At 39.8% G+C, this 144,179-nt stretch overlaps 2 protein-coding genes across 3 annotated transcripts; one reads left to right on the forward strand and one right to left on the reverse strand.

The window, feature by feature from the left end:
- Window positions 1–13,967: 13,967 nt before the first annotated feature.
- On the forward strand, window positions 13,968–38,959 carry CNN3 (calponin 3; the record flags this gene model as incomplete). 2 transcript variants are annotated; one of them, XM_082003021.1, is made up of 7 exons in its annotated part: window positions 13,968–14,024; window positions 34,385–34,506; window positions 34,946–35,012; window positions 36,419–36,556; window positions 37,056–37,172; window positions 37,918–38,064; window positions 38,612–38,959. In XM_082003021.1, 7 exons carry the CDS (start codon window positions 13,968–13,970, stop codon window positions 38,957–38,959), a joined length of 996 nt encoding a protein of 331 aa, XP_081859147.1. The 2 variants fall into 2 exon arrangements, with proteins under 2 accessions (XP_081859147.1, XP_081859148.1); XM_082003022.1 differs by lacking the exon at window positions 36,419–36,556.
- A 4,638-nt stretch (window positions 38,960–43,597) lies between these two features.
- SLC44A3 (solute carrier family 44 member 3) lies at window positions 43,598–83,686 on the reverse strand (the record flags this gene model as incomplete). The annotated part of the gene is made up of 17 exons (XM_082002755.1): window positions 83,387–83,686; window positions 82,983–83,090; window positions 80,327–80,469; window positions 79,601–79,737; window positions 78,125–78,218; window positions 76,516–76,685; window positions 75,874–75,963; window positions 75,077–75,201; window positions 73,307–73,493; window positions 65,889–66,054; window positions 59,651–59,807; window positions 57,095–57,178; window positions 47,380–47,517; window positions 46,667–46,903; window positions 44,760–44,876; window positions 44,512–44,623; window positions 43,598–43,710 (listed from the first exon to the last, which is right to left on the reverse strand). The coding sequence occupies exons 1-17, from the start codon at window positions 83,411–83,413 to the stop codon at window positions 43,598–43,600; spliced, it is 2,205 nt and encodes a 734-aa protein (XP_081858881.1). The 5' UTR covers window positions 83,414–83,686.
- Between the last annotated feature and the right edge of the window lie 60,493 nt (window positions 83,687–144,179).

Here is a 144,179-nt window from a genome sequence, read left to right on the forward strand (position 1 = left end):
AGAGTGTAGCCCACCCTCATCCTGCTCCAGCTCTATACCTCAGTGAGAGGATCTCTGGCTGCTCAGTTCCTCCCTGCCCAGGGCAGGATTTGGGGTTTTGGTGCACTTTCAAACTGTGGGTTCATAAACTTTGTGAGTCTGCCTTTGAAAACTGGGGAGTTCCAGGAATTTTCTTCTACCTGTCACCTGCATGGCAGCAACTACTGCTAAAGGAAATCACTTGCCTGTTCAGACTTGTAACCTCCCATGTAAACGCTCTGAAGGTAATGGTAGATTTCTTCACAAGAGGCTGTTCTGAAAAACTGAAGTGCTCCAGGCCATTTGATGTGGAGTAATCTGATTTTCAAGGACTTGGGAAGACTTTTCCCCTTTACTTCACTGCCAGCCTTTTGGTGGAGCAAAGCCAAGAGAATCTCTGTCTGTGTTCCCCTAACAGCATGTTCCTTACTCTGTTTGGTCAACCTAGGAAACACAGGTTAAAATAACGCATACAAAGTGGTTTTTAATCCAGATAATTGGCTATGAGAGAGTGGGGCAGTACCCATTTCCTTATATTTGTTGCTATTTTCCTTACTGATTACTGGCTCAAGTGCCAACTTGAGTTAAGGACCCAGAAGTCTAAAGTTTAAGCAGCTAGAACTACTCAGTAGAGCTCAGAAACAGAATGATCACAGCCTAATTCTGACCAAAGCCTTCAACAAGATGCTGCATGGCAACCAGAGGGGACAGAACGCAGAAAAGAGTTCCTGGCTTGAGTTCTCTTAAAGGAGGCTTTGTTATCAACTAGACTGACTCTTCCTTGAAAAGATTATCTCGAGTAACTGCTGGTTCTCTCCAAAAGCACGGTGGAGCCCAAGTAAACTAGCATTTTGTTACTGAGTAGCTCTTATCTTTTGTTTGTAGTGGGTGGGTACAACCAAACTGTCATTGTTCTGGGGGAAAACTGCATTCTTCCTGCTCCCAGCATGGGACAGAAACCTATGCTCCCAGGGTCTATCCAAAGACTTAAAGGTCGCTGGCTGGATTCCTTATGTTTAGATTCTTGGGTTTTGCTATGTGTCATTCTTTCCCTTAAATATTAACATCGAGGTAAACACATTTGTGTTTTGTATGTGAGGGATGTTTGGAGTGAAATACATTACTTTTTTTTTCTCCATTTCCAAAAGAGGAAGAACATGATACCTTACAGATTTAAAGCAAAATAGGGAAGAAATAATATTTCTTAAAGAAAACAAATATGACTTTATGGAAATACCATCATCAAAACTGGCAAAGATTCAAAAGAGAACAGAAAGCATCCAAAAATTCTTTCCCCGAGTCCTAGTGTGGAAGCCAAATTTTAAATGAGTTTTAGTTATCAGATTGTTTTATCTAGATATGCATTGCTTGACAAATATTAAGTGTTCAGCATTGCTTCTCTTTTGACCTGGTCGTCTTCTAATGCAGAGTATATATTGCATGTACATTAAAAAATAGGTTAATTTTATTTTAGAAAAGGAGGAAGGGAAGATAAGAAAGGAGCGCAAGTTTGACTGTAATGAAATAACAATATGAGAAGAAGGTTGAACAGCTTAGAAGATTGTTTCCAAGTTATGCCAGAAGACAGCTAAACAGACTGATCTACTTTTAGCCAATGAATGACATTTCCTGCAACTCTGCAGTAACCAGAGTAAAAGTTACACTGTTCTGTAACATTTTGCAAGCCATTAAGGATTTCTGGGGACAGTAGTCAAAATCTCAAAGGTAACTTCTGAAGTCGTACTCACACAATTCTTCAGACACCTTTTTTTCATGTAAAAACACCTTGTCTTAAGAGATGACAATCAATGCCTTGACACAAAAGATTGCTGTATACAAATAGCACATAGGTCATTTTAGAGATACAAATGCAAATCATGTTTGTAAAGTAAAAAGATCCTCTTACATCTGTGCAAGGGGCTACAGAGCATGAAGAGACCCGATGAGACCATCTTTTCCATCCTTTTTTCACCCCCAAATGAGCTTATCAGTGTGCTTTAGCCAATGTGCTATCACAAATCTCATCCAAGCAGCAGCCTGTTTTCCTGGGACAGGAGAGAAAGTAGGCTGTCTACGTGGAGGAGTATCTCAGACACAGGTAGGTAGTGGCACTTGCAAAAAAACCTTTGCTTGGTTCAGTGCCAAGTGGCACAATCCCATTGAACACATTTCTGCCCCACACTTCAGTCCTTGCCGAATGACACAAAAGGCTTGCTGTCACTGTTTCTCTCCAAGGACTGCATCTCCTATGTCTTCATGATGGAAATGAAGGGTTTTAACAGACCCTTGCCAGATGTCTTCACAGTTGCTCATACACATTGCGTACACAGTACTTTTATTTCCCTTCAAATCATGTTTGTGTTGCCTTTCCCTCTGCTGCTCACACATGAAACCAAGTCAGCGTGGTGGGCTATGAAGTTACAGTACTGCAGCAGATACAAGCTGCTGATCGTACGCTGCTTTTATTTCTTCTTTAAAGGAACTTTTGCTCTCCCAACTGGAGGCACTGGGCATGAATGCAAGCGAAAAGGACTGTAGCTGTGGCCAGCCCACTTTGCTCCTGGTAGTTTGCAGTGGTGCGCTTAGTAAAAGCCTGCCATAGGTCATGCATGTCAAATGTTGAAGCTTTAAAAGGTCACTTTTTTCTTTGATTTAAAACTTACAGTGCAAATCAGAAACATACATTATTATCTAACATTGGCTATTTTAAGACACCATAGCAGAGGAAAGAAATAAAATTCTCTTCATAAACATTTTATACAGCAGATTTCAATACCCCTCTTCACCTTGTACAGATCAGAGCAAACTGCGTTCATATTGTCCCTGTAATGCACATTACACGTTCACTGTTAGTTTGGACACAGGTATCGTCTTCCCTTCCAGTCAAGGAAGGGACATCAACAATCATGGTGTACATAAGAGCTTTGATCACCAGGATATGTATCAGAGACTGACCAGCACTAGGAATAGATCATACAACCCTTCATCTACATTTTCAGACTGACTTCAGGAAACTAGTTCATGAAAGTAATTATGAGCTGGTTATTGAATGTAGTGCTTAAGATAACCATTCCCTAGAACATTAGTTTTTAATTATTATTTCAGCAAAAATAGTCTTCCAGTCATTGGTAATGCTATGTGAATGAAGGACAGCTTGCATGTGATGAACGCAAAGATCATTTAACTGAAGCTTATTTAATTGTTGGTAGAGTAATGCTCTGGGAGGGTGGTGTCTATATTATGGGACAAAAAAAAAATCACAGCTCAGAAATTTTACAACAGAAAATGAGGGCTTTCCAAAAAATGTACATTTAAAGAAAACCAAGTTGTATTCTTGTACTAGATCTGACAGTCACGGAAGTTAGAAAACTGCTAGTACTGGTCACTGTAAGGCAGAGCATAAGGAAGCACTGTGTAAGGTGTTTGAAGCAGCTCCCTGGCTCTCAGTCAGTACTTCAATATTCCTCCCCTTTTGCTGGCCCATGATGAGACCACATACTGTACCAATAAACACCTGGTTGTTCTAGGAGGTGGCTGAGGATCTAGGAAAGTAAGCATTGAGCCCTTCTGGGTGTTTGCAGCGCAACTTGAACCTAGACCTTTCTGAAACTTGGATTGGACTTTTTTTTTTTTAGATCACCTTACTTCCTTACAGCGTCATGATAGTCTCATGACAGTACTGTTGAAATCAATAGGACGCCCCTTGAGGCAGAGGTCATCTTGCAGAAAGCAGCTTCCGAAGGGACAGGATTTTGCATGAGAATTTAAGAAAAACAGTAGCTTTCGTTGTGATAGCTTTGGACAGTGTTTTTCATCTGCATCGCTGTTTCATGCTGCAACGGTAATAGAGAAGGAAAGTGATGTGTGATACAAGAAGATCAACCTTTGTTGACGTGCTTATTTAAACTCAGATGACTATTCTGCACAGTGTCAAATTTCACATTTAGTATTTCTTACATCTTTTTTACCTCAGCTCAAAAAATGTTTAAAGTGTTTTATAATCAGACAGAAATATGCATGCAACAAATACACACCTTCACATTTAGCTGTGCCAGTGATAGGCTTTAACGATGCATGTATCTACAAAAAGATGTATTTGTTGATTGATAACATCAGTTTTACACATGCCTTTTGTTATCTCTGCTCATACCTGAGAAACAAAGCTGAAGAAGGCGTTTGACACGTTTGTTATTCTCTAACCAGAAAGAGACTGGGGGCAATAATAATATTTAACAGGCAAAAATGGGGGAAGTGAGGGTTGTCGGCAAGGAATGTTTCATGTTTCAAACAAGCTACAGCACTTTATCATTTAAGATATTACGCATATTAATATATTGGTCTATTGTAAATTGATAGCTCATGAATGGTAGCACAGACACTAGTCCAGTAGCACCAGATCTTTGCTACTGTTCCACCCAGAATGTTTCATTTGCAGTTTGGAGGGGGCGGGGGGGTGTGTGGGAACAGAAGTGATGTTGTGATGTTTTTTTTTTTAATAGAGAAATCAGGTGTTCGTGACTATGCAATAAGATGACCTTCTGGAGGGTACTGGATTTAAACAGCTGCTCAAAAAGAGTTGTATTATAAGCTTCAGAAAGAGAGAAAGAATATTCATAGATAGATGAAGTTGTCCTTGCACTATGCAGCTGATAATTTCTTAATGAGTTCACAACACAAAGTTACATTATTCTATTTTTTTTTTTTTACTATCAAGATTTAAGAAGTATTCTAAACAATGCAGTGAAGTTGTAAATAATCCTGCCCCTCCCATGCACTTGTGCACAGTAAGTTCTTAAAATCAAAAAAACACTCGGTTTAAGAAAGAGTGGATATTTGTAATGTTATATCAACAGTCAGATCTGCTCAGTTAGCATTACTGTAAATTCTACTTTCAGCTGCCAGGAGTTTGGCAATTAGTGTTTCCTGCTTTATTGTTATACAGCGCAATTGAACTCTGCTGCTTTTCATTTATGATCCAGTTTGGGATGTCGGCTGACACCGAAATGAATGTCCTAACCTCCAATTCAGTGGCTTAAAGGATATCTCCCCAACATTCGCTGCCAAGATGAAGTCCAGAAAGTATTATTCAGCAGCAGTAAACAGGGCCTGTTTTTGCAGGCAACCATTTGTAAAAAAGCAAGCATGACAGCTGGAAGTCACAGTTAATGTTCTTTTTATACCCACACTGAATAGCAAAGTATTAAAAGTAATGCTGCAGTATTTGTACAGAAGCTTTTAACAGCTCTACATTAATATTTGTAATAATTCCTAAAAAGAGTGTACCCTTTTGTAGCCAGGTCACTAAGTCAGATTTTGGAGTGTAGTTAGATACAAAAGAGATACCTTCAAAAATTATTGGTGTAGGGATCTCTGCTCTTCTGTCACTTACAGACAGAAGTTGGCCACTGACAAGCAAAGGTCGTTATCTCAGAGCATAATCACAATTCTAAGCCTATCTTTAATTTAACTCCAGACTAGAGATAATTCATGAAAACCTTCATCTAACTTTTTCCTTGAGTAACAAGAATGGGGGTAGAATGGGAAGGCTGAGGAAATACAAAGCGCGCCGCTTCCATGTAAAATACTACTTTAGGAAAGCTTGAACAGATAATTCTGAGAGGAAATAAATTATTACTGCTGCCTTGCCCTCCTACACCCCCCTCACCCCCCAGTTCTTTCAGGTTTATTGAAGATTCAGAATACATAACACAAAACAATTAAGGTTTTATACTGAATAGGCCACGTTTACTACTGGTCTGTAGCACTGAACTCCGCTGGCTGTGATGTCATGAGTATTTCTAGAATATCATGCTCATTTTGCCAAGCTTTTCCTCTGAAGAAAGTTTATTATACAATGCAGATACAAAATAAAGTAGTCTCTGCTTGCTCAGTGTTTTTAATCTCCATAACTAGAATCTTCCGTTGTGTGTACAAGCAAACATTTCCAGTACTTTCTATTTGCATGCAGCTCCCGCTCCACCCCACACACCCCCCTTTTGGAGAGGTCAACAGACAAAACACATGCGAGAGCTGCAGGTACAGAGCAGTCCCGTCCCCAATACTGCATCTACTACTGAGTAAGCACACCTAGCACACACAAAATAGATCATATTAATATCACTGAGTTTTAAACCGTAGGTATTACTTGCATTAAATCTTAAGCAAATTACTACTTTAGATATTAAATCTTTGTTCTAGTTTGGGAGAAAAAAAAAAGATAAAAAAAGACTTCTCTACAGCACAAAAAACCCCAACCTAATCCCACACTCAACAACTTTTGGAAATTCTGAAGTTTTGTGGGATGCAATACAAGCATAAAATGGACAAGATTAATGATCTGGGATAAAGTGGCTAAAAACCTCAGGATTCTTTATTCTGGTACAGTCTCAGTTATCTGAGCATCAGCTATTCCTAATTCCCTTCTCTCCCCCCGAGTCTGAATCACATCCTCTGACATCTACTGAAGTACATTAACAGTGACACGGATTATTTGAAACCTCTCTTATCCAAACAGATTTGGGATCCTAACTATTGTAATAACTGAGTCTCCACACCATGGTAGCCAGCCTCTGGCTAAATGCCACTGTGTCTCAGCTAGTCACTCACCATGTGCAACACTCAGCAGCCTTTTCTGCTTTGCACTGTTTCAGTCCCAAATAACCCTATAAAACACTCTGAACATCACTTGCTGTGTATCGTTTTGCTCTTGAAATTACCTTAACTTCTAAGTAAAGCTTTACCATGGAAGTTCAAAAAACGATAATGAACTAAAGTTAACAAAAAGACAAAAACCACCACGTTTTCTAAAGCTTGTAAGAATACCATGTCAGAGGTGGGAAATATTTCTAATGAGAAATTAGTCTCATCTAGAAAATACTGCCTAGCTAATTAAGTCATAGAATTGGAAGTCATAGAATTAGGCATCAAGAAGGTTTCTCTTCCTTTTCTCTGTATGCAGATTTTTACTATTAAGACAAGTATTTAACCAGCCTTTTAAAATACCAGCAGTGATGAAGCATAGTCTTGTTTCAGTAAGTGAGTGTGAAAATTTTAACCACCAGAAAACCAAACTATTCACAGGTCAATGTTTTAATTATTTTGTGTTTGGTATCCAAATAAATAATTTTGAATAATGCAACATTAAGTTGCATGAAACGTTACCACACACTATTTTAAATCAATTCTGTTCTGAAGTTATTATTGGGGAACACAATGGTGGATGAAGAGAAAAATTGGTTGAACACATCATTCCTCAGATGACATGAATTTGCCCAGACCCTGTTAAGAGTTGCACTCAAATAGAAGCAAGGAGAACATGCTCAAGTGGCATTAAAATCAAGTTTTGAGATTCAGGAAAGGAGATAAAGTGTTGAAATCAATCTCAGATCACACTGAGCAGGCATCAGCCAAATGGTAAATGTAATAGCTTCTGACCACATCACGGAAAGCCAGAAATATATATGTGGAAAGTTATATTTTATATGTATATATGGAAAGTTAAAGTGGTAGCTAAAAGCCAAGAATTACAGAAGCACAAAATATCACAAAGTTATTGTTTTCTTCCTTCCTTTAATTCCCTAGTAGGGCAATCCCCACCGACACAGAGCAGAAAACTGACTCGCTAAGCTTAATAAAAAAATAAGGAAAGTTTCAGGCTTCAGAGTCATTCTGCATTAGAATTAACTAGTTATATCATTCATTTTGGCATCTGCTCAGAGTTTAAGAGGAGTGGGACACTTATTTACTATCAAGTCCTGATAATTTTAAAGCGTTCCTCCAGCGGCCCCTTCTCATGGCAGCAGAGATGCGCTGATGCTTTGAGCACTCCCTCGGCTCCCGAAACAGCACGTTCCCAGGCTAACATCAGTGGCCGGTGTGTGAAGGCCACTTGCCATTTCTGTCTGTCATGACAGTGTTAGAGTTCAGACACGGTTTGTCTGTCGGCAGTAGGTGTATGTAAGCACGTCCTCTGCTCCCCGCCACTGGGAGGAAGAGTTGAGGCTTCCGCTGGTCAGTCGGTGCGGGTCCCAGCTCTGACGTCCAGGGCTGCCGAGGAAGCGGCCTGGTGAACGTCAGGAGCAACAGTGCGACTTATGGGAAGTTAAGAAGAGCCATCAGAAGCAAAATAATTAAGAAGGAAAAAACCACCATTTTAAGGTGTCCAGTGTTCTCTTTAACAGGAGCACAAAGATACGGTGCCAAGTTATCTGCCTACCGAAGTCTGCCTTAAGTAGAGATACGAAAGCTGAATTATTTGTTTCCTTCACAAGCATGAAAGAAAACAAAGAAGGAGGAAGACACACAAGTCTTGTCTCCCTCACAAGGAGCAGTTCTGGTAACGCACGCTGTCCCTGCAGGCACTTCCTTTGTGTGTTTTGCTATATTGTTCTTGTAGGTAAACATCACTGCGGAATAAAACTGATGGCTGTTAATGTTTAGCTTGTTGACGAATGGAATCAAACACTTCAGTACATGTATGCTGGTGACACGGACTGTCTGCAAATATTTTAGGTCCTGCTGCTGGAGAAGTGAAGCCTACCAAACAGGCGGGAGGAGTGACTACCTGCTGCAAGCCAGCAAGCTTACTTGCTGTTACGATGCTTGAGGAAGAAAATTCTGAAATATGTCAGGCATTTTGATTGCACAGCAAGCAATCTGAAGTCCTTTGTCACCTTCTGCTTGCATACCGGTTTTAGCAAGTTAAAAGCCAATGCCAGAGCAAGCCTTTAGCTCAGTCAGAATGGGGAGGCAGGGGAGGCACATGACAACACAGGATCCCCAACACGAATCAGGCTGCAGCCAAGTTATATTTTTAGTCTTTTATATTAGCTCTATCCGGGAAAACACTTTGGCATTCAAGTATTCTCTAGCTATACCCCCACTGATAAGAATGCAACTATCACATTTTGAGGGAAGGTTATGAATTTCAAATAAAAATAAGAGCACAAATTCTGCCTTAAGCTTATTTATCAACAGCTAACACCACCCAGATAACAAAAAACCCACCCCTCTATTTTCATAAGAGGATGGAGGACAGAAGAAGACATCAGTGTTAGAACCAATGAAAAAGTGATGGATTAAGTAGCATGCATTTAAATATTTTAACAGTCTGAATATATTGGTTTGTTTTAAATGCAGCTTAATCTCTACCAACACGTAGATAAATCTTTCATTTCAGCAAGTTATTTTATCATGAATGTGAGTAATATTTATGTCCTTAAAAATTAGACACAAAGGGGAGTCTTACCCAAACAAAAGAAAACAAAACAAAGGGACTTAGGCTTTCAGGCATCAGTTCTGGCAGTTTTAAGACTGGGAGCCTTTCTCAGATCAGGGGTTCCCACCACCACCACCTCCTTTCAAGAAAAGCCAGGGTTTAGATTTTTTTTTTTCCTACTGCAGTATTTTATGTTTGGTCCTATGCAATTCTCTGAGCATTTTGGCATCATGTGCATCTCCAAAGACATCTCCATATAAGGGGATTTACTCAAGCAATTCAGGGAGAACACAGAACACAGATATCAGATAATAATTCCATCAAGGCTGAATTTCGCCCCATGATTCAGCTTGTGGTATTTGTAAGAAGTCCGTGCACTTAGTTTTTCCAGATGTTGATTTTAAGACACTTGTAAGCTGGCCTTTTAGGTAGAATTAATGACTGCCAAGAAAACGTTGTCTTCTGTAGTCTGGTACAGAGGAAAGAGGAGTCTGCTAGAAACACCTCATAGCACCCGTAATTGTTCTACAAGGCAAGAGGATCTCTCATGGGATGAGAATGATCTGTTGAAGTACTTGAGAAGCAACACAGCACATGCACAGCATGGCATATTTAATTAAAGTACCGAGGGCAGTAGTGTATACCCCCAAAATATTTCAAAATAATTAGCTGTATGAGCACAGCAATGTTTTAAGTAAGTATTTGAGGTAACACATGAACAGATGTTACACAGGCTTACCCAGGACACTGATTGTTTTCTAAAGGAATCCTAATAAATGAAAGGGCAAGGACAGTTCTGGGTACTGCTAAGGCTCACCACTGGCTCTTCAGTACAGTTCTTATTTTGCGGTTTCTTCAGTGCTACTGCATGCTGTACCAACATTTGGTCTTAACAGGCATCAGCCAGCAGGAAGATGCAAGTCTTACTAGCATCACAGGTTGCATTTAATCTACAGCTCTTTTAATAACTGTAGTCACAGAAGTTAATTAGGCTAAAACATTTCTGAGTGTTAGTGTCACCAGCACCCTGGGACAGGACCTTTCACAACACCAGGACTAGTAAACACGCTGACATGGGACAGGACAACCTGGGAAAGACTCCTGCAAGTTTAAGGGAGCTGCAGGAGGGCTTAGCTGGCTCTGTGCCTCTTAGCTAAAGCACTTCAAAGGGGGGTGAGCAGTACAGCCTTCTCCTTGCCTCACCAGGTTAGTACTCACTCACTAGTACTTTTTCCCCTTTATCCTTAGACAAGGACATAATTGTAACTCAGAAAGCTTAGAGCATCTTCCCTTCCTTAAAGCACCAGGTTATTGGAAAGCACTTTCTTTAGCCAGCTCCCCCAGGGGTTACCTGCAGGCCAGCAAGCTCCTCCGATGGCAGCGCAGGGCAGGACCCACTCCTCACCAGGGCGAGCCCCTGCCCACAGCAAGCTCGCATGACTCCCTGCTCCAGTTTCCTCCTGCGCTCTGGTACTTTCAAACACTGTAGCTCCCACCCAGGAACCTGCTCCTCTGCTCCAGGCAAAATCACACCCACAACCACACACCCAGTGGTGTATTTCCTTCATCATCTCTTACACAAGTAGTAGTAGTAGTGGTGGTGGTGGTGGTGGTGGTGGTGGTGGTGGTACCCTCCCCTCCCTCAGACCAGCCACAGCACCAGCAAAGCCTTCCTCCTCCCCGTATATATCACCCTTTGGAGTTGGTCCTGGCAAATTAACTTCCCATAAACAGTTTAGCTCTCCCAAACAAACTCCCTCTATCCCTCAGGGAAATCATCCCGCTCCTCCTCAGCTGAGCCAGTTGATTAAACCAAGGCCCTTTATCAGGATCAGATGGGTAGGAATGAGACAATGCTCCATCTCAGACATGCCCCGACTCCACGTGTAGGATTGGCCAGTCACCCCCGTACACGTCTTCAATCATCGACACTCAGTACGGCTCTGACGCAGAGCGGAGCACAGAAATCACAATGAGTATTTGATAGTTTTCCTTTGAGCCACATTAATTCTATAGATTACGGTGGAATTACATAGCGGATAATTTAGGTTCAGGGAGTTTAACAGGAGTACACATATGCTTACAATAATTCATGTGCAAGAATGTTTGTAAGATTATGGTCCATGTTTCCAAGAAAACAGACTTTGTCTCTTCAGAGCTCTTTTTCCTTAGTTTCCAACTGAAGTCATGAGTGCATGTTTATGATATTACATGTGGTTGCTGAAGAAGTTATTACAATGTCACAAAGAGGATTATGATTTCAGGTGGGGGATAATTCTCATACAAATCCTCTTTCCATACAAACAGCCCTATTAATAAGGAATGTAGAAAAATAGGGCAAAGATAAGAGATTTACACATAATGAGCCAGATTGCCCAGTATGCTCCAGCTCCTTTGTACTGTACTGATGGATTTAAATTTGCTTTGTGTTGTCAGAGTGATGCAAAACAGAATGCGTTTTTAACTACGCTCAAATATTTCTTACACAACCTTTTCCCGTGGGGCACGAGCACATTACTGATCACAGAATAAATGGCAGCAATCAGCCCAAAAGATTGGTAGCTTTCTTATCAGAGGTGCGGTATCAGCATAAAAACACCGAATGGTATTTGTGCCCTGCTCAGATGAGAAAAAATAAAAATGCTAAATTATTTATTCAAGGATAATTTAAACCTGATTGTCCAACAAGGAAATACTATGCCTTATTTTTGTCTGTTACTAATCAGGACCATTTTATTTCAAAATCGCTGAAACATATAATTTATGGAGCTGAGAGAAGCATACCAATTGTAAATGTCTCAAACTTCCCAAGCCACTGTGTATTGTAGCAAAAATGATTGAGAGCATTAACAAATAAGGTCTTGATCCAACTTCACTTAAGTCAATGGAAACATTTCCAAGGACTTTGGAGGATATTGAATCTAGCCCTAAATCATATGTTCTCTGAGGTCATGAAAGATGAGTTTATCCCAACATGAATGTCTGAAAACTAATGAACTTTCATTATGTTTACGTGAACCGCCATTTCCCTCACCCCATTCTTCAGTTTCCTGCTTCTCTTGCACAGTTTCCTTTTCCCAATGGGTAGCTCAGGCAGTTCTGCTTCCTTTAATTAGGAACAGCCTCGGCTGTTTTCGTTAGAGGCTGTGCAGCGGTGGAGCGGTTTAAGCTGAGCTGATCCACAGCACCACAGTATAAAACAACCTCCCAGCTGCCCTACGATTCCCTCAGGACTATTACAGCCCATGGGGCTCCCACCGCAAGTCTTTTGAAAGAGCCCTGTTGGTTTCAACCGGAGTTAGACCAGACACTTAGTCCTGAAGTTTTGCTGTGAGAAATAACAGACCAGTTATTTCTGGGGGACACCAGGTAGGTGGCTAGGTGGGCCACAGCTCCTCCAGCCAGCCTTCGCTGTTCCTTACCCAACCAGTCCTATCAGCGGATCATCTAATTTTTTTTTTCCCCCCCAAATTTGTTAAACTGTATCTGTATTTGACAGGTTCCTTTGCATGGCCAGCAACACTGAAGGAAACACAGTTCTGTATTTTCGGGTCAGCACTTCGCTCAACGAACCAAGTGTTGAACCTGTACCCGCTTTCAACAGCGGCTTCAGCGCCGAGGCCAGCCGCGGCCCACCACTCCCTGGGCTGGCCCTGGCGTAATCCCACTGGAATGCCCAGCACACAAATGTCTGCGTGCCCTGTGCTTTCCAAAGAGGGACGGGACTCCCCGTGCAGAGGTTCATTAGTGCCTTACGCAGTAGTGGAAAGGAGGGACCCGCACCAAAACCCAGCGGTGCGGCCTCTCGCAGGGACTCGTGCCCGTGACAGACGGCGCAGAGGCACGACGGACTCGAGCCCATCGTCCTACTCCACCTTAGTCTCACCGCAACGTCTCGCGCACTTCTGTTCTCCCCCCTTCGCGCGATCTCCCAGCGTTCTCCAAAGTTTCCTGTGATTTTGTAACCTTTTAAAGGAATTTCAAAAGCGGTTCAAGCCCTCACGCAGTGCGATGCCGCCGTTTGTGAGAGCGGCTGAGGCCTTTTACAGCAGCCAGCCCTTCCCGCGGCCGGTGGCCGCTCCGGCCGGGCTCTCCGAGTCCTCCTTTCCAGGCGCGGGCGGGAGCCCCCGGTCTCGCACCGTCCGGGGGGGAGCCCTGAGAAAAGCGTCACCCCGCTACGGAGACCCGCCACCGTCCTGCCCGGCTCCTCGGCTGCTTTGCCAGTGCTGTCAATTCGGTCCGGCGGGGGCTTCCCACCGCGTACCGGCAGCTCGCCAGCCGGGCCGGGGCGGGACGGCCGTCGCGAGCGGCGGTGCAGGGCCGGGGCCGCCGGTCCCTCACCGAGACCTCCCCCCCCGCCTCCCGCGGGGGCGCCGCATTCCGCGGCAGCTCCCGGCGGCGCTGGCCCGCGGCGGCGGCGGATTCCTTCCCGCTGACGTTCCCCCGCTCCGCGCCCCGCCCGGGCCCGAACCCGCGGGCGGCACCCGGCGGCGGGCGGGGCGGGGCGGATAGGGGCGGGGCCAGGCGGGCCGCGCGCCCCTTCCCCAGGCGGGCCGGGAGGGGCTGCCGCAGCCCCGCGCCCCGATTGGCGCGCGGGCGGCTCCAACGGGCCGCGGGGCCGGGCCGTGAGGGAGGGACTAGAACTTTCCGCGGCCGCGGGCGGACTCTCGCTTCAGCCCGGAGTCGCCAGCGCCTGCGACCAGCGCCCCCAGGCAGCGGGGAGACCGCCGACATGACCCACTTCAACAAGGGGCCCTCCTACGGGCTCTCTGCCGAGGTCAAGAACAAGGTACGGGCGACGGCGGCGCGGGGCTCTGCCGGGCGGCTTTGTCTGTGCCAGGCTGGCGGGGGCGGGCCGGGGGAGACGCGGGGCTTCGCTACCTCCGGCTCCCGGCGGGCGTCCCCGCCCACCCCGCGCGCTGGCGGCACGGGAAGGATGCGCCTGCTGCCGGCCCCGGGACAGCGCTGTCCTCCGCGGCCCCGCTCGGGAAACTTGCTCCCGCGGCGGGAACCGGAGAGTTGTCAGCTCCGGGCGGACCCGTGTGCGGCACCGCGATTCGCGCCGCATGCCGCGCTGCACCTGCCCGCGCCCGCAGCCCTGGCGCGGGACGTCCCGCTCGCCCCCGCGGGCGCTGCCCCCTCTCCTCTCGCCGGGGCCGGGCGGGGCGCGGCGCTGGGGTCCGCAGCCGCCCCAAGCCCGTGCTTTGGCCGGCGGGGTGGGGTGGAGCGGCGCGGCGGGCAGTGCGGGCCCCGCCGGGGCAGAGCGCGGCCGGCGCGAGCCGAGCCGCGCGGAGCAGATGAGACGCGCGGCGCGTCCCGGCCCCCCGCGCGCGGCGCATTCCAGCCGCATGACATCATGGGCACGGGCGGCGCGCGGCCAATCGGCGCGGGCCCCGCACAGACCGCGCATTGTCTGCCCGGCGCGGCCCCGCCCCACCCCGCCCGCGGGGGCACACAAAGGCGCGCGGGGGCGCCTGGCCCCGCGCCTCGGGGGGAGCGGGCGCGGGGTCCCGGCCCGGCGCCGGCGGGGCCTGCCCGGAGCTCCGCGCCCTGCCGAGAACGCCTCCGGCGGGGAGAGCGCCGAGCGGTTGCTGCCGTGACAGCGGCTTGCACAGTAACCGGTGCTTCGGTCTGAAAGGGCCAAAAAGTCACCGCTGACAGCAGCCGAGCCGCTGCTGCCGGGGAGGCGTGCGCCTTTTGTGCGTGGATTTGCTGAGTTTTCTGACTGGTCTTTGTTTTTTCTCATATTCTGTGGAACGTAAAGCGCTTCTCTTAGCGTCCTGTTACAGACTGTTACCTTGCAGCAAACAATTACCCGGTAAGAGGAAAAACCTTTGAAATAAAAATTACCCCGGTAAACAACTAGGGATAAGTTAGTGCTCTGTGTCTTTATTCACAGGCTTAAATTCTAAACGTGGTATTTAATAACTAGTTATTTCACACCCATGTCTGGTTTCACGCTTCAGCAAATCCCCAAATCCTGTTTTACTTGTGGCTGAGTAGAAGGGGGACAACAGAGAAAAGCAGTTTGCTTTAAACATTGTAATTTATGCAGAAAGTCTGAGTTAATATGTTGGAAACTTTACAAAATAGACTATTTTTTTTTCTTTATTGGCTTTCTCAGGATGGTTGTGAGGTTCTACTGCGAAGTTTGATGACATCATGTAACCAAATGTCTTTCAGAGTGATTGCTTCTAACATCTAAACTTAGTGATTTACCCACACCGTTACAATCTAAAAAATCCCCCCAAAAACCAACCCAAAAAACATATGTTGTGTATTATTGCATGTGAATTAGGAAGAAAGTAAATGCTTTTCTACTTTAAAAAATATTGACAGAAACATGTAGGCTTAACAGTGATCCCTTCACAAGGGACAAGATGGGAAGAAGTTCTTTGTTCTTTTTTTTCCAGTTTCTTATTATCATCAAGCTTCCTTGGGGCCTCCTGAGAGGAACTGTTCCAAGCCTGTGCATTAGCAGAGGGTTTTAAACTGGTGTATTTCATGCCTTTATGCAAAGGGCCTTCTACTTCATAGAATCATAGAATCATTTAGGTTGGAAAAGACCCTTAAGATCATCTTCATCTCGCTGTTATTTCACTCACTTTCTCTGCTTTCTTCAATGCAAATATTGCAGAGGGATGAATGTTCTGTGGCAGCTTCAGTTTACTTGTATGCAGGCTTCTGCCGCAAGCATTGGAAATGTCAATGCAGCAGTGCCATAAAAAAAATGTTCAAATGCCCCAAAGACAAATGAACTCATCTCCTTTAAAAAAAAACAAGCAAACAAAACCAACCAACATCAAAAACTCCAGCAAAAGATATAGCTTTGAACTTCGAGAATGTTACTGTAAGAGATCAAATTTCAAAGCAATTGTATTATAGACAGATATATTGCATACCTCCTATCTCGTATCTTGCATGGGTCTCTGCATTAGATATGTTTCTGTTTCTCTGTATAATTCTAGAGGATCAGATAATAATGTCTCTGCAAAGATCAGAAATCCCTTTTTCCAGATTCTTCTGTCTCAAACTTTCGAAGAACAACATCTAGTTTCCAATTCTTGTTGGATCATTTTTTGGTACTGATCTTAATCACGCTTTCTAATACTGCCCTTTGTGCAAACTATTGTGTTCGTGTTTTTTTTTAGTGGAGTGTTGGTGTAATGTTTGTAAGTAGCTGTGGTACGTCCCTGCTTGAATGATGGTGTTAGATACCCCTGTTTGAAATTTTCAGTGCTAATCCCTAAGCAGTGTTTTTATGCAGAAAACAGACATGTTGATAACTACGCTGCCAGAGAGCCCAGCCTACTCGATAGAAAAGACTCTTGGTTTTGTTTTTTATTCTTTATTTTCTCATTTGGAATTGTGTTAATGTTCAGAGAGAACTTTTGTTTGCTGTCGTACTTGAATCGAATATAACGTGTCCTGATGCTTTATAAGAACTTTGTTTAATTGATGTTCAAGATTTTGTCTCGAAGCATAAAATCTTCGTTTAGTTTGGCGTTTAGGGCTTTTTCCCCCCCCTTTTTTTTTTTCCCTTTTGAGACTCCACCCTTCTCTTGTTTTGCTCCTTACCTTAGTTCACACTGATAAGGTGTCTGGTCTCTGTTATGGATCTTTTCCTCATTCCTACAAAGAAAGGATGGAATTTGTGTACTGGTTCCCAGCTGTAAGGAATCTTGTCTGCATGAGAAATGTGTAGGTAGTCAAACTAGTGTAATCCCTTTGAAGCTGATTCCCTGTTTACTTGAGATCACAGAAGATACTTGATCCAAAACAAATATTCAGTGAGGAGCCCTTTAAGCTGGTTGAAATTGATAGTTTCTTCTGCAGGCAATAAATAATTTTCTTCTTAAGCAATGGGAGAGTTTCTGCAGTACATGAGGTTAGCATAGCTTGAGACAGGGATGCAATTAGATAAAGCTACAAACTAATATTATATTTGTCTCTGATTTACAACTGAGGTAGGTAAGAAATTAGCAGAAGCTTTTGCTCCATTGCCTCACTGCATAAGGTGTGGGGCAAACAAGAACGCAGGGCAGGAGACGGAGAGGTTCCAGTTCATTCAGCTGCTTCCTAGCGACTCCACCCTTCCCATGGAAATGGTATTTGTATTGGGCGGGCATTTATCTTCTTACGCTTGACACACTGCCAGTTTCTTCTCCATGTGAAAGGAAGGATGGGCAGAAATATGGTCTGCATGGGGAGTTAAACTTTGCATAGCATTTGGCTATGCCATGTCTTGACTCTAGTCTCTGACCTTCCTTCCAAGCCATCCCTCTGTCGGGAAGCTGGCACTGGTCAGTACCATTTCCCAAACTTTTGAAAGACAGCAGAGTAACTGAGTTAATCTGTCCCTGAAGGGTCAAGCACTAGTGATATGGAAAAGGAAGGGAGACAAACTTTTTAAACTGGAGGCTGGTAGACAAATGAAGCCTGTAAGCAAAGTATCTCCTGTTTTGCAAGTGTGCAGGAGGGCAGTAGTATTTCCTGCTTTCCTTCTCGAGGGCAAATACGAATTAATGAAAAAGAAATTAAGTTGGCGAATAACACTAACCAGTCCGAGGTATGATTATTATGTTCCTCCTGAAACTGCTGAGGAGACCATTCTTGTGTGCTGTATTTCAATTGCAGCAGGCCAAATAAACAGATTTAATGTCTTTGTCTAGAAATTACCCTTTTATGAATGTTTATAACTGGGAAGCAAATTCAAATAGTTAACTTTCAGACTTTTTAATTAGTGATTTAATAGCTAGATGAAGTTTTGTCTGCCTGTAGTTGGACTGTTAGGCCCTTTCCTTCCTCATCCCTCCTTTTAAAACAGTAATAATATCTTTTTCCTTCTTAAAATGTAACTGTTTCCTACTATATACTTGTTTTACCCTTCCATACTTCCTGTAGACTATTTTTCTTTAGGTTTGCTTACTGAATTTTATGTCCCTTATGTAAGAATGTTTGCTGGTGATGAAGTATTTCTGTTAATGTTGTCTAAAAGGATGTAATAAAAATGAAGGCTGTATTGGATAAAGGCAATGAGAACTTATGCTTTGAGAGCGTCAGGTGGGTATCTTCTGTGATGATAACTGACAGTGTAAGATTTCTGCATTCCCAATTGTCTCATGCGTAGAGGTCTGTATAGCTTTGAAAGAAGTAATAAAACTTGTAAATTAAAGATAAATAAAATTCAGCTGTGTGGTTTAAAATAAAATCAGCTTGTGTAAGTTTTTCTATGATACAAATCTTAAGTTTGTTGCATGGACGATAAATGAAAAAAACAGTATTTTGGTTCTGTCAGAAATATTATAATAGAAATATATACACTGAGATTTTACAAAGCAAACTTCAGAGGAAGTAGAAGAAGGATTTACAAGATCAAGCATTGAATTTCAGTTTGCTCCATTTAACTCATGGTTTGTGATAGTTGGTCATAGGTCTTGAAGTTAACATTTGCTAGCTAAATATCAGTTTCATTTTGCATAGCACTGAAACTTTTCTCTTTGTGTCTAACTTTTCTGGTTTTTTTCAAAGAACTGTGAAATTTTTCCAGCTGGATCCAGGCTTTAGTAATAGATCTTCAGTTCAAATGAACAGCTTCATAACTTTGTCTTTTATATTTATTGTCTTCCAGAAATCTCTCAGTGTATTAATCTTCAAGCATCCTATTTTTTTAATAGCTGTTCCCAAATCTCCTTTATAATTTTAATACAGAGTTGAATGAAATGCTGAGTGAAAACTTCTGCTATAGGTTTAGTCAAGAAATCTACTAACTAGATGCACAGAATGCGTTCAACATAAGAGAATGGTATAGTTTTGATAACAGAGTCAACAGCAAAACTGTCCACAACACATAAATATGACAGTGGAATAATTCCATAGCTAAACTTATAGTCAGTTGATGTTTGTCACAATAACTACTTGAGTTTGTCACTTCGTCTTAAGATGCTTTTTTTTAATGCACCACCAACCAAATGATGAAAATTCTCCAACTTACAGTATCACCATTGGTTATTTCTTTCTGATGCTTAGTTTTACCTTGGCTGAAAATACTGGATTTCAGTAACTTGGGTTCAACAACACTTCCTAGAAAATGGTCCTGCTGCATGCTTCCCTCCACTCCCAAATCATGTGGTGTTCCTTTTCTCGGCAGAAGCCTCTTACGCTTCTGAGAACGTGTTTGTCATCTCAACTGCTGAAACATGAGGTTAGCCTTTTGCAGATTTTTTTTTTTTTAAGAGACCCAGTGAAACACTAGCTCTATTAAGCTGTAATAACTTACTAATTTGTATTCTCCTAGTGTATGATCCTGCGTATGAAGAGTTCTCATCTTGATTTAGAAGTGGTATTAATGCAGTAGCCCTAATCAATAGCTCCATGTTTTGGTTAGATTTATTTTTTTTTAAAGTGCACTTGAAAAGTATTCCACCAGTGAAGAATCTTAACTGCAGCGTCTCCATTCATCGTCATCCTTTACTTTTTACCTCTGTGTCTGCTCTGCCTATTTTACCGTGTCTGATCCATTTTCCTCTTTCACTGTTACTATCTAAGGACAGGTTTGCTCTCTTGAACGTGTATCACGTATAGGTTTCCAATTCTGTGGCCAGACCAATAGTATTAATACTACAGCAGTAATAAGTAGATCTACTAACAGGTACAAACTAATGGTGATGCAACCTATGTAGCATTGAGTAGACACTTCATACCTATGATGCTTCTGCTTATCATAAAAAGAGATGTAAGTAACTTGCCATGGAAACACCTCCTCTGCCAGCAAGTTGGATGTTAGCACCCCTGCCCTCTGATTAAGGCCTCCTGTGTTTGTCAGCCAAGCATTGCCTGTTCTGCACACTTGCCCAAGCCCACAAACAAGGAGACTTGCCTTCATGAGCCCTTGCACAACCCCCACTAGGCAGGCATGCCCTATATCCAGTTACACTGGTAGCCCCCAAGAAGGTGAGAGCTGAAAGAAACCTGTGAAAGTGGCTACCCTAATGAGATCTGGCAGTTGTTGCTGTAAACCACTGATACAGGAGTTCATTTCTTTTTCTCAATGGTTTAAATTCCCAGTAAACCTTGATGTGTCACTGCCAAGTTGAGAGTTGTCTTTGAGTCCTCACATGTCTCAAAACTGTCACTCAGAACAGTGCACAGCCGTTCTTGAACCGCAAGACATGTATCGCAGCCCCATGCTAAGCCCTGTGTGATGGATGTAATTTCCAGTTCTGTCTCTCGGCTTACACCATTTTTTCTAGCAGGAGGGTGATGAATGGTGTGGTATAGCCAGGATTAGCTACCGCTGCCTCGTGAACATCAACGCAGAGGTGGAGCACTAGACCAGTCCGCTCCTGTGCGGGCATGAGGACAGCACAGATAGAAACCGCCAGTGCCACCGCCAGCAAAGCATGGTGCCTAAGTAAATTAAGAGTGAGGATGTTTGCTGTGAACTTTTGTTATGTTTAACCTTAGGAACACCACTGTCTGTGCTTTCAAGTTTAAAGCACACTCTTTGAATTTTTGAAGTCTATCACAGTGACCTTGTTTCTGGTGGATTAATAAACTTTTACTAAAACTTTTACTGGTGATAGGAAAACATAAAGCTTGCTAAGGTTAATGTTTAAGGGTGTGGGAGAAGTATCAAGTCTTGCATCCTTAACATGCAAGCTCACAGTATACCTCCTACGGCCAGAACACCTCTGAAGAAAGCAAATTAAGTTTGGCAGAGTCACAATAATTAAATGGGATTAGTAGTCTCAAAAAATAAAAAGCTTGATTTGCATTACAGTATTGCTTGCTTGTTTAAAATGTACAGATGAGTGTGCTTTTTGTGTGATTTTAGAGTTAGACTTAGGTATTTTTCTCTAAATTTTAAACTATTATATTCTTGTTGCTGAGTCAGTACCCTTAAAAGATAGATGGATGCATGCATGCATTGTTTTGGGATAATGGCACATCAGTGATTTTTTTTCCCTCACCTTGGCTTTTTTTGTAAGAACATTAATTTGGAGGCTTTTTCTTGCCTCCAAATAATTTATAATTTGCCTTGGAGAATAGAGGGTAGAAACTTCACTGTACTCAGAATTGTTAGCTTCTGTAGCTACATAACACCGTATACACTGTGCATCTGACACATCCTTTTAAGGCAAACTTTTTAGAGATTCCCATCCCCTATGGAACTGTACAGGAAAGGCCTTCAGTAAAAACGGGCTTGAGGCCAGGACACGTAGGGCAATTTGAAACAGATTTTTTCTAAGTGAGATCATGTGAAAATGCCTCTTTTTTCTTAAGAGGGACTCTTTCGCTTAAAAATGATTTTTGTAAGTATCTGATTCTAAACAACTGTTAACTTGTATAGCTATATTCAGCAGCAAATGCTCTTTTGGGTAAATACTTTTGGTTTTGCAGTAATGCCTCAGAGTGGGATTGAATTACAGTGTTTTTCTCAAAAACAGTTTTGACTTTCTTCAGGTGGGTGGTTCTATGTTTGGGTTTGTTTTTCTTTAAAAAAGAACACACCAACAAAACAGAAACCCAAACAAAAAAAACCCTCAACAAACTTCCTCCCCCCCCCTTTTTTTTTCCTCATTTTTTCCCCCCTCCTTAAACCAGTGCTGAGTTTAATAGATATTAGGAGGGGAGACATAATCAAACTACTTGTTGCTTATATAAAACCATCTCTTACCTGAAGTAGGTACGATTATGGATGTCTAAATTACAAAGAGTTGAAGGCATTAGTCACGCTGAAGGAGCTGGCAGTAAGAGAAGACCATTACAGCGAGGCATGAAGGGCTGCTGTCACTGCTACGGTCTAGTGCCCTGCTTGGACGCTCACCAAACTGCCTCACCCCGTCCCAGCGGCTGGGCCAAGCATGGTTGAAGCCTTGGGAGTCTGAACTGCCTCAGGTCACTGATCCTTACTCCTTCCTGGGAACCAGACTGTAACCGTTTGATGCCTTTGCTGCTTCCCTTCCAAGGCTTGACCTGGTCTTCTGGGGTCTAAAGAGGATTTTTCTTGAGGACTTTATTTAGGCAGACATCCTTTTGCTTACAGAGTAATCCAGAGAGTGATACTGTACATGCCTTGTGCATACACCCTGCAGGACCTGAACGCAGAGACTTTTCCTAGTTTTAGGCAAAAATGAAATATTTTTGCACTTCCTTGCCTTAGTTTCCTTGCTGTTCTGAAATGCTTTCATGAAACTGAGATCTGATCTGCTGCATCAAGTCCTAGCTGGCTGAATTGTAGATGGATTCTAAGCAAATCTTCCTACCCTGCTTTGCATGTTTGGACCATGGCTGTTCCCAGAATAAAACTGGATGTTACTGCTATAAAAACCTTACTTTGTTTCCCTGCGAAGAAAGCTCTCCTGTTATATTGCCTTCCTGTTGATATTTCCACTACTACAGCCACTTACTTGTAGACAGAGGGCATTATCTTAGTATTCCCGGTTTTGCTTGAATAAGAGTAATTTAATTGAAAAGTATTTTTCTGTTGTCCCTAATCAATTGATTAAATGCTAGAAGCCTTGCCAGCAAAAGATAATGCATAACAGACACCTACATTGAGAAGGGATTTGGCAATATTCAAATACTAATGGTGAAAGCCAGCTCTTACCTCGCTGCTAACAGGGGCCCCACCAGAACATTTCCGTTCTGGAAGGGAAGGAGAGAGCACAGCTTGGAGCTCAGGCCAGCACGCACCAGGCAGAAGGATGTGCTGGAGCAGGACCTGTACTATGGCTCCTGTTGAGGTTCCCACTGCCTGACCAGCTTGAGCTGCCGCTGCTTTGGTTAACGTTATAACACTGTGTGGGATCGATTTGAAGTTACATTATATGTCATATCTGAAACTTAATACAGTGTTAAGTCAATAAAGCGTATGTAGTTCAGAAACATACCTAGTGTTCTAAGATTAAATGTTCTTTGCTTGCTTTTGCAAGAAGCTGTCCCCTTACCTTGCTGACATCATTGTATTAATCGTGCCCCAATAAAAGTAAAAAGTACAAGTAACTACCTAAGAAAATAAAGACTATTGCCTTTTTACTGTGGTCTGTCTTGATAGCATCCTTTACCATTTATAAATGATGGCATGAAAATGTTTGTGAGATGGAAAGGCACTTCTATGTGAAAGAATCTAGTAGGTTTTAATAAAAAGAATTAACAAAAAAGCTGTGAGACTAAACATCAGAGATAAAGAACTGGTCTTTGAATGGATGGAAAAAAAATGGAACAAAACATAACTAACAAAGTTAGAGCTCAGTCAGGCCACCTGAGCATTTTGTTCTAGAGAAGAATAATGGAACCTTAAATAAGTGAAGACTGAGACCTCTCTCACACTTCATTTGCAATACGGCGTTGCCCACACATACTGCTGCTCGTGTATTTCAAACCTACAGTGAATTCAGGTGTGCAGTGAACTACAATTTACCTTGTGGTATCCAGAGCTTTGGGTGCAGCATACATGTGCCTCTCCTACCCACCCCTAGCAGCGCTACCTGTTCTTCCTGCGCTTGTTTAATTGCTGAAAAATGTTGGTTTAGAAATTATGACGGGGTGTTTAACCAGAAGCTCTTACTTAGGAGTTTGACTGTCTTTCCTACTTTAACAGTAGCACTTTCTTTTGAAGTCATTATAAACTTCAGTATAGCAGGCTTATGGCTTGATTTTTACCTAACTTAAACTACATTTTCACTAAATAAAAAGTTGAGCTAAGAGTTCATCTAATCATAAACTTTTTAAAAAATATCTGTCTAGCTGTCTGCTATACAGATTTTATGATTTACACAGAACTGCCTATAGAAGCTATGTATATTTCAAATACTCTGTCTTACTTTTCTTAGACTTTTCTTCAGTAATCTTCTAAATTTCAATGGTATGCCTTCAAAGATGGATATTATTACAAAATTAAGTAAACATTTTCTATTCTGTTTATGGTCATCACTTTTCAAAAATATCATGTTAATTGTAGATCATATTCTTCTTTAACTCTTTTTGTGTGGTTAAAGCAGAACTTGCCTGGATGGCCATATCCAAAGTATTTTTGGGTATTTCCTGGAATATAATTAACATTGTATATCACCTACTAAACTTTAATCGGTCAGATATACCCAGGAAGTGGGGTGGAGGGTATGGAGCAGCAGAAGCAGATTATTATGTTTCATTCGTTATGCTGAATTCATTCTTCCAAGTTTTTTGGTGGTAGTAAAGCTAAACAATAGCATGAAGCAGCTGATAGGCAAGATCTTCTAAAGCTTAGGGCATGAAATCTGTATTTTTTGTGCTTCTGCTAAGAAAACAGTATGGGGAAAATTACCTCATCCAGTATGTGTAAATTCTGAGATTTTTATCTACTATCTATATGAAAGATGAATCTAGGCAGACTTTGCTATCTAGTAGAAGCTAAGGAACTTCTCAAGAAGTCATACCTTTCACCTAAATTACAAAAACCACAGACTGAATCATTTTGTACAAGGATGAAGCAGTGGCAAGAATGAGAGAAACCTGTATTTTCCTTATGAACACTTACCACAGGCACCTCAGTTCGCCTGTTCAGCTAACATGAGTTAATGGAATTAAATGGGAGCAGGCTCACAGGTGACCAAATACAATCGAGAGCAGTCGGTGGGAAACACTGAGCGCCTTTAACAGGGAAATGCCCGTTACCCTGGGACCTGCCATGTCATCTGGTTCATTTTTCACCTCAAATACTGTGTTCAGTTTTGGGCCCCTCACTACAAGGAGGACATTGAGGTGCTTGAGCGAGTCCAAAGAAGGGCAACAAAGCTGGTGAAAGGTCTGGAGCACAAGTCTTATGAGGAGCGGCTGAGGGAACTGGGGTTGTTCAGCCTGGAGAAGAGGAGGCTGAGGGGAGACCTTATCGCTCTCTACAGTTGCCTGAAAGGGGGTTGTGGCAAGGTGGGTGTTGGTCTTTTCTCCCGAGTAACTAAGTGATAGGAAGAGAGGAAATGGCCTCAAGTTGCGCCAGGGGAGGCTTAGATTGGATATTAGGAAAAATTTATTTACTGAGAGAGTGGTCAAGCATTGGAACAGGCTGCCCAGGGAGGTGGTGGAGTCACCATCACTGGAAGTGTTCAAAAAATGCTAGATGTGGCACTTCAGGATATGGTTTAGTGGGCATGGTGGTGTTGGGTTGATGGTTGATCTTAAAGGTCTTTTCCAACCTTAATGATTCTGTGATTCTTCAATGAAGCCTATGCCTGGAACAGTCAAGAGAGGTGTGAGAGCAGCAGTCTCTCGAGGTTTACCTTTGAAAAAGGTACTGAGAAAACTCAGCATGGACTGTGCCTTTGCTGGAGAGGCAGAGGGAATGTGCATTTTGAGTAACATTTAGCAAAGCTTGCATCAACAGACTTCAGTTTTCTTTAGCTAACTTTTTGAGAGGTATGTTTGAGTTACTAATTAGCTGCTTGTTGCTATAAAACACAATCCCTCTGTTGTTGGTAAGTGAAGAGGGATTGAAGAGAAGCAGAAAGGTGTAGAGAGAGACTCAGACTAAAATAATCAGATTTTTTGGTACTATTCAGAAGGTGAAGTTGGAAGACTTACCAACATAGCTGGGCCCTGGGGAAGGGTTAGAGAGTCACAATACAGTTTGCTTGTAACGTGACATATTTTTAAAGCTGTGAACTTGAAAGAATATATAATTTCCTGGATTGTTGTAGTAGCAATAAGCTAGAAGAGTACTCTCGGAAAGATACAGTGATCATTGATGTCACTATTTTTGTTTGCAGGCTCAGTCTAACCTTTGAAAACTAATGTTCCACCAGTTATAGTAACGGCTGTTTCAGGAGATGCTTCCTCAGCTACTAGGCTGGTTTCAGATTGGGGGGGGGGGTGTTGCTGTTTATGCACTAGATTGTTCTGTTAGATTATTATTTTTTTTCCCCACAAAACAAGAGCAACTCGGTATTACTGAAGTCTGTCGGTACAGCACATTACCCATATTTTCAGTACAGCACTAAGCATGTTGTTTCAGAGGACGTCACTGCTAGTGATGTCAGAGCCTGCTCAAATTTCCTGCGTCATACCAGAGCTCAAGCCAGTCATACTGGGGGCGCGTTTCAAAGCAAGGAGAACTTGTTCTCCTCAGGGAGTTATAGGCTTTTGCACTGGGTTGGATCAACATTGTCCTAGCTGAGAATAAACTTCATATCCCAGTGCTTTTTTTTTTTTTTTTTAAGAAAATAGTATTTTTTTTAATAGAAAATAGATTTCAAATAACAGGTAGAAAATATCACCGAAACCATGTTCTGTGAAGAAATTTAAACTGTTCAGCAATACACAGGCTGACGATACAGTGCAAAGGAACTCAATGCCAAGAAGTATAATGTATGGTGGTAGGACCAGAAGGTGTTACAATTGAAAGCGGAAGCTGATGACTAAGGAGAATTAGAGTTATAAGCCAGGAAACTGTGCCCATGACAAGAACAAGAAATGCAAGAAAGAAAAACTGTGAGAACAGCTTTGAACGGGCAAGAGGGTTGCAGTAGTACAGCTGCAGAGAAAGGGAGGGAACCAGTATTCACTCCAAGGGCAGGCGTACATCCGAGTTGTTAGTGCACTCTGGGGGAAGAGAGGGTAGTGTTTGCTTCTTGAATAGTTTTCAAGCTGTCACAAAATCATACTGGACGGCCGGGGAGTAGAACACTTGGTTCTTCCAGCCTGCTGATCTGGCAACAAATGCCATGCATGACTACAAGTATCTTGCAAGTAAGATGAAAAAAACTGGGAAACTTTGAGGCATGGCTTGTTCTTACTTCCCCAAGTTTAAACTGGTGCCTATGGGAAGAGTGCCAGGACTTTTGGATTAATGCTCATCCATACCTCCTTTAAAGATCGTATCCTAAATTTTGATTTACAGAGAAAACAGTGAGATGTTGGCAAGTTACCAATTATGCTACACACAACAAAAAAATACTTGTTGAATATTAAGCAGAATGGATACAGCTGTAAAATTTTTGTGCCAAGTAGCATAGTGGGATATAGTGAGAGCTTTCAATATTAGCATTAACACAGCGTGTTCTCTGCCTTTCTGTACAACAGTCCTAAATGACAGAAAAAATACGTGTTCAAATACCAGGGCATACTTAATGATGGCTTTCAGTTTTTGAAGTACTTTCCCCTTTGGTTTTCATCTGGATTTTTACATTCCCTTTGCCTTTGGGTTTCTCCTGCACAAATATGCTTCCGCTGACATTTGCTTTTACATGCAGTGCTGGTCAACATGAAATTAACAGAGAATTTTAATTAGTCTTTATGATGAAAGGTCATTGGGTTGCTCAAATGGCAAGAAGCTCCACTTGACAGTAACCTTGGTACCCTGTCGCTCCCTCTTCTCACCCCTTTTTTAAGGTAAAAATTAAACCTTGTATTTTCCCTGCTGTCTTAGGTTCTCTGTCTCAACCTAAAGGGTATGCTATTCATGTATTCTATGACTAAATAACCACTCTGTTGGCAGACTACTAGAACTGTTCTGCAGAAAAATACTGATTACATCCTTGCCACTGTCCCTCACCTTTGAAGCTGAAGATTAGGTATCTACAGTGATGTATTTACAGCATAGAATTTTAACCAGAAAGTTTTAACTCAGTTGTATAATTAAAAAAAAAAAATCTAGAAAGCATTTCTTCCTGCTTATGAGAAGAGTGCCTACTGTTCCATGCCTTTTTCTTGGTCATTTGCATCACCAGCAAGCTTTTAACACTTTTTTGTCCCAGATGTTTTGCTGTGTAAATTTTGTATGTGAGATTCAGAATTGTGTTCTGAAATACCAGGTGATAAACAGAATGGGGCAGCTCAAGTGCCAGCAGCTGTAATTCTGGAGAATAAGTTGGGACCAGCCGTGCAGTCTGCCTCACTCCCACTTCTGATGAGTAAGGGCTTCCGAGAGCTTCTGCCTTGATACCAGGAGATAATTATGCTTTCATGTTTCCCCATACTATCGTAAAGCCTTAAAAAAGGGGAGAAGGATCTAATCACAAACTAGTGCCAAGCAAATGATAAAGAAGCGTCAACATCGGTGTCTTTGGCCTCTGCTCCTGAGGGTAGTACTTACTTCAATACAAAGGATGTTTTTAGGCACCACCAAAACCATAAGAATTCAGTTTCACTCAGTTCCAAATTAACAAAAATTGAAAAGTTGGTATAAGAACAAATTGCTGCTTAAAATTTAAACTGTACAACTTTAGGTCGTAAAAGCTGGAGTTTTCATTTAGGTATCTTTATTTGCTTTCAATAGTTCATGATCTAAATGTGTTAAAGTAAAATTAATATTAAAACCCCTGGCTGGACCTGGATTAAATTCAGGATGAGATGAATATGCTCCCATACTTATTAGGAATCCAGTAAGCTTTCTGTCCGCAATTTTTTTTTTTTACTGAAAAATTAGTAATTTTGTGTCACTTTAAGCAAGGATATGGGCCACACCGAATTTCTCCCTATGAAGAATATTAACAGCTAAAACTTAGGGCTTTATTTATTTTTCTATTCACTTTGCAAAAGTAGAATCATAGAATAGTCCCATACAAATGGGACCTTTAAAGATCATCTAGTCCAACCCCCCTGAACTGAGCAGTAGTGTGTGTAACCTCTTCATACACTATCTTGGAGTAAAACCCTGGCTATTTCTCTTCCTGTACGTGGCCCTGTACTTCATTTACCTTGGAAAACAGCAACATACGAGCTATTTTGCTGCACTTATATATGTGTATAAATCTTAGGTTTTGTTGACACGGTTCCTGTGATAGTTGTTCACAGCACAGCGTGTTCAAGCACATGCTTTTGTCGTTAAAACTTTTGACCAGAGAGCAGTTTCTTCAAGTGCTTATTAGTACTTTCAATTAGTGTGCTGCACGTTAAACATTTGACCTCTGCTGTGGGGGCATAGATCCTGAAGCTTTTGTCAAAAGTTTCACCAGAATGAAGAATTGTGAGCTGTTGTGACATCATGGGTGACATTGAAAGTTATATCTTCTATACCTGCTTTTTACCTTACTAAGTTTTCTGTTAGTTAGTTCCAGTGACTTGTAAAAAGCTATGCTGTGTGCTTAAACTCTGAGACACAGTATTTTTCCAGAGTAGCAGCAATATAGATGCTGAACTCTTAAACTGGAGATTTGGCATATATGTAGCCCTTATGTACAGTCTGTACTGTGTAATTTGGAAGAGAGTAGTATAAAAGGACAATTGAAAGTCCATATGATATCATTTATAGGGTGAAATAGTGGCTAACATCATCACTCAAACTTAGCATTCTACAGGCACATCGAGTAACTTTAATGATCTGTCTGTGTCCCTTGAAGTTGGCCAACATAACTTCATTTGTTTCCAGGAACCCATACACTTGATAAAAACAGTGATGACTGCTGGTCTTTTACTACAGATGGAGGGAGGGTTTTTACACTGTAAGAGGTCCCAAAAAGCAAAATCCTACCTGAACAGAACAAGAGGTAAGAATCTGGTGTGAAGTTGCCAGAGGAATCAAGTCTAACCAAAGGATTCTAGCCTTAGGCATACATTGGCATAAATGTATGCATATCACAGCACCTGGTAGTTATTATCTGCATCTGACATTCAAAGATTAATTTGGTTGGTATTTTATACAGCTGGAGTTGAAAATGAGTAGGTGAACTTTTTTTATCACATTTGAAGCCAGTCCAAAAGGACAGTAATGCATTAACTTCATTTTTCTCCAGCCTCCTCTTACTTGTGACTTACAGTAGCACGGCGATATGTACTGTCAGTCTTCTGAAGACTACTTGCAGTAGAACTATTAAATTTCTACTTATAATTATTAAAAAGATTGCTTTTCAGTTAATCATCAAATTTTGTGTAGCTTTTTCTATACGGAATACAAAGACAACTTCATATTACAAGCTTTACTAGCAGTCAAGAGCTTTTATTAGGGAAGTAACACCTATTCTTTTCCTCCCATAACCTTTGATCACCTGTAATTTTGACAGTGACTTGCATAAATTTTAGTTTCCTTTCAAAGATATTTCTAACTATTAAATTTGTATCTCTGAAGTGTCAACAAAAAAGATAGCATTTACAACTCTATATATCTTTCAAGATTTGTCAGAACAAAGTTAAGAAATTAACAGTTGGCTTCCTGCTGTCTGGTTTTAAACTTTCATAAAATCTTTATATCCATTGCTACAATTGAATCTTTTCTACAGTGTTCTGAAACTGTAGCTTTTTTCATGGAACCAACAATGAATACTTTGAATGAAACTGCTTAGCTACTGCTTTTAACTTTAGTAGATGGTGTTTTCTTTTGCTGTGGACTTGTAAGATTGAAGTATCTTCCATGAAAGTTCAGTGCTTTAAAAGGATCAAATGTTGGCATGTTGATTAGTAGTAATGGAAAAAGCCATAATATTTTTTTCATTTATATCAAAGCTTCCAACTTCCCCTCATAGATAGCAATCAAAGGAAAACTGGAACAACTCTGATAGACATGTGGAAAATATGAAGTATTCACTAACTTAGTGTTACGTAAGTTCTAGTTGTGCTATCAGGAGTAAAAGAGCTAAGAATTCAAAGTAAGCAGAATGTCTCACTTCTGGACCTGACCTGTCACCCTCCCTGTTTAACCCCTTCTTGTCACACATTTAAAATCAGATTAAGTTTCCATGTCTTTAGCTTTTCAGATAAATTGGGTATAGTTTTCAAAGAAACTATCACCACACTTCATTTTTTGTAACCTAGTTTCCCACCGTTTCAAAAGTCAAAACAAAACTTTACCATATTTAAGCCAACAGTACAGTAGTGAAGATGATTCAGAAAATCAGCAGATTTAATAATAATGCTTTTAGTGGCAATAAGACAAGTTTCCTCATGTGTATAAGCATTTTTTATTTCCTCTCTCTAGATAAGCACTGTAATGACACCCCAAAACACTTTAAAACCTCTTGAAAAACTCAAGATTTGAACACATGTGAAAGTACTCCAACATAAAGTAAATATTTTTCAGGAGAAGTGATAAAATTCCATCCGATTACTTCTAAGTTCCCCAAGCAATGGGGGTAGCAACTTAATACTCAGCTCAGTTGTAATCTCAAATATGGAATGCACTTAGAATTAAATGAGGAACGTTTTTGTCATTTTTTTTTCCTTTATATGCTTGCCAAGAAAGATTAAAATAGCCACACTTGGAGAAGTCTTTAGGGTTCTCACTCTTACTGGCTTTCATATTTACTCTTCTCTTTTTTTTTTTTTTTTTTTTTAAATATGGGGATGGAGGAGATAGTGATCTTTAAAATGTGTCTCTTGATGGCATGATCATGGACTTAATTTCCTCTTTTTAAAAAAAAAAGTGGTTACCAGTACTTAAAAATGAATGAAGTTGTAGAAAAATAAGTTGTGGAAAGACAATTCCAACTGCAGGACAGCTAAACTATGACTTCGTATTTTCTTTAAGCTACACTGAAACAGAAACTGCCTGAATTTTCAGAAACCATAATGTTTGATACATTTCTAATTAACTAAATAATTGTGAAAGAGATTAGCTTAAACCCCTTTCTGTACACACATGCATGTTAGAACAGTGATTTTAACATAGTATGAACCATCAGCATTCAAATGACCAGCCCAAATTGTGTGCTTTCTTCTAACTGGAATATCAGAACATACAAGTTCTGGTCTTCCTACAAATTCCATTTTTTCTTTGAGCTGGTGTACAGAAAAATGTTATCTCCTGTGTGACTCATCTGTACACGTAACAAGATTTTGTGGGTGAGATCTTTTGCAAGATCTCTGTAGGTTCTGCAATGCGTAATAAGAGTATGATGCTATTTTGCATTCTTCTGTGGATGTTTTGGGATCTCTCTCGTTTGCACAAGTACTTACTTTCACACAAAATAACTGACTCTGTCACGTCCGAGACTGCTGCTTTTCTGTAAGTTCGAACAAACTAGTTGAGTTCTGCCAAATGTTCTGCAGGAGACAAATTAAGGTTGTGATCACATAAGCCTTGTTTCCACAGGAAACAAAAATAGCCATGAAAAGTAGTTCATAAGCTAATCACTAGATTAGGAAGGAGAAAATGGATAACCTACTTCCTTACAGACCGTTTCAATATGTTAACCTTTCTGGGTTACCAGGGTGGTTCTGCCCATCCTTTACTATTACTGCCATCACTATAAATGAAGAACGTGGTTGTGTGGCTTCACAGCAGCCTCCTCTACGGAGCCGCAAACTTCAGCTAGGTTTTTTAGTCTACTTCTCCTCTTTAGCTGTCTAATATCCAAAAGGTGTGATCAAAAAAAAAACCAAACCCCAAAAAGTAGTCATGACATTTTCCTCACACTAGGCAGTATTACCTGAGCTTTGTTCCTTTTTTCTTCAATGAAAAAGGGGGTATCTTGATTCTTTTGGACCAGCATTGGTCTAAGCATTGAGGTACTTGCTGTCTTGTACAGAATATTGCACATCTTGCACCTTAATCAAGATCTGAATAAGAGAATGGGTTAGTCGATTATCCTGATCTGTAACTAAGGCACCATAGCACTGCTATTACGAATAGTCTAAGGAAAATAAATATTACTCGGACAAGTTTCTGAAGTAAAGCCAGAGATACAGGAATTTTCCATTCGCCTTACTAGAAAAATAGAGAAGAGAATACCGTAATTTTTAGTTTGGTCAGTTTGGAGTTGGGGAGTACTAACGCTAGCCAAAATGTAGCAATTGCCTCCGTCCAAGTAACTCAGAGAGGTTGGAATTATAGTCTCATGCAGTATAAATAGCTGGTAATATCTGGCCTTTCTGGGCTGAAATCTAACATTCTCTGTAAAAAGTCTGAAATTTACATTTTGATCTGAATGCGAATGGCTTTACACGAGTTTATTGTTAGGAATTTGTAAATAACTGGTATTAGCTGAGCTGATTTTCCATTAGTTAGAAATACTGCAAGTACGTTCTGTGCTTGCCCGTCGGGTTCTCACGGTAGCTCCCTCATTCCTCGTCCTGCTCACTGACCTGTGCTGGACAACTTCTAATGAAAAGTGAGAGTGTTGCCAAGCTCCCCACTAGCGGGGTTTGTTTACACCGTAAAACCTTGTGCTCAGATAACTTGTTTTGTTTGCAGGAAAAGCAGCAATGCTTTCAATGATGTAACCCCTTTTCTCCAACATTGTGATATTGAAAAGCATTGCAAAACTAACAGGTTTAGGCTGAAGGAAGTTCCAGCTGCTTTTTAGTCTGTTCGCAGGGTGGGGGGTGTGGGGGGGGTGGTGTGTGTGTGAAGGGCTGAGTTTACTGGTTTTAAGCATTCCATTCACGTCGATTGATTTCTAGTGACTGAAGCATAAACTGACACACTGAGTAGTGACGTCTGAACATCTGGAAAAGGAGTTTTAAGTCACCTTGTTAATAACAACTCTGGGCATCTGATGCCTTTAACTTCAAAGACCATTGCAGGTTTTCTCTCTCTGAAGTAACAGTGCAGCAACTTTGCAATTAAGACATGAGATCAGAGTTTATTCCTTCAGTCTTCCAGCAAGGCCAAAGAAAAGAGAAGTAGCAGGCATACTAATGCCTAACTTTAAGAGAGACACACGCACACAACCCCCAGAATCCCCAGCAAGATAACTCTTAATGTTGTAGCAACAAGGGGAAAACTTACTAGGTCCTCTCCAATAATCATAACCTAGCTAAAAAAGCAAACTCACCATAATCTTCAGCTGAATAACTTCAAATCTATTATATAAAGGTTCCCATGTAGAAATCTACACCTGAGCAGTAGTACTGATGGCGTGGCAATTCAGAATTCTTGTGTTCCTAACGCACTCCTTCACTTTAGCACTTCCTGCTAAAGTACAACTCGGGTAGAGTATTTTCTCGAAAAAGTCATCATTCCTCTGCAGCTGTTCACAAGCTCCAGCAATTCTTACAGTAGGAAGAACTGTCGAGTGCTTCAAAGCGCTATTCACAAATTTACATTTGGTAAAGCCATAAACATTATAGTAAAAGGGATAAAAGACTTACACCTGTACTCTGATATTTAAAATACCGTTTAAACTCCAGCAATAAAATTACTGAATAAAAGCTATAGCATACTCTTTGAAATGCATTTGGGGAGGGTAAGAATTGCAGTTCTGTTGTGAAGTAACTTTGTAACTGCTTGTGTTACAGATTGCCCTGAAATATGACCCCCAGATAGAAGATGATCTACGTAACTGGATAGAAGAGGTTACAGGGCTGAGCATTGGTGCAAACTTTCAACTGGGATTAAAAGATGGCATAATCTTATGCGAGTAAGCATTTATTAAGTAACCTTATTTTTAGCAGTTTTCCACTTTTGAGGAACCAAGGAGGGACTTTCTGAAGATTCCCCTTCAAGCACATCATCTATGATAGTCAAAGATAGCTGACAGTAGGGTGGGAGACAGCTTCTTTGAAACTGTGGAAAAGAATGAAAACTTAAATCTCCTTTATATTTCAGCAAAGATTTCTAAGTATTTCTAAATTTAATGGTGAAGCTCTTTTCTATAATAATCAAATGGCACACAAAGTCTTATAGTCTGTTAGACTTGTTAGACCTGAGATCTGAGCTAGGCACTCTGTATATACCAAAAAATTAACCATTTTGATGAAACTAATAAAGCATGAGTGAAAATATTATATAATGCCTGCACAGATGGTATAAGGATGAGATTTATTGTTTAAGCATTTCCCTTTTTTTCACCTCCCCAGGCTTATAAATAAGCTGCAGCCAGGATCAGTGAAGAAAATTAATCAATCAAAACTAAATTGGCACCAGGTAAAACAAAAAAAAAAAAACCCCAAAACTACATCTCTAACCCCTCCAATCCCCAAACAGTTCTTTTGTTCTGTATTAACAAATTTGCTGTGAATATGGTACACCTTAAATCTTAACAGCACCAAGTTTTGTATGCGAGACGTACACAACAGTTGAGGATACGGCATACATGAACAGCATTTAACAGAAAGCAGCTATAGCTGAGATGGCTCACATGTGGCAGTTGAGTATATATATTTAATTGTAGTGCTTTAGCGCCTAGGTGAAACTTCAGATGGAAGAAGAACATAGAGCCATACAGCAAGGCCTTTTTCCAAGTTAAAAATAGCTGTTAACTTTTTATTAAATCACAACTGAAGTTTTCTATCCAGGCAGTGCTGCAAGGTGTTAGGTCAACAGCTTGCCTGGACATTTGAGGTCACTGTATGAAGTGTCCTCCTGAGAAAGCAGCTGGAGTGGACGGGGAGGGAAAGGACCTCAATAGTCTCAGAAGAAATGGTTGGGTAACAGAACTCAGAAAACACTATGGTGCAAACTATAGTATTTTATTTCAGTATATCCAGATTTGATTTGTTATGAGTGCTCTATCTATCACTTCCCTTGGATAGTCCCTTATGACGGGGAACATCCTTTGAGAACAAGCATTGGAAGGGTTGCTGGTTAGAGTTGACTGCCTTTACTGTTGCTGGGTCTAGCTTATACTGCTGTGTCAGCCTTTTGTTATTGGCATTGAACACTTCTAAATATGGTGGAGGGTTTTGGTTTTTTTTTTTTTAAATGTTTCAATACTTCCAAAGACTTCAAAAGGAAAGATAAGATTCAGTCCTTACTCCTTGTTTTCCATCTTGCTTTCCAATTCTGACAGTGCTAAAAAGTGCTAATAAACACCAAAAGCTTAGTTGAATTTGTCCCAGAAGGTGAGCAAGAGAACACCTTCAAACCAAGTTAAATGTTCTTACTAACATATCTTACCACATAGTTATGTCTTTAGTTTACTCAAAATTTTCCATTGCTGAAGTCAAATAGCATGGACACTATGTCAATTTTTTCCAGTTTGAAGCAAGTTTTAGATTAGGATTTCTCTTGGAAGGGACACAGTTGAGGCAGTTTTATCATCAAAGCCCCTTCTAACAAAGTATATGATACTCACTGATGAAGAGATGCCAGGCTAGATAAGCTCTTAGATTGATTTCTGAAGTCAATATTACAATTAATGAAAAATAATCTCAAACTTCCTACCAGTCACTCTTAACCACGCCAGCTGTTTTGTTTAGTTTGCACAAGGCAAAGAACTTGTGTAAAACAAGCAAAACAAACCAACCAACCTACACCAAAAAGCTTTACAATTACTTAGATTCTGAATTGAAACACCGAGTAGAAAACTGGCGTTTTTTGTTTCTGTTTAGCTGGAGAACATTGGGAATTTTATCAAAGCCATCCAAGTCTACGGCATGAAGCCACATGATATTTTTGAAGCAAATGATCTTTTTGAAAATGGAAATATGACCCAAGTACAGACTACTCTAGTGGCGCTAGCAGGTCTGGTAAGTATTTGTACCCCGGAACTGGCGCAATTCACCCATCAGACCAGATGCACCCTTACCACTCATGTAAATACGGAAAACACCATACAGCCTGTCCGGAGGGGACAGGTACTGCTGTGAGTCTGAGATACCGGAGAGGTTGCACTTCACAAGGCTGTGTCCTACCTCATGCCTCCAGGGAAGGCTTGGAGTTCAGAGTTAGGATTCCTGACTGCAGATGGCCTTGCTCTGGAGCTAAGTGTGGGGGGCTCAGAGGAGAACACAAATCCCTGCAGAACGTCCCTCTGACAAGATACTTGGGTACCTCTGGAGTGCCATCTTCAAGTGGCATGGGGAATGGTCACCTTCTCCCACCCCTGACACAGAAAGTTCCTTATAAGAGAGAAACCCACTTGTGCCATCCCTTGAAAGGCCAGGGTCAGGGCGGTAAAGCCAGCGTTCCAGTAGCAGAAAACATACTTTAAACACTGAATACTCTATTTTTCCTCTCCCTAAATAGGCGAAAACCAAGGGTTTTCATACCACAATTGATATTGGTGTAAAATATGCAGAGAAACAAGCACGAAGTTTTGATGCAGGAAAACTAAAAGCTGGTCAGAGTGTAATTGGCCTGCAGGTAAGTATGAAATTCAAATTTGCAGTTAATCTGTTATATTTGAGAACAGCTTTCTTGTTTTGATTAACTGATTATTGTTTATGCAAAAACAGCTGCAGAATTATGATACATTCTTATCATGGAAAGAGGCATGAGGTTTTAATTCTTGAAAGCAGTTGATTGCCTTTATAAGCTCAAGTGACTGCCTGGAAGGTTTTTCTGTTTGTTTTAAGTATGCGATAAGGAGGAAGGGAACAGCTAATATTAGCAGTATCATCTCTGTCCCCTAAAGTAGTTTTAAAGTAGGAGTCTTTGGACAGCTAAAGCTCCTTATATGGTAGCAGCTTTTTTTTCCTCTCTCCACTTTCCTTAATAGTCATCAAAACCAAAATAACTGGCATATAATCTTAAAATTCCTGTGGTAAAGAAGTTGTGGCAGTGTAACTGAATCATTACTGTCCAGGGTAAAAGGTAATTATAATATTTTGATACGTACATCCATTCTAATTGCACATGTGGTAGGGCAAATGCCAGTCACTGAAATGCCTTAGGATGACAGTTGCCTTTATTTTTCCTTTTGAAGCTCGCTATTGGAGAAAGGGTAATTTATTACAGGTAGTGGTCAAGCTGCATGAGGAAGGCATGCACTGTAATTACTTCCTCCATCAGCCATCGCAGTTACCAACCATATTTGTTTCCTTAGACTGTGCTTGCTGTACAAGTAAAAATCACTTTTTCTGTCCACCTCTTCCTTCTCCCAATAAAGATGGGCACCAACAAGTGTGCCAGTCAGGCAGGCATGACTGCTTACGGGACTAGAAGACACCTCTATGATCCAAAAATGCAAACTGATAAGCCATTTGACCAGACAACAATTAGCCTACAGATGGGCACTAACAAAGGAGCCAGTCAGGTAAGCGGGAACTGCGTGTGACACTTGCGGGGCGATACAACTCTTAACTTGGGAGAGCCTGGTGGGATAGGAGAGTCTAACTGGCAGCAGTGAGAGGGTACAGTTCAACTGTACTTTTATGCAGTAATTGAAGAACTTAGATTTCTTATCATTATCCAGTGTGTTCTGTGCTGAATATCTGAAGGCATAAAAATGACCTGGTGCTTCTAGAATTTCTGGCTGGCTGTGTTATACCAGAAGAAATCAGTAACTTAATTTCAAGTACTAACTAGGCAGAGGCAAAAAAGAAATTGCTTCCTGGACACTACCTCAAGTCTGAACACTTAGTATGTTCTTTCCAAAGAGAGGAAAAAAAACTTTTGTCCTTTCTGCAAGGACTTTCTTCTGTGACTTGTCTACTAGTGAACACATGCTACTGTGCTATGTTTTGTCATACTTTAATCCCTACTTCCTAGTACTTCCAGTAAGGTGGGCTAGTTGTAATCGTAAATCTAGTAATCGCAGCTCTTGACCTTCTTACTGAACCTCTACAATCCTGTTTTATTAGGCTGGTATGCTGGCACCAGGTACCAGGAGAGACATCTACGATCAGAAGCACATATTACAACCTGTGGATAATTCTACTATTTCATTACAAATGGGTACCAACAAAGTAGCTTCACAGAAGGGAATGAGTGTGTATGGGCTTGGACGACAAGTGTATGACCCCAAGTACTGTGCTGCGCCAACAGAACCCGTCATTCATAATGGCAGCCAAGGAACAGGAACTAATGGGTCAGAAATCAGCGATAGCGATTACCAGGCAGAATACCCAGATGACTATCACGGAGAGTACCAAGATGACTATCAAAGAGATTACCATGGCCAGTACAGTGACCAGGGCATTGATTATTAGCTTTGCATCAAAAGTTCAGTATTAGTCCATTATTTTATTCAGTAAGAACGAAACTAGCCTTGTGGAATTGTTACCCGTCTTTCCTACACAATATGCTTAATGTAACTAAAGAAATATTGCCTTACATACATTCCTTTTTCCTCTCTCTGCCCTTTCCCTGTCTAGTTGCCTTTAGTGCTGTAACAGTTGTAGTCTACAGCATGAACAATAACTGCATATGAAGTAAAAGGAATACTGTGAAAGGGGGAGTGCTCTTGTACAGCCAGGTCATTTAATAAGGAGCTATGCATTTTCACAATCTCTACTTAAGTAGGTATCTATATACCACGTTAGGCCTTCATTTTACATATTTACAGCTTTTCTGCTTTCCAGATCAGATAGAAAAAAAAGTCATGCTTCAAGTTAAATGTGGTCTTTGCCAATTAAATCCAAGACATCACATTCGTGATTTAAATACCATTACTAGGTTTCTAAGGTAGTATTTGCTAATGGTAAGTCCCGCATTAGATGTAAGCGTGCATTTGTGATTGTGTATTCATTCCATTATCAACACTGACCAAACGTAGAAATAGTTGTCTTACTAAAAAGGGAGCTTGTACAAAGTCTTGAGCCAACAGAAGTCCCATGATTGATGGTGCATTTACCTTTTCTTGTGCCATAATATATCCATGTAGAAATGCTTTTTCTTCCTTGAACTGTATTTATTGCCACACTTCTCAAACTGATCCCAGTGTATTTTTATAAATAAATATTTTTTTCTTAAAGGTATGTAGAAGATCCTGTCTCATTTGTTACACTACCACTCTTAAAAGACTAGATGCCACAGAAATTATTCCCAAATCAGCATCACCTTTGCCTGTTAAGGGTAATGTAGAACTGCTGTCTGTTGCAGTTCTTTCTTTTCTATGGGATTTAATCTAACAGCCTTGTAAAAACCTCCTGGGAGTGAGTGACAGTGACTTAACAGGAAAGGAATGTAGCTCCTTCACAGCAGAGCTCGCTCCCTCTACGCGACTCTGAGGTTATGACCAGAGATCCTCAGCTGCTCACTAAATCCCTGCCCTTTTCTCAAGCCAAATGCGGAACTGCACATTAACGCTGCCTCTGCTTCAGCCTATAGTCTGCACACCATCACCTTGAGAACTCCAGAACACCTTTGCTTTAGTGTATGTAGAGATACCCCCCAGCCTTTGTGTCTGCTGGTCTGCAGCTGGAGTTCTTTAGTTACCGATAGCAGACATTTATCCTAAGTGGAAAATGCTTTCTTCCTCACCATGGAGTGCAGATAGGCTGTACTAATTTACCTGGTCTCTTTTAACAGGATCAAAAAGAGCATGCTGTCAATGTGGGCCACTGACAGCTGATCCTAACTTTTGTAAAAAAAAAAAAAAAAAAAAAGGTATTTTGAAAGCATGTACTGCAGATTAAACTTACTTACATTAGCATGTAAAATGTTTTGTACTTGCAAGTTCTGGACTTAGAAAGAATTCTTTCCTCAGGACTAGAAATTTTTTGTGCTTTGCTCCATTAGTTTCTATTATTTTTGGGTGGGCTGTGGTGGTCTGACTTTAAGCTGACCTGTTTGTTGAGTAAGTCTTAAGCTTATTTATTTCACAGAATTTAAGTTTGAAAGGACCTCTGGAGGTCACTGGTCCAAGCCCCGCATCTGAGGCAAGAGAATTATTGCCAAGATGTCTGTTAAGGCCATCTCTTCCTGAATTATACTATTTCCCCCCTTCAAAATAATACTATTTAACAATTTAGAACATTGTCATGAACATTGAAAAGCAGTACTATGATCAGCAACAACAGTTTTGTTGCTTTCATAGTTTGGGTGAAAGCAGCATCTCTTTCTTAAAGCCTGAACCATGCCCTCCTGCTCTCTCTGAATCCAAAACTTAGGCTTTAAACGGCTCACACACATTTATTATGTAGGCACTCAAACAGAGGAAACAAAACAAAACAAAGTGTTCTCAGTAGGCCTGTTTTCTTTCATCCACAGAGGCATCCAGTGGAATCATAACTGGATTAACTGAGAGTTTGAAGTAGACATCAAGCAAGACCAAATGCAAGCTGCCTCACTTAAAACAATAAGCTGTAATACTTAGCCGTTTCCTGGCATACAGACACCAGTAGTGCCTATCTCCTATTTTTAATTTAAGGAATGTAGTAATAAAAGTACCTTTCATTCCTCTGAAGCCAATCTTCCATAGATGCAGGGAAGAACTGCAGGAAAGAAGAGTCCACTTCACAGGGCAGACCTTGAAATAGCAGAAGTGGCTTGGACAAGCACCAGTACCTGAACTAGGACTAACTACATGTTCACACAAGCTGCACCTACTTCCAGCCTGCTTTGTAGCTGCCTGACTACAAGGTCCTGCGGGGGAAGACAGCAATGAGAAACGAGCCCTAAATAGCAGCAGCTTCTGTAGGGTGCTTTATCCCTCTACCTCAGGTGAGAACTCTTGCCACACAGGAATGCTGCAGTTGGAGGTTGTTGACACAATTACTAGTGGAATGTATATAGGATTGGGAGGTCCTGTGTTGCACCTGAAAGCTATAAAGCCATGCTTTGTATACAGAATTTAATCAAAAGGTATACACTCGGAACCCTTCCGTAAAAATACACGCGACTCTCAAAACATACTGTCACAGCTGTAACTTTGGGATGCTGGGCAGTGCAGGATTGCTTACATGAAACACTCAAATACAATACTCAGTACAGCTTAACTGGGAGTTTTCAGTACCCTCCTCCTTTAAAATGCAAACCAAACTTCATCGTAAGTGTCTAGAAGTCCCTTCTCTACTCAGGAACTGCAGTGGAGGCAAAGACACTGCATCATAATTGCAATGAACAGAATCACAGAACTGTTGCGATTGGAAGGGACCTCTGGAGGTCATCTAGGGACTGTCTGAAAATGAGGACATACCGATATAAAAAAGTCCCTCCCTTTCCTCCACCAGAGAATTCCCAAGTGGGCCAAAACATGCAGTGCAAGTATCCCCAATGTCTAATAACTCATTTTTATAACTTCCAAGTGGACCTACTGTGCTTTGTAAATTGGTAAATCTCATTTTTACATTGTGGAGAGGCTACTACTTGGAAGCAATCTCACCGAGACCTGCGGCAGAGGAAGAGTTTTGCCCCTTCCAAGTACCGTATCTGCCCACTTTCTCACGGTTAGAGCTATTGCTTGCTCAGCACGATTTTCAGTTCCCCCAGCACCCACAAGCCAAGCACCAGAAGTACCCAAGTGTGCCCTTTTAAATAATGAGATGTGGTGAGTCACAGCCAGTAGCTGATCCACCTCACCTGCCAGGCAGAAAGTAATTCTTGTCCTTTCTCATCGCCTGTCCCATACTCCTGAACTTCTTGAAGTGGCTCGTAATAAAATAGACAAAAGTAAATTAAATGAAGAATAAAAGCAAGTATTTCTTAGCATTCCCTAGCAGATAACTAGTCTCCTTTCAGCAGCAGGAGATCAGCTACAGTATTTAGCCGAAACATTTATCATTCAGGTCATCATTGAGCTTTTCTGTATGTCACTTTCTGTGTGTCACAAGACTAATCAAAGGTTTCTCAATCTGCTCACTATGGCAGTTTGAGTCACTTACCTGCAGTAATATCTCACTTTCTGTACTGGTGTGTACTGAAATCCCTGTTTGGAGTCATCTTCTCACCTCAAACCTCTCCTCAAACAAAAGGTTAAAGGAGCTTTTGAACAAAGAGAATAAAATCATGTGCCACTGAGTAAAATCTCAAACTACCCCAAACAGAACGAGGTGGAACCCCCAAAAGTGCATTATAACCAGGGTCCAGGTACAAAGTTGAAACAAACCTCAGAATTGCTCACACGAAAATGCTGACAGACTGTTACCAAGTTTAGGGGTTTTTTTCAGTGTCTACACTTAGCGTGTCCCTAAGGCCCTGACAGTCTCTTTTGCTTCATGGTATTTCACATCCACGTTACAGCTAACATTTCTATAAAGTATTATTTATAACATACTTTTATCTCATTTCTGACCAGCCACTGCTCATCTGCTACTTGTCAAGCTTTACATCCTGATACAAATTTTTCTGCTTCCTTTGTCTTTTCAACTGCCAAGGGAAAGTAGTTGTTTATTTTTATTTACAAAAAAAAAGGACTATTCCTCATCTGCCCTTTGGAGAGGAGCCAGTGGATAGTTTATGATACTAACTTGTAAAAACCATTCCCAAAAGAGTATAACTAAAAGAAAGACACCTACCTCATAACTATTAACTATCTTGACTACAGAGAATTTCCATCAGTGAGCTCAGTACAATTCCTTAATTCGTTGCACTGGCTGTTCCGGTACACAGACTAAATCGGGAAACAGTCATCTTGGTGTGCCTCCTCTACAAATGTTTCTGCGTTTACTGATCCAGGGGTGACCAAGTAGCATGAAAAGCCCCATGTTAGCTGACACACCGAAAAGCTTGATGACCTTCTTGACTGTGAGTCTGACAACACAGGACTTTACAAGGAGTTTGTTTATTAACAACTTCCAGACCATCATAACAAGTATATTAACAAAAATCAGATGTGCTGACACACAAAATACATTATTCATACAGACTGTGTGTCATTTTACCAGTGCAGAAGGTACAACGGAGAATTAGAGAACCAATCCTTTGTCCTGGGGTGTTGGAAACCTTTCCTTTTTTTCTACGACTGTTTTTGCTATTGCTGGTCTGCCTTCATGCTTCCTGGTGCTCTTCACATTCAAGTCTACAAAGAGAGACAAAAGGAGTCAAATAATGTGCAGCGCTAGTCCTGTTACTGCATTTAAATGTCTGTAAGAGTAAACTGGGAAAATAATTAAGGTTCTTGTGTGTCTCAAATCCACAATCCTCTCGCAGGGAGCAACCCCCCACCGGTTTCTGTGCTTGGCAAAAAATTACTGAAGAATGCAATAACAGACCCAAACAATGAAAAAATCGAGTACAACTATCCCTCACTGTAGCAACGAGCTGAGGCAGCACTCTGCCTATAGCAGCATGCTCACAAGACTGCGTGAGAGTTCGCTACAGCCTGGTACCTCTTGAAAGCAGATGAAGAAAAATCACCAACATCTGTTAACGGGTGTAAGCAGTAGTGTCCAGCAGGTGCCAGAGTAGCTGTTGCTGCAGAATCTTTCTCCAGCAGCCCTGGCTTGGCCCCCCGGTGCTGGGGAAAATCAGCCCAGATTCTGAACTGGCTGGGGCACCTTCTCAGGTCGGGCAGTTCGCAGTATTTTTTCAGATGTCAGTTATTAAGAGTTTATGCTCAGGACTTTCCCAAGCCTGGGTGTGGGGGAACACTCCCTTCTGGCACCTCAGCTTTTTTACCCCAGCATAAAACAGAATACATAAATATATACACTGATCGAAAAGAAAGAAAGAAAAAGAGTGGGAGTGGAGAGGGAGGCCTCTAAGCTCTGATCTTGCTCCAGAACTTCAGCAGTTCCAGCATGAAATGAAGCAGCCCACCACTCTCCTGACTCTCCTACAGCAGACATGTGAAGGACTATCTCAATAGGATTTATCTCACACCCCTTTGCCACTGTCTGATCTTTCTCCTCCTCTGCTGGGGTGACTGGGGAATGGGAAGAAGGATGAGAACAAACAGTTGATCCCTCCATTCCACACCAGCAGGGGCTTTCCTGAGGAGGGAAAGCAACAGAAGGAAAAACAGGACACTGGGTACAGTACGTTGGTTGCTGTGAGACATCAGGAGATACATGAAAGCCTACATCATTCTTGGGACATAAACACATTAGCTGGCAGATAAAGACATACCCCACACTTCTCTCTCACCATAGGTTGGAGCTCTGTCCCATCTTCATTGTCCTGGAAGGGTCTCATGCTCCTGTGTCTTTGCCCTTCTGTTAACTTGTTACTCTGACTCACGAAAGTCTACAAGCAAAAACCAGGGTGAGATCATTTGGGAATGCAAACCATTATTTAAATGAAAAACCTGATAAAGGAAGATAATTAGCCCGGGGCTAAGAAACTGTAGCTGGTTCCTAGCTGGATGACACTGAGTGATACCAGGAGGGACTCTGCAGAGGCAGCAAGGGTGATGAATGCAACTGAGGAGGATGAATCAAGAATCTCTTACATCGCCTGCTACAGGAATGAGGACTCTGGCTGTCTGAAATCTCTCACCCGGCTCTCCGCCCACTGCCACGTATTGTCCTGAGGGCCATAGAGCCTCCCTTCCACCCCCAGATGTTTGTAACCCGACTATAACAAGTCAAATGCCTTCATGTGTTGGGAAACTCCAAGTTCTTGGCTATGTAAGTAAACTTACTCTTGATCATGCAATGAGGAGGAGTTTGGATGTGCCTCCCCCAGTTTTTCCATACAAGGTTAAGACAGCCTGCCTTGCTTGGAAGACTCCTTACCTCTCTTCACCCAAAGCCTTCGGGCACAGCTAATTACAAGGAATTAAGACCAGAGTTAAAGAGAAACTACCACAACGTTTGGAAGTGGAGGAAGGAAAGACTGTTTGTTTCATGAAGGAGAATTGCCTTAAGAAGTATTTTAGCATTTGGCAAAACAGAGGGAGAAGAACAGAGGTCAAGACTTCAGAGTTTTCCATTTAGTAATATATTCCTATCAGGACATGCACTTAAGTACTGTTCTGAATCAAGGCCAGAGAATACCTATCTGCTTTCTTCTGTACAAAGGGTTAAGCCTATCCTTAGGCACTTTTTTGTTGGTTTTTTTTGCTTTCAACAAAATTCTACGAACATTACAGGGAATCTAACAGCAGCGTGAAAAAAAAAAACAAAACAGTTCTTCTGACACTGTCCTGAAGAAATCCATCCAGAAGATTTGTATCATATGAGCTATTCTGGCTGAGTTTTTTTTTTCATGAATCACTAAGATTTTCTTTATCACATGGTTTATGAAGGAAAAGACTGAACTGGCAAAAATAGCATGAAAGGAAAAAACATCTGCATCTTCAAATATTCTCTTAATATGAAAGGGATGCCATATATACATTCAAATGCTTCAGCTAATAACTAAAGCTCTCCATCACTATTAGCTACATAATGATTCTCCATGGAAACGCTTGTAATACAATACAGTAATTATGAGGGTAAAGACACAGAGCAATCAGTCCAGAGGCAGAAGAATGTAATCAAAGAGACAGAAGACAGTATTTTGGCAAAAGAATCTGCATAGGTATGAAGCAGAGCAACTCAAGTTTGCATCAAGTTTGCTCAGAACGACAGCATCCATAGGATGTGGATGGACACCTGACCTGCTGCTGGCATCAAGAAGCTCCTTGTTGTTTACTTTTGTTCACCACTGTAGAGTAAGTCACAAAAAATATACACATCTAATCTTAGAAGACCCCAGGGATTAGCCTCTGCAGCTAGCTCATCTACTTATATTTTTTAATTACCAACAATATATTGACATATCTAATAAGGCCTAAAATGTCAGCCATTACTTACAGGGTATGATCTAAAACAAGGCAGCAGATCACAGCTGGCACACAGGAGCCAGAGAGTGCCATTTATGTCAGTTTATAAATTCACATATGATTTGTATCCCCGAGCCTGTCCTGTTCTAAGGTGTTGGAAAGGAAATAGCATGGGTTGTGGGTTCAAATTACTAGGTCTTGGGGAAAGAAAAAGTCCTGAAAAGCTTAGAATAGCTCAAGTATCTTTGCGGTTATCACTGAGGTTTACCAGCAGTTCCTGATCCACGAAATATGGCTTCTCTGCAGATCCATCATTTGTTTTCATATCAACAGCAAAGCAAAGGAACATGGCATCCGCTGTCACTTCAAACACAGACAGAAAGCTGTGGGACATCAGGTAAGCAAAAAATCCAACCAGCAACAAAGGAACTACCCAAGCTTGCAACTCCCGATGGTAGTTAAATGCCATCAATCCTCCAAAAACAGTAAAACATACAACAAACACCTGTAAAGGGCAGCGAGAGAAAAGCAGCCTCATTAATCATGTAGAAATGTTTCTTAAAAAACCTAAAACCCTAAGGCAGATACATGACAGCCAATATTTTAACAGCACATCTCATCTGGGAGATAGCTATGCAGCTCCTGGCCTCACATGGTTGTCACACTTTGTGTTCAACTGGGTGTGTAAATTCTGTAGGGCAGTGGCAATCTTTTGCTATGTAATTACCAAAGACTTGTTGCAGCGGGAACTCTTAAGAGTGGCACCAAGGACGCTACCGTAATACAACTAAGTAACTCTGTAAAGAGTATGAAAAGGATTAAATTCCTCAAACATTGTCTTCTCTCCCTAACTCATTTTACAGCATTAACAACACTGAGTTTAACAAAGATAAACCTTAATTTACTTTAGGTATAAGAAAAGAGAATCAAATCCTGATTTTTCACTTCATTCTTACAGAATAATACTTTTCTTACTCTTACCTTTCCTAGAAACAGGATAAAATCTCCAAAACAGCTAATGGATGCAAGTTTAGCAGAATTCTTTGCCAAAATAAAGACAGCATCCTTTGCTGACGTACAAAAATTTGTCCCATTAATGACTGTAGTTGTGTATACGTGCTGAAATGAGAGAAGATAATAATGCAGCGAGAAAGACTCTTATAATCTAGGTTTTACTTCAGCAAAATACAAAGCCTTTAACTTCATTTGGTAATACTGACTTTATGAATATAAGGAGTTATTTTGCATAATATGGCCATTTTATTTTAAGTGACTATAATAACTATGCTTCTAACTTCAAATAGCTTTTTTTCCACATAATTTCCACCATTAGGAAATGCTAGAATAGTGACTATATAAATTTCTGAACCCACCTTTATCCAATTTATTTTAAAATACCAGAGTTCTCTACCCTAATTTTTGTTAATGAATATGTCACAGTTACCACAAAACATCTACCTACCTGAGTCACACTACCCAAACTTACTTGCTCATTTTCTGTGACTCTTATCTCCAAGACTGCTGGCAAACTATGTAAGTGGAACAATCAAGTCCTGTAGTTATCAAATCATTTAAAAGCTGATGATTGAAAAGCTTTTATACATGGCCCTTTCAAACTATTCATATGCTACTAAAATTCAAGCTTATGGCTAGAGTCATAAAATAAACCTTTTTCTGAAAGATGAAACCAATTATGAAAATGACTGGAAAAGAACAGCTAAAGGATCCTGGACTAGATCAGTGAGTGTTGTGTCACAGAAAACCCCCAGACTTTCGACAGACAGTAGGGGCACTCACATCTGTTTGAGGTACTGAGAATTTTATAAGATTTCTCTTTGTGGAAACTTGCCAAGACAGATGGGGAGGACAGAATATTTACTTTCATGGACTGGATTATTTTAGCAATTGTATATAACGTGACATATATGTCCCATTTATGGAACTCCTCAACAAGGTTTTGAAAGTGTCCCCAGAATATCAGCTAAGAAAACCAGCACTCAAGATACCTGAAATGTATAGCTGAATTTTACCAGCAAGTTTTATGAGTAGTTTCCCTTTACTCAAAATATTAGAAGGTGGGTTATACCACAAGACATTAGTTACATCTGGTATGGTCAGTAAGAATCAGGGTGTGTGCAAGGGATTACTGTTCTAAAGAAATTTATACACCCCAACATGTGCTTAGATTACGTTCTGCTTCACCTGGAAGTGAAAAAAAAAAACAAACAAACCTGATTTGCTGAAAGTGAATTATACTGGCCTACTGTTCAAAAAATCTTTTTCCTTACTTACAAATCAAAACATAAAATAGCTTCAGATACCTGAAGGTAGAGAAATTTTTTTTCTGCAGAGTTCAGTTTTACCCCTAGCAATTTCTGTAACATACTGTAGTCTAGCAAAGCTATATTGGTGTTATCTTAAAATATTATGGAGAAAGAAAGAAATTAAATGCAAAGATCCTTTGTCTCTCTGTTGTGGATATTATTTATTTTATATATGACAAATTTTTTTCTCTGAGACTAAGTAAAAAAAAAGTAGAACAGTGACATCCTGTAAATATTGTACTTACACAGCAGCAAATACATCCATAGATGGAAAAAGTATAAATAAAGACCATGGATTAATTGCCTACTTTAAGAAAAATCAAAGGCTCCACTGACCTCTGCAGAAACACATAGAGTATCTGCATAAAAATCTCTTTAAACAAGCAAGTTCGCATCATTCCTAAATAGGAAAAAACGCTTTCTGTGCTAACTTTCATTTATACTGACAGCGCTCAGGGCCGGCAGAGAGGTGTACCGAGCTGTACCCTTTGGCTCCGTCAGGCATTGCCTACAATACCTTTGCCTTCTTGGTCGCCTGCACCTCTGAAAGAGAAGCATCCTTGTCCCGCCTGCCTCACTCAACGCGGCAGGTTTGTAGGCAGCCTGCTGCCATCCCGAGTGAGGAAACCCGACGTCCTGCAAGCTCGCCCACACTAGCATCGGCCCAGGGCGCGGCAGCGGGAGAGCTGGCAGCTCGGTAAGGCCAGCGCCAGCCTAGCTGGGCTACGGTCTCCCCAGGACACGGGCGGAGGGTACATGGCCTCCAGTCAAGCTCCCTCTCTGTCGTCCGTCTGTAGCTGCCACTGCATTTTTCAAGCATGGATAGAACTACCTGTATAACATGCTGTGAGTTAAGTCTGTTTCACCATTCCCATTAACAGAGAGGAAATAGAGCCACGAAGTAGAAAAGGGTTTTCTAAGTTTGTTTCTGTCCTTTAAGAACTAAATTCACAGATCAGATCCTGATCTGGTGAGGTCAGTACAAACTTTGCCAATAAATTAAACAGAGATTCTGTATTCATTATAAATAGAAAAAAAAGGTCCTGTTTTAAAAATTAAAAAGAATGTTGAAAATGCATGTGCACTTGTACAAACAGTTTCCAAACTTAAAATAAATAACCATTTGTTTGCACTCTTGAATTAGCCACTTCGGTATCCAAGGAATGTGCAACGAAAAGAATTTCTGATATTTATTAACCAGAACAGTTATCTTGGAAAGACTGAAAATAATGCTGGAGACCGAAAACCACCTGTGTAAGGATTTGTCATGTTACAAACCGGCTGATAAAAAATGGCATTTATAACAATTGCAACTTCAACAAACCATGTAAGTACCAACTAGTCGTAACATCGAAGCAAGAAAGGCAGCCAGGTAAAAATCTAACACTGCACAAGGAATGAGAGAGACACAGAAATGCACAAACTGCTGAAGGCTACAAAACTAGTCATTGACATAGGTGAAACAAGAATGTTACTAGTACAAGCTGAAGACTTAGCAAAGTGATCTCTACCTTTTGGCAAAAAATACATTTCTGAGAAAAAAGAAAATTTGAAGGGTTTCTTGTTCAGCCTAAACTGTGGCTCCATACACTCCCCTCACAATTCTCAAGCTTCCCATACAGACCCCATACCTTGATCCCATCCAGCCACACAGAAACCTACACGTTCTCACTAAGAAAATACACAACTAACATTTAAGCAAATGTATGTTTCCATGAAACTCAGAGTTGCACAGAAATGAGCTCAAATGATTTCTCATCCTTACCACCCAAGAACACCTAACACACGCAAGCTATTACCAATTTTTGCAAGTCATTTTGGACTTTGGACTAAGAAGCTTAGATATCTAACGTTTTCCAGTTGCAAGGTATGTGCAACAACTCAATCCCTTTCAAAGACAAGACAGCTGTGAAGGCTAAGGTGGTAGACCATGGTCAGTTAAGAACCTGCTATCATTTAGAAATGGGTTATTTAAATGTGTTTTTCTACAGAATGTATTCCCTTCCCATGCACAAAAGCTTTAGTGGACTTGGAAAAGGTTGAGAGAAGGGCAGCAGGAATGATCCAAAAGGTATGGAATGTCTTCTGTCTGGGCAACAACTGAGTACACCAGGCTCTTCTGTCTGGAAAAGAGATGACTGAAGGAGGATGCGGTAAGAGGGCTACAAAATCACGAGAAATGTGGAGAGGGTAGGTAGGGTTTAGATGGCTCACTGTTTCTTCCAGAAAAAAGACTAGGCAGGGGCAGGACCATACAAGGTAGTAGGAGCCAAATTTGAAAACAGATGGTATTTCTTCTCACTGTAAGCCTGTAAGCTGTGAACTGCTGGACAAAGAATGCTCTAGCTGCTAGAAATTCACATGAGCTCAAAAGAGACTGGGAAAGTTCAGGGAAAAGGAATCCACTGAGAGTTACTGTAACCCACAGAAAACATACTCAGCTCATGAAGTCCCTCAGCTGAAAACAGAAAGAGAAACAGCATGGGGACAGGGAAATACACACTCATTCTACCTCAGCATTCACTCACAGCCACAGGAGATGGGATACTGAGCTAGATGGAGACTCAGTCTGGCCCAATGCAGCTATTATGTTTTTTATCTTTTCTTAATGAATTGATGTTTTACAATGGTAGTCTCTGCTATTGCTGATAAGCCTGTAATAATGGTATTGAAAGCATACCATTGATCAGAAAGCGTGGGAGATAGTGGGTCAGGAACAGTCATTACCCTTGCACCAGCAAGTTGGTACTGTATCACCACCTTTGTGAAGAACACAAGCCTCCTCTGGCTTGGAGCCTGGGAACTAGACACTAGTTTGTCGGTGTCAGGATGAATAAATAAAGAATGTGAATGTTTACATATTTCCAAATACCACAGTATGCAAAAAACCCTATTTAAAGAATACATCCTTCTGTGCCTCACAACACAGAATGTCAAAGGTCTTGGAAAAATTGACCTGCTAGTTTCATGAGAAAGGCACTGCGGCTCAGATCCAGGCCCTAAGTTCCCCAGTTCTTGAGAATAATTGCTACTTTGTCTAACAGCTCAATTCAGTCTTCCATTCTAGGATTTGCTTTAATAAAATGAGCTTGGGGAAGAGAGAATTGCCATAGCAACAGAATCTTCTTAAAGAAGCAGCAGGAGACATGCTGGTCTCACATCCCACTTCAGCTTTTTCTGCTCTGCTGGTATTTTCAGCCTGATCTGGTCTTGTTGCTGCCAACTCTCTTGAGGGCTGCCCTGGTTAGCGACACCCAGTGCAACGCTGTGCAGCTCAGGCTTTTGTCCTGGCTTGCAAGTGTCACAGTTGCCAGTGGAATCCAAAAACTAGTGGTAGCAAGAGGCAATGACATTTCTGTGGCTGCTGTACAGCAGGTAGTGACCCAACGAGAAAGCTGTATCATGTCCCAGATAGCGGTAGGAAATTAGAGCGACGTGGGCCTGTGAGGCCCCACTGAAGAGACGAGGACATGTAAGGCTGGAAGTGACTTTTAGCCACTCCAGTCCCTGGCTGTTTCAGATTACCACATTATACGATTTCTTCTATTAAGTGGAAAGCTCCCTCTTTAAACTACTTAGGGCTTTTCCCTCTCCCAGCCCTTACATTTGGAGCTATTCCAAACCATTGTCCCTCTGGTCCTTAGGAACCTTCTTCCAACTTCCAGACAACATTTACTCATGAACAGTTTACATCTACTCATTCTTCTGCTGATCTTGTCTTGGCTCTTATCCCTCCCTGCCATTTCTCTTCTTTATACACTCATAGACAGCTAACGTACTTGCTCTTGCCCTTCATTTGTCAAAGTAGACACACCAGGATATTCCAGTTCCCCCAGGTGAGAGAAGCCTGATCACCTAACCAGCTACTCGTACAATGGCATTTATCCCCCTCGTTCTGGTGCAAGTATTTAAACTCATACCTTCCCGGACTGAATCTGACCTTTCTGCAGCCTTGTTAACTAAAAGCTATTGTCCTGTGGTTGACAAACACATGGAGAATATTCTTCCCCACCACTTCCAACCAATAAGCACACAGTTAATACAGAAAGGGTCTAATTACCATCTGTAAGAAACCCTTCAATAGTCTCCTGAATTCTCCCAAGCAACCCAAGAAGCACAACTTTCCTTTATTTCCATTCCACCTTATATTTGCAGTCTGGACTTACTGGAGATCTTGTTCTTCAACTTTCCTTGCTTCCTACTCTGTGTGTCACCTACTCCCTCCATGGCTGTCATCCAGTGGGTAGGACCAACACAACTTCCTCCTGGGAGGGTAGGTGGGCTACCTTTCCTGCAGCATCTCACTGCTACACCTGTGCTTCGTTTCAACAACAGTGGTTGGACCACAAGGATCCCGCTTTAAGTGCCCATTGCATCATGATTATATCATTACTGGAGTTGCTTACAGTGGCTTCTGATTGGGATTTCTGAAATAAAACCAAACTGAAGATTTCCAGAGAGTTGTTCATAAATGGTCCTGCTTAAAAGCACTGAATTATTGGTCACTTGCTTCATTGCCCCCCCCCCTTTTTTTTTTTTTAAATGGGATAGGGAAGTAGAGAAAGGTGTAAAAGAAGCTGACAAGAATTAGTCAGTCTTGTTTATCTCTATCCCCTGTACAGTTCACCCTACAGAGCAAGTAAGACCTAAGGCATTTTATTTCCTGTTATTGCACCCCTAAAGCCTCTGGAGAGAAAACAAGCATATTTAAAATGCAATTTCACTGAAGATTAATATTTTAGTCAACTGCACTTTCAAGATGATTGAAAATTGAGCTTAACATCTAGAAGCAATTTTGCCAGTAACATTAAAATGCAGTATTGTTTTTGGGAGGAAAAAGAAGTACTTGATGGGGTGAGGCACAATGTGTTTGGCAGTGCAGACGAGAACTGTACTTACATTAGCATGCATGAATTTCAGTTTTATCTAGGTCACTTCTCCGCAAAGCATTTAACAGCAACCTCCTGATAGGCTTCCATCCAAAGTTTGAGAGACAACCAACTACCATGGATATACAACCATTAGACAGACTTGCTTCTGGTTTTTTTGCACCAGACAGCTGCTGGCTTTCAGCATCAGTGAAGGTCTCAGCACCAGCAAATGCAGGCTAACACACTGCCGGCTTCAGTAATGGCTACCACAGGGCCCGGAAGGCTACACTGCAAGTAACTGCGCTGATGAAAATAGAGAAACCACATACTGCTCCGCAACCCCTTCAGAAATCCATGTGCTGCGCTTTGGAGCAGTTGCTTGCCAATTGTCTGCAGATGAACCCAAGCAGACACAGAAAAGCAAAACTATCCTGAAATAGATATATTGTTTAAAAAAAGTGTCACTGCAACAAGGCTGTAAATGAAAAAAAAAAAAAGCAAGTGCTTTGATGTATCGAAAGTTAAGACTGCCACTACAATTTAAGAAAGCAGGAAACAAACAGACCTTGTAGCTCCCAAGCCACATTAAAAAAAACCAGTATATTCTTTTTACGGAAGAGAAATTTCAATCTCCCAGATTTTACTTGAGATGATTGGATATGTTTATCTGGAACATTCTGAAACCATCAGAGCCAGAAGATGAAAAATCTGTGGTAATTCTGACAAGTGTTGGCAAACAGAACTGTCAAGTAAGGATAATGACTTTATATTCACAAAGCACTTTTCATCCAGATAGAACCCAGAGTGCTTTACAATTGTTACTAATGGATTATACACACACATGAATCACTTTGCCCATGACTGAAATGGAACAGCTTAAGGAGTGAACTGTTTAACAGCACATAGCAACACTACACCACAGTTTAGCACAGGATCCAGTTGCAAATCCAAGACAAGTTTAGGAAGGCAGAATGTAATTATCCACATGGCAATCTGCACAGGATGCTGGGTTTACATTACCCCTCCTCCAGCAACCGCCACTGGAAATATGGCAACTGTCAGCGTCTAGTGCAGCACTCTGTCCGATGGAAAGAGGACAGGGTACCTTTTTGGCCCTGTCTCAGTTAAGTTCCAGGAGAGCTGAACACCACTTAGCTGAGCCTGCAGAGAACGAGTCCCTCCAGGGATGCATGCAACTATCAAAGTCAGCATTAGATCCCACCTGAAAGATGGCACCTCAACCCGAAAAGTACTCTTCGGTAACGCAACAGAGCACTCGGTTGACAGTGCATGGGAAGAACGCAGCTCACGCTCTACCATCAGTGTTACCTCTGCCAGCACCTGTTTCTCATCTGCAAGTTCCCCAGGGGTAAAACAAGGGGCTCTGTTTAATCCTGATTAAACTTGTGAATGAAGAAGCAAAAAGAATTTAAATAATCGAAGCAATATAACAACAATATAACAACAGGTTGAAGAAAACAGTGCAGAAGTGATGGGGAAGGCTTTTTTTTTTTTAAGTTTCAGGTAATTATATGCTTATTACTGTAGTGAAAGTAATACTAGAATAAAAGGCAAAAATAGAGTAAGGAAATGAGCTTTGGACCAATTTTGGAACAGCTGTTCTACATCAGTAATTTCAACTCACACAAAAATCAAAATCTGAACTGAATAATACTTTCAAAATGTTAGAAATATAGATGCAAGCAATTTTTTTACCCCTCCCAAGTCCTACTCTCAAGTCCATGTTCAACAGCTATGTGAAATTTCAAGGCTGTACCCAGCAGCTTTCACTGATCTCAGTAAGAGCTCTTAAAGAGTTCAATACTTCCATTAGTCAAGCTATATGTTGCTGCTTAAAACTGCAGACTTGTCTTTTTTTTCTTTTTTACATTTGTCCACAGATTTTACAAAAATGAGGAAATCTCCTTGAATACATTCTTTATAGGAAAAAAAGAAAAAACTAATTAGAAACAGTAGTTACTCTATGAAAAGCAATAATCTGAGACCAATGTTACCCCTTCATACAGATAAAATTTCTATTAAAATCTTACTGCGTGTTCTTGCTTTTCTTCTCCTCTAACTCTCGCACAAATTGCCCCGGATTTGGAGCACATGGAACACCATCATCTTTGCTAAAAAGATGTTCAAACAGACAATTATCTAACAGCAAACACAGTATTATGACCATTAGGTTAAAAACCACATACATATAAAACCAGAAATTTGCCTACAATAGATTAGGAAACAGGAAATCTTTTAAGGGAACAAGACCTACAATACAGCCTTCTGAAACAAAAGGAAGAACATTACAGTAATTAATTCTTCTTTTAACAAACACATAGCATACAGCAGCTGGAGAAAGTAAACACCAGGATGCTGGATATCTCTTTGAAAGGCAGGAAGCCAAGGGGAGAGGGTGACTACAAATGGAAAGCCTGGAGTCAAAACAAACTCTGAGATTCCTCACCAAGTCAGTGACCATAAGATCTACCTAAAAAATGTAAGCATGGAAAATTCATTGTCTAGAACCAGAGATTTCATGGCACAAGTATTTAATCTAGGCTGAACTAAGTGAAAAACTTTCTTTTTGTAGTTGTCCAAGATTAAACTTAATTTATGCACCTACTTAAGAGAAGTCAGACCCTTTATCAGAATTGTCTTGTTTACTTCACTACTGCCCTCAGCAATGAGAACAAAGAACGCAACAAAGAGTTAGGAATCAACAAGAACATCTGATTCCCCTTCACATTATAATACCACAGTCACCAGAGATAACAAAGGGGGACTGACAAAGAGAAAAATTAACTATTTACAATGATGTATATAGCTGGAAAACATTTGGAGAAAAGGATCAGCATGGAAAAAGTAGGAGTCAAGTATCTCAAAAACTGCTGTATGTCAGAAATCATCCGTTTCCAATAAAAACACTTTTGAAACAAAACTGCTAACAAAACAAAGATGACTTTCAAAGAAAGAGGAATATTGTATCATCCAGCTTTTTCATCATGCATCATATTCCCAGATATACTGATAATGGAAATCAGCCAGGAGTTCAAGTTTCTTTATTCAGGACCTTCAGGTGAAAAATACTGTATCTAGTTTAATGACACATCTCCAGGCAGGTTTCTTACTTCTTCAAAGCTTCCTTCCACCTGGACCCTCTGTATTTCAGTAGTCTGTCTGGCACAATTCAGCAAAATATTAAGTCTTCTTACCTTCAGAAATAGCAAGCAGCCCTCTGAAAGGGCTATCTCAAGCTGTATTAAGTTTTCTAAAATCTTGCACCTTGCATGTTTGTCAATTCCCTGTTTCTTTGCAGTAAGTTCGATCTACACTTGAAGACTTTTTTGTTTGTTTAGTTTAGTTTAGGTGGCCAGCAAGAAACTTTGGCTTGCATGCACTGGATGTTGCTTTAGTCGTGTTAAATGGAGCTAGCATACACAAATGGTTTCTAGACTAGGTATGCAGATGGTTGAGTGACAGAGACATGATAGAGTGTACCTGGTTAAAGTATCTTAAGCAACTTTCCTGGCACCAAAACCAGCAGAAACAGCACTTGAACAGGCACTTTGCACATGCACTCTCCTGCAATAAAATGAAATGTTTGGTTACTGGACACAGAATTAGACTTAAACAAAACTGCCATTTTAGAAAAACTTGCTTTACAGGTGACTGACTCTTCTAATAAAGCATTCAGTTAGGCAGCAGATATTTCTGTTTGGATTATAGGAACTGTTTTTAATTCCAACCCTTCAGTATTAATGACTGATGACCTGCGCGTATTTTTTTTTTCTTCCCATGGATGGAAGATTCTTCTCTGAGAAAAGAAAGTAAGTGCTGCAAGCAGCTTTCTGAGCTAACCGCTGCTTGGAGAACAAAACAGGCAGGCAAGTCCCTAACCCTTACAGTACTTTGCAGTGTTCAGGGAGTACACTGACAGATTTTTAACTTTTTTCAAAAAACCTTCACAGTTCTGAAATTACTGGTAGCCCAATGAACAAAAATAAAAGAATGGGCAGAAGGATTTATACGCACATGTGTGTGTATTGACTCAGAGCATACATTCATTTTTTAGGATAGGAGGAAAAAACATGTATCAGAATTAGAACAGACCATTCATAGACCATTGATCTATATTTTAATTCCATACTAAAAACACAGCAGAAAAGCTTAGTGTTTGTTCCACACAACCCCCCATCACATCACGAGCTCAGAATTGTTCATCATATAAAGATTTTACCATGCAAGACAAGCAAAAGATATCGTGGTAGCCATGGTAGCCTTCCAAATTTAACTGGCTATTTTTCTCAGCAAAAGGAAATTCAGTTCAGTGATACTTGAGTCTTTCTAATCTTTTTCCAGAAGTCAGAATGTTTTTGTTTTGTTTTGGAAAGCTGAGAACCTCCCAACTTTTTTCCAAAGAAGTTCTTGGAAATATTCCATGAGTAATTCCTTTAAAATGTACATGCAAAATCCTCACAGCAGAGAAATACTTTAATCTTGCCGTGTATTGCTGGAGAGATGATTTTACCAAAACTGTATGAATCTCGGTAAGTACTGTTTATTAAAAAGCTAGAGAAAGGGACTTCAACTACAATCGTCTCTCTGATTATGCTTGAAGACTGCTGTGTAGAAAACATCTGTGAATTTACCTGCAAGCTTGCAGATCCCTGACTTCTCCTCCTGTTCACAGAAAACAGTAGCAGTTTTTGCAAGGGTGGCAAAGTCTAGGTGAGCTCTAGAAGGATACAGCATCACTTCTCCATCCTTTAAGTACCACTACTCTGGTCCTCTGTGGAAAGAGCCTCAAAGGAAAGGGACCATAGCCCATCCTTTCTCCCATGGGAAGGAGCAAGGTTACTTCTGTGGGGGGATCCTTCTATAGACTGGGGACACGAGGCAGCCTGAGCACTTTACAGCTTCTTTAGGAGCAGTTACAGCTATGGGTCATGTCACATCCTCAGCGGAATGCTTGGCAACTGGACCAAAAGGAGCTTGTAGCACACTGCTATATACACAAATAATCTTTCTTTGCTAGTTAAATCTTCTACAGCTATTGAGATCACAAAACCGTGTACTCAACAAGTCCGCTTATTCTGCTTCCTCTAGAGGCAGAAGGTACTCTATCTTCTTTCTGCCACAACTCTATTATCTTCAAAGAAAGTTCTTAGCTGACCTAACTCCCCAAGTTTTATAACCAAGGCTTTCACATGAAAGCGACATAAACCCAGACACACATCTTACACGTATCTTATTACAAGGGGCTTTTATTTAAGCATTCACAAACTATACCCCACACACATGCATCATAGGTACCAGGGATGGTCAATGTAAATACCCTGTCATAACTATACATAACGTATTTCAAGGCCAAGGTAAACTCTAGCGGAAAAGACCTACATTTAAAAACTTTGCCTAAATCTTCCTCTAAAATCAGAACTGTGCAGTCACGACAGCCCTCTCTCCTTGCCAAAGTGGCAGAACTAACCGCAATGGTATGTTTCCAGCAGGAGATAAGAGATGTGGAGATGCACGAAAGATAGAAAGAAGGCAAGCGACACCAAAACAGCACAGCTATATTTTTTATATATCTTAAAAGATGTGGTTTGGATCCTACACAAATCTCTTGAATAGTTCTTATTTCATACATTCTTTCTATAAACTCGTATTACAAGGCACATGAAATCTTTTCTATAAGATATTTTATATGCAACAATAATGTTCTTACTTACCTTTGCATTTTTTAAGTTTATGATGCAAAAATTTGAAATAGAGCATTCTGCCAAATTTGTCCTTTATCCTTCATTAAAAATTTTATATATAAACACTAAATAAAGGTGGTTTTTAACGTTGGTGTTTTCCGCTTTTAAAAATACCTCAGTTGAGAGAAAAAATGGAAGAACACCGAAAAAACTTTCTTAATGAAGAAAATGGGATAAAACATAAAATCCACATCATATCCATTTTTAAGCAAGAAGTATATTCTTCACATTTTTTTAATGAATATCACCTTTTAACTACTATTTTTATAGTGTTGTTACAGAAGTATATACCTACCTTTTGTTTTAGAATGTTATAAAGGTACAAGAGAACAATCCTTGGTATTCTCAGTATTGTGATTAGAAACGAGCCTTTTACAGCAGTTCCTAGATGATAGCAAAAAAGAACTGATATGGAAGACAGGACTGGGTGAGGTGGTGGGCTATTTTTATTTCTAGAAAGAAAAACGAACAATTTAAAAATGTTTTAGAAACTTATTTAAGAAGATATACATTGTATCTTTTCAGTATTTGGAAATTTAAAGAATTAAGCTGGTATCTCCTTTCTAACTTGAACAACTCCAGTTTTCCTACTGACTTCATCTGAATGTTCACCTTAGTCCAAAAGAGAGCAGCCAAGTTTATAACTTTTATTGGATTAGTTTAACACTTAAGCAATGACTGTTTTGATGTATTCAGTAATGGAAAAATATCTAGAAAAAACCTACAATGGAAAATGCCAGAAGTGAAGAACATCTGAGAATACTTCCTTGAACACTTCTCTCCAGTTTTTGTCGCTTCTCTTATTCTCTGCAATCTTTTATTTGACTGTTGTTTCTGCAAGATTTTAGTTTGAAGGAATGAATCCGCTATTTCTGCTTTAGTGGTAACATTAAGACTAGGAAAAAATATCACAAGCTGTCATGTGTAAATTGAGATCTACTATCTGCTTTTATTGTTGCAATTTGGTTGAATTTTGTTTTAAATTTTGTTCAGATAATGATTTTTTTTTCCCCACTGAACAGGATTTTTTTAAAAATGTAATACACAAAAAAGGAATATCATACTATATGGCTAGAAGAGTAATTTGGCCTAAAAAACTTGTCATTCTACTGCACACACCTGTACTGTTTTGGAGAAATAATGCATTTCAGAAAATTGAAAAGCAACGTGTGGCCTAAACACATGTTTTATTTTCTTGGTTCCTTTATAAAGGTCAGTTTAATGTCAATCATTTACAGAGTGTAGTATGACACAACTCCTAAGAATTTATGTGAAAACCAGGAAATGAACTTACAGCCACTCCCCCTCTCCCTTCAAATGCTGTAAAAAAAATAATCGATTAACACTATAAATACCTTAAAAAACGTTTCAGAGGATTAAAAAAACCCCACTGATCAATAGCCATAAATAGCCCTTCTATAATGCAACTCTTAAGCAATTGGCCCAACCCTGAAAAATTTACTTAGGCAACAGAACCAACAGCAGTTTGATTAAGTAGTTAAATAAAGATCAGACTTTATACCACAAATGGTATATACCACAAATATGATGTCCTATTTTCCTAAGTGATTCCTTCTAAACCTCTGCTATCTTGAAAAATTAACAGTTTGCACAAGAAACTGAAAAATAAAAAAGGCAGTGATAAGAGAGTGATTGGTTGGGGCTAAAAAGCTCTACAAACGTATTTTTATTAAATCCTCACTTCAGCAAGGATTTAAATGATACACACTACATCAAGATAGGTATCACAGTTCCGCAAGAATCCTGAAGGCATCACTGCAGTTCATTCAAAACACCAAATACTTTGCAGCCAAGAAGCTGTATTTAAATATGTGAATATACCACATTATTTTAAATAGGAAATTCCAGCAAAGCAGTTGCTGCATTTCTTATTTTTGGTCTTACAACTAGGGGAACAGCTTGGGGGATAGTGGAATTTTACACTGAGTAAGGCAGGTTTGGGTTTTTTTAAATCATCAAGTTTCTATGTTAGAAACACGTTCGTTGCAATATAGACGAGTTACGCTATCCATATAGTACCATTCTTTCCTTTTCCCTCATACACTACCTTACACATGACAGTGTCAGTCAGATCTCAGAATATAAAAGATTAAGTTTCTGCACGTTAAATGTTAACCAAGGGTAAGAAATACAGAAAGGACAAAGTTTACTCTTGGGTTAATAAATTACTTGCTACTGAAGAGAAAAATGAAGAAGGGGTCTGGCATTTTTTAATAGGACTGATTAATGAGCAGGAATGTCAAGAATTTGAAGTTTAGTTTAGATAAATTTCTACACATTTGGATGCTTTTCCACACCTCCTTTTCCTAGCAAAGGACTTCTCACACGAACAGGGTCTGCAAGGTTTCTTGCTTTGCTTCCAAACAGATTAGAAAAAGAACAAAGATTTTCCTTGTAATTCTGGCTCAGGGTAGGAACCATAGGAAAACGGCTAGCTAAACACAACATCAGGTGATGCCTGTGACTCTGAACAAGCTCAAGATTGGCTCAGGCATCCACCTATACACAATTACCCTTAAGGATGAAGTTTCACCCAGCTTTGTACATTATATGGCTGCAATCCTGAAACGACTTTAGCACAAGCACACAGTTAGCCGTATGCATAAGGCTTTGTAGGCAGTTCATATTGTGCATTGAACTCTGTGCATGTAGACTCCACCGCATGCACACAAGGTATCAGGGAAAAATTGGAATCTGCCTGATAGAACTGGTTACAAGAATGAGTAGGGCCACAGCTTGCTTTTCCTCTGTGGTATTTCTATTTTATGTTAACACAGGATTGTTTGATTTACATAGAACACTACTATCCCAAAATCCTGTGGACCTGTACTCAATAACACATCATCTTTAAATAATTTTCTTTCTTCAGTGCTGCCAACTGTCTTTATTTTCTTGTGAGCTCTGTGACACTTGATATCTTTCTTAAGTCTGAGTTCCTTGAATCAAATGACCACACATACATCTCAGTTTTCATTTTAAAACCATTTTTGTGGGAAGATAAAATGTAATCTTAACACACCCAAAAGACGTAGACACTTGAAAGGAGAAAAAAAAAAAAAAAAAGGATTTCTTTAAAAGCCTGTCCTTTTCAGAGCTGTGCTTACAGTTTTCTTCAATCCTGCCTCATCCGTTTCAAAGACTGCCTAAAAAAGAGATCTAGTGCAAAATACTTTAGAAGTGTTAAGGAATAAATCATGTATTCCTCAAGTACATATGAATCTCAGTTTTTAAACAAATACAATAAATCACAAGATTTGTAATGAAAGAGACATTATCAGACTAACAGAGAACACACAGACTGTATTTCCAACTGCCCTTTTACCTGCCCTCAAAACCACAAGGGGCAGGTCTGACTACATACATGCTGATGGCTCTTTTACACGGTTTAGGTCAAGGATGTAAGTAGGGCAAAATACTCTCATAAATATTGTAAATGTATTTGAAAAGGGAAGAGGAATCCTTTAAAAACTTGGTCCTAGTTAATCTCTCAATGGCTTTGGTGCAAATCCATAAACCTGGATTTTTGACTTGCTGGGAGATGTATGTATTTCACCTCTCACTGAATCTATCAGAAGTTGTGCTGAAAGACCTTAGAGTCAGGTGGAAAACCCCAATCCTGCAAATACTTCCTTAATTTCAACCCTGTGCAGTGACATACATGCACTGGAGTTACTGAATAAGCTCAAACATGGACAGGACAGTAAATGCCTGTGACATGGGTCAAGGTACCATACCACCTTCCTTTAATCCCAGAGACGGGAAAAGCCTCACCTCACTGAAAAGGTGAGTAAATAAGCACGTAACACCTAAGCACCCTAGGATGAAAATAAACCCTCATGTAAAACAGCAATGGTAACAAAGAAGATTTTGTAAAAGACTGAGCCCTTTTCAGAAGTCATAAAAAGGAATCATTAAGCAAGCAAAAAATTTCTATTTATTTTATTAAATTAATAAAATCTTTCATGTATTCATGTTTCATCTGAAATAAAAGATGGCAAAATCCATTTTCAGGGGTGGCACTACAGGTCACACATGTCACCTGTAAAGCTAATCCCGCTACAATGACCCCCTGCTGTCCCCACTTGCAGCTCCACTGTGGCTGTTGGCCACGCAGCACTGATTTCCGCAGGGAAAGGCCGTGCCATTTCCTCGGAGCACTTAGAAGCCAAGAAGAAAGCCTCGCTGTGAGGTATCATAAACAAACTCTCGTGACATGCCTTTATGATGCTGCCCCAGGGAATACATTAAAAACACACAGCAGACAAGCTCAGAATTGCTGGAACAGCTTGAGATAACCCTTGCCCCGACAGTGCGAGTGCTCTTGCAGCTAACCACCATGGTCTCCCCATTCCTGCACTGCTCTGCATCTCTGCAGATCTGTGCTGACAGCCTAAAGGCCAGAAAAAGGGATCACCACCACAGAAAAATTGCATTTCCCCTTCCAAGCACAACTCAACGCAGTACATGCCACCTGGCAAGCAAGAGGAGGGCTCAACAGTAGATGTACAAAATTATTTCAATACAACTGCATGCAGGAACCTTCTGTACTCTGCGGCCAGTTCCTGCAGCAGTAAAAATAGCTGGAATGCGGAAGACCCTAACAGAGTAGTAAATGTCATCACAGAGGTTTCTACAGGAGCTTCCCTGCTCTGTGCGAAGAAGATATGGACAGTGTCTTTGCCTTGGGGATTTAGATGGTGTATGTATGGTACCAGAAAGCACTGCAGCACACAACCCAGTAAGTCAGTGAAACTGCTTTTCTTTCCTGTGCTTTCTCAAGCAAGCCAATTTAAATGAACCCTTAGTGCCTCAGCATTCAGCTGCTAAAGCTGAATCAATTGCTAAAGCTTGAGGAACATAAATTTGCTTAGAAGAAAAGAGCAGCCCATTACCCGCAGAACCAGAGCCATGCTAGTGACTTGTGTTCAGAGCTTCGATAGGAAAAAGGAGATGACATAAGAAATGCAAGTTCCTCACTTTTCAGGTCCTATCATGGCATGTAAAAGAGTAGCATGAGACTGTGTACAGATCTCAACCTTTGAAAAGGCAGCATTTTAGGTTTTGTCTGCTTTTACTAGCACGAGTTCAGTGGCACGGCTGCTGGCTGCGTAGAGAATCCTAGCAGAGGCAGGCTCCTGATACACAGGTTAAAGACTGCCCTGCCTTGGCTTTTTGGATGGGATGACAAAACATCACTTCAAACAACGGTGGGCACTGGCTGTTACCAGTCTTCCAGCTTTGCTGCTTTGGCTGGAGCAGAGCCGCAGCCAGCTGCAGCGGGAAATCCCTTCAGAGTCACTCCTGCAAGCAGGGCCTGCGCTGCTGTCTCTGCTGGGCAGAGGGGAACAGGCCGTTTGGAAACCTTTCAGCAGGCGGCCTTCCTATCAGCAGCTGAAACAGCCAGGGGTACATTCTGGAGACCACCCACAGAAACCTGCTACCTGGGTTTTGGAGAAGCCCAAAGCCTCCCTTCCCAGCTGCCGGAGCCCGATGGTCCCGGACGGCTGCGGCCAGCATTCCAGCATCCCGTCCCTCTCCTGCCAGGCTCCCTGACTCACTCTCGGGTTGCCTTCCTCAAGGGCTAATTTTCCAACAAATTGAGACTACCACCATATTCCTCTAATACAAAATGAAGAAATGACTTAAAATGCCAGAGTCTCTCAGAGATCAGAAAATCTCATCACTGGGCACAGAACAACAGAGTGATGAGGGTGAGAAAGCTCATAAAATACTTATATGGAAAAACGTTTTCAGGATACTACCGTCTTCATTGTCAAAAACATTGCATGAATGTATTGAGAGATGTAAATCTTCCCCCACGATGACAGGATAACAGCGCTCCCATGCATGAAACCAATTCAATTTCATTTTACAATATTGGAAGTCTAAAAAACAGTATAAATCATGAAAAGTAGGGATTTTTCCTCACTTCCTCCACATTCACATTTCAGGGTAGTATAAAATTCAAGGAAGTTTGTTTACACAATTCTAAATTCTTAACAGTTAACTGAATATAATGAAATGAATTAAATGAATCAAAAAATGAGTATCAGGCTAGGTATTTATGCAGTCAGAACAAATGGCAACCCAGAGCAGGGATGAACATTTAGGAAGAGGTCAAACTGCCTATGAATACATGAAATTACCAAGGAGCTATATATATTGCATCTCCATTTGGAGCTAATGCAGTCTCCTGGAAAAGGGTCAAATGAAGCCTATGCCTTCCAAATGGCAATTTCGCCAAAATCAGTTGAGCTCTACTGGCTTGTATCAAGGCTCAGTTTGGCCGAGTAACTCCAGCGCTAGGGGTGAGCCACATTAATATCATACACTGTAAAAATCTTACTCAAGATCTTGCAACAAGCAACATTATTTTATATTAAATTGACATAAATAGTGATTCCAAGATGCTGACATAAATTGCAGTCTGTTTGAGACTCTTTTGCCTAGAAAAGATTGAAAGTAAATGCTGGAAAATCCCCAAAACTATACAGGGGCAATTCTGCACTCACCTGTTGAAGTAACAAGTAACCACTGCCCCAGCAATCGTCATTTGCTGACAGGCAAGAATGAATTCACTAGTCCAGATAAGGCCAACGAAATGATACCATGCCATGTAGGAAATTCCAGACAGAGCTCTGTATTCTACCTGTCCTCCTGAAGTAGTCTGTGCAGTACCTGGAGTTGGGATTACACCACTGTATTATTATAACACACCAGAAAAGGGAAAAAAAAAAAAGTACATATAAGTGCTTCTGAACCCTTTATCTTAACTTTTCTTCAATAAAATTATAAAAAAAAATAATTCAGGTGCTATTTAATTCTATCCATTCTAACAAAGTCAAAGAGCCAAAATTTTGTAATTCAAATAGAATTTTGAAAAATAAAATCTTAAACAAAAGCTTGGGTTTAAACTGGGATTGAGATACAGCTTCCAATAAAGTCAAGAGGACAGCTACAAATTAGTAAAGATTTCTGAGAAAACATTACTCAAGATTTGAGTAATCAAACACTTCAGAAGTAAGTGAAATCTTAATTTTCTTCATTCAAATTTGAAATAAATTACTGGTCAGTTATGAAATGCTTTAGTTTTTTTCATAAGAAGCAAAGAGAAAGACTGCAGAAAAATATTATGGATGCATAACACACCATTGCAACAAAACAAAATTATTTTTTTAATTACTACTACTAATTAGAACCATGCCAAATAGTCTTCTGTTCTCTATACTTCACAATCTTTGTGCAAAATACAGGCCCATAAAGGCAGCCTCTCCAAAAGAAAAAAAAAGCAGACATCTGTATGGTAGTATATGCTCCAATGTTACTACTGTATTCAGGAACATTGACAATTTCACTTATTCAAGCTAAAAAAATGTCTTCTACTTCTGTTAATAACAAAGCATTTATTCAATATTCAATAGATGGCTTTTCACAAAAGGTGGGGGTAACTCAGATAACTTAGCAATCAGACCTTTCTCTACGCAATTCTATTTATGCCACTTGACTCTTAAGTCTAGTCAGGGGATAATAGCATCAAGACATTTGCTCCTAGTGAAAGGTCTTTAGGTCCATAACCTACTATTTTTTTTAGTTCACCAAAGCTTAAGTCTATTAACCTGAAAGATAAACATGTTGACAGAATAAAACAAGCTCTGAAGGTTAGCAGTTTCTTATTCTAACTCCATGAAAGAAATAACAAAGTGAGACATAAAATTGTCTATTACTGCTAGAACAGCATTATAACTTAAGCTTTTATACTTCATGTTCTCTCACAACACAGCACATCACTTTCAAGTTCAAAACTACCACAGACAGAAAGCTATCTATGAAATGGTTCGCTTATTTCTGTCCCATTTTATTATAGCCACAGAGTTCATACTTAAGAACAGCTAAAAGTAGAAACAATGAAGATTTGCTTTTAGCCGTACTAGCAGGTTTAGACAAACTTCATAAGTCTTCAGAATGGAGGCCTGTTTGTCTGTAAATTATGATAAATATTCATCTACCCCATAGCAGCACTGGAAAATTGAAGTGCTTTCAAAGGATCAAAAAACACTACATGGGTGCATAATTATTATATGGTTAGCTTAAAATGTATCTGCATAAAATATCTGAATTATTTTACTCCTATAACATTAGCACTACAAGAAACTCATCTGCTCTTAGACGCTTAGAGAAGAGCTATTTGCTATTCAAGGACAAGAAGAAAAGAGTAAGTCTATGAATAGATTTATAGCATAGAAACAAAGCATTCTTCCCAGAGCTGAGTCAATCTTATTCTCAGCACTCTTGTAATCAAGACTTGCATCCATCAACACAGTACAGCTGGCCTCAAGGAGGAGTTTGTAGGTACTGTATCAGACTCGTTCTTCAAGGCAGCCTTTGCTGAAGTGCAAACATAGACATATGTTCTAGCTACTCTACTTCCTGAAATTTTAGCTAAACAGGCAAGCTCTTTGCAGTGCTGTACAGCTGGTCATTCACGGAAATATTGTTGCTTCTGTCATATTAAAATGTATTTTAAGCTTGTGAAATGCAAGATATTTGATGGTGTGAAAAAGCTACTACTCATATCTCAGACCTCTTCTCCCCTGGCTTTAAGTTTGGACACAAAAGTTGTTTGTTTGGCATTTTTTTAATGGGAATTTTTTGATCACTTTGCCGCCTAGGTATGGTACACTGTTTTTGTAACTTCACAGAAATCTGTTTACCAATGTAAACATCTGTGTCTGACTGATTCCCTCTCTTTTGGGCCTATCATGCATGCATAATCTTGTCAACAGAATTACATGCAATGATATTGCTCACATCAGTCTTAGTAGCACAGATAAACTTTAAAGCTATCCTAGATACCCTGTTGAGAAAAGGATATGCCATTTTCCTCATCACTCCACTGTGATCTATCTGTTCACAAGCTAAACTTTCTCAACAAAGCCTTGAAATATGGTCTAACTTGTCAACAGAATATTTTTCTCCAACTACATAATCACAAATCTTTCTGGTGTACTGTATACTCTTAGTGATAACATTAAGAAGGCAGTAAAGAACTGAAGTCCCTGCAGCTGAATCACCAAATCTGAAAACCTCTGATCAGTACAAATGTTGATCTGCTGCAAGTACTTCAAAGAAGTGTTAACAATGCAAACAGGCACAAGTGTTTGTAGCAGAATTCAGAAGGGTTTCTTCCTCTGGCTCTGCAGCTCAGTGCTGTGCCATTATGTCAGTCAGCACAGCAAGGCAATGGTACAAAAGTCAGGGTGCGCATGCAGTATCATCAGCTACATTTTTGTACTTTCACACTTATGTCAGATGCTCTTACTCAGCAACGGCTGCTGCAAGGTTTTGCTAACGCCTGGAGCAGCAGGCTGCTGTAAGGAACAAAAATTCCTGGGACGTCTAGTTCAGCAATTTCCTTATCAGAAACAAAGAAAGAATCCACGGATCAGAAAATCCTGAGAGCCTGTTTATCAGTTCCTGTTAACATGAAAATATGATGTGCGCTTCCCACTGCTAAGTGACGAAAGGTTCTGGAATCATACACTGAATCTTCACGCTTCCTGCAACAGAATTTATTGTGTTATTTTATTTAGCTTTTTTCCACGTAGTGGTATTTACAGCTAAGCTAGCTGACTGGAATTGGAATGTCAAGGACCCTGCAGGAAATATATTTTTATTGCTGGTTTTGCTACTGCACAGCTTTATGCGGCAGTTTTATTGCTCACTTGCCTGTAGGATGCACCTTCATTACACAAAAATCTCACACCGCCTTCTCATCCTACATTACAGTATTCATGCCATGTGGACTTCACAGCTCCTGCATGCTGGAAAGCTGAAAGACATGCTTTCCTGTGCCACATGGCCACTTCAGTTCTGCAGTGAAACGCCGCACAAATTAGCAAAGACTCAACAACCCTAAGACATACCAGCTTTTCCAAAGCACAGCTGAATTCCATTCCTAGCCAGCTAAAGGTTCTAACTAGTGCCACTGTTTGTGCTGTCTCAAGTCTCGTGGAGTCTGGCATTTCTCCTAGTTTTCTAGGTCTGGAATTCACTCAGTCTCTGCTGCTCTTACAGATTCTGAATTACCAAGGTACTTAAGCAGGTGCCTACCTTAAAATACATAAGTAGTCCCACTAATTTTAATAGGATTACCCATGTGTTTCAAGTTAGTCATGTGCACAAGTACCTTTCCAAGGGCCGGCTATAGTTTTCTATAGCTCCCAAGAAGTTAGTCTTTTCTCAGAGTAACACTAACTTTTGGAGGGAATGTAAATAAGGTGTCTGTGTGGTCACCTAACGATCAGGTGCACCACAGCTGAAGCAAGGATCAAGTGCTCCAGAGCTGTAAGATGCAGAAATGCTATAAATGTTACATAACTAGTGAAGATTCGAGGAAAATGTTAAGAACAGGTGCAGCACAGCAGCAAGCCAATTTCAGTTGCCCATTTCTCTATATTAGATAAAAGATTAGTATCTTTGTAAACATTTCATTTTCTCAGCTTTCTTGGTATATTTGCGTTTAAAATGTAGTCTGCTTAGCCCCAGAAAATACATTTGTGAGAATAAAGAGTCAAAGTGTCAAAAACATGAAAGCCACCACCTGTATTTTACAAACTGAAACCTGGACAACTATTTGCCAACAGAGAAAACAAATTGCTCAGAGAGAGCTTATCTTGGGAGATCTTCAGAGAAGTACTCTCAGCTCTTGCAAAAAGTCCCCAAAACTCAAAAAGCAGAAGAAATGTCTTCTATTTACAGGGCGATTGTAGAAAACTAGTAGAAAATACAAAGCTGTTCTGCCAATGCATTATTAACCATACAGTACTATATTTATTTATTTTTACAGGATGCATAAGTACTTGTCATCCTACAACAGCAAAACAACCCCAAGGAGCTACCTTACTGTGAGCTGCTTTAACAGGCAGCATTTCAGAGGACTCATATACCGGTTGAAAATTTGAAATACAATCTAAAGGAATATTCTCAGTACCAAATCTAGTCTACTGTTCATTTGTCCAAGTTTTGAACTGCAAAACAAATCTGAGATAGAGTATGGGACTGGAAATCCAAACAACTATCATACTTCTTGCTGACACCAACCTCCTGTGTCACTTCGACAAATCTCCTCAACCTAAGAGCTGGATAAAACAACCCTTCACTACCTCCCCAGATCATTAAAAGGCTAAAATTGCTTTTGTTGCCTTCGAACTCTTCTCAGGAGAAATTACTGTGTAATCAGAGCAGCTGTAAACAACTGTGAAGAGAAACTTTCTCACACAACTTTATCAGCACCTAGCGGGCACTGACACTGCTGCAGGTCATTTCCATGTTATTAGATAAACACCTCAGCCCCTGGACTTTGCTAGGAACTCCGTCTATACCTGTGGGGTAACAACAGCCACCATTTCACATAGACATCTTAACAAAAAGAATAATTACAAATACAAATGATAAAATTAATAGAATCGAGTTTTAAACAGAAAAATAATAGAATATGTAAAGTGGCATTCTTCTAGCTGCATTTATGCATAGGCTATAACTTTGGATTACTTATCAAATGCACATTCTCTTCTAAATATTAACACGCTAACTGTTAACAGAAAAATCTTACATCTACACTAAAAATATCCTGGCAGAAGACCTCAGTCAAAACATATGTTTTACTAGATTACTCATAGGAGCAATATATTGACAGTTAAGTGCCTAGAAATGACCTTCCCTTCTTATGCAAAAAGTCAATTCTTTCAACACTGAGAGCATCCTAGAAACTTTAACACTGCTGTACTGTGCAGCAAGATTATGCTGCCTTCTGTACTGTACTGTTTGTATCACTCACTGGAAACATCAGCATTACTATTAAAGCTAGGGAGAAGACAAAAAATAAAATACCTTTGAGCCAGGAGATGTGTGCTGCACTATGAATGTAACAGCAGGCATTAAAAAAAACTGAATAGAAATGTCCAGCAGGAAACAGAGAATATAACCGATGAAGGAAAGTGGCACAACATGGAAAAAGCATAAAAAACCTCTCAAAGGCAGTTGTCATTGGGTTTTATTTCCCTGTGAATACATGTGGAATCTGCTTTTGTGCAAGTCACTACTTTCCTGCAAAGTCTGTAAAAGCATCCAGGAAATACCTGACTAGTTCCCCATCCTGCACTTATCATCAAGCTGTTCCTGTCATATGAGCGAAAATATTCCTACGCTTCTAATGATTGCTGCATTTCCAAAAGCTTTTGAATACAACAGACTCAGCTGGCATTTTCTAAATTTAGATTTACCAAGGGCAAGCTTCACATCCTTATGTGTGCATATTAAGAGTACCAGTGAATTTTCCTGTGGGTAATGGGCCAGCTCAGCTCAACATCAAGGATGTAATATTTCCTCTAATAGTTACTGTGTGTTATCATTCATTTTATTTACCTGCTACTACATTACTATAGTTAACGTTTATCTCGATCACCTGATCCAAGCAGGTGCATCAAATGAATGGTTGGTTGGTAGCTCAGGAGATGCTCCTTGCTATAAAGGACCAGCAATAAGGTACCTGACAAGGCCAGTTTGAAAATTACTGCTGCCTGGCTGATATGTGCTTAAATGGGATGAAGATTTTGCAGAAAAGCTAACAAGTACACTGTCGTGTGGTTCAACTCTTCAATGAAAGGTGGAGGGAAACAGATCTTAGCCTAACCTAAGCAATGGGTGAGTGACTTGCAATGCCAGCATGGACTCAGACAGATGGACTCTCACGTTACAAGTGAAGTGGGTCTTGTACAGAGCCAGAATTAATAGGGTGAGACTGAGATGGAAGCAGTTGTGGTGGAAAAGGAGTGTGGTACTTAACCCAGGGAGGTGAGGGAGTACTGCCAGTTTTGCCAGATGGGCTCAGCTACAGAAAGGTTGGAGGTTCTTCTAGCCTAGCAGGGATCTGTAAGCCTGTATGGAGGAGTTACTGCAGCCACTGTCTCAAGGGGTGGTGGAAACACAAGATAAAATGGTAACACATAAGCATTTGAAGAGCTAGGCTATGTTTGGTTTTCTACACAGAAACCACCGCCAAAATTCAGAAAATAGAAAAACCGTGAATAAATATGGGAATGACAAATAATTGTCTCTATCCACATCAATTCTGCATCCCCTCCAACCCAAAGGATGACAACTGACTCTTAGCAGTGGCCCTAGAAAATTAAAATGGAAAAAGAAAGCTTCCCTTCTTTGGGTGATGTTGCACGGAAGAACAATCTCCCTCTCCCTTGGATGGCATGACGCTGGGCCAAGGGACAGCATCCAAACTGCCCTGGTTCAACCAGTGACAGATCTCATAGTGATATGTCCCTCAGTAATACCACTTCCATACTCAAAACCTGTTCTGGCAAATCTTTTGTAGTGATTGACTATTTCTACAGAGCACCTTCCCTACAACTGCAAGAACCTCTGGATTAATCCAAATACTGTTGTACCAGTCGAAATAATGATAGCAGTTGTCACTGAACTACTGCTCAGAAACAACATTCTGCCTCCATGACAACTGGACATTGTTTATAGTCAGAGGAGATTAACACTCTCATTTCATAACAACTGCAGTAAAAGCTGTCTCCTCTCTCCTGTTACTTCCTTCATTTAAATACATCAAACATATACAGTATCTACCACAGTCTAACCATAAATTAAATAATTGAGAAAGAACAAAACTGAAGTCCACATACAGAAGCAAAAATCTCACTTCTGTAGCGCTATGACTTACAGAACTATGGCAATATTGAAGACTCCAACACGTGGGGAAAATTAAACAAAAAAAGGAAAGAGTTACACAGCCATTTAACAATGCTAGCCTACATTTTGTACACTACCACCAGGAGATCCCATATTTAAGAACTGAAATTAGGAAAGAGATAACATTCATCCAAAAACATGGAAAGGATATACTTACCTGCAGTTCCTAAGCTAAGTAGTACAGCAACCCAAAATACCCAGAACACAATGAGAATTAGAAAGGTCCAGAGTGGTTGGAACAGGAGAAAAGGAATTCTGCCAATAATTTTACCAACAATTCGAAAGAGCTGTACAGTGAACTGAAGCCTCTTTCTTAGTACAAGTATAAGGGAAAGCAGAACAACCTGTTATAGGAAATAAAAAGACAAATTGTTGGATTTTTTTCCTTAAGAATTGTAGCAGAGTTGTCAAATGTGGGATCAGATTTCACAAAGATATGACAGCATGGCATTTTACACAAACTTACTGCGTACTGGGAAAGCTTTCTGAGACACTGCCCATATTCTCAACGAGTCTGTGGATTAAAATCTGATTTTCTGAAGTCATTACTACTGTTTCTTTAAAACAAAATAGGATTCATAAAACTGTTAATTCACCCAAGGGAAACAGTCTGTTTTGCTTTAGAGCAAACACAAATGTATGTTACATGCTACACATTCCTTGCACATATCCTGTATGTCATGAACACTTCTTCCTATTCAGGTCAGCTTGCCAGTGCTCACACCAGTAGGAGGACCAGTCTTCTTCTGCATAAAGGACAGTAGCACAAGCAAACTAATTGGAGAGCTGTGTATGCATGGAAGCAAAGCAGACATAAAATGAAACCTCATTTAAGTAAATTATTTTTTTCCCAAAGTAAAAAAACCCAAACAAACAACAACAAAACCCCAAATCAAAAACCCCACAACCCCCAGTTCTTTGTATATGACAAGGAACTAGGAACAGCAATTAACAGAGAGATTGAAAGCTATGAAAAAATAAATGCAACCAGTGGCAGTTGCTTCACTAGTTTTTTTGCCTGCTCTAGAAAGAAGCCACCAGCTCTGAAGAGAAGTGTAACCTGCAGCAGTGGATGTTACCACAGTTCTGCAAACAACAGTCAGTTGTACTGGAACACACATGCATACAAAGGAACCTTTTCATACCCCTTTAGTATCAACAGAAGTAAAAAGGTTGTAACTTACTGAGGGTATGAAAAAAATCTGATCTGTGACACATTTATATTTGTCACTATAAAGTGTCAGACTGTTCGTATCTAGTGAATTCCAGTTGATGGATCCTACTCTGCTTTAAGAAAACAGAAGAACAATCATTTTGACAAGTGTCTCAAAGCTTGAAGTACAAGTTGTCTGTACACTCAATAGAGCAATGACTCCTTTAACACTGCAACAGAGTGAAAAAGTCACTTTAATAGTTGCAAGCCACACTCAGATTTTCTGTTGGAAAACAAGGTCAATGAGAGAAAAGAGAGTTTGACCCCATAACTTGAGGCCTAGACACTGCTGCCTATGCTTCACTACCCCTTTCATTGTCTAAAAGAGCTGCCACCCCTTTCTCCTACTGACAGGGTAGGATGAATCCACAGATCTCATGTTCCCATTGAGCCAGTGCCCCTCTGTTCACTCAGCATGATTCTCCAGTTAGCTGATGTGGAGAAGAAAGGGGATGGAACACAATTACTGCATTTCTACATCACCAGTGCTAACGCTGTTTGTACAGGGTTGAAGAGTGGCAGAGCCTTGTGCTGACAAACAGATTTCACAATGACAATATAAAACTATTTAAATGAGCATAAGCAGATCTTAGAAACGATTCTCATTTTCAAATCTGAAAGGAACGAGGAATTATTTTTACTGTTGCAGAACTACTGTAACCCAAATTTACAAGTTACAGTCTCTGCCACTGCTTAGGGTAAAATGCTACTTACAGTAACTATTGTTGAGAAGATAGCATATCCAAGCAGAAATTTTACATTTTCCTTTTCTGTTTCCAATTCAGTGCTGGGATCACTCCTGTAGTCATAATAGAGCCACCAGAGAACACCTGAGACAACTGAGCAAACAAGAGCAGCATGAAGGTGGGCAGCACTCCCCAGGCTGCAGCACACTGCTGTTGGCAGGCTGACGTCTGCCTGGCCTCCCTCCTGAGTCTCTCACCCTCCCGCCTAGCCCAAGCTCAGCTCAGGAATACTGAGCATAGCAGGGAGGCACAGTATCAGTGATCACAGGGAAAATTCACATAATAGTCTATTAGTCTGATGCAAAACCACAGCGAACGTTTGGTTTTCTTGCAGTTATTCTAGAGCTCAGGCATGTAATTTCATTGATGAGATACAAAGCTAACTTTCATGGAATGACAAGCTTCAGTTAGACACATTCCTACAGTTATCACTTTTTAAAGCAGGCAATGTAAAACTTCGTTAAACTTTCTTTGAAACAGTAGCATTTTCATAACTGCCTTCATTTGCTAAAAGAAATGCTGTTTGCAGGCACCTATGAAAAAAAAAAAAAAATCATCATCCCAACACTCAGCAGCTGAAGCAGCACAGCCAGACCTTGGCACTGGAAGGCAAGCAGGGCTCAGCTTGGAAATGGCTACAGTAAGCTTAAGGTTACTGAGGATGGCCCTGGAGAAAAAGGATGGCTGTTTGCTCAGCTGCCTCTCCTTCAGTTCAGCGAGATGATCCATTTAACTAAGCATATGCTAAAAGGTAAATATACTTACATAACAACCCGAATACAACCAGTGCAATCAAAGTATGGACCAGTAGTGTCCGAATGAATCTGAAGGCTAGAACCAGTACAAAAGAGAAGGCTGAAAAATATATGAAGTAAGTTTATTATGAGTGTTACAACCCATGTAACTTAACTCTTATTTACTTTAAAGATCAACTGCAGAATTTGGGCTTTTATTTTTAGACAGTGGTCTCAAAAGCAACAGCATTTAGTAAAGCTGGCAACCTTTTTAACATTTAAAACACACAGTTACCTGTAACTCACTAATAACGAGCTTATAGCTGAAATATTTCACCTTGGGAGCTATTAGCTTTCCAACAATGTTTTGTATAAGATTTAAGTTAAAATGCTCATGCTGATGCCATTTTTTTCATCAAGAATTTCTTACAGTCCCCTGAAATGAGGTATATGATCATATCAAGGAACACAGAATCTGATAATTCATAGAGCTGTATTCCGTCAGTCTAGTAAATGCTTCCTGTTAAAACACAATCACTCTTTCTTAAAAACAACTCTGCCCAGAAAATATGAAAAAGATCACTTTTAAATTAAAAATATAAAGTTAATAGAAACATTTGAAACCTCACATTTTAATTGAATATTATTATTCACTTTTTATTTATATCCTTACCTAGTGCAAGGACACTCAGTCCTATCACAGTATCTCTTCCTGCCAATATTCCACTCAGAATTCGGTGAAAAACATCCATTTCATTAACCATACTTATTAAGACAGGTGCATATTTGGAATAGCATTCAGGATTTTGTGGAACACATCGATTAAATAACGTCAAAGTTTTACTGGAAGGTTAAAAACAAAGATGGTGAAAAATATTAATTACTGGACAAACAGTTGCAAATCCAGAGAGATCCATTCCACCACTCTCTTTCAAGCCCTCTGCAGTACCCTGCCAGCATCCTCAACAGAGCTGGCCAGTCTGATCCGTAACTTGGCAGGCATCCTCCCTGCCCAGGGACCTTGCACATGAAGTCTGACACAACAGGGCACTGGGCATGGGAGTGGTCTGTTACAAACAGTAGTTTTATGTTTCATCTGCAAATTAAACTCCTAGCAGCATCACGCCTGTACCACTGTACCAGCACATCCATTCAGGATCAGCCTGGGGGAAAAAATGAACCACTACCTCGATCGCCATCAGCATGTAGCTCCTATTCCCATTCTAGTCCGGCTTCACCTGCTTTGCTCCCATGTGTTTATGTAAACCCTAAACTCATGCTAACATAGCTGTAAGCTACATTGTAGATCATTCTAGACAGTGAACACTTTCCACTGTTTTTATGATATTTAAGCATTCAAAAGCCACATCAAATACCAAATATCTACATATGAAATTATTTGGCACTCCCAGCTAAGCTTCTTGAATATATTTATTGTCCCACTTTGGCAATGCTGCACTACAACAGTCAAAGACATATTTATACCTAAAAAGGAGAGTTTTGTTCATCAACTGTTAAAAACTTCTCTGACTACCTTTGCTTCTACTATGAAGTATTATTGTCTAAGATTAGTAACTTTGCTGAGTTCCCTGCCAAACAGAAAAAAGTCTAAAAAGTCAAAATAAGTAAAACATGCCATATTTTTTTGTCAATTTACATGTTCTCCTTCGATCCACTGTATGTACTATTTTTATGTGTCTCCTGCTCTCTTCTGTTTGCTTTTTTCCTCTGTTTTCTCTTGTTCAGAGCAGATGACTTAGCTCTGCAAACAATCAGTTCTTTGCTGTATTTTCATGACACAGTGGAATTCAAAATCATGGGCTTAAGGATTTTGACTCAAAATGCCCAATGTTAAAGACAGCACCATCCACAGACCTATGCTTCGAGGCTTTGAAACAATTCTGATGGAAATTTCTGGGTTTAAGACAATAAGCAAGGCCCAAGACCACAGCTCCTCTTCCTTGGCATTGAGGGAGAGAGCAAGAGTCTGTGCAGGAGACAAGTTGCTCCTCATATGGAGTGCATTTCTCCTGATCTGGAGAGGAAAAATCTCTATAGAGTAGAGGAATGGAGGGAATGCAGTCCTTGTTCAATTTGTGAGACAGGACACTGGCATGGTCACAGGCACACATGAGAACTCATAAGGATACATGTGCAAAAATAAACAAAGCGAAACCATTCTGATTGTAAAGCATCAAGTCAAATACAAAACATGAGAAAGTAACAACCCTTAAGAAGCTGTTTGGACTCAAGGGTGTTCAAAAGTACCCAGTAATTCTTACCTTGGTGGAACCGGCAGTGTGGGACACAGCTCAGCTGCCTTTGGATTTTGTGTGTAACTAGAAACATTCAGGTTGTAAATGCAAAGACAAGAACCTAAAGGGAGAAGGGGAAAGTAACTTAGTATTAAAGTTTTAGAGAAAAACACATTATCAATTAAGTTTTGCTCACACTTCTGCTTTGATCCCGTAGCAGGCCATATTCATCCCTGATATTCCAGTGGGAATGTAAATAGCAAATTAGTTATTTGTGCAAATCTAAAGCAATCTCTGTGGAATCTTTTGCCTTCCAGACTTAACTATAATTACTGTTTACTGATCTTCCTGGAGGGCAGGCACACCTGCCATTGTTCCACAGTGTGATACTGCAGGTCTAAACTTTTACTCATTAGGATAACAGAAAAACCTAAAATGACAGAAGCTACAATAGAACTAGGCCCCTCATGTTTTAGAAGAGAATATGTATCTATCCAGAAGCTTAACATTTTCTGGGCTGTAGGTTAAATATTACCAGGTACTCTGCTAATAATACTCTGCTACATTATATAATGCTTCTGGGAAAGAAAGGCTGGATACATTTAAGCTATTCAAAATCCAATACTGCCCTCTCCCTTGAGATACACATGCAAGCAGTTTTAGCGCGTAGATGGAATTTCATGCAATTATATTCAGTTACACTGAAAATACTTATATAATACCACAGGCGTTTACAGCTTTCTGTACATACCAAATGATGGCAAACTACCCCAAAATAAAATTAAAACGAATGTTGTCAATGTAAGTAGCAATCCTTGCCAAACAAAACAACAAAACAAAAAAGAATGGAGTTCTGACCCCTGGTAAAAATAGCCACTAATATTCATATATGGTCTGCAGTTTATGCATACCCTATGGAATAAGGGTTAGGCCACAGGTTATTTTATTTGCATGTTGGACATGAATGAACTGGAGCTGCCTCTTTTGCACAATAGCTACTTCTGACATCATATCCATCTTGAACAGCAGAATAAAATCAAAAAATTTCTAGGTGGAATAGCAAACTTTGGGATCTGATGTCTAAAGGGATAAAAACACTTGTGTATCTCTGGAATTAATAATTCCACCATAGTTCTAATTAAATTTAAAAGAACCAGTTGGACAAGTTTCTCAAATAGCATATGAGCTCTCTTCATTTACTGGCACCCCCACTGAACTACACTAGCTCATTCTTAGCAGCCAGTTTTCTGCTGCATAATCTCAGCATTGTGCAGGAATTAATCAACAACTTTTGAATTTGCATAAGAGAGCTGTAACATTTCTAGAAACTATGGCTTTGAAATAAAGCCGAAACAAGACATTTTCTTTTCTGTTGCCATGGACTGCTCAGGAAATTAATGGTAAGAAATGACTCCCTAGCGTACCACACATAAGAACAACACAGTCAAAGCTGCTCAGCTGTTCTACAGATACACTAAAATACTCATATTCCCTGTTGCACACCATTATTCCTTGCAAAACTCTGGAGGTCTTCCAAAGAGTTGAGTTGCTCTTGTGGACAACTAGACACGCACAAGGAAAGTGAACTGATTTTGAGGCTTTGCATTTCCAGGCTGCATGAATTCAGAAAGAACACATACCTAGAAAGAAAAAAAGATCCTCTTTTCAAAAAACAAGCTTTGTGGGTTTTATAGGTTTAAATTCTGAGCCTTCTTTCCATTTTTTTAGATCGCTACAAAGCAAATGAAACTCTTCTACATATAATGGAAAAAAATGGAGCTTGAAGTCAGAAGTTAAGAAGCAATTTGAGAATATGCTACATTTTTACACTTCATTTCATGTTCTTAAATGTGATCAGAAGCTGCCACGGTGGGTGCCATTCTGCAAGGACTAGTTCATGGGAGTCGACAGAATGACTGGGAACTTCAGCATGCAACTTCTGTAAGTATAAAGATTTGCCATATAGAATGACTGCTGGTTTGGCCGAAGTCCTATTTAAGACCTTATTTAAGAAGAAGCCACCATAAAGCATAACAATATAGCACATTTTCAAATTCTATCTGAACTTTTTAGTTTCACTCACCCTTTCGTACCACTCTCACACTTTTTTTTGCCTTTCAGTATAAGCATGTATATATACATATATGCATATGATTGACAACTAGAAGATGTATATCTTATTAAATTCTCAAACATTTGATTTATTTAGACATCATTTGATGGACTTACTTTTTATTAGTCATGTCCTGTCCAGAAAGGGGTGCCCCTTTTACAGGAGTGTTCTTCCTACCACATATGTTCCCAAAGCTGTCATATCCAAGCACAAGTCTTTCTGCGGCACCAGCCATCACAGCATAGCCAGTTATAAACATCTGTTAAAATATTTTTTAATGTGAAATCGTGCTATGATAGCTTTTCCTTCCCATGCAATAAATTTTCCTTTTAACCCATGCATTTTTGTCTTCTGGCTTCAAATAGTTAAATCTCAAATTCACCCCTCTGCACATGGCCAGAGCAAGACATATGGCCCTATTTTAGCCCCCTTAGAGCTTTCTTTTGTCTATTGTTGAAAGTATATAAAGTATATAAATTAAGCAGAGTATCACAGGAGAAGAAATACAGGAGTCTGATTAAAATAATAGGAAGACAGTAGCAAGTTGCTAAACATTGCCTCTACTGAAGCTTGTATGAGTCACTAGGCAAGATCATTCACATGGTAATTTGTCACATCTGCTCACTGTTGCTCGTTTTTCAGGGTGCCCTTCAAGACACACCTGGGCAATACAGCTGATGAAATGTTGAGCCTTTGCAGCTGCTGGTAGATTTAATCAGAGGTATATTTTAAACACATAAAGTATACTTAAAATGCAGGTTACCTGAAATTTCAGGAAGATGCATTCTTTTAACACATCTGAAAAACCTGGAGAGAGACACACTGTGGACTTAGGTGACACTGTATTGCTCTGCTGTCTGATCAGCTCTCTGTAAACCCCAGGGACAGCTAAGCACCTCCATTGGCCAAGTAGCAGCAACCCTTAGCCAATATAAGACATTTTTGCTTAGGAACGGAGTTTAAACCCTGCTCATGTACCCCACGAGGGCCAAAACGCCCCTTGAAAAGAACCTTTCCAAGTACCAAGAAGCAGTAATTCTTATGGGAAGCTGGTGAAGTCCTGAGCACTACTTTACCCAAAAGCTTATTTACAGCACTCCAGCTACTGAAGAACTCGGTGATTCAGTCATCTCCCCTGTCCCATGGGGTGTAAACCACATTTCACATGCACCAAGGACAATACACTAAGCTCTATGGCTACCTGCCAAGTGCTGGCAGCAGCAAGTCTTCTCAGTCCCACATTAACCAGTAGTGCTTTGCATGGAGTCGCTGAATGTCAGCTGTGCTGGAGACAGACTGCACGTATCAGATCCAGCACAACTGCTTTCTCACTTAAGGTTTAGAGCTTTTCTTTGTTATTCTACTTTTAACACTTGTGACTAAAGATGGGATCTGGGCAAAAGCTGAGTCTCGTACACAAATATGAAAGTAACATGCTTCCTTAGTCCCCAGTGCAGTCTCATATTCACTTACACGTTTGCAGTCCAACTAGTTAAATAATATTCTTTTTAAAATTATGACTGCATGTTAATGCCATCTCAATATGGAGATCTTTGTAGAGACTCCACAATTAAAGCTGACATACTACTTGTGGATGTGGTATTTGTTACAATAACAAAGTATTTTCAGATCCAGTTTATTAACATATACTTGCTATGTAAATAATTCAGTTGTTCTCAGAAGAAAAAGGAGACATGAACTGGCACTATAACTCAACCTGAAATATGCTTCCAGGAAAATTATGGCATTCCTCTTGAAGATGGATGTTACAGGTCCATTGCCATCAGTATGGCAAATACTGTGTGCATGTGTTTTTTTTTTTTTAAGTCCAGAATGCTGGATACAAGCCATAAATATTGTTAAGTAATAGATGGCTGTTTGACTGCTGGAGGGGTGTGTCTATACATGCCACTGATATGCATTTCCACAGAGTTATTAATATGGTTTCAATGTTTTTCCACTATGTGAACAAACCAGTGTCATGTAAAATTTTTTTAATCTTTTAAACACAAGGTCAAACAAATGAAAACAAATACATATATGCAAGAAGCTATTTCACAGAAACTGAGCAATAAAAACAGCGAGAGAAAACAAACAAAAATCCTAATCACCATTTGACAGGTTTAACTTTTGGCATTCCCTCCACTGATCAAAGCACTAAGCATAAAACAGGATGGAAAAAAACCTATCGTGTTCAGAAAGTTCAGCTTCAGCAGTATTCAAACTGTGTATGTGTTCTTCTGCATTATCTTCCATTAAAAGAGTTATTAGGAATTGAATTGAAAACTGATTAATAGTGTATTCACAAGAATACACTGTAGCCTCAGACACATAATGAAAAAAACATTCACACTTAAGAAAGGCAAAGTCTGTTCCCAAAAGTTTGCGTGCTCTTCTAAGCACAGGACAGATAGTGACTTGATATAACAACAGACGGACATGTTCCAAGGTAACAAGACTACAATGAATGAGACAAGTAGAAATAAAAGCCCAGTCAGAGCCTGGACTAATTTACAAAAAAGCAAATTCTAAACAACCCAGCCCTGTGTATAAATGGTATCTAAAGCATATGGGCAGAACTTAAAAGTCTGTGTAACAGACAGTGCAATAAAGCATTGCACCACCACAAAGGTCAGTTCTGTCCCAGTGCAATCCTGGGATCCTAACGCCTGGTCCCATGATAATTTCAGTTTAGACTTAGTATACCACTGTGCAGAATCCCACTAACTTTACCTGTTATCTGATTTTTCCTTCAGAAAAAAGCATGCTTACCAAACCAGCCCAGAAAATTAAGAAGAGGAGCAACCAGAGAGTGTCTGTGCACTTTCTGTAAATGACCGGTCTCCATTCCCTTAGTTCAGAAACACTATCTCCGGAATCCTAAAATGAAATAAGGAAAGAAAAGAAAAAAACCCCATACTTCCTGTGAAATTAAGTTTCAAGCGTCCGAGATTTCTGAAAGAGCATAACCTTGCACTTAAAATGGCAAACGCCTATTAGCTCTCTGCCCGCAACAGCTGCGCAGCTGCCACCCCACCGCGCTCCACTCCGCACCCGCCGCCCGCTTGCAGCCCCGCACCGGCCGGGGCAAGCCTGGCCCCCGCCGCAGGCCTGGCCCCCGCCGCGGGCCAAACATCCCGCCGCAGTCCCGGGCACCGCTCCGGCCCGGCGCTCACCTGCAGCCGGCCCCCGCGCCGCTCCATGCTCCCGCCCGCCGGGCAGGGCCGGGCCGCGCCGCGCCGTCGGGCTGCGCGGGGGCGGCCGTGGCGGGGCGACGCTGGCTACGGGACGGGGACGGCACCAGCGCCCGCCCGGGAGGAGCGGCCCGGCCGGGCGGTGGCACCTCCGGCAGCTCCTCCTGCCGCGGTGGCCGGGCACTGCCAGCCCCGTCCCGGCCGCTCCTCCCGGCGCCGCGCGGCGGGCGGGCCGCGGCCCCGCCGGGCAGCTGCCTTTGCCGGGGAAAGGGCATTTCCCTCCACGAGACACAAGCGCCGGCGGGGCCAGGGGCCCGCAGGCGCCCCGCGGACGCGCGGGCGGAGCTCGCCTGCCCGCCATTGGTACAGCCCCTTTCCGCGGCCCGGCGGATGGGGTGCTTCGGCCGGGGAAGGCAGCGCCCGGGAGCCGCTGCTCGTAGCAGTGCGGCCGGCGGGACGGACCCCGGGCCGCCGGGGGCCCCTCCGCTCCCGGGACACGGCAAAGGCCGAGGGGCCGCCCGGGCTGGGCCCGCCTTCCCGCGGGGCAAGGGGCTGGCGGCAGCGCCCGGCGGGAGGGACGGGGCGAGCCTGAGGTTCGGCCCAGCCGTGGGTTTGCAAACGGGCACTGGCCAGAGCGGGAGGTTTATTTTTCACCATTAATTAGTTCATTTATGGGCATAACTGGAGCTTTGTTATTGCCAGGACAAAACGCGGGCTGTCTCATTGTGTAAAGCCAACTGATACCGGTACCCGTTTGGCTCTTCTGGCTGCACTGTCAATATAGTCAGTCATAGGTCCTTTTCAGCCTTTTTTGTTTGGTTCGGGTTTTTGTTTGTTTGTTTGCACAGTTACATTACACTGACGTGGTATGTTAGACCATAATTACCTCTCATCGATGTCCGTATGAATGTCGCGTGCACAGGAATAACCACGCTGAATTAGATCAGTGCTTGTAAGTTGAATGACCAATGAATGCAGAAAACATTAGCTGCTTTTAATAACCTGTTTTCTCAGTGCTGTCCCTGTTGTCTTTCTATTTATATGTTCACAAGTTCGTCTCCATAATCTAGAGAAAAATAATAGCACAAATTGAAAAGACATTAAAAGTACATTTTTGTTCCTTTCCTGACAGCCAATGGAAAAAATGCCCTCTTTAGGAAGTAATACATCTGCAACTACAATAAAATTGAATTAAATTGAAGCTATTTTGGAAAGCTGGTTAAGAATTGATCCATCTTGTGCAGGACACAGAGCACTAGGCTGGTTTTGCCTAGAAAAAAGAACTTGCTCTGGTTCTCAAGTGAAAATGCAGAATGAAACTTCAGTGACAAACTAGCATAGATGGAAGTAAATTGGTAATATCAGAAACTGGAATTTTAAAAAAAAGAGTTAATCTCTGACCCAGAGCATTTCAGAGGCCTTCTAAGCTAACTGGAAATAACATTTTTCAAAAAAAGTTAACTTGTACAATGTTTCTGAAATTGACTTCTTAACTGATTTAACAGAGCTCAGTACAATTCTGATTTACATTTATACCCCACCCCAAGAAATGATTCTGAGAAAACATGACAGGAAAGATTTCTAAAAACTCTGTGTCTTACAAAGGAATTATTAAACCATTTAGTTTCCAGCCAACTCACAGTTCTTGTCTTTATCAGCATTGTGCCCTTTAATGCTCATTATTCCTCAGTTTGTAGAGAGTTTTCATAATTTGTGTGAAAATGAGAATAAAATTCTAAAATTTAATATTCATTGCAAAAGTAATTTTGTGTCTATAGAACGTAAATAGAGAAAATAGCTTTTCCTTCACTTTCCACTATTGTGCTTTAAAAATATGTGAAAAAAGTTATTTTCCCTTAAAATACAAATGTGAAATTTCATGTGAAACTTAATTTTTTTCCATGAGAAGTTTAGTATTTTGATTATATCAAGAAAAATGACACAAATTATTTATAATTTTTAACCTAGACAGAAAGAGTAACCTCATTATCTGATTAAGAAAAATCATTCTAAAAGAACAATACCAATGATGAAGGCTGATACTAGAACTTGATGGCTTGCTGTCATCACATGCTAATATTAGCTTTCATTGTTGATCTGGCCCTTTTTGAATGATTCTTCTTAAGCTTTGTGTTATTGTGAATAAAGGAAAACAGCAAATGGAACAAATGTTTTTAATAAAATTCGGATTCCAAGCAAGTGAAGTTCATGGAAAAACACTGGAATCAGCAGTAAGGCCTGCTTTTACCAAGCGATATCCAGCATAATTCTTGTATTCCTTCAGTTATCCTAGGAAAAGTTATCTTATACTTGATAGCAAATAACTCAGGATTAGAATAGGATATTTTTTAAATTGTGAATTAAATATTTTAATTGTAGTGGGTTTTTTTCTGAATTTCAAAGGCGATCAAATAAAACATTTATTCTACTTCGTAACAGCTGAGTAATTTTACCGTGCGTCACCAGGTGGTGCCCTGCTCCTTGTTTGGAGTTAACAGCGCAGCATTTCGGATTGGCGCAAAGAGGCTGATGCTGTGCTTAGCCGGTAGTCACAAATGAGGATTTTCATGTTACAGTTGAAGAAAATACCAGGAAGCATGGCTCAGATTGGATAAGGAGTTTAAACAGCCACATCCCAAATGTAATATGGGAAACTCTGGCTTGTTATTTGTCCAATCTCGCAAGTGCCCAAATCACCAAGATCAATTTTAAACTTTCTCTCTTACCACTTTCACAGGAAGGAACCTGATTCTGCAGTTGAGTAGTTCAAGCGCTTGGCGGGGGAGTAGGGAGTTTTAGAATTGACATTTTGTAGCATTGATCCAGTTTAACCTGAAATAGAAATGACATAAAAAAGAGTTGTGGAAAAGGAATATTGGTTTACAGAACTGTTCCTTTTATGATAGCACTAATGACTTGGCCAGAGAGGTGTTCACCGGCTTGTGCTTGCTCTCTCTCTCTGGTGAGAAACCCAGGTTGGAGCCTTTGGCCTCAATCCCTTGGTCTACATGCACAAGATGCTGACTTTATAACACGTTGCATCTAAGTCTTGTATCCAACTACAGCCACTTTCCTGGGAGATTAGTATGATGATTCATTTGTGAGTCTTCACTGCTCTCTCGAGTATGTTATCTTTCTGGTAAAGTCAAAAAAGATATTTAAAAACCTGGAGTACCAGAATTCAGAGTGATTTAATTGTGAATTAAGACAGTAACCATTCCACCTGCTTGGTGTGTTGTGGTGGGAGATTAACATTTACATTTTCAAGGCTACTTGTAGTTTTTAAGAGCTTTTTTTACGTTTCCCATCTTCAGACATGTTTATCAGCATCAACAACAGAAATACTGCAGCAGTGAAAATTCATGGGCATTTTCCTCTGGTTTCAACCCTATGCTTTTCACAAAGGCACCCAAAATATATCTAGAAGAAAAACAGACATAAAGTCAAGCTTCCTGACTCCAAGCCTTTGCTTTAATCACAAGGTTCTTGTTATTTCTTATGAGTGTGGTTTATCCATGAGTTTATTCATGGATAGTGAGTCTTGGTGCTGCCTGCACTTAAGGTCCAACTTTCTTCCAAGAAACTTACTTGGTTAAATCTGGGGCAGGAATCTGGGTTGGGAGAGGAAGGTCTTAAATGAGAGCATGACAGTTCCTTGCCAGACTGGTTAAGCGAGATGACTACCCCTATCTGTACCCCCTTCTGGGTGAAACAAGAGCAGAGACCAATTACTTTAATAGCAGGACACAGCAACTGAGAAAGTCAACCTAAAAGCAAATATTTTCTGCCTAATTAGAGAATGTGCAGCTGAGCATAATTTCCATTACTCTCAAATGATCTTGCTTGTGTACAGTAGTTTAACAAGTAGGCACAATTCTCCATATGTATTTATGTTACCTGGAACATCCTGAATTGAAACACCCAGAGACTGAACATAATGCCACCTATTGTGTTCTGGCTGCTAGGCAGGTTTTCTGACAATTTCCACTCTAAGACCTGGTGTTTATGTCCTTGCCTCACTTGAACCATTCAGTCTGAAATCTCTCATTGCAGGTGCTGAAGATTTTTGGACAACTTCAGCACAAGTTATTCAGTCATTTCTAAGGATGAAATGAGAGATGCAGACATTATGGTATCCCCTTTTTGGGTAGTAGTAAAGAAATTCTTATACATGAATTGGATCAGAGATTTTTAATAGACAAGGAGAAAGAAGTGTCTTCTGCTTTTTCTCATGTCTGAGAAAATTCATCCACATTTGCCCAAATCACTTTGATAAATCACAGTGTATGCTCAGTCAACCTGCTGAGCTTCATAGCTAAGGAATCTGAAGACTGTGTCTGCATGGTGTACTCCTGAACCTGCCTGAGACAGTTTGGACTACCCTGAAATATGCTTCTGACCTGCCTCATAATTTCACTGTTTTGCCTGTGCCTCGGTGATTGTCCTGATGGTGGCCAGACACAATGGACAAAGAAGGATCCTGAGATGAATGTAAAGAAAAACAAAAGGAGAAACAGCTATTGCTGTTAAACAGCTTCTTGGAGTTGATAAGGAATACTTTGGTTAATAAGGAAAGCTCTCTGAGGAGCTCTCCGAGAAGGATTAGGGATTCATAAAGGTCGGTATCAGGAAGGATCATTAAAGCATTTAACTGAATGCTGTACATAGTGGGCCGTTATGCCTCTGTTGAGCCACAGTAACTGTGACTGACTGAAAGCCAGGACTAGCTCAGCAAAGACACTAGAAACGGAAGTTGTAAAGGAAAATGGAAGATTATGACAGCAGGGGAATGGCAGCCAGAGAGATGAGGTGGACAGAGGACTAGCTGTCGGGGGATAGCATGCAGGATTGGAGTGAAGGGTAAGACTGGATGTGAATGAGACTGAGAGACAGGAGGAAATGGCTGGAAAAGGGGGGTGAAGATTGAACAAAGAAGGAACCTGAGAGCTAAGGAGGGGTAGAATTGGTATAAGGAGTTTATACAGCAGGCCAGGGAAGAAGAGGGTAGATCAGAGAAGCATGAAAGCTATGTGGGGATTAAACAAGCAATAGCACAAGTTCTGAAGGTACATAAAACATTAAGACTGTAGGGAATGAGCAAAGGAATCCAGGTCTGCTACCACTCCCTCTCACAGCCGGAGTATCACATTTCCTCTGCTGTCAGCAAACATCCACAATGCTGACTTGGAAGTGCGCTGTCACACTCTGGCCTAACAACTCAAATTACCTTACCAGGTTTCTGATCAACCTGCTAGTATTGTCAGTTACTCCACTGGATCAGCTGGCAGGCATCTGTCCTATGTATCTAGGGAGTCCAATCCTTTTGATGACTTGAGTTAGTGTATTTATGATGCTTCATGTTAGCTTTTCTGTTCACTCATCTAGAAAATCCCACCTGATAATATATTTACAGCTGGAAAGTTAACTACTCTGTTATCCATATAATAATGAAAAGGCACAAAAGATAAAATAAACAATATTTTTTCCTAGTAATTTGATGATTTTTGAGATGCTCCACTTCTCAGCCTTAAGAGTCACTTGAATTAAACAAGTTAATAACCAATTAATAAGCCACTTATTTCCAGCTTCCAAACAACATCGATCCCACCTTCTTCTGGATATCTGCAATGCATTGAGAAGCTTTATTTGTATTTCAGAATATTGATTATTGAGTAGATTATCCAGGGATCTAGAAGAATAGAGTGTATACACCTTATAGCCCAGCTATATAGCTTTAGCTTACTACTGCTAATGACCACCTCTCCTGTGACTTACCAACCATATGAATCATTCAAGGAAGGAGTACAATGCCACAAAGTTAATTTGTTCCACTTTCCACACGAGCAAGCAGAGATCTGCACAAAGAGCCCTTTCATCCCTGTCAATACGCAAACTAGAGTACAGCCTGACACTAGGAAAGTGTTTTGAGTGTGTTTGCTGAGCTGAATCTGATAATAAACTTTAGAGCTGACTCATTTCAATGTTTTAGAACAGAGCAAGAGGATCAGTGTTTCGGGGTTACATAGTGCTTTATATACCAACCCAGACAAGAAACAGCACTAGAGCTGCAGCTTTGTGGGATGTCAGAATTACAATATTACTCAGTATTCTGACTGGTAAATGGCATGGGTAGCATAAGATGAAAGAGCTTGAACTGGAGCTACTTCTGTTGTTCAGGACTGTTAATGTGCCTCTCCAGTCCAAAGAGTAGACATGCCAGTACATTTGAGTGCATCAATACCGAGAACAGAGGAGTAATTGTATTGCTCTTCACAACACTCCCAAAAAAGCCAGGGAAGAGAATTGCTTGAGTTTCAGAGAAATTGAAAAGTGAAAGATGTGGATTTGTAAGGTTGGAGAAGGGTGGCTTGTTCTGTAAGTTATGTAAATGGAAGGAAGGATGGAAGGCATTCTTGAGAGCCGAGAAGAAAACAGAATAACCTAGGATAAACCCAAATCAAACAGGCAGCTAGCAAAAGGCATCAAGCTGGACCACATGGAATCTGCAGAAATATCTGTGACCTACACAGTCAGATCTAGTTTGGAATGCAAAAGATGAGAGGTTTTTATTAATTGGGTGGAGACCAGGGCAGTGTGGTTTTTATCAACACTGAGATAAGCAACATATTCATTACAAGGACAAAAGCGGAGTCTTTTGTGCCAGCACAAGATCCTTCACTGTTAGTTTGGTTCTTGTAAGGACAATTTATATTAGTGGATTCAGCTATGGAATGATTGCCAACGAAAATCATGTCGAAACCAGACAGCTTGGACTGTAGACTTGACATTAGGCCCTTTTAGAAGTGCTGCTGCAGATTTTCCCACTTGATGTCACTCTCGGGCAATTTTGTCAGCCCTGATCTTTGCCTACAGCAGAAGGGTTATGAACTCCAGATGGCAAGCCCATGTATAGAACATCACTTTGTTTCCAGTATCTTCAAAGTGGCTTAAGTGCAATTTTGTTGTTGCTTTTAGTTTTGGACTTTGTGGGCACTGCTTTTCACTGCTAACTACTTAAGACTAATTTCACAGATTTATTGTGTCTAGATGTTTATTGCATGGAGGTTCAAAAGTGTGTATAATTCTATCTGTGTTTTAGAGTTTTCTTTTTAAAACAAAACCTGTTACTGTATAATGCGGCTTGGACAGCAGCATATATTTTCCTGTTTTTTCTTCTTACAAAGAACACAGCTTTTATATAGAGAAGGCATTAGACCACCTAGTCTATTCAAACCTAATGCTCCCAACCACATCACAGGCAGCTAGCAGAGAATCTACTTAAGTTATTAGGCTATTTGTAGACATCATTGTATTCACTGCACAGTTTGGCCTATTACTGCAATTACTATACATAAGAATAATCATTACTTTAGTCAGGGGTTCCAGGATAAGGCTCTTAATGTGTAATAATGTGTTTCTGCATAACAAGATCCAAAGTTCCACTGCAATGCACATCAAAAAGACTCAAAGACATGGCATCTTCATTGCTTGAAAAGAGAATACTGAACATCCTGCCTTGGTCAGCCTGTTAATAGCAGGAGGAAAGATGACTATTTGCTTAGTGCCAAAGAATCAACAATCGGCTCTATAAACACTGATGTTTGAACAGCAAGTTTAAAAAATCTGTGTGTGGCTAGTCATGTTGAGTCAGATAACGGCCCACGAGATGTCTATTATTTATCTGACCTATTCTTTATACTACCTTTGGTTCACCTTCATGTATTTAAAGAGACTTCTCATAAATTACCTGCTCAATTAAAGTTTCACCTTAATTACTCATGAGAAGAAAATCAACAGTGAGTGGAATGCAGTCAAGGAACCAGCAGTCAGTGGCAGTATTACGGAATATGTGATGGCATGAGTTACGTAGACAGTTTATTCATCTTCATTAAAGTTATACTGAATCAGCAGCAAGGCCACATATGAGAAACCTCTCAGATGAGTAGCTCTAACTCATAGGACTTCTGTACTCATCCTTATAAGCACAGCTATTTACAGGATAAGAGTCCAATAGCTGAAATATTTGCTAAGAACAGTGGTCCAGTTGTTCAAACCCTAACTAGATGTGGAATAACTACAGAAATAATTCCAACTCTGTTAAGAATTCCCAGGATCCAACATTATATCCTACTGTTTCAGGGAGAGGAACCCTGAAATCTGAAGTCTTTTCCATGACATTTTAATTTTCCCCACTATCCAAAAAGACATGGAATATTGTTACATGTTATATATCAGAGTCTCTTGTAAGATCTTATCCTGCACATACACATGAAGTTCAGCTAGTCAGAGAAGCTAGGTTCTACAAACAGAAGCCTCACAGCCCCATGTCATTGGCCAGCCCTACTCTGTTTCAGGCCTCCATCCAGTTGCGTCGTGGTATCAACAGATACCTCAGGTATCAATATATGGTTTCATACAATTTTTAATCACTTTGCATCAGTGTTTCCATTGATTGTTTCAAGTGAAAGAAGAAACGCCTTTCCTATGATAGCAGTAAGATCAATATTCACTAATTTTGTAGTATTGGCACTAAAGTTACTTTTGTTCTATTTCTAAGATTAGTTTTAACAACTGCATTCTTCTGAGGTTTCTTTTCAAGTAATAATACTGATTCTGTAATAACAACTCATCACTCTGGTCATAATGCTTATTATAGAATCCTAATGCAGCTTATAAGCAATGTTATTTTGTAAAATGTTTTTGTGGTGTTAGGTAAAATGAGATACAGCATAGCTTTTGTAGTAGACACTGAGACCTATGTAAAGAAGAATGTACCTAAATGTCTAGATATTTTTGCAGTATTGATTTAGGTTAATCTTTGCACATAAACCAAGGAGTGTTACTCATCTGTTGTAATTAAACAACAGAACAACGGTATTCCTATTCTGTCACATCAGTAAAGTTATGGGATAGCTACTGTATTTTGATAACATTCACGCAATAAAAAAGAGTTATCATTCTACTAGCTGTTGCTACAAGAGCTACGTTTTTCCTAGTAACTGTGTACCATTACAGTGGAGTAAACTATTAGGTAATGCATGATACAAAAACACTTGATGGAAGGTAAAAATATCTTCTTTGAACAGCTATTTGAGGAAAAAACATTTTGCAGCAATCCGCGTGTTTAATAATGGAAAGATATTTTGAAAAGAGGATGTTGTCCCTCTTTCTAGTGACTAAAATTTGAAGTAGTCTGAGCAATGGCAGTATAATAGTTTCCTGTTCACGTAACATGTTTGCACAACATAATGTTGCTGATAATGCTAACTAGTAAAGTGTATAACAACCAAAGGATGTGCATGTGTCTGGGAATTCCCATGGTCCTTCCTGTCTACCAGTAAAGGGTATTTGTAGGAATAAGACAAAACTAACATCTATGGGCTAATCATGCAAACTCTTATTCATACAGTTTACCGCTCTTCACCCTGTTGACCTGTGAACTTTATGCTTCAAATTTCCATATTTAAACAGTCAATTATGTAGCTAGTAGTAATCCAGCTTTCTGTCAACACTTGGCTCAGAAAATTAATAACCTGCCGTAACAAAAACGATTTTAAATTTGATTCTGTTTGGTGTATTTAACTGTTCCAGAGGAGCTAGAGGAAAAAGGTGATTCTGCTCTGTTTCTGGCTTTTCTCTGAAGCCATAGGTCAGGTAGTGGTCTGGCTGCTATTGCTGAAAGTGGAGTATTTTGAAGCACACCAGGACATACCAGCAAATTGCACCCAGAGTGTGCCCCCATACGATTATTTGTTTGTGGTAAATTACTTGCTCATTCTTGCAGGAAAAATTTGCATATGATTGTGGTTTTATGTAGGGATCTGGCCTTTAGATAGTTTCTCCCTTCTTCTGTGCCTCACTGCTGTCAAGCAAGTATCTTCACCTCTCCATGCCTCAGTCCTGCCTCTTGCTTTGGTAAACTGGGAGCAGCTGTATTCATCTACTCTCATAAAGCACTCTCAGATCTGTGTATAAAAAGCAAGCTGTCTTTGCCACAAACAGCTTTGTTCATTATTTTAATCTGATTATGGTCTGCTATGGACCATACTCAGTGGAAGGTGAAAAATGTGTATATTGCATAAAAGTTATAACTTCGATGCTACTTATGTAAAAAGATTGTTGAAGTTTTAAAAATAGTGGTCAGTGTACATCAGCTTTCCTATTTCCACTGATTTATTAAAAAAAATTTCAAGTATTCATTTTTTTACTAGGAAAATAGACATCAAACCCAAATATATTTATTTTAGATAATGTAATCTGAATAAAAACATTCAACTGTGATATGTTTCCCCCAGGAATCGGCTATCTGCAAAGGAGCGTCAACATTCACATCACTGGGAGTCACAGCTGGAGCCAAATTTCCTTGAATTTTTTTGAAAACCGATAGTTTTTTCTGCCATCTCTCCACGAACAATGCAATTTCCATTCTCACTAAGACACAGTCCCAGAGAAGTATATATTGTATGTGTATCTGATGCTTTGAAAAAGACAATAGCTATAGCTCAGAATTTTAGCATGTGTGGTCTGCATTACTTATGACTCTTCTTCAAAGAGGGTTATAAAATAAATGCTGGGGTCCAAAGTAAATAGTGTTTCAGCCATTGTTTAACAATGCACGTCATGGATGCAGACTGTTAAATGGCACCTGATCAGATGTGTGGGCAGTAGCTGCAAGTTTGATTATGCGTATTAACAAGCTGTACTCCATGTTTCAGTCCTAGTTACTGTGGAATGCCCTAAAGTCTTTGTTTAGACTTAAAAGCATGAAGATATTTATTTTCCAAACATGGTAAGCTGCCAGTGTGGACAAGGCATTGTGTTTCTTTGGACCTTATTTTTAAAGCTCTTCTGTTAATATGTTTGCAAATCAAGCTGCTAGTCATGTCTTCATGTTGCAGCTTGCTTTTCAGGCTTTTCCATGAGAACAAAATGGTGGTACTTTAGTACACTAGAACACTTCAGATTTCTGCAAGTATGTGTAATTTTGGTAACTGGAAGGAAGTTCCTTATTGCTCATACTCATGTTTGTTGCAAATTTTTGTACTTTAGAAATCCGCATGTGAAAATGTCACTTCCTTCCCTCTAGTGATCAGTGAAGTAGCTTTTTAATACTGGCTGAAGAGCTTTATTTTTCATGCAGTTGTCCATTCTTCTTTAGATTCAGTTTATATATATCATGTGGCAAACTAGCGGCTAGTGCTAATACAGAAAATTTGGTGGGATATGGAAAACAAAACAACTGATGTCTCAAAAGCTCCAAGGCCAGAAGAAGCAAAAGCTTCTGCAAACAGAAGAGTTAAGGAAACGGAGAGGAGATGTGCCTCAGGACAGTGATCTTAAGTGCTTGGGTCATCAGGGAGGAAACAGGCATTGTGAGTGTAGACAGCAAACTTTCTCAGGCAATCTCTTGCTATTTTTCCTTTGTTCTTACTTATAATACAGACAGAATGAATTTACAAATCTCATGAGTCTCACTTCTGTTCATTATTTCAATGGCAAAATATAGAAACAGACCAAAACCTGTCTGTCTATTCAGAAACATTGTAAAACAGTAAACAAAAGAACAGTAAAGTTTGGGGACAAAACCAAAAGCAGGCATTCAGTATGATTCTCATCTGTCATTGCTCATTGTGGTAAAGGCAAAAGCAAGATGTGGAAGATCTGGATATTAGCTGGATGTGGAAAATTCTGGATATTAGCTGGTTGCTAATATTTGTTGTCCTTCCCAATGTCTCAACAAATTAATTCTGTAGCTGTCACACCTCGTGCCTGAACCTCTCCGGGGATAGAGGCACCTTTGTCAGACTGTCCCAGTTTTCTGGGGTTTGTGCATATTGATTCAGGGACTTTGAGTTAGGCATACAGTTATTTACCAATGCCATCCAGTTTTTGGTGGCCTCAGAGTACAGATGATATAATAATAGCTTCTGAGACACTCACCATCTGTAACAGTAGTTACTGTGTATAAATTCTTCTCCTAAGATGAAGCTGATTGAATAATGATTTCTTTGACTTATTCAGCCTTTTCTTCTGTTTATGAAATGCCAGTGACTTTTTTTTTAAGGTTGACTTATTAAACCCATATGTGGGTTTTTTGCCTTTTTTTACTTTGTTGATCACCAGTTCTAAACCGAAGTTGTCTGTTCAACTGTGACTGGTTGAACAGAAGTATGTACTGCTGTTCGTTTCTGATGATGAGTCTGAAAACTTTTATGGAACAAATACTGAACAGACGGTTTCATAATACACATTCTGCAATGCTAAACTAAAATGCTCAAGTGCTTTCGCATGTAGAATGGATGCAAACATGAACAAGGTAAATTGATTAATTTATATATTCAGCTTGCTGATAATAAAAAGCATAATCATTATTTGCCCTGTGCTGTTTAAAATCTTATTGGCATATGGGTAACAGCACAAATTAGTATGTAATTGTCAATATACTGCATATAGTTAATAGCATTGTGGAGGTAATTGTCTGAATTGTCTGTGTTTAAACAGTGATGAAAAAATAGTATCAGAGCCTGTTAAATAAAACTATATTAATAGTTAAAAACTATTAGCTAAATAACTAATAGTTTAAAATATATTAAAACTAAAAATCATTGATGCCTAACATATTTTGTCTCAGGCCTACCCACTCGTCAGCACCTTTTCCGGGGATATATATATGCCTCTTTACAACTATTGCTGTGACCACACCATGGTACTGTGAGGATACAGGTGGCCAGATACTTTGCGTAGTTTTAGGGCATTCCTGAAACCCAAAATAACAAACCAGTTAGTAACCACAGGTACACACTATATGGCCATGTTCACCTTGCATTATTCTCTAAACTGAAAAGCAAATTGTTAGGTCACAATATTGTGAACTTTCAGTGTGAATATGAACAGCTGAAACAACAGTAACTAGGAGTGGATGGGCAGATGAGCAATGCAAAACTATCCATCTGTGCTTTGATTCATAGAAATGAGTGGGCCAGGAACAATGAGAGATGGGCAGATTCATTACTTTGTTTCATTCTTCTGAAGAGAAACAATATAAGGAGGACAGAAAACAGAATATGCAACGCTGTTGTTATTGTGTTTGTTTCTAATACAAGAATTTACTTCATTTTTCTTAGCCTGTTACACCAAATTTGGGAAAGAGAAAACAAATAAAAAGTGAACAAAGGAAAAATAGGTGACAGAGACTGACTCATGCCTATTCACAGCCCCATCAGATGGGGCTTGCATGATCCAGGTGGTTTAAATTGGGGTAGCCCTATTGTTACAGCCAGTTGGACAGACAGAAAATGTCTCTGAAACTGCCAGACTGGAATTTTTACAAGAGTTACAATTGACAGAAACCAGCTGTAGTAAGAGATGAAGTCAACAAATATACTCAGTAAAGTCTAATAAAAATAATCCTTGTGTGTATGCCTGTACTTCAGCTTGAACTCTAGGCTGGCAGTAGTCAGCCTGTTGCTCAGGGACACTGCAGGTCAGCAAGACATCAGAAGGTAACATGCAAAATGACTGCAAAAAGATTATACCTCTGTCCGCTTCATATATGCACAGCAGTGCACACAATTGGCAGAGCTGTGTCAGGGCTTCCTAGCAAACTGTCCACAGCTCCCACAGGCCTAAAAGTCACATTATGTCTGTATCCTTTGTATTTTTCACTAATATGTGTAGAACAGCTAAGCTGTAATACTGTAAAGCAAGAACACTGTGCTTAGCCAAACAATAAGTACTTCACCTATTTATCTTCCCTCAAAATACCAAATAATAGTGGGTTACGTAATGGCATTTCCTCAATGCAGTCAAGCAGACACCTTACCAGAAAAGGCTGCAAACACCAATCCAGATTAATTTCTATGCTCATCCATGCAATGATGGCACACAGTACAAAGACAAGTGTTTCGCTGCTGCAAGAGTCCCTCTGAGACAGACAAGGGACCCCAGAATATATTCCAGCACTTGACTTTGCCTCTCTGGAAGGGAGCAGATAACCATTCCTCATGCTCTGTCTGCCCCAAGCCATAGTGCTTTGAAAACGTAAGGTCTGGTCCAAAGTCTGGTAATCTTGGATATTCTAACTGAACATACGTTTCACAAACTATATAAAGTGAATTTGCCATGCTACTTGTTCTGCTCCAAGGCTCTAAAAAGGATGCCAAAATGAACATGTAGCAGCAAACCCTGCATCTTGCAGACAAACATATATGTTCCATGTCTGGTATCAATGATGTCACAGAAATCACAGAAGCAAAAATGTTAATTGATTAAATTGGTCCCTTCCTTCTCTACCAGAAAGCCAGCACTTTCTCTAAAGTTGAGTCTGGACCAGTTTTGACCGAGGTGATCTGATCAGGTTTTCAGCGTTTATCCAGGGTACCTGTTTTATGGCCAAAATATTGTCCTGTCATTATCCTGCAGATTATTGCTGGTCCCTAGAACTACCCTAGTAATCTTTTTCTTTCCCATTCTACTATTTACCGTTACGATGCTATTGCATTCCCAGAATTGTCAGTAATCATCTTACTCCCTCGGTCAGTTAGTTGTTGACTGATTTAGGAAACAGTGTAAAAATGTCTGAAGTGAATTGAGCTGAAAGACTGTAAATAATGTGGTAAGGAGCTATGCAGTATCTTCAAGGCTTTTAAATACAATAAAAATATTTACTCAACAATCATCTCTAAAGTATATTCTTTAGGAAACAGCTGCTCCAAACAGCCTTCCCTGTTCATGGCTTAAAATTAAAACAAAACAAAGTAAAACCATAAAACTGGAAAACAGAGATGTCATTAACGCTCCTTCATTTATACTATACAGATTCCAGCCTTGTTCAATTTAATGCAAAGTTTATTCCTCTGGAAAAATCATGACTGCCAAAAATAACAACTTGATGAATGATGATCAGCAGTAAATACAAAATGTTTATATTATGTTATGTACATAGCCCTTAAAAAGTTGTAACAAAACTGAGCCATTGCCTTGATCAGACACAGAAGAATCCTCAGCTGGAGGAAGTGGTGCAGTGAAAAAGACAAAATAACAAACACAAGATGCGGCCCCTTTTCAGATATACACTAAGGATGATCACAATTGTTGTCTGTTTTGCCATTAGCAGGACATCATTATCTGAACACACTAAGACAAGTGAGGCTTGAGGAACCATATATAAGTAATGCTGGCTTCTGAAAAGTTGTATTTCTCCAGCAAGGACAAAAACATCTGACCAAACTAACAAGATATTTTTATAAGCGAGTCCCTACAGTACTTGGTTCACTGCAGAAAATGCAATGCCAAATTCATCCTTGGCATCAGAGCCAGTGCTATTATTTGCAGGACGCAAGTAATGAAACTTGCAAAGGGTCATCCCCTTTCACATACTTGTATAATTCATTTTAAGAAATAATTTTACTAGATGATGCAGAGAATGGGGACATGAAACTCCTCAAACTCCACCTCCCTGAAGACACTGAAGGGAATACTGTTTCATTGTGAATCGACTTGAAATGTAAGGAAATGGATATTAAATGTTTTGATTCCTGAATATTTCGGTATGTTTTTTTCTGACTGAAGATGACAAAATATGGTATTTTGTCATTCTGGCACTTATTTTTTTCAGGACTCTGAAAATGTCAATATTTCACTTGTAATGAAAATATAATACATGTTTTAATGACGGCATTCCCTATTCTGATTTTTGCATTACTGAGTTGACACGGATCTATTTTGTTTTAATAAAACTGCAGCCAAAGTATTCTGAGTTAAACATTCATTAAATACTTCTGTTAGTATGAAAATGTTCTCAATGCGCTATTGAAATACTGCAAGTAAAATTGAAATTTTCACTGCAGACATGTTTATGTAAAATAAAAACATATTAATTACTCTCTCTCAAAGTTTATGTGGTCTGAAACTTAACTGAAACTCCTCTCTGCCAAATGAGTCTCAGAGTTTGAAAGAACTGTGGATTTGCATTTGAGATTTAAGACATTAAATGTAGCTATTTATTAGAAAGGATCCAGACACCACTGGAACTGCATTTCAGACCCTAATAATGGATCTCACAGTCCTCAGTAGTGATTTAAAATAACATAGGGACATGTCACAACAAGATGAGAAGAGAGAGTGTTTGTTTTTCTGGTGTATGTCAAGGTCAAGGACCCTATTGCCAGAAATAAAGATGCTTTTGTTTTCTTCTGATGATCCAAAATGTATGTGCTTAGACGGTATTTGAGAACTCTTTTGGTTATGATGTCAAATCTGAAACTAGGAAGGACTTCACCTTTCATTTACTTAAGCAGGCAGAAAAAAAAAAAAAACAATGCCATAATGACAAGAAGAAATTCGGAGAGACAAATCTCTTGTAGTTTAAGAGTACTTGTAGTTTAGGAATAACAATAACCACAGCATATCAGAGGACTCAGTCTAGGGCTAAGAAGGTCAGGCCATAAAGAGTACAATATAGAAAACACTTAATCATGTGCTTTTATAATTCTCACTTGGTTTTAGCTGTTAGTAGTTTATCAGGAAAGCAAAAGCCCTTCTTCATACCTTCAGCTCTATTTTCCACTGCTCTCTCCTGACTCTTTTTCTCCATTACTTTTTGCAGCCCTCTGACAAGTCTAATAGCTGTGACAGCTCAAGGCCTTGCTCTTCTTTCTCAACCCTGTTGGAAGAAACTTATCTTTAAAAGAATGTATTTAAATCAAGGGAAGTCCCACCCGTACAGATTGTACCAAGCTGGGGTACAAAGAAGTCATGGTGGTAGAGGGAACAGGACAACAGGTCCAACTAGACCTGGTCCAACTAGAGCCTTACTGAAGCCCACATAGTCCTTCCGGCAGCCCACTGCTGACTCCACCTTGGCCTCTCCTGTGCTGGCAGGGAGCACACTGGACACTTCCTGAAGGAGCTGGCTGTGCGTGGTTTGGGATTTCAGGTACTGTGATGCAGTGAAGGGACGAGTAACTATGCATTTATGACAACCTATCCATAATATTCTTCACTTCTGCACATCTTTCTCAATGCTCCTGTTGTCTTTTTCCTGCTCCCACAATTTGCCACTGTCAGTTACCTTTCATCTTGGCTCTGGGATGTAACTGTGACCCTGGCAATGTAACCCTGCGCCAGATTTGGCCTAAGCTGAAGATGTCAACACACCTTAAGCAGGAAAATGAAGGTGTTCTTAATTCCTGCCCATCTGAACAGACTACAACCCTTCCTTAAGGCTATAAATGGCTTATTAACCAGATTCTCAGCCCTATGGAAGCATTTCACCTCCCAGGTCAGTGGCAGCATGTCCTGCCACCGCTGTAGCACATGGTATTCCAGCAGTCAGTTACAGAAGCTAAAGGGTGAGCCACAACAGTGCATCAACCTGCCATGCTGTGAACCATCTGAGAATTGTGATACTTAAAACCTAGTCCTGTAGTTCATTTCATGCCTATTTGGCAGACCAACACTTAGAATATTTCACCCAGCAAAGCATAGACCCGGTGTTCATCTGAAGAGAATAAACAACAAATTAGTGAGGTATGGGCAGTGTCTGTGTTCAATTTTATATATGCCACCAAGCAGTCATGATATAGGACTGAGGGACCGAGCTCAAAGTTTCTGGAGAGGGAGAAGACAGGAGACACAGAATCTGGAGTAGTGGGATGAGGTGTGGTGTCAGTGGGGGTGCAGCACAGAGTTTCAGGGCCCTGGGCTGAGCGAGGTGGTAGGACAGGCAGGGCAGCACTGAGGTCCTAGTGCTGTTTTCAAGGCAGAGCAGACATGGTGGAGTAAAGCTTAGGGGCTGGGAGGATGATGGGAACCAGGTGTGGTGAGAAGGCAGATAGCAGGGCAGGGTTCCAGGGGCAAAGCAGGCATGAAGGAGTGAGACCTGAGGCAAGGGAGGACCATGAGAATGAACCTTGAGCATAATGAGGAGGTGCAGCTCGTGGCACCACTTCAGATGTTGGGCAGGCACCAAGGTATGAGGCTTGGGGCTGAGGAGGGCCACCAGGATGGGCCAGAAATATAGCAAGTCCCTGGCACGGCTACAGAGAAGACAGCGCTTCTGAGGCATGGGCACATGTTGAGGATCAGGGTCCCGGGGGAGGGCTGCCAAGCCCAGCAGATGCTAGTGAGCTGGGCCAGGACAGGCACAGGTGTGGGGACCAGGGTGCGGTGAGAATAAGGAGCAGCACAGCTGAGAGGCTATGAAATGTCGAAATGCCCACACCTTGGCTCTGTACCCAGACAATGACAAAGAGGAAGGAGAAAGAAAGAAATCACATAGAACAAGTGGCAACATGCTCTGTCCCATGATTCTCCCTGGAAACACTTGGCAAAAGAATGGGTTGCTGTTGTAAATGATTTGTGTCAAGTGGCAACAACATGTCTGAGGGACCAAAAGCGGTCTTGAGTGTGCTGCTGTACAAGGCAAGAGACTGTGGCCTGATGGTCTGTTTTTCTTTGTGGCAAAGTTCATTGAACAGTTTGCCATTCTCCTTTCACCCTTCCTCCAACTACTTAGCAGAAGCGTTACCTTTAATATGTGCTCTGCCATGGGACAAATCACATTTCTAAATTATTTTAAGCTTCAGAAGTGAAATAGTTCATGGTATCATTATTGTTATTATTACTATTATTTTGGGGTTTTTTTCTCCAAAAAGTGTCCTTTCCACGGTTTAAAAAAGAAACATGAACAATATATTCTGTGTAGCCAGCTAAAACTGAACATCTAAAATCCCCAAAGAAATGAAAAAGAGTTGACTCCTATGTATGAAAGTTGCTGAGTAATGCTACTCCTTGAAAAAAACTTCTGCTCTAACTCTTGCAAACTATTTGCTAATCTTTCAGACCACATCCTCAAGAAACAGAAGATTTTACTACTCCATGTTGCATAATGTCTGTGGCAGTCATGTTTTTTATCAGTTTTATTGGCACTTAATAAGTATACAAATATTTTCCAGTTCTTTTTGCTTGTTATGTCTCTGTATGATTATACTAAATGCTGTGTCAGAAATTGCTATGAATAGGACACTGTTACATTCCTTAGCACTGAGCAGTACTCTTTCTTTAGAAAGAGGAGGTATAATTTCAAATTGAGCTTTTTTTCCTGTGCGGTGCTAACTATACATGTTAGTTGACATACACATATGTATATGCATGTGACATGCATATGTATACATACACATACTGCTATATACATGACAAAAACCACTGTATTTCTGAATGTTACTGTTCATATGTCCTATATTTTAAATATAATATCCTAAACATAAGAGATTGTACAACCAACCTGCATTAGAGACACATTTTAGAGTTTAATGCCTACTTGTAACGAGACAGAAATAAATACCAAAGTATTTAATTTTGGGTCATAGAAAAGAAAACCCAATACAGAAAAATAACAGTGGAATCCAAAGAAAGGAACTGCTTTCCACCTACCTTCCATGTCTTAATTTTGCATTCCTTGAGAACCTAGAATGGAGAAATGAAAGCTCGTTTACCTTGGAAATGGATCTTAGTGTAACAATAAGAACCTGTACACTCAGATGATGTTCAAGGTCTTATTTCTTTTGATGGTTAAGCATTTCGGTGATTAAAGGTGTCCAGAAACACACAGTGATATGTGGAAGCCATGACAGTATGCTAAACACCCTGGAGGTGGGTATATAAAAATATTAAATTAATTCTCTAACATTTATCAGAAGCTGCAGTGACATCTGCATTACTAGAATATTAAACAGCAGCTAAAGCTGGGATATGTTCAGCTGTGACAACAAGAGAATTCCATTTTAATAGATCACCTTTTAAAGTTATATGACTTTATTATATTAGCCACTGTCTCTTTCACAAATGGAATATATTTGAGAAAAACTTTGTCTAATCTCTACATCAACCTATATTTGTTGATCTCAATCCAGTTGCCAAAGGCTTTTCTCCACGGACCCAGAAGTTTTGTTTATTATGCACGTTACTTTACGCCACTTCCTTTGATGTGTCTCTACAGTCAATCAAATACTATTATTATTACCTCATGGGACAGTCATTTTACAAAACTGTGAGAAAAGATCATGTCTTTTACCTCTACATTTGAGCAGAGCAAATATGCAAAAGATATGCCCTATCCTTACAGCAAATATATATGTTTATCCATATAAACAAATACCCATAGCTGTCAGCAGAACTGACAGACAAAGGTTGCAGGTAGCTTTGGCCAAGGCATTTAACTCTCTGTGACCCAGTTTCCTCATCTGAGAATGAAAGTCATTATCACCTAGACCTCCATCTTCCCTTTATAGTGTCTCTCAGATGAAAACAAGATGTTGTTGTTAGTATAATTACTTTGGTTTGCTTTCTCCAAAATACTTTGAAATACAAGAACAAATATAAACACATGTTCCTTGCTAGTGAGTCTGCTAGCAAGAGAAGAATAGTAAATACCGTTATGTCTCATAGTTTCCTACTATAGACCACCACAACAAAGAAGTACTTTATGGAATATGATCATTACAGTGCTGAACTACTTGAATTAGTTTGTGCTCAGAGGTAGGGAAAGCTCAAAAAGTTAAAATTTGTGTTTGATTTTAAATGCATAGGAGGCATTCAACTATATCTTTGAACTCTTTAAACCTACCAAGATTTCAAAATTCTGATGGTGGCTTCATGAAAAGTGATTCTTCTCCCCAAACCATTTCTATCATATTTGTTTATAATTGTGATGGAAATAACATAAGCACAGTATTTCTCAAGGAATTTCAGTGCTTTTCATTTTGATGCCTGTCAGTTTCTGGTTTAGGAGGCTGCTTAATTCCTTTTTGCAGCATATGCAAATTTGGTATGAGATGCTACAACTAAAACAATATTGTGATGAACAAGGTTTTCACCTTTGGGAACTTGATTAAAATCTGACTTGGATCACATACACAAGCAGTTTCAAGTTTAACACAGGAGGAACATTTGTGATTATATAATATATAGCTATTCAGTGCCCAGAATATGCAAGGAATAAGACACAGAATACTAAATGAGAGCACAACTTCCATGCACTCAGTTTGGCCAACAATACTACAAATACAGACAGATATTTTGCACAGTCATGGCCTCTTAATACTGAGACTGTAATTTTTCATGTATTCTTCAAAGCTACTAAAATTTTTTAAGCTATGTGGTTTAGTAACGATACCATAAGATATGTGTCTGTCTGGCTGATGATTCAAACCATAAAGAATGCCTGGCATTTATTCCTTTTGCTCATTTCTGAGCATTATTTCAGGTAGTGTTTGAGGGTGTCTACATGCTAGACATTCTGGAGCCTGACTGCTTATAGGATGTCTGTCTTTATACAGTATTGTGACATTGGACATGTTTTTGCTAATGCAAATGTTACAGATTCAGAGAACTCTCAACTTGGAGATCTCTTGTGAGAAAGCATAGTCTTGTTGGCTTTGAACACATGAATCTTTTAATGAGTTTTTTTCATAGGGTTTGTTTATGGGAATTAGACTGACTTCTCCTGGAGTGGCACCTACTCGGTATAAACATTTATCCACATGTTCAGTCTACACTTTGATAGCTCTGCTTATATAATGTTTTAAACATAAGCATGTATTTATAATTAAACTGTGTATCCAGACTCTCTGAACAGCAGTCTGTGTTCACAGATGGCCTCTGGGTGAATTTGCTACCGTTGAGGAGAGATCACTGGTGTGCCTTCCACCCTGCCATGCAGGCCTACTAGTAGTGTGGGTAAGCTGAACATGGACGTAGCTATGCCTGCTCAGCCCAAGCCTGCCGCTGTACATCACATAATACCCCGCAGCAATATCAGATGACAGCCAGGTTGCTATACTGTTCCATGACTTAATGTTTCACATAGCAATGTCTTATCAGAAATACAGGTTACCAAGCTTATCTTAAGCAATGTGGGTATCTAGAACACATCATGCTCTTAACTTGCTTGGTCTTGGGACTCATATTTCATTTAGCAGCATAAAGACAGACTACATATGAAAAGAGTCTTTGACATTTGCTTCATGCATGTTTCCAAAGAAATAAATAAAAAGACAATATCTTTCTGTATAAAACTTTGCAACATTGTCAACAGATTTTGTTTCCAATTTTATTATTTCCAAATACTCTGTAAGAACTAGAAATTCAGTATTTAATGTCTTCCTGTAGGATCTTGGAACAGACTGGTGGAGTGGGAGTCCTCTGGCATAGTTCTGGGTACACAGGAATCAGACATTAAGAGCAAAGTTCCTTTGAGTTTGGAAAGATTTCAGCCATACATTTAAGTTTAAAAAAACCATCTGTCTCTGTTCATTTCCAGCATATTTATTTATTTTGAGACAGATGACTGTCATTAGCCTGTTGGCAGGGCTTGGCTTCCTGAGGCGGTGTCATGCTCTCCACTGCTAGCTATTGCTTTTTCAGCTTCTGAATGAAGAGCTTTAGGAGTTCCTTCACCACCATTCAAATGTTATTTCTTACTTTACTTCCGTAAAATCTCTTACATATGACTCCACTACTCTGCAGCCATGAAATTGCAGTCTTGATTCATTTTAATTCTTTTAATTTACATGGGTAAATCTTTTGGTATTTTTCAAAAACTGGGGGAAAAATTTTCAAAAATAACAAGCCAAGTAACAAGAAAACCCTCAAGACATATCAAAACTCAATGTCTTAAAAAGACAACAGAAGCTGTGCAGGCTTCCTCATCCAGTATATAAGCCTGTCTTCCCATATTCTTCTTTTTGGTTGTTTTGGTTTTTTTCCTCAGCAGTAACTAGTGTGGTAGGTGAGAAGTAGCCAGGACAAGAGAAAGAAAGAAATTGTGCTGATGCAAAACTCAGATGCTAAGAAAAAACTTGTAGACTACACTGATGGAAAAATGTTGGTAGAAGTCAGTGAAGGCTCATCAGAACAGTCACAGAAACCATCCCATTTTTTTCTGCAGTAGAGTTTATCAGTTCTCCTACCTATTTCCAAGTCTATATATGGATGGCACATTTTAAGAAGTTGAAAAAAAAGTCACAGAATGCCAAAACCCTCATTTTTCAAAATAGTTTCTACTAGTGCACAATCTCCTTGTTACTTATCTGGTTTCTGTTTGCAATAAAGCTGCAATAAATCAGTACCTTCCTGGTAGTGACTTGGGTCTATCTACTCACAATTGTGGTTAAGCTAACAGTGGTTAAGGAAACTCAGTGAAGGTGGGTTTCTAAGAAAATAACAAGTTGAAATGTTGGCCCTATAGCTAGTAAAAGAAGGAACCAAACAGCTTTGTTCAACTTTCTTTTAACCTGACACTTACTGCACATATTAGTGGAAACATATTCTACCATAATAATTCGTCTGGTCTGTCATTAAGTTTTTCTTTTTACCGGTGTGGGAAAAGAAAGTTATATTCAGCTCGTTTCACTGCTGGCCCCTCAAGCCTGTCTATTTGATGTAAGGGAGTCATTAGAGTTACTTTTTTTTTTTTTTTGACTCAATTTTTTTGTGCTAAGAAATAGAAAAAAATAATTGTCTGATCTGTGGCTTAAGATCTATGCCAAGAAGATGACTGGAAAGTTTCTTAAATTAAAAGTCATATTCTACAGAAAAAAAATCCCTTGGTGTCAAAAAATATCTGGTGTTTGATTTTTGGTAGTTGTACACTTTCAACTCACAGACTAGCCAGTTTGTTGTAGAGGTTAAAATATTATTACTTTTTAAATTTAGTATCTTTCATCACATCACTCAGTTCTCAAGTGCTTTTTATTTCTCTGCTCCATGAATCTGGAAAAGATTGATATCGAAGTGGGAGGCTGTGGAAAAGGAAGAACATCTGACTCATGCAATTAGAAATGGTGGCCAAACCACTCTGCAAGGAGGAGGTAGAATGTCCTGGGAAAACTGAAAATGAGCTGTTGGAAACAAGAAATGCCAACTGTGTTCAATAGGTCTATGTGAATCTGTGTATTTGGTTTATCACTCCAAACATGTACTCAGCTACACACATTTAAAATTAATGTGACAGAAGTTGACACAAGTAACAACTGAATTAATGAAATTAATTTTATAAAACCTACAAACTTACTAGGGCTTCTCTGTGTTTGAAAGAATGGTATGGATGTTTCTATATTAAAATTCTGTTGGCATCTGTAAATATTAGTAAGACTGATCATTATGTAAATAGATCAGAAGTTTTCTTTTGACTAAAAATACAGTTTTATGCTCAAAAGTGATGCAATCAGTTGTTTAATTAAAAGTTTGTACTCAAAGCCAACTTTATTTTGGAAAAGAAGAAACACATTTTTGGAACTGTTATCCATGTGACTATTGAGTCAGGTATCATCTTTTTCTTATTACTAGGTAGCTGATTTTTATTGCTTATTTGCCTTTATTGTATACATGGGAGCTCAGTTTTTTTAACAAGCAGAAGTTAATACAGTGATGTCCTCTACTAGGTAAATCAACAACTGAGATTTCAAAATACTTCCTCTGCACATGAAAAATTAAGTAATTGGGGCATGGTAACTATGAGGGCATATGGGACCTCTCCAAATACAGTAAAGTGAAGAGGCCTGATGGGACAGGAGCAGCACACAAACACTGCCAAGCACTGGCTAAGGTCCCAGCCCTCAGGGATGGCCATCTTCACCCATAGTAGGAACAGTGCAGGAGGAGCTGGATATAGGCGCATGCACTGAGACTTGTTCCCTCCTTATTAGACCCCAGATGGGCTAAAAGGCACAGATGCCCGAAAAGACTTTTTTTTTTTCTTTCATGCAGTGGGCTCCATTCCTTTTGATCTAACTCACAATAAAGACAGAAAGGTTTCTGTTGGAGCCGTGACAAACATTGCTTGGCTGAGTTACCTGTATGTAATGGCAAACATGAACAGTACAGCCATGGGAAAACATGGATTCAGAAGATGCGGTAAAAGGGAAGGAGCAGCAAAAACAACTCTAGCAGATTCTGGTGAAGCAATAACTGCAACCACTAATAACAAATCCTATGAATAATTATTAAAACCCACTAATAACTAGCAGCAAGTCCAACAGAAACTACAGGAAAACCAGTCCTGTTAGCAATTATAGCAACGCCTTGCAAAACGTTGCAGTTCTAGGGAGAGAACTAAGAGCAATTTCTGCTCTGTCTGTGAACCCATGAGAGCCAAGGTCCCTGATGTTGCACTGGGAGACGCTACAGGAAATACAGAATTCCTCTTGAAAACAGAGTACAGTTAACTCAGAAGCCACTGTAAAAACTTTTGAGATGAAAGAGCCATCCAGATAGATTACTGTCTCACTGGGAAATGCCACACAGTGAGCATGAGGTGCAGGGCAGTGAAGCACTACAGATCTTTCCATGCAGGCAACCTAGATAACATTGGCCCAGGTAAGAAAACTTAGTAGTGGTGAATTTGGCTGAAAAAACCCCAGAAATCCAGCCTTGAGTAGTAGCCTGATAATTTGGAGATTTGTATGTGGAGACTGAAAACTGAGGCGTATTGCAAAGGTGATATGGAGCATGTCAGACTATAACAACTTCTCTGTATCTTTGAGACAGACCTTGGTCCCACTAGTGGTTTGTATTTCAGCTACAAGAGGCAATCTATCTGATGAAAAATTACTTGAAAATGGAGCTGGGCTACCACCTGAGAGTTGGGACAGGGATGCATCTTGCAAGGGGCAAACCCAAATGTTGACCTCTTTTTGGCACAGCTGGGCTTATGTTATCCTATGTGTTGTCGAGCAATATGAAGACTTAGCAGCCGCAAGAGGCACACAGCTGAAGAAAAAGAGATCTTTTCTTGTTTTGTATTGTGATTGGGAGATGACAAGAGCAGAGGCTGCCCCTTTGTGTGGCATCTCACATTCTGTACTTTAGATACTAGGAAATATCCACCAGATAATGCTGTTTGTCATGTCTGTGTTCTTATGTGGGCTGCCTCTGTGACGATGTACATTTCTAGCCTATGCACAGGAAGACAAGTAAGATGTTAACTGTTACTAAGCAACTGTGGTACCTAGTAATACAGGCCTAAGACTGGGATACGTGGGCCTGGCTCCTGAAAACAGTCTTAGAACATTTAATGGAAAAATTTTGTCCTCCTGACCCTCAGTTGTTGATCATTAGCCAGTATCCTGCTGAAAACAGCAGGGAGATGTCCATAGCTCAAAGGAACTTTAAAAAAAAAAAAAAAAAAAGCGCCTTGGAGTGCAGTGTAGTACCGAAGCTCTGGGGAAATGTCTTGGGAAGCAACTGCTCCCACAAACCCTCTGCTGACATTCTCCAGCATCAAGACAGATTTTGTCCAAGGTCAGGGAACCTTGTGTTTTGTACATGCTATTCAGCAGATGGTTGATCAGCTTCTTTTATTCTGAGATTTCCTGGGGATGATAATCCCCAACACAGTGGCGGGACAGGGGATTGAAAACACCATAAAAGAGACAGTATGTTCTTTGGGCTTTTTACCATTTGAACAGCTACATGAAAGACAGCCCAACAAAGTACTGAAGTTCTTCCGGGAATATGATCAGAGGGTCTATTTGTTCTTTTGTCTTTGGTAGCAAATGCAGCATACAAATCTAATGTTTATTCAACGTCTTGGATTAACGAAACATTAGAAGGCTCCAGGAAGGCATGATATTATATAACCACACTTGATAGGGCACTAGCAAGCAGCATGGGTCTCAGAATTCAGAGTGCTTCACTGCATGCTCTGGGCCCTGACCCATTCAGAGTCTCCAACAATATTTTAGAAACTTCTCTGATTGCCAGGTAGGTGATACACCTTGGCGATCTCTACCAACCCCTTCATGGGCAGAGTTCTTACAGAATGTGCAAACTGCCCAGGAGTCTCTGCATCAACTTGGACAAATGTCAAGTCAGCCATGAACAGACAAAACATAAGGTAAAGCCTGAAGAATTAAACTGCCTTTCATCAAGAATTAAGATAAACCCTCTTTAGGTGAGGTAAGATTTTCACTGGAATCTCCTGTTCTATTAAGCAATGGGGAAATTTTTGGGATGGTTTCAATGATCACAAAACCATTAGGCTAGGAACTAGGTAGAGAATACACTAGACTGTAGAGAGACCTGTATAGATGCACTTGGCAAGATACAAAGCCAAGTATATAGCATCCTAGATTTTGCTCTGTAGATGGACGCTTCGGAGTGCTTCTTATTACTCCTGTGGCATTTTGGTTGCTACTCCATGGCTGACATAATTAGTTACTACTTTACTATGTGTGTGTAATATGGTCAGTATAAACTCACTGATAAAAAAAACTTGTACATAGACCTTTCAAGAGATGCATGTAATTTCTTTGCTATAGGTAAAAATTACTTAATTTCTTGTATTTTTCTTAGCATTCTATTGCTTCTCAATTTATTAAAGTTGTTGAACAGGCTGTGAAGTTCAGTCCTACACTGTGATCTTATTCCTTATTCCAATGAATACACAATAGAATTGGGTTCTCCGATTGTATTTTGCTCAGCATAGTGCTCACAGGCCAGAAACAGCATCAGTATGAAACCTTGGCATGCTTTTGCTTAGGGTTGTGAGCTTTTGTTCAGTATATTAGTTGCAGACTGCTAGATGATGATGATTAGAGGCATAAAAACTTTTCCACCATTTCATGTGATATGAAGGGAAGAAATACAGGTTTGTATAAAATATCTGTGTTAGAGAAATCGATACAGAGGGTTTTAACTTAATTTTAAGGTTGTCTATCTTATAGAGCTGCTTCAAGATTTCAGAGGGCTTCAGGCAAAAGACTGTGGCCTTTCTGTTGCAAAATGGATGACAAAGTGGAGGTCCTTTTCAACCCTTCAAAAAGAAGAAACAGAAAGCAAACTCTCTCATTTCTGCCCTTTTCTGACTCCCCCTTCAAGATGCAGAATTATACCCATGCTAAAATACAAACTCCATCCTGTTGTTCTGATCTGTTTCACTATACAGAAATACAGGAATTTTACTATCATACCTGCCTCCACCTCATATATAACATTTGACCAGTGCTCTTTTAGCAATATGCCATGAACTAACTGAACTTTAGTTATTAATACAGAGAGATAGCTACAGGAGCGTTGATAAAGAAGGGGGAAGATGTTAGCTTTTTAATAAAGTCTTTGTCTAATAGCATGGCTAGTCTTAAACAATGATTCAGTCTTGAACTGAGAATTTATTTTCGCAGATAAACTGAACACGTTAATAAGTTATTAGCTATATGCTGGTAGTTCGCAGGTAACTCCAGACTGCCCAACTATTTCCCAAGCAACTGAAGCTCTTCTGCATCTTTTGCTTCTTTCCTGTCATTACACAAGGAATTTTGCACATTCCCTGAGTGTAGCTCATCTCCTTGATGTGTGGCAATTTTTGGCATTTACATAAGTGCTCAGAACCACTCAATGTAATGCATGATGGTATGGGAAAAAAAGCAGAGCTTGGAAAAAGATATTTTGAAATCAAGTATAGTCACTACGTTTGTGGCTATGGATTCATATCAACAGCAGCTCTGTCATGAGGCACAAGAATCCTTCATTAGCTCTTTATTATTATTATGTTTGTAATGGATAGTTAAAAATTCAAAACAGAAACTCATTACTAAACCTCTTAAGTCCAACAGTCATTAACCTAATTCACTGCAAAAGAAGAGTACCTCAAATATTTGTTAAAAAGCAATACTAGCACAACTCCATACCAAGTCCAACTATTCTTAAAGAACAGTTTTTTCTTAAATAGGCTGAATTTGCATAAGAAAGACATTTTACAGAAAACAATCATCAACTTCCCTAGCTTTCTGATATCTGTTTTTTTATACTAACCTTTCTCTATTACTGTACTTCTGTTAAATCCTCTCCAGGTTCTATTCAATTATTTTCTCTTTATATTTTACTAGCCTTAAATAGTCTTGCATAAATACAAGGAAAAGAATCATACAGACAGAACAAAGAGAACCAGGATCAGGCAAAAAAGCAAGCAAAGTCTCAACTAGAATTGCATTGATATTAATTGCTAAATGAACGTGAATTATACAAGGTGAATACATGATACAGTACAAAACCCTGCCAGAAATCAGCTCACTATTCCAAATGAAGATGTTGTCATTTTGGCAAAGTTTGTTAAGCATATAAATACTTATGAAAGTAAATCCAGTGACGTGAATCCTGGAAATAAATGAAATAAACACTGAGCTTTTACTGAACGTAGGATTCTAATAATGCTCTAGTACCAGAAGGTATAGTGTCCCAGCTGACCCTGCATCTCTGGATATTTTTATAGTTATGGTTTTCAAAACTATTCAAAAGCCCCATCACTGCTCACTGAAGCCAAGTAAAATTGACAGCTGAAGGAACTGTTCTGTTTTGTCAGTTTTAGGCAGCAATTTATTATTGCCTCAAAATAAAGAAAATAAATTAAATGTAAAATTAGAACAGAGATAAAATTTGGTCAAGAGACTGAAGGTCTGTTACCTAAGGTTGGTTAGTGCAATAATCATCCTGCTGTTAGGGTCTAACATCTAGGTTATATCTAGTATTGGCTGAGGGGGTATTTGGAGAAAACATACCTTGTATTTTTTATAAGGCGACTGGAAATTTAGCATGACATTGAGATATCTGAGTTTCCCTCACTGTAGTTCTAAAAACCTGAACAGAGAAGGCACACAAAATTAATTTGTAGCTGCTTGGAAAAGCGCAGTCATATCTGGCATGACATGTTAACCAGAGTAAATAAAGAAAAGCCTTGGAAACAGGGAAACGCAGTCCTAGTAAAAATAAACCAAATTTCAAGTAACTAAGACAGCCAATGGGGAAAAAAACCCCACTCTATTAAAAACATAAAAAACCCAACACTACAGTAAATTGAATAGAGCAATAATTTGTTTTTGAAACCTAGAAAATTTTAATTTCTGCTCAGATTGACTTTGATCCACTTTGATTTAACACATATAACCCTGAGGAATTCAATGTGTTTACTTAATCAAATGAAAGTGTGTAAGAACTTCACTTAACAGTGAATTTTCACTTATTAGTGACATTTTGATTACTAATAGTAATTACTTGGGGGCGGGGGGGTGGTGGGTGTTTTTCTTATACCAAAAGGAAAGAACAAAGAAGTATGGAATGTTATACCTCTAAGTAGTAACTTTTATGTTTTGTCCTCTTTAAAGTTATTAATCCTTCAGAATAACAGAATTCTTATCTCTAAATTAGAGTCAAGATATGGGAAAACTACCTAGATATTATGTGTACCTATAAAGGCACATATACACATATATGCACCACAGGCTGTTTAAATGGAACCATTTGAAAACAGTAGAATAAAAGCACATCATCTTTTGTCCACAAGTATGATAATAGTTTTGTCTGACTACAAGTAGGATTGAACTCCATCTACACTATATCTAGAATTAAAAAATTAGAAAAAGAAATTAAGAGGAAAAATAATATCTTTCCTTCCTAATTTTGAGAGGGCTAAGCACTGCCACTTGATGGACATTTCTGCCACTTCTATTACATAACTAAAAAGAACCAAACAAAGCCAGAATACCTAGAGGAAATACTGGGGAGTGCATGCTGCTTTTAAGATGGAGGAAACTAGGGTGCAGGGTTAGCTGTGACCTTTCACACCTATGAAAGTGTGAAACTGAGAAGTTTTGAGTCCCAGGGACTAGGACGTCTGTAGAACCACACCTGATGGAGGAAGTTCATGCTTGGGAATGAAAACCATTAAGACCTTTCTTGGCAGTTTATCAATCTCCAACCCTGAAACAGGTTATGTTGCAGATTTTTCCCAGATGTGAAGCCCTGAAAGCCAGGGCTCCATAGCAGCAAGCCAAATGAGTTAGAAAGGAAGCAGACAGGTCTTTGTAGCACGGTACTGCATGGTATCAGAAGCCCTTTAAAATGTATATATTCTTTGCCGATTATTTGTTTAAACAAATACATTTTCTAGTGAATAGAAAATAGGTGACCATTCCTACTTACCACCTTTTTATAAGACCGCCCTTCACAAATGGAAGAAACAATCAATTTCTTACATCATTTGTTCCACTGAGCTATTCAAAATAAGATCTAGCAGATCCAAATAAAACTAAAAAGTTAAAACAACAAAAATCTAGTCAGATGAAGGGAAAGAATCACAGAATCACTAAGGTTGGAAAGGACCTTCAAGATCATCAAGTCCAACCATTAATCCAGCACCACCATGTTCCCTAAACCATGTCTTGAAGCGCTACATCCACATGTTTTTTGAACACTTCCAGAATTGGTTACTCCACCACCTCCCTGGGCAGCCTGTTCCAATGCCTGACCACCCTCTCGGTGAAGAAATTTTTCCTAATATCCAATCTAAACCTCCCCTGGTGCAACTTGAGGCCATTTCCTCTCGTCCTATCGCTGGTTACTTGGGAGAAGAGACCAACACCCTCGTCACCACAACCCCCTTTCAAGTAGTTGTAGAGAGCGATAAGGTCTCCCCTCAGCCTCCTCTTCTCCAGACTAAACAACCCCAGTTCCCTCAGCCACTCCCCATAAGACTTGTGCTCCAGACCCCTCACCAGCTTCGCTGCCCATCTTTGGGCACGCTCCAGCACCTCAGCATCCTTCTTGTAGTGAGGGGTCCAAAACTGAACACTGTATTCAAGCTGCGGCCTCACCAGTGCCGAGTACAGGGGCACAATCACTTCCCTACTCCTGCTGGCCACACTATTGCTGATACAGGCCAGGATGCTCTTGGCCTTCTTGGCCACCTGGGCACACCGCCAGCTCATATTCAGCTGGCTGTCAACCAGCACCCCCAGGTCCTTTTCTACCGGGCAGCTCTCCAGCCACTCCTCCCCAAGCCTGTAGCATTGCATGGGGTTGTTGTGGCCAAAGTGCAGGACCCGGCACTTGGCCTTATTAAACCTCATACAGTTGACCTCTGCCCATCGATCTAGCCTGTCCAGATCCCTCCGCAGAGCCCTCCTACCCTCCAGCAGATCAACACTCCCACCCAACTTGGTGTCATCTGCAAACTTACTGAGGGAGCACTCGATTCCCTCATCCAGATCATCAATAAAGATATTGAACAAGACCGGCCCCAGAAGCGAGCCCTGGGGAACACCGCTTGTGACCGGCCACCAGCTGGATTTAATGCCTTTCACCACAACTCTCTGGGCTCGGCCATCCAGCCAGTTCCTCACCCAGTGAAGAGTAAACCTGTCCAAGCCACGAGCCGCCAGTTTCTCCAGGAGAATGCTGTGGGAGATGCTGTCAAAAGCTTTACTAAAATCCAGGTAGACAACATCCACAGCCTTTCCCTCATCCACTAAACGGGTCACCTGGTCATAGAGGAGATCAGGTTGGTCAAGCAGGACCTGCCTTTCATGAACCCATGCTGGCTGAGCCTGATCCCTTGATTGTCCTGCAGATGTCCTATGAGCACTCTCAAGATGAACCGCTCCATGATCTTCCCCGGTACAGAGGTCAGGCTGACAGGCCTATAGTTCCCAGGATGCTCCTTCTGGCCTTTCTTGTAGACGAGCGCCACATTGGCAAGCCTCCAGTCTTCTGGGACCTCCCCTGTTAACCAGGACTGCTGATAAATGATGGAGAGTGGTTTGGCAAGCTCCTCCGCCAGCTCTCTCAGTACTCTCAGGTGGATCCCATCAGGTCCCATAGACTTGTGGGTGTCCAGGTGGCTTAGCAGGTCCTTAACTGCTTCCTCCTGGATTATGGGCAGGTTATTGTGCTCTCCATCCCCATCTTCCAGTTCAGGGGGCTGAATACCCTGCAGATAAATTAAAGACTGAGGCAAAGAAGGCATTAAGTATCTCAACCTTGTCCTTGTCCTTGGAGACAATGTTCCCTGCCATATCCAGTAAGGGATGGAGATTCTCCTTGCCTCTCTTTTTGTTGTTAATATATTTGTAGAATCATTTTTTATTATCCTTTACAACTGTGGCCAGACTGAGCTCTAGCTGGGCTTTTGCCTTTCTAATTTTGTCCCTGCTTGACCTAACGAGATCCGTGTACTCTTCATGAGTTGCCTGCTCCTTCTTCCAGAGGTGGTAAACTCTCCTCTTTTCCTTGAGTCCCAGCAAAATCTCCCAGTTCAGCCAGGCCAGTCACCTTCCCTGCCAGCTCTTCTTACGGCACATGGGGACCGTTTGCTCCTGCACCTTTAAGATTTCCTTCTTGAAGACTGTCCAGCCTTCCTGGACCCCTTTGTCCTTCAGGACTGTCTCCCAAGGGACTCTCTCAACCAGTGACCTGAACAGGCCCAAAGTCTGCCCTCCGGAAGTCCATGGTAGCAGTTTTGCTGACCCCTCTCCTTACTTCGCTCACAACTGAGAATTCTATCATGTCATGGTCACTAAGCCCAAGACAGCCTCCAACCACCACATCTCTCACCAGTCTTCCTCTGTTTGTAAACAGCAGGTCCAGCAAGGCACCTCCCCTGGTGGGCTCACTCACCAGCTGTGTCAGGAAGTTATCCTCCACACACTCCAGGAACCTCCAAGATTGTTTCCTCTCTGCCATGTTATACTTCCAACAGATGTCCGGTAGGTTGAAGTCCCCCACAAGAACAAGGGCCAGTGAATGCGAGACTTCCGCCAGTCGCTTATAGAATGTCTCATCTGTCTCTTTGTCCTGGTTGGGTGGTCTGTAACAGACTCCCTGCAAGATATCTGCCTAATTGGCCTTCCCCCTCATTCTTACCCTTAAGCACTCTACTTGGTCTTCACAATCATTGATTTCTATGCAATCAAAACACTCCCTAACATAACAGGGCCACCCCACCGCCTCTCCTTCCTTGCCTATCCCTTCGGAAGAGCTTATAGCCATCCATTGCAGCACTCCAGTCATGAGAAGCATCCCACCATGTTTCCGTGATGGCAACTACATCATAGCTGTCCTGCTGCACAATGGCTTCCAGCTCCTCCTCTTTGGTGCCCATGCTGCGTGCATTGGTGTAGATGCACCTGAGCTGGGCTATCAATTTCAACTCTGGCACGCCACCCCTAGACTCAACTCTAGTGAGCCTGGTTTTATCCCCCGCCCCCCTCCAAATCTAGTTTAAAGCCCTCTCAATAAGGCCTGCCAGTTCATGAGCAAGAATCATTTTGCCCCTTGGAGTCAGTTGCACTCCATCTGCTGTGAGGAGGCCCGGTGCCGTGTAAACTGCCCCATGGTCAAGAAACCCAAAATTCTGACGACGGCACCAGCCCCTGAGCCATGTGTTGATCAGCTGTGCTTTCCTATTCCTTTCAGCGTTCTTCCCTGTCACTGAAGGGATTGATGAAAACACTACCTGTGCTCCCGCTCCATCAACCAGTTGCCCCAGTGCTCTCAAGTCCTTTTTGACTGCCTTTGGGCTTCTTAGTGCAACCTCATCATTGCCAACCTGCATGACCAACAGTGGGTAGTAATCAGCGGGCCGAACCAGACCGGGGAGTTTCCTGGTGACGTCTGTCACCCAGACTCTGGGGAGGCAGCAGACTTCCCTGTGAGTTGGGTCCGGTCAACATATTGGGCCCTCTGTACCCCTCAGAAGGGAGTCTCCTACGACAATTACCCTCCTTTTTTTCTTAACACAGGACGTCTTGATGCGTGGGGCTGGCTGACTCTCACATTCCATGTCCTGCAATGTTATAAAACCAAAATAACCCATTTTTTAGACTCTATTAATAGGTCATCTTTAAAAAAGACATAAAGACTTGCAACATCTACTGACTTTAAAGAAATTATGTAAGAAGTAAACCTCTAGCATTGGTTTATGCTGTATTTTAAGAACAAATGCAAGTTCTCTCAGTTCTAAACCTTTTTTCAAAGTACTAAGTCACATCCTTAAACTCTGTGCTGCTGGATAGACAAAATGTCCTATGTGGCTAGCATTCTAATAACATAACGTTCATTTCTGAAAAGCAGCAGCATACAATTATTGTAAAAGCAGCTCTTCCTTCTGGAAAGGGTATGCATGATCATGGCCTACAGATGTGCACTGAAAACGGCCTTTGGTCTCCTTCCTAGATACCAGATGGTCTCACATCATGAGGTTCCTCTTATGTATGAGTATTGCAGTCCATATGCTTAGTCACTAGAGCTATAAATACTCTAATTCCTACTATTTTTTTTTTCTTCTTTTTTTACCAACAGCATTCATCAGCAACTTTCACAGGAAAATCTCTCTCAAGGGAATAGCAACAGCTTGAACACATGGCCGATTAAAATTGTATTTTTTAAAATTTACCAAAAGGTAAGTATATAAGGTAGTTTCCTGAAGAAAAAAAACAATTAAAAAAAAAACCCACTTGGAATTGCTGCCTTGCGCTCCCACAAAGAAGTTTAGCTTTTAGTGGTCGGTGTGGGAAGAGACAGTAGGAAGGAGCTGGTAATAATTACTAGTCAAAGTTTCAGCCCTTTGTGTAGTCTGTCTGCTTCTGGGACTTGCCACACATATTTATTGCAAAAATCTGTCAGCAATGATTACTCAATTCTGCAGAGAGCACCCTGGTAAGTGATGTCAGCTTCCCAAAGTTTCTGCTGGGAATGGTTCTTAAAACAGCAGAAAGGAGCCTCTTTTAACCCTGTGCTTACTTCATTATCCTCAGCATGTCAACAATGATATCATGCTTCTTTTATATTGTGCTTTTACCAGAAAGCCATAAAGAAACTGAAAAGGCCTGGTCTAAAACCTATTGAAGAAATCCTTGGAAAAAGACTCATGTTAACTTCAGAGGATTTCAATTCCAAAAGACTATTTTCACCCTGAAGCGTACAACTCCTTCCTCTGTTTTTCAGAACGCTGAATTTGAAAGGGACCCAAACCTGAATTCCAGTGCCAAATTCTCCACATATTTTGAGGAAGTACTCATTGAAGTCTGAACTGTGTAGTTTACCCCACACTAATGGCTGAATCAAGCTCTCAGCTATAAGCACCTTAAGGCAGTAGGTTGTTTATACCTTTTTTAAAAAATTAACCTGTTTGATTCCCATGTATGTAATTGCCCCCCCGCCCCCAGCCATACACCATGAGGGGGGTGTGGAGGGGAGAGTTCACCTCTCTATAAAACTATAGATTTTAACCAATGTTTTGCCTGCAATTAAAAGCAGAAAATCCATCAGTCACATTGTATTTTTGGTTGCCTAAGCCAGAAGTTTTCACTATAGAACTAAATGTTACCAGGGTTTCAATTTGTTTAAATGAAACACTCAGTTTTTGGCAAATATAGACATCCCTTCTTTCCTTCTTTTTTTAAATAAGAAAAAAAATATTTTCCTGAGCAGGTAACATAAAATATCTGAACACATTTTGCTAATGTTTAATCATCAGTTTAAATTTTCTGTGTTGTGATATTTTTTTGCTACAAATGAAATAATGTTTTCCAATACCAATTAAATGATCTTCACAGTGACAGAGAAGCAATTCAGTTTTTGTAAGATAGTTTCTCCCAAACACATTTTAATCTCTCATGCACTTCAAGAAGTAACCCTTCTCCCTAGGCACTGCAGACCTGACTCACGTACTATGATGATCATCAGAAAGCACTCTGTGTACTCACAGATGTTCTCTGTGACGTGTCAGAACTAGTATGAAATTCCTTATAAGGTATTGCCCTGGATTGGCCTTCAGCATATTATACTGAGAATTTTTTGCATGATTTGTAAGAAATAAAAAGTTAAGTAATCCAAAACCTGCAGATGTACAATGAGGAAAACACTTGCAGTGATTTAGTGATGTGGGGTTTCAAATAGATATACTACACAATAATAGCTATCAGTAGTCTCCAGCAACGCATCTTAGTCTGCTTCATTATAAGAGATCCTTGAGTTTTTACCTTTTCAATTAATAATACAGATTTTTAGAGAATAAACAGAGTGAGAACTCAGTCACAGGTTCCTAAGAAGCTCCATTTCACTTGCTGTCTCATACTCTAATCAAAGAGGAAAACTGCATGATGCAGGTGAAGATGGCCTTCAAACTGGTGGAACAACTCCTAGTCAAAGAAGCACAGATACATAGCTTACAGATCTTATCTGTGTGTATTAGTTATTTTACCTTATGTATAGTATCCATAGTTACTACTTTCACAGAGCTTGTACCTGCTAATGTACTCTATACCAATCATATTGCTTTAGGATATTTTTGTTATACTCCTCTACAAGTCTATTTTTCAGTTTTTCTGAAGTGCTGCTTGATCCAGGTGAAAGGTGTGAAATATGTTGAAAGATCATGGTAATGTTTCATTGGAAATAACTGGTGGATAGCTAAAAACATCTTTATCTATACTATCTACATGCATAGGTCCATCTGTTCCTACACTATCCCTCTATATATAATTTCTATATTATTATTTGCTTTACCATATTGCCTAGGTATCCCAGTGAACACTAAGACCTCAGCATGGTGCCTTCATACTAGTAGTAAGAAGATGCCTCAATTGCAAAGAGCTGAACAGATGAGACTGTGTGGAGAAAGGCAATATTTTCCTATATATTGCTATGGGAATAGTGAGATGCAAGATGATGGTGGCCTTGGTTTTTGGACTTGGGTATAGCTTATTTGGGGCACAGAAATACGTCAGAGTCCACAAATGCCCTTCAATGCTTAACACTTTTCATAGTTCATACACTCAATAATCTTGCCCTTCTGTTGATTAGGTCTGTTCAGTTGAATTCCTGTTCGTCTAGTCTCTGTGTTCTAGGATCATTCCCTCTGCCCTCCAGTGTCTCTTCTCCATTCCATTCAGTGTTTCTTCTTTCCCCTTACTGTCTCCCCTTTTTGGTAGATTCCCCTCCTAGTAGAATTTCATCCCTGCTCCTAAGCATTCATGAAGTACCTCGCTGTTCCCTCTCCTGTATGCTTCGTTCGTCCTCCCTGCCTAAGCTCTCTTTCGTTTGCCTGCTCAGACAGTAAGTTCTGTGTAAGTGGGCAGATACTATTTTATTTCCAGTTTATATAGTAGGTATAGAACAATAACATCCCTGTATTAGCTATTCTACAAATACACACACAAATAGGAATGCTTTGTTCACAAAGCAGCTTCTAGAATGCATGATTATAGTGGAACTAAGCCTAAGTGCTAGAAAAGCTTGTACTTCAGATACTTCAGTCCAGATACCTTGTGCCTGTTTTTCAGCTGCCACAACACTACTGGTTAAGAACATGCCTCACCAGCTTCCAGCAAAATATTTTGTTGTGTATAAATTCAATGGGAAGCATTTATCATGTTTTATACTATATATTTAAGAAAAACCCCAATAATTTTTTTCTACCCTAGTTCCTCTGCCGGCAGTACTTGCTACAGTTGCTATAATGTTCACTGAAGTTCTTCGGGGATAACAGCAGCCAGACAATGGGAAAAGTGTCTGTGGGCCATGTGGTTTTTGGTATCAGTTTTGAATGTAGTTGCACGTTCTATCATTTATAGAGAAAATCTGTTAAATCTCTACACACTAGTAGACACACCCACTAATAAATAAGACAATCCCTGACTGGGAATTTGAAAAGCAGGAAATCACCCTTCGTGTGACAGCACTTTAATGTGGGGGGGAAAAAAATTCTCTGATTGTTTTAACGATTCAGCAATTTGCCATTGTCAGCATGGTTTTTATAGTGCCATGCTACTTCCTGTCCTCTACTATTTGCTTTAAAGCATTTTAATCCTCAAATTTTAAACACTAAATTAGAAATTAAAACTGTATCTTCATCAGGGATTCAATTTCTTTGAGAAAATAAGATAATGAGATCAGTATTACAGCATCTGAGACTGAAAGTCACTGGAGACAAGGATGCAAATGATCCCAGAGGACCCACTGGAGTCAGTCTTAACACCTCCTGACTTAATTTATTTCTTTGCTCATGATCCAGACAAACTAAAAGCCCCTATACCAGTTCACACCAGCATCAGAGTTGAACTTTACAGAAAAGGCCTATAACTTAAGAGCAATAGTTTGGCTCCTTGTGTTAGAGGATCCAACTGTGCATTCCTCTGTTGTTTCAGACATGCTTTTCTTCTCAGCTGCTCGCTCATTTCCTCAGGTGCAGTGAAATACCTAGGTTGCCCAATAGGTTCCTCTGATATAATGTTATTTTATGGAAGTTTGTGTAAGAAAAACCAGTGGCTTCTAACCTTTCAGGCTGACTGATTTCCAGTTCCTTTCTTTATAGGCAGAAGCGTTAGTCATTGCTTCCCACTGTTCCACTTGGGGTGTTGCCTAGCTAGTTTGTGCCAGATTTTGGAACTTCACTGTATAGACCCCAAAACCCTCTCCCATGCAGGGACATCTACTGACTGTGCTCATGAACTTCATCCACTGCCAAAAACCTACCAGTGAGTGCTTCCAAGGCAGTAAAATCTGAGCCCTGCGAGTTCCCCTTTCACCTGACAGGAAGCCACATGTGTAACCAGCAGTAGAACTATTTTCTTTCTTTATGTTTCTCAGAAGCCACATGGTCCACAGAAGTTTCATTTTTTCCAGTTGTCTACTTCTCAAGTGTAAGGCCCCGTGTCCCTGAAGAACATCAGTGTACATTATAAGTTTCTATGTATTTTCTATGAGAGGAATATTGTACCTTCCTTTAAACAAGTTCTGTGGCTAGAAAAAGAAAGGCTGCCTGTTAACCTGGAAAAGGAGTGAACTTCATCCTGAAAGCAACTGAACATGCTCAGAGTGGAAAAGCTCCTAGGGTACAGCCTGTGGCAGCCAGAAGGGAGACAGTAAGTGAGAAGAAACTGTATAGACTGGGAGACCCTGTGGGAAGAAGGGGATTCACCTGCTGCAGGAGCAGCTCTAGTGCCAGTATGACAGGCGATGGATAGAAGAAAGCTTTGACTGCAATAACACATAAGGTAGGAGCAGACCTGTACAGTTGGTCCTACAGACCAAATATCTACAGTATAAGTGATTCAGTGGTTTTACTGCAGACAAGTTCTAGCCTAGTCCTGTGACTAGTACTAGTCTAGCCTAGTGGCCTAACAGTATTTGGAGGACATGGAGTGTCCAAGTGCAAATCTTGCACTTTAGTTCCATCTGAAAGGAGTCCAGTCTATGTACTCCAAGATTGCTAGACAATATGAACCAAAGCATAACAAATGGGAACACTGGAGATTCAGTTCAAAAGCACATTCTTGATAAAAATTTTAAAAATTTCTTAAGTAGAGGCACCCGAAGTTATCCTAAGAATCCAGAGAGAACTGTTAGGAAATAAATTGAAAAGAGAAAGTTAGCAGAAAAGGTTAGACATCACTCCTACAATGATACAGTAAGCAATAGCTTTGTTTACAAGTCGTTTTAGTCTCCTACGCCCAGCAGAGCAGTGCTTTCTATTATTACAGAATTACTTTTTTTCTGGTTATTGTATATTATTTGTGTATTCTAAGGATATACAAGTCTAATGATATACAAACCATCTTTAAGAAAAAGGCGTATGTGGGAGGGAAGGGCTCCAGCTCCTGCTCACATCTCTGGCTGGCAGAGCTCAATACTGTGTCTTGCTATTTCTGTAACTGTGAGGATGTGCCATGGTTTACTGAAAAGGTAACACTACAGTCTGTAACAGTCAAAGTAAGTGGATTTGTCAGTCACCTGGAGAATAGCCATCTTGTCCTTCCCTTAACAAACCAGTATTTTAGTAATTCTGAGCTGCTGCATATGTAACTATATTCAAGATCTATTCCACTGCATTACTAAACTCACAAACATGAAGAAAGTGTTTTCGGTATTAATAACAAATTCCTGACCTTTTATGTGCAGCTAGTCTCTCACCATTCATTCTGTAACGTGATGATACAAGAAGGAAATGAGAAATCTAAATTCTGGCACTGAAAGGCAAGCTCAGAGCAGAATGAGAGGGAAGTATCTTTTACTTCCTGATTATCAGAGAGGTGTAATACAAGAAAACACTGTCAAACATCTTCTCGGTGGATTCACATCTGAGGTTAAGAGAGTCTTTGGCTTATGTTCTTTCTGATAGTACAAGTTGTGAGCTAATTTGTTTAATTAGAAGAATGCAACTGCATTTTATAAAAAAAAAAGTGTTTATCTGATTCCATCTTTACAGTGAAGCAACTTTGGCTGCTTTACTATGACTTTATTTAAGACCTTAACCACTTTGGAAGAAGAGAGAAGAAAACTGTATTGCAGTTTAAAAGCTTTTGTCATCAGTAAAACACACCTAGAAACCCATATGTAAATACCATATGATTTTGAAGCACCATTATCAATTTTGTTCAAGATCTAAGAGGTGCTGATGTGTTCCATTTCTCCAAAACCAGTCCTGCCTATGCCTATTCACTCTCCAAATCTAAAACAAATTCTAATGCCCTCTAAATCCCCATATAAAAAAAAAGTTTGCTCACAACTAGGGTGCTAACACCCAAATTTTGGTCTCCTGTTACCACAGTGTCAGCACTTGAGACTTGTTGTCCTTGCACAGACAATTTTATCACATGAATACAAAATGTCTCTTCTAAGGAGACAAGGTTCCTAATCACCTTGTAGTTGCATAAACCAGTCTTAGACAGCCCATTTAGGTAGCAGCTCCCTCCTCCTGCTCTGCCAGATTTTATGAATGACCCAAACTCCTAACTCTACAGTTTTCCCAAGCAATGCTGCAGTTCACCTGCATATTTCTAGATGTACAATCATAACAAATTTTATCTTTTTGTATGTCTATTCAAAGGAGAGCTCAAAACCTCTCTCACAAAGTCTCTGATAATGAACAGCAGCTTGTCTTCAATATGGACAAAGTGACATGGGAATATACAGAGAAGCATTAGGATTTGAAGCTAACTGTTCTTCTAAACTTTGCAGAAGCATCATTCTGTCTGGTACCCATACGCTACCAGATGTCACCTGCCATTTCTTAAGAATGTAAGACTTGCAGTCATGGCAAGTCATTTTAGGTAAAATTAGATTTCTTAGGCACTTAAATAATTTAGGTAATATAACAGTCAGATATTTTTGCCTCTTTTACGCCTTCCTTTTGTCAAAGACGCTGTTGATGGGCTGGACTTATATTGGATTAGCATATTAGCCAGCTACCAAAAAATGAATTTCAAACAATCAAGTCCCTTGTGGTTTAAATGCACAGTAAACTGTATATTTTGGCATGGATTTAACATGTACAGAATTAGAGTGGTGTCTCAGCAATTGTATGGCATGCCATACAAGAGTCAGCAAAACACCACAAAAATATTGATAGGATACCCAAATAAGCTAAAGCTCTTCAATTTTCCTAAAGGGTACAAATACCTATTTCCCATTAAATTGATGAGTATGGATTTTCCATATCCCACATATAGCTTTGACCTGTAACTATTTTGTAAGGGTCCCTGTAGGGATGGCTTGTGAGATCCCCTACTCAGTGGTTTCTGCAATATTTGCTCAATTTACTTGTTCTTGCGCAAATAGCCAATAATCAAGAGTGCTACAGACCAAATTAGATGATCAGCTACTTCTGTTAATCTTATTTTACTGCCATAGATGTAAGTAACTGGAGTTAGTAAAGCATGTTTCTTGTAAAGCACAAGACAGTATGCAGCTCCTGCTTTTAGATTTTGTGGAAAAAAACCACACCAAAAATGTAAGATATACTTCTGACAGAGAGCAGAAAAATCAAAAAGCCATGCCTTTAAAAAAAAAAAAAAAAAAAAAATCAGGAAATGTACCAAGTTTCTATTTCATAAAAAGAATAAAAGAATTACGTATTTTTCATAGTACTATCCTTTAGCAGTTAAGTACATTTTTCTTTAATGAAACCTTGTAACACAGACTTAACATTTCTAGTTGTCTAGAAAAACTAATTTTCTGAAAATTGAAAGAACATCCATTTTATTTTTCTGACCAGCTAACCCTTCTATCATAATATTAAGCTGCAGATTTGTAGCTTTGTGACTCCTGCATTCAATTATGACTTTGTGCTGCCATTTAATAATCTCAACAGATATGGAAAAGCTTGCTGATAATATAGCAATAGATTGGGGGTTGGGTTTTTGATTTGGTGGGGGTTTTTTTTGTTCCTCCACATACACTTTTTCATTGCACTGTTGCTACAAGAAGAAATTAATTAGATCTGTTTCTGCTTACTCTAATGAAGCACACTTCATCTTAGCAGAGATATACTAGCACAAGCAACAGTTAAAGCCAGAATAAGTAATTCCAGCAGAAATCAAGTCATTGAAAGAGTTCATTGTGAAGAGAACATGTTATGATATGTTAACTCTAGGGATTTTCAAAAGCAGAGTTACACACAGAATTAATTTGAATGAAACTCGGCCACGACAAGAAGAATGGCGTTTACTATGTCAATACATACATCAGTCATCAGTATAGGAATCTGATCTAGCAAACAACTTCAAATGCAACCGGACTGTTTAATCCCTTGAAAAAATAAACTGGTACGAGCTCATTTGTGTGCGTAAACTAAACCCATTAGAGGTCAAGGAGTGTTCAACAGAAGCAGTTATGCAAAAGGAACAAACTGTACCCACCTATTAGTAGGCACAAAAGCACAGACTGACTGGGACATTTTCCAAAGCATAGAGGACAAGTGAGCAGAGGGAAGGTGGTAAAGCATAACCAGACTTTAACATCTGTCTTTGGGTTGGGGTAAGGAAAAAATTCCTAATACCATGTCCTTCCTCGTTGGTTGGTTGGATATGGACTGTCCAAGACTGAACAAATTACTGCCATTTAGAGAAGAGTGACAGTAAACTATGAGGAAAAAGATGTATTAATAAAGCCTAGACCAACACCATGTTTTCCACAGTAGGCAACTGGGATGCAATAGGGCATTACAACTCTAATTCACTAACTTGTTGAGCCTTATTAGCTTAGGACTAATACTTTCATGCTTAGTGTTGCTGAGTAAAAGACACAACTATTAAATTACATTTCCAGGATTTCAGTATTTATCATGAAGCTTTCAACAGCACAAGTTGTTTTTATAATCTGCCCTTCTACAATATTTTGACTAATTTGCCCATAAATTGTGAAGCCTTGTTATTTGTATATAGCACCTTTTTCCAAATGATACAGGTTTCATTAGATGTATGGATAGGATGCAAAGATGCATGGCCAGAAATCTTGTGTTTCACCTGACATTAACATAAGATGTGTCACTAAAGCTAGTCTAAGGAGTCAGGCAGAATTCCATTCATTTTACTCTTTATTGTTCTGCAGAGGAAACAGCCCAGACCAGTCCTAGAGGTTTTAAACTTGCAGCTTAAAGAAGCATCTGAACAATAGTGTCTGCCTCAAAGACATTTTGTCATTGTGAATAATCTCAAGTGTTATAAAGCCTACCATAATATTTACATATAATGTTCTGCTTTGCAGTGACTGTTGAAAATTTGCATCTTGTACTGATCTTAAGGTTGTCTAGCTTCAGTTTTCAGGCATTAGCTGGCACTAAGTACCTCTGTAGACTTAACCACCTCTTCTGCAGGCAGTTTCTTTCAGGCTAGGAGGAGTTGTTTCTTGATCTTCACATCAAGAAGTAAACAGGTTGAATTAATATATTATCAAACTAAGGCAGGCATGTTTTTATATTTAAAATTATTCTGTTATTACACTAAAAAGACAGTTAAACTCTCCATTTATTGAATATTGTTTCTAAAAGTGAGACTGGATAGTGACTAAAAACAAATAGGACAGCTGAGTAATTAAAGAAAGTGAAACAATTGGAAAAGATCATAATTTTTCTGATTCTATGAGTCAAATCAGTTAATGTGTCTAGCCAGGAAAGAGACTGAAGGTATTACAAAACATACTGCTTTGTCTTTTTTCCTTTTGCTCTTCAGCTAGAAGGAAGTACTACAATTATTTCTCTTGTAATCACCAGCATTAACTGTGCCTCTAGTGCAGTACCACAACACTTTAAATGTAAATTGGTGCTACCATGATCTGATCTATGGTGAATCAACCCTGGGAGCTAAGCTAGCAGAAAACTATTATTTTGTACAATCAGTTTTCTGGCAGTTTAGCTGTCAAAACTGTTCCCCTAAAGGATCAAATGCATATGCTAAAACATGTGAGGAAATGGGGCTGTGGCAGAACTAAATTACATTGGCTGAAGTCATTATGGAACTACACCTTCACTGTAGGATTAGCATTGAGCTGGTACTAACATCTGCAAATAAAGGCATCTCTCATGAATCTATTTACTCTGTGCAACAAGAATGCCCTAAGAGCTGACAATGAGTTATGCTCAAACTTCTATGTTCTTTCCAGCAGGACATAAAGCCAGCAAACAGCTAGAGATGTGTGAGCTAACTCTAACCTAGCTTCTTGGTGCACTCACAGCAGTGATGTGATAAAAACTAAAAAAACCCCTAACATATTAAGAGAATTCAAAACTTCAGAAGAAACCTAGGCCAAAAAGACTTTTATGGCCTCAAGGATGAAAGGCAATATTCAACTTTGCAATGGCAGGAAAAAAGATTCCAGGAATGAGTCAGTGAGGGACAAGTCAAGTCTGAACAGTCTTGATGCAGTAAATGGGGACTTTGGGGCATGCTAAGAGTTGTCAGGGGAGTGATACAGGTTAACAGAGCTTCACAAGGCTGGAGGTAGAGGTATTGTCCTAGACTCACAACGAACTATGTAACTGTGGTGAAGATGGTTGTGGTCTTGTGACTGAATAGGAGCTCTGGGATTCCTCACCTCTACCTTGCTGCCTCCCAACATATTCTTCCTTCTCTTCCTTTTCTCGCCCAGCCCAGCCCCTTACCTCCCCTTTTCTCACCCCCATCTTGTCTCCCCTCCTATAACACTCCATCCATTGGTGCAGCATGTCCGGCCCAGCTCTGCCACATGTTTCCTCCCCTGGCTCCTGCCACCACTAACAACATGAGACATGAGGGGGAATCAAGGATTTCTTCCAGCAGCGCTAAAGCTTGTGATTATATCCCAAATGGCTATCTAGCAGTTGTTCAGGCAGGTCTATGCAATGTACAGTGCAACCTATTCAGAAAGGCGTCACACGATATTAGTGGGAGAACAGGAGATACAGCCCAGGCCTCTGGGGTCCCACTTGAGCATGCTTCCTCAAAACCCCTCATGAGGCTCTCCTGCATGCTTTCAAAGGCCTGTGCCACATGTCAACAGCTGCTTAGCCCTGTGAAAGACCCAGGGACAGAAAACAGAACGGTGACAACTGCTTTTGGTGCTGTTTTATTTACAGCATTCTGTTCTAGTTTTGTAAATGCTGTGGGTGCCTGAGCCAGAGGAATTTTTTTAGCCCGAAGACCCTTTCCAAGCTTTACATAGAGATGATCGCCTCAACACAAATCACAGACAAATTGGGGAAAAACAAAGCCAGGCTTGGCTGGCATTGGCTTTCTACTGACCCAGTTTGGGTTTCTGCCCAAACTATCCACTAAAGAAAATACCATAGAAACTTTCTGCACAGCATTTGTTTATCATGTCAGTCTGGGCTTCAATCCAAACTATTCACTAAACAAAATACTTGCTGCACAGAATTTATACCTCATATGTGGCTTACTCTGAAATATTCATGGAACAGATCTTCTGTGTAGCAGAAGGCTAAAAGTTTTTAACAAAATTAGTTTTTGAGCTGCTCCATTTAATACCCGTCTATTCACTCACAGGTAAATAGATTATTTCTTTTACTAAAATGCTTAGTGTTCTTGGATTTACACATTTTAAATTATTTTTCCTTATTCTTACATTATATATTAGCATCACTAATTACAAGTGTTTGAAACAGTTGAATCTGGAAAGGGCTAAAGAGAAAGAATGACCAAAAAGGAATGGTTTAAGAACAAGAATGTCAAAGGACTACACAACTACAAAGCAATTTAAAAATTTGAGAGATATTTTAAATTTAACATATTGGATTAAATTTTCAGCTCATGTGAAGTTGTATAACTACTGAAGATAATGGAATTAACATGAATTTAGTTCATCTGAGGATCAAGATGATAATTATATGGGAGAATAACCATCTGTAATTTTAGACTATATGCTGGTTTTTGAATCCAGTGATGTTCTGAAACTGTGAGACTTTCCTCAATTTAAAATATTTTTCATGTATTGCTTTTATATGGCAGCATACTGATAGTAGAAGAATGATATTTAAATGAAAACATGTTTGCACATTTATGAGGAAATTGTGCAAATTTCCCCATTTAGAAAGCTGTGCGTCAGACTGACAGTTCTTCTGTTCAGAGATGTGACTCCACTGACCTGGCCATCCCTGTGACACCATTTTCTGGAATGAGCATGCCGGGAAAAGAAATTATTCTTTTCAGTTTGGTCTTGGAAAACTAACCACAAAGGAAACATTCTCAGTGCTCACAGACAATATCATTATTGCCTTAGTATTTATGTACGCAATTTCACCATTTACACTAGGTGTAAGAATTTATTTTTTAGTTCCAAATAAAGCAATCTCAGGAGCAGAGTTTCAGTTCCACAATATTACCATTTTCATTTGGAAAATCATGAAGTTGCTATATGTATTTGCTTGCTTATTCTTAAAAACAATTTAGAAAAGAATTTCTAAGACCTCAGATTTTTTAAATAGAGGAAAATTTTATGCGCATTACAGGCATACTAACCTCTCTGAGTGAACTTTCCACCTTCCAATGTCAGTAGAGTTTAAAAAAAAACAAGAACACTTGACATTTGCAATTTAAATATTTGAACAGCTCTCTTTGCCACATTTGGTCACTAAAATAACAATGCAAGCTGCGGAGTCACAGGTTGAGCAGTTGAGCAGTGTTTTGTGCAGTTGCTAAGTCCACCAGTTTTTTCTCCTCTACCCTGTGCCTACTGTGCTCATTAGACAGTGGCTGCATGTGACCTGCCACACTTAACCCCATTCACTATTAGAAACACCACTTAACACATATAGTCACATCCAAAGCCCCATTTCTACTTCACTGCACTTTTTACCCTGTCTACCCTTTCTTACTATATTCCAAGACTGAGGACTCAGTGAAATTTTACATCTTCTCTGCATCTTCTTTACTTATCATTAGGCTACGAAGCATACTGGTTACAGTACAGTCTTCCATGTATAACAAGTGCCTTTGTAGCAGATGCATCTTGCAGCAATAGTTTACCCACATCACTTGCAAAATAATTTCAATAGTACTTCCACAGTGCTTTTCATAGTAGTAACTAAAGCCAGTTAACATCATTAGGAAAGTAATTGTCTTCTAGCATGTATTCCTCACTGCCTGAATTGGAAAAGACTCCAGTTAAACAAATTCCTCTGCAAAAGACCAAGCTCACAGTGTCACGTCATTACAAATGAAGCAAGAGCTGTTTCCCCTGCATCCTGCAAGCTTCCTGAAACCTCATGCAGTTTTTCTCTCTCTCATTTCTGAAGTGATGTAATTTTCATACTGATGGCAGATTGCAAACTGCAAATTCTAAGATTGAAGAACCAATCCATTTTAGTTTCAAATGTTTTCAAGTTATGTTCTGTCTGCTAACCAAGTAATTCCTATGGACATGCTAGGAGAAGATAAGGATAGAAACTTCCCTAAAACACCTGTAACTGAAAAAGTTTCAGAAATTTATGAAGATTGGCCATGTAGCAATAATATCTTTTTATCTTTCACCCGAATAAGTTCCTTCTTGGCAGCAGATACAACCCAGCTATTTCATAAAGTACACACGTATTTGAATTTTGACATTGAAAGCTTCAGACCAAACTGTTGAATTCTTATCACACACTTTTTTTCTATATGCCTCACAGGTCTATCTGAGTTTGTGGAATTACACACAAAGAATAGAAATCATACCTCACTCCCTGGTCTGCCCTGACTTACATTACAAATAAAGTCAATATTGCAGTACAAACAAGTGGATTGAACAAACATATGTGTGTATTTAGATTAATTAGCATTCAACTTTAGCCTAAATTGTAAGTCTACTCTTTTGTCTCCCCATATAATCGTTAATTTTAAGTTGGGCTACTCTGGAGGGCCATTCAGAGCAAGACCTGTCTTATCTCCACTGACTGAAAAGGGAGTGAAGTTGAAACTCTGAACCTCAGTATTTAAAGTTAAAAGTGTAAAGATAAGCCATGTGAATATCCTGTTATCCTCATAACTGAGGTAAATTCAGCATTGTTAGTCAAATTCCCCAGTTCCACTTAATTTTCAACACATATTCACTCTTCATTTTTCATTCAAAGAGGCACCATATTTCAACAGTTATTAAAGATATCCAAATCAGATTGTAGGTGGTCACTAAGTTTTATGTCATTTATTTTATAGTTACCTTATCAGAAACACTGGTTTTTGACTCCAGGATTGTTGATCTGAGTTTAGGTGTTGTGTGGCAAGCAAGTTTAAAAAAAAAAAAAAATTATTACAAGGTAATCTAATATCTCTCACTTTTTTAAATAGTGTTAGCAGATCTACTGAGTCAATAGTCTCACTATGTCTACATAAAACAATAAATTGACAAGGACTGGCCATTAAGTCCTATGTTAATATTTTGTAAGGTTTTAGAGTAGACAGAAGGGAAAAAACAAAAAAAATCCAGAGGTTTAACTAACCCTGCACCATCAGACCCCACCAAATCTTCTGTCGTAAAATAGGGCCTTATTTGAAACAAACTGTAGGATGAAAAAGCCCTGGGATGTTAACTCATCACAGAATGGTGATCAGACACTATGGTTATCAGACTGTTGCCAGTCTGAATGAGATATATGTGACCCTATGTTGTACCAGACGAGTTATTTCCAGCAGAGACGTATTAGTGGCTCTGTGCAAGTCTTCATCTGGGTTATTGGAAAAATACTGGTCACCCATGTTAACGAAAGGAGAATTGAAGGTTCCACAAGTGCAAAAAGGAGCCAGTAGTTTGATCAGGGGAACAGAGATCCCATCTGACAGGAAAACATCAGAGAGCTTAGCTTGTTTAGAGTAACACATGAAGACTCCCAAGCTATGATCTCTGTACATAAGTGCAGAGGAAAAACAAAAATGAAGAAAAAAACTAATCAGGTTAAAACCAAATTTAAGCACAAGAACAAATGAGTGCAAGGTGACTATTAGTACAATTAGGCTGATTCTCAAAGAAATTGAGTAACTATTAGAGAAATCATACTTTAGAACAGTCCTGTAGTGGGTGGAAAAAAAAAAAATCCAAAGACAAAACCAAACACCATTCCTCATTAAATTAAGCATTTTATGAAAGATTACATGATTCGGCACATAATGTTAAAATTCCCACAGCTCTGTGTTCCAACTTTTTTGATATACATCCCAGTATAACAGCATATTCATTGCTAGCTTACAGTCATAGCAAGTATACTTACTGTTGCCTTTTTGTCAAAGCTTTCAGGGAAAGTGTACATAGGATTAAAATGAAATTCAAAATCAAAGGAAAGGTGGTATAACAGAATCTTATTTGTTAGAATTCTTCCAGTATTTCTCTTTAAAGTACTACTATTAGTAAACTTTGGCAGCTGTGATCATAGGCTACATTGAATAATCATTTGACAGGAAGATACTTGAGCACCAAAGGTAATTCACTAGGTACTGCAGACAAAGGCAACAGTGTCAGTTAGGAATTAAATCAACAGCAGGATTTCATTAAGTCCTTTTTTGTTACAATTAGCCTGGTTAATTTTCAGATTGCTTCTGCAGAAGTCTATTTTGAGACAAGTTCTGATTACCCCTTTTGACCATCCTTTGTTGTAATTCCAATGATTCAGCAGTCTGATTCATTGGTTTTCTCTCTATCTACCACAATAACAGGCTCTCTCAAGTACTTTAAGGAGAGGTTAAGACACTTGGATACTCCTTCCCCCCCCCCCCCCCTTTTTTACTTACTGCAGGACTAATCTGAAAGTTATATTAAAAAAAAAAAATTCTTGTTCAATCTCCCATGACTACAAAAAGGCTGAGGACCACAAAACCCCCGTGATTATTTGGTATATAAGTAAGTGTGACTGCTTATATTTACATACCACTACGAAACCAGCTAAATGGTATCTACTGTGGTTAACCTGAATTACTAATACAGTAGAAGATATGTAAGAAAACCAAACAGAAGATAGGCTTTTAAAGTCATAATATGCTTTTATCTTCCCCCTCCATGGGGTGGGGGAACCATTCTGAGGAAGGGCACACACATGACCAGCTATAGCAATTATAATACTTAAGAGAAAAAAATAATTATAACACAGAGTAAATCGTACCGCTAACTATGGAGATCACGAGCAAACCAACCACATGATTCTGAAGAAAAAGAGGGATAGAGATGGAGAGAGAACTGCATGACAAACCAACTACAAGGTAATAAAACTTGTGAGTGATCTAAGGCAGCAAACTGCAGACAGATATTTTGGGCTAGTCAGTACAATTTACATAGAGATTTGTGTTGAGGGTGTGACTCAGCTGCCTTTTATCAAACAATTGTCACTACACCATCTATTATAGTTACATAGTCTTTCTACTGCTGTGAAATTAGTCCTTATTTCTCACCTTGTCCCCCAGGTTGAGGAGGGCTGGGGCACAAGGATTTGACAAACCCTAGTCTATCTAGGGTTTAGCTAATAGCTAATTCCTATTAGCTCACTGGAAGGAAAAAAAAAAAAAAAGAAGGTGTTCTTGAGTCCCCGCACTACATTTTGCTACATGTCCTTGTGTGAGTCATGAAACAAGACTGGAGAGAAACTGTCTACGTGCACCCACCCATACTTATCTCTAAAATGGTCTGTTGTAATTTCCACTGAAGGGCAAGGTAGTATCTATGAGCGGATGCAGCACACGCAAACAAGTGTCATTAAGCAATAAATACTACCTTGATCATTTTCTTTATTAGTGACAAGAGCTTTTAATCTCAAGTGGAATGTGTGTATTTATTATAACAGTACACACCCAGAAGTGTCTCACTGAGGTTATGAATGCCAATCAGCATTACATTAAGTAAAATTTCTCTTGCCTTACTATGGTGGAACAGTTCCTATCAGTCTATTTGTCTTGTTACAGCAGTGAAGTACAAGCTCATTTTTTTGTCATACTGCTTTAGTATTTTATTTCAGATGATCAGCAATTCCTTCGGCTTCAACCTAATTATATCCCACCTGGGTCAACCAGCTGTGATTTACTGACTACAAATTCATAATTTTTGTTTTCGGTTTTATCAACTTGCCAAGATTAGAACTTCAAATATCACTGAGGATGCAAGTTAGCCTAGATAACATTTAGATTTATCAGAAGTAATCAAAAGCCCTATAAATGCAGTATTGGTTGATGTTAGCTCCTTTTATGGTGAAATGTTTGAAGTTATCGCTTAAGTTTTTGACATTTTACTCAGTGAAGCAAGAAAACTTGTACTGACACAACTGAGCCCTAACCTTTTAGCTGTAAATTGAAAGTGGGGAGAGTGCTAGTGGACAGCTAAAGGAAGACTATAGGATAGGTGTTCTGTACAAAGAAAAGAAAAAAAGTGAAAAGCAGTGCAGATTTGGAGCTATGAAAATCTACCACTGATATGCAGTACTGCAGTATGCCATAGCAGTAGGAATGGTCAGCTGATAGTTTGTACTACATAGAAACAATATGGCTAAGTTCCTTAGTCTACAACTTGGTCAAAAATGCCCCCAGAACACTGCTTTGTCAAGTAAAGGGCTTTCAAGATGATGTCCTCCAGGAGAAGTACAATTGACATCAGACTTAAATTTTATCATTGACTATATGATGACTAGAGAAAAACAAAGTAATAGAGACACTTAGAAAACAATAAATCCCTAAAATGGTAGTGGGATTACTTGGAGAGGTCTTGAGAAGTACTAGCAGAAATAAAGGAGAGAAATTGAAGGATATTATTACTGGGTAAATACTATAAGATCTTTTCACCTAAATTGGAAGCCTAAGGAAATCCTATAGCCAGGAACAATTATGTTTCTGTAGAGGTACGGACTACATTACCTGAAAGACATAAAAGCAAGAGAAAAATCTATGATTTCATAGAGTTATTGTACGATAAGCACAAAAAAATTATTCTGGCCTACTAACAGGCCAGAATATTGCCTATCGGCAGGGAGAACTGTGAAAGGATTTTGTAGATAGTTGAAAACTAAAGCATTCATGCAACAAAACAGCATCTTTTCCTTTCCGTTTCACATGGTTCCGATACAAAGAGAGGAAAAAAACCTTAGTTGTTTGTGACCGAAATCTTTATATATTACTGTTATTTGTACAAAGTATGGATCTTGAAAAATCATTGGTTTACAAAAGCAAAATGGTAAACACAAACAAAAGACTACTGTACAAGTACAGTGATTTTAGCCTATGTCAAAGCTAATATTTTCTGTGACATTACAGCTCTAGGACAGATAAACATAGGTTGTCATTTAGACATCTAGCACTTCTCTATATCTCATGCTTCAGCACATCCAGTGCTTCTACAAACTGGTCAGATATAACTCCTATTATTTCTTAAGCAAAACACAATTCAGATTCTGCAGAGATCAGAATCACCCCTGTTCCTTTCCAAAGTAAGCAAAAATAAGTACAGCGCAATAGTACAACTGATCAGAGTCCCACTGACTGACCTAGTTTGCCATGAATTATAAAATCTAAACTCCTGAGGTCCCTTTTAAATACACTGCTTCCTTCTGAGTTTTTGGAGTATTCTCAGCCAAGCCCTTACAAAACATGGAATTATTCTTCTCTAGAAATCTGTTCAGGACGGGCAAGGAGAACAGCTTCTATCTGCCTTTCTACCAAATAAGCCCAAACCAACAAAAAATCCAAGCAGTTCTACTTCCTATTCACCCCTTACTATGTTTTATCTGGCTCACAGGACAACCATTTTCACAACTTAATTGCTGATACATAAAGGATATCGTCTCCAATTGAAACCTACTGACACTCTGATTTATCTTCTGTTGCAATACCTGAATTTATCAAGCTTCTCCTCTAAGCAGCATTAGTGGCAGCAGCTGGTCTTGCCAACTCTTGGGGCAGCAGCTGACCTAAACGGCTGACATGGAAGGTTCTTTTCCTACAATGCTATTATCTTTCCTCCAACTTGAAGGAACTTCTTCCTCCTTTACTTGGCCAGTGTGTGGTTTGCTAATCCATGCCAGTGTCTGTAGATTGACCAGCTCAAAACCTTGTAAATCTGAGCAGCAAGATTTTACATCTAACCTGGTCTCCATGGCTTCACAGAGGCCCAACTTTTACCGGTAAAATCCTTTGTGTATTAAAGGCTAACAATATCGTTCCAGAACCTTGTCTATCTGGTGACATTGCAATCTCTACTAAACACAGGTTACTTCTTTAAGAAGTATCAAATTTGACAAATATTTAATTCATGTGTTTAGTATGACAAATACTGTATTATTTGTTACATAACAAATACTGGGACTGAGTAGTATATAGGTAACCTAGTAACCATTAATGCACAACTTCTAAGATATTTAAAAAACAAATCACAACACTGAAATTCCCATTGCACATCTGTCAAGAATTCCTGCATTAGATACACAAAATAGTTTTGTTTCAGTGGTCATATTAGGCATGCACCTCACTCTACAAGAGAAAACTGAAGTAAGCAGGATAAATCTATGACATAAGCCTATGTTCTAGAAATTCAAACATACAACATATCTTCTGCATCCTGGCCTGTATCAGCAATAGTGTGGCCAGCAGGAGGAGGGAAGTGATTGTGCCCCTGTACTCGGCACTGGTGAGGCCGCAGCTTGAATACTGTGTTCAGTTTTGGGCCCCTCACTACAAGAAGGACATTGCGTTGCTGGCGTGTGTCTGGAGAAGGGCAATGAAGCTGGTGAAGAGTCTGGAGCACAAGCCTTATGAGGAGCGGCTGAGGGAACTGAGGTTGTTCAGTCTGGAGAAGAGGAGGCTGAGGGGAGACCTTATCGCTCTCTACAGTTGCCTGAAAGGGGGTTGTGGCAAGGTGAGTGTTGGTCTCTTCTCCCAAGTAACCAGCAATAGGATGAGAGGAAATGGCCTCAAGTTGCACCTGGGGAGGTTTAGACTAGATATTAGGAACAATTTTTTCATCAAGAGAGTGGTCAAGCATTGGAACAGGCTGCCCAGGGAGGTGGTGGAGTCACCATCCCTGGAGGTGTTCAAAAAACATATGGACGTGGCACTCCAGGACATGGGTAGGGTGGTGTTGTGTTGATGATCTTAAAGGTCTTTTCCAACCTTAATGATTCTGTGATTCTACTGGCACACTGGTCATCTCCTTTCACTTATTTACTAACTGAAACTTCCTTACAAAACTGATCCTTTAAAACAGCAACAGTGAGCCTCACTGTAAAAGCTGGTACTGGAGGAAATGTTGTTTTGTTGGGAAGAGCAACCTTTGGCTATAAGCATCTCCTGTTCCATTTCCCTGGGAAGCCTCACCAGATTTTTAACATTCCTGGAAAAAGATGAATTAAGACTTCTTAACATCCTTTCCTACTCTTGATAGCTTTCTTGGCAGAAGCTCAGTTCATCCTGGTCTGAATATGTTCCACTGATCTGAACATATTTACAGTATGGTGAGTATTTGGCCCATATTCCCTGGGATTTTTTAGGATGCAGCCAAGAATGCTGTACAATCATTATGCACATCCTGCAATGACAGAAAATTAAACAAAGTTATGGGCTATGCCTTCATTCTCATATCGTAGGTAATCTTGGCAATACAGATTTTTTTGTATGGTACAGAAAAATATAAGGTCTGAAGAGTATTGTAAAAGCAATTAAAATACTTTTGTAGAGGAAACAAATCTCAAGCTTTGACTGCACTAAAAATTAATTGATGGATGATAGTGGTAAGAAATTCATCTGATTAAAAAAATTTAAATTTTAATCAGTGCTTCTTTATCCTGTCAATAAAAATAGTTACATATCTCAAGCTCATATTTTTGTGTTTTTCTTGCCTATTGCTCTACTTCTTTGTCCTTACAGTGGGCTATTAATAATATAAAAATCTACAATTACATCAATAGTTAAGTCACATACAGATTAGGCAAAGCCACTTATAAATCTAAGGTAGCTGAAATGCAAACTCTACTTATTTCATTAGTTTCTTGTTTGCCACCTCCCCCACCCCGCTCCAAATGAAACCATAGTTCTAAGGCCTTCAACATCTTTCTGTGGCTGTTCAAACATATGCTGAAATAATCTTCACTACAATCCTTCTGCACAAATACATTTGCATTGTTAAACATCTTTATATTGAAAATACCATTTGTTATTACAGTATGACTCGGAGAAAGTGATTTATAAAATATCAGCAGGGAGCAAAATTAAAGGACCAAGAAAGCAAGCTTTATCCTCTGGCGAACACATATAATAAAGAAATATGAGGCATATATACATCAAAAGATGGAAAACAGAATTATAGTTGCCAGTTAGACTGGACAAAAAAAGAAAAAAGAAAAATTAAGGGTGGTTTACAGATACAATAATTCTCTATTTTTGTTAGAATAGGTAAGACCTGGATTGTAACACCTAAATTAATTAACTCATTTCAAAGAAAAGTAGATTTGTGATTACTATCACAATTTTAAAGATTATTTGCTAACACAGAGAAAACATTCAGGTCAAACACCTGAACAACTTCTTATAGGCTTCTTTTCATCATGGTTCACCTGAATTAACTCCCTAAGGGGACTTATTATTTATGTACGAAATCAAAGTGTATAATTCTACAGCACAATGGAACAAGTTTATCTGTAGTAGAACCTCAGTTTGCATCAGTAATTTTCTCTAGTACTGCCTTCCATCCTGACTAATCATACAAAGCATTTGGACCACTGAGGTGCGTGTTCAACTGCACCAAACAACTTCTTTCCTTCCAATTCACATCTTGGCTACCTTACATATATTAGATTTATAGTTATTAATAGTTGTACTTTTAACCCAGATCTATAAAAATATAGCTGTAAATAATTATATATTATTTTTAAAAAATACCCAGTGGATTTTCTATAGATATCAGCCCTAGTTTCTTTTCGCACTGAATTGATTTTTTAAATTTTTTTTAAAATACGTTAAAACTATAGACAGTCCTGTGAAATGCTTCGAAAAATTAATGTTTAAAATGGGGATATGAGAACACCTTTACTTAATTTAAAGCCCCAACAGCTCTTTGTAGGCAATTTTATTCAGCCAATACAAGAACTAAATCCAGCTTCCCACTACTTGTCTGTAACATGAAAGATGACCAATCCTAGCCTTCTAGTTAAAGTGAAAGTTAGAAAAATGAAACTGTGGGCAGACAAAAGAGAAAGCTTAATTTGAGGAAGTTTTAGTGACCTTTCAGGTGATGGTATAAAATTACAGTGCTTGGTCATTGAAAAGTGCTGGTAAGTTCCAGAACTGGATTGAATCCTCCTCTTGTCTAATTCACCTGTATAGTTATTTATTAAGCCATTACTACCTCATTGATTTGTATCATCTTCATCTAGTAATAGCCATAGTATAAGGCATATATTGGATGCTCTGTTAAAATCTTCAGCCATTGGAATAGCTATTGGCTATTAGCAGATTAGTTTTTCATTATTATCATCTCCATTTATTAACCTATTGTCCTTCTTTTAGTATTTTATCCTATTTGCTGCTTGCAGTACAGCTTAGGAGTCCTAACCATGTATCAAGAATCACAAGGTCCATATCACTGGGTATTACCTATCTGCAAATACAGAAGAATTAGGAGTCTTAGTCTATAAATGAGTGTGAACTTTAAAAGCACTTACTGAAGTACCTGCACCTTCCCCATTCCGAAAATTTCAGATACCTGATGTCTTAAAGAAAGAGGTTTCGCTTCTCTCTGTCTGACAGATATAAAATGCTTGGAAGAGGTCATTGTGGTCTATCCTGTTATGTAGCAGCTGACAGGAAACTGAAAATGCTATTTATGGCTCCAAATCCACTTAAACTTACTCTGCAAGTTACTAATTTCATTCCAGAAGGTGTGGGAAATTGAGGGGGGTGCCAGTGCATCCTTAAATAGGCCAAGATACATTCATGCATTGCAGCGTTCATATAAGCAGTGTCAGACAGGGCTATTGGGGTGACAGTGTAATACATGCATTTTATAACATGAATTATAGATGACTCTTTAATGTGGGAGAGATTCTGTATCACCAGTTTCACCACTTACTCCTGAACTCAATCCCAGCTCTAGCTCTGAGGCAAAACAGATATTTTTATAAGGATTGCCAGCAAGATTTCTGTAAGGATAAAAGGCTTTAGAATGTTAAAGTTATTCACTATCTGCTGCATGAATATTCCGCTCAAAATAAATCATTTTGGTTTTTTTTGAAATGCAGTGATGAAGAGTCAGGTTACACATAAGCAACCTTCAGGTTCTAGCCTCCACTGATGTCCTCTCCCATCAGATGGGTCTAAAGAGCTACAGAAACTTTAATCAACTTCCACAAGAAGTGAATGAGAAAATGAAATGAAAAGGTATCACCAGTTTACAGAAAAGTGATTCTGACAAAAATTATGTCCCCAAGGATACACAGAATTGTCATTCCAGATTCTTCCTCCCCAGATTTAAGTTAGATTATGCTACCTTTCATAAAGGTAATAAAGGTTAATAAACATAGCTGAAAAAAAGATTGAAGAGTAAGGAGTATTTGGAAAACTGGAATGTGGAAATGGTGTTTAAATTCCTAATTTATAACAAGGTCTTCTTTATAGCTTTTTCATATAGAAACATTTCTCAACACCTAATTAAATTCAGAAGACTCCCCTAACTGCTTGCCTATTACTAGAAATTTCAAAATATCAAAACAAAGTAAAAAAAGTAATGCATTCTAAATACTGAATATAAATATTCAGCCATGAAGTGTGATGGAAACCATATACAGACAAGTCCCAAGTAGCTACAAAATTCCAGTTAGTAACATTCCCCAAAACCTAAAAGCACGCACACAGTCAACTGCTACAAACCTTCAGTCTGATCACTTCAAGGCAGAGAAGATGTATGGAAGGAAAAAAAGGAAATTTCTCAAGAAAAATATGTATAGAAGAAGAAAATGCAAATAAGACTCAAGCTTTTTAGAAAGAAAGATGTCTTCTTTTCCCCTCCTTATATCCATCCCCCCCACTTTATGAACTACTACTGAACTATGGAAGGGAACCATGCTTGTTCTCATCCTTAAGGTATTAATTAGCAAAGTAAATGAGATTTACTGCTGTTCCAAGTGGTCTTGATTGGTTACATAAAATCTCGTTTGACTATTAGAGCCTCAGGTGATACATCAGGTGTTTCCCCATCAGTGGCTGACAATTAATAGAGTTTTGTAGACATAGATAGACTTTTATAAAAAAAGATTTAGAAGAAATTTTGAAAACTTACTCCAATGGGTCCTTCAAAGAGAGATTTGGAGTCAAGAATTGTATCTGGAGGAAAATAAAAGCTGTCTCATGCAAAAGCAGATTGAAGTGTTGTAGAAAATATAGAATGTGAAAGGAAAAAGAAAAAAAGAGAATGGTACAAGTATTATTATGTTTTCAATGTCAGTGTACAATGTAGGTTAAAGTAACGCAGTGGGAAAATTTGGTATAATCCTTAAGCAAAGTTCAGTTAAACAGGCCGCTAACTGGAGGAATCTGTGGATTTAAAGCTGAGACAGTCTTTTTCACCAGGCTGCAGAAAAAAACAGACCTCATCCTGGGCTAGAGAAGCCCACGTGCCTGCCTTCCCATTGATGGTGGAGAGCTGACTGAGCTTGATGACCTTAGCCCTGACTTCTTTTCTGACTTGCATCCTTGTCCTACCTGCATGTGGAATACTCACTTCTGGTTTGTATTCTAAATAAATGTAAGACTGTAGATAGATACTTCAGGAAATCACAGTCCTGAAAATTAATAAAGACAGCAATGCCTGGGTCAGACTGACCATTCCATTTGTAGACATGACACTCCCTTAACTGCTTGTTCAGTTTGAATGCCATTCCTTAAAAAAGGTTCTTAGAAAATCTAAGAGGCCAAATGCTCAACAGCAAGGCAAAACATTATGTTCATTTTAACAGGAGTCTTCCTTCCTGCAAAGGCTTGTTATAATGGAAAAAAAAGTCCCTGCTGTAGTCATATAATGGTATTAAAATTAGTTAGTATTAAGAACATGTAAGAATTAATTGAACTGTTTATACTCTTGAATTACTTGCATGTTTCTCAGTTTAATGTTTTATTTCTATAAGGGTGAGGGGAGGCAAATTCCTTCATGGAAATTCCCAGTGATGTTATTAGCTGTGTTCTCTTTTGTATATTAAGTCAGTTTGTTCTTCAAAACTGTATGGTCTAATAATGGCAGAATTAATTGATTGATTTTCAAGTCCTTAAAAATTAATAGACATGGCCGAGTGATTTAAAAACAAAATTTGTCTCAAAAGCAAGAATTCTTAGCAAAAGAACTTCTGAAATATGGCTGTTGTCCTTGCATCCCTTGTATTGTAGTTACAGAACTATTCAGTCACGAGCTCAGCTTCCAGGTTTTGAAGGCACTGTGCTAATGACACTGTTAATAGAGCATAAGTTTGAAGAAGAGTGAAACACCAAAAGCAGTGAGATAAATACACTGAGATTAACCATACCTCTAAAAGCATTTTCTTTGGGTTTTTTTTATTAAATCAGAAGTCAAGCAACAGGGGGAAAACTCTTAGTTTAATACACAGTGCTGCAAAAAGGAGAACGACTAGTTCACTCTTGGCAGTCTTCAGCTAAATAATATTGATTCCACATGTGGATTATGTCACTGTTGCAGATATTCGTGTGAATTTATACCTTCAAATTGTATCAGTTTATTTTTGTGTCTGGAAATACCC

This window comes from Phaethon aethereus (assembly GCF_964289735.1).
Source record: "Phaethon aethereus genome assembly, chromosome: 8".
Classification (NCBI taxonomy): domain Eukaryota; kingdom Metazoa; phylum Chordata; class Aves; order Phaethontiformes; family Phaethontidae; genus Phaethon; species Phaethon aethereus.